This window comes from Anomalospiza imberbis, chromosome 3 (genome assembly GCF_031753505.1).
Source record: "Anomalospiza imberbis isolate Cuckoo-Finch-1a 21T00152 chromosome 3, ASM3175350v1, whole genome shotgun sequence".
NCBI lineage: Eukaryota > Metazoa > Chordata > Aves > Passeriformes > Viduidae > Anomalospiza > Anomalospiza imberbis.
The window spans coordinates 72,928,758-73,069,759 of NC_089683.1; the positions used below are offsets into that span (position 1 = coordinate 72,928,758).

The following is a 141,002-nucleotide window of genomic DNA, read 5'->3' on the forward strand; positions in this document are numbered from 1 at the left end:
AAAAAAAAAAAAGAAAATAACTTCGAAGCACTTGAGGATATTTTTCTCCTCTTTCCCATGAGTTCAGTATAGTTCTGATAAGCATTTACCTATTCCAAAAGATGGTTTGAGGGGGCACTTATTACCAGTCTTTGTGGTTAGTTCAGTTTGTTAGCATCACAACAACTCACTTCTTACTCTCAACAGTCCAGCTTGACTTACAGTAAGAGCTTTCCAGAATCTGATTACTGAAAGCAGATCGCCAGGGGATCAGAACTACAGGCTTTAAGGGTATTTGTCTTATTATCCCAGTGACACTGAGCAGACCCTTTCCTTTAGTGAGATCTACATTGGGGTCAGATCTGGAGGATACTGTCTAAGCTGGGCTGAGGTCATCTGAGGTAAAAATGATGGGAGCTCTAAATCTGCAGGCGAAATGGCACAGCGGGAAGCAAGCCGCTGAGCAGGAATGGCTGCAGGTGCACAGAAGTAGGAAGGACTTCTGCTTGCAGAGTGCAGTAAATTGTATCTGCCTCAAAGCTTTTTTGAGTGAGGAATGGTCATTGGTAATTTAAAAAAATAATTCTTTATTTCTCTGTGAAATGGTCATTTGGAACAAACATGGAAGTTTCTATGTGCTATTATATAAGGGGATGTTAGCAAAGATATCATATTTCTTGCTTCTTTCTTCTGTGTTCTCCCTTAGCAAATGTGTATATGAGATTTTTTTTCCAGGCTGAATGTGGAAGTCTGTTAGATAACATGTTTTCAGTAGATAGATGTAGATTACACTGCTCAGGAGATAAACATTCCTCTTCAGCTGTAAATGGCTGTAATGCTGACTGGGGGGGCATAATTTTATATTCAGATGTACCTGTGTTCTTGTAACATGACCTTTCCTCTGCTGCAATGCAAGTAGACAGATTTGTGCCTGAACTGAGTTGCTGAATAATTAAGTTCAAAACTGAGGCTGTAAAAAGCCCCAGTTCATACCCTTCAGTTCAGCTGTGCCAAATGCCATTGTCCCATACTGCCCTCCACCTGCCTGGAGCTCTGCCTGCCGCTGCAAAGAGGCTGCACTCCTCTGCAGGTGCTCAGAAGGGAGAGTGATGAGCACATTTCAGCGGGGCCTCTTCTTTGCAGCAGCTGGGGTTGCACAGGATGGATGAGGCTACGGTGGTGCCTGAGAGCACAGCAGCCAGCCGAACTGAGGCCAGGCCAGAGCTTGAGGGGAGCATCCTCGTGTGGACTTGGATCTCCTTGTCTTGTGCTGAAATTGAGCCACCTCTGAGGTGGGACAGGGGAAATCATTTAATGGTGTGTAACGTTATTTCTAAACGGTTTAGAGGAGAAAGACACTCTACGTAATTGAAAGTTCATTTAGGTAGAGAGAATATAATTACCTGGCACAGTTAGAGGAGCAAAGCTATTATGAGTCTTTGATGAAAGTTGTCATCAGTTGTTTAATGGCCAACAAGCCACTAGAATTTTTGTTTCATATTTCATACGAGAACAGCACATTCAGCAGCCACAGTGACTCCTCAATTTAGTGCAGGGACACTCAGCAATTACTGACTCAGAGGCAGATGTTCTGCTACCTGAACTATGATCATTGCCTCTTGCAACATTTTAGTATGTAGCACCTAAACAGCAACAAGTTTGGGCCTTATTTCGTATGGGCAACCTATTTTTTTAATGGTACAGACAAAGGAATATCTTTGAAATACTGTCACTATTTAAAAATTAAATACTTTCTATGCAGCAAACATAATGCTTGAAAATAACTTCTTGGTGTAAGTACATGATACCAGATTTTTACCTGATGTGAACTTGGCAGAGAAATTGTATAAAGCACTTTACATTTCAAAGAGTGTGAAAGCAAACCACCCCTCTTTTTTCCCCTTCTTCTCTATTAGAAAAGCCCTTCTCAGGCAGTGCAAACTGTGTGGTTGTTTCTCTGTCTCCTGCTCAAGAACTGTATGTACCTTCCAGGAGGGAGGGTGATTCTTATCAGCGTGTGCTGAGCTCATGTGCCTCTCAACACAATCAAGCTTTTCAATTTATTGCAGACAGACATGATTGTCCCAGGCTGACATGTGGACTGAGAGAACGGTTCAGTTCATCTTCCCTCCTTGAAGTCCCTCCAGCTTTTCTTCATTGGTAGAGACATTAGGAATAACTGTAATGCCAACAGTTGCCATTGCCAGGTGGGAATTGTGCTGGAGTGCAGCAATTCCTGCACACACCTTAGGCACCTGCTGCAACGTTGGAGACAACTCAGATGTGACAGGATCAAACCATATGATAATCCAGTCAATTCTTTGTCATTTTACAGCTTGCTGCCATCTGGAGCATGAGCCTCACCCAAAAAGCAATCTACAGTAAATGTTGAGGTTGCAAAAGGAAATGAAAACTTAAAAGTAAAACAAAAGGCTAAAACCCCTGCAGGGGGAAATGCGACAGCAAATATCCGCAAAGAGGGGAAGCTGCTAAGTCCAAACATCAGTGCTGGAAATGAGATCAGTTCAAGCTGATCCCTAATCAGTCACTGACAGGAACAAACAGGTATACAAACGAGTTGGAGGGAAAAACAAGGATTTATGAAGTATTTTTGGCAAGTCTGGAAAAATAAGAGTCATTCCATTTGGCAAATGTAATCTAAAGGCTTCTTTGCTTTTCTCTGTTGAGTTGTCCAGGGAAGATGGAAGCCTACAGAGACTGCATCAAAAATAGGATTGCTATTGCTGTGAAAATAGAAGTCAGTCTTAAGCCACATCAATAATTTTATTTCCACTTGCATCTCTAAAGAATGCTAAGGAGTTAGAAGTGGTGGAAAGCTTTTGAAGATTTTGTTTACAGGTTGGACAGGCAAAAGCAACTTCTTCCTTCTTAGCATCCTTCTCTTTTAGCTTCTTTTTTAAAATTGTGGCAGCATAAACAAATGTCATTTATACAAGGCCACAAACTCCTATACTATGAGAAATAGGATGTGGAGTGCAAGGTATACATGCTTTGAGTTCAACTTGCTGTTTTTAAATCAGTTTCAGAGTGCAATTGCTCTTTAATTATGAGTTTTCAGAACTTTTTTGAAAACCAGTGACCTGGAATAACTTTTAGATATCTCACAATTATTGTCAAATTTCAACTGTAAGGAAAAAAATCAAGAACCATCTCTTTTATTTTTCAATGCTTATGAAAACTTTTAGAATAGAATGAATATAATTTTGTCAATGCTTTGAAAATAGGTTACTTGCATCCTGTGGCACTTACTCTTTTGATGAAGACATTTATATTTACCAACTTTATTCTTGTCAAGTCATGGTTTTCTCTGATATTGCTTTGAGGTAGAGAGAGAAAGAGGTAAAATGATAATTTGATATCACTTTGGTGAGCTATCATAGATCAGAAGATAAACAGTAACTCATAAATACCATGATTTTTTAATAATTTCAGAACTGAAATATGTTGCTGTCTCTGCTCTAAACTTGATTCTGAAAATTAATTACTTTTCATTCTCATTCATTTAATGAAGTATCAACAAAGCCACAGTTAGCTAAAACTGTGAGAAGTGTGCAATCAATTTAAGATACTTTCCAAAATTTTCATAGGAAGATGCTTCATAATATGTTCTGGAGACCTCTGTCATTCCTAGAATAAGCCCCACGAGGCTTGATCCAAGTATCGTGAAATTCAGTGTCAGTCTGTCCACTGGCTTGAGCTGTAGAGAGGATTGGGTTAGAGCCTCTGTCTGAAATGGCAGGATGCCTCTGGTGTCTGAATGTTGGATGTTTCAGAGAAGAACTGACAAACAATCTTGCTGTCAAGATTTTCCTTAGGGGACCTCAGTCTTCAGAGCAATACTGATTCACCAAATAAACCTGGGAGGTGCATAATAGTCACATAAAAAAGGATGAAGAAAGATGGTGTTATTTGTAATACCAGCCTGTGTAAAGGACACAATCAGTTTTATAAGAGAAAACGTAGGGAACTTGTAGAAGGCTTTCATTAAGCAATATTAATGGCAAAGTTCCATCACATTTCACAAACAGACACTAAATATGTGGGGTTTTTTTTTTCAGTGTGAGGGCAAGAAATTAATGTGTGATTTACAAATGCTACTTTTGATACTGGCAGTGATATGAGACGATCTGAAGAGCTGCAGGTGACCGTGTCCTGGATTACTCTTGTGCGATAACATCAGCGTTTCGCTACCAAATGCCCAACTTGTGCACGTAAGGGCTTTTTACTCTCATCCTCACTGGTTTTCACACTATTCCTCCATCTTGCTGATACATTTGAGTGTGGTTCAGCCTTTCTCAATTTTGATCTTCATCTTCTTAATAGCTTGTTTTGGGTTGGTTTTGGCTTTCTGGTTTGTTTTGTGGGGGTTTCCTGCTAGGTTTTTGTTTGTTTTTACTAATAGCCATATAGCAATACCTTTACCATCAGAGACTGAAGGGCCTAGTTTTATGTAATCACTCCTTTTCCTCAAAAAATCTCCTAGAAGTGTTAAGTGCACTGCCACACTCATTTGAACCCCAGCGTAGCAGTTAGGTTGTGTAATGCACTTCTCTAAATCAGCTTGAACAGATGGGAAGGAAAATAGCTTGAGCTAGCACAGCACAACTCCCCTTGGGCACTTTTCAGATGGAGGTGGAAGTGCAGCCTGGCAATGCCCTACTGTCTTTATTTTGTCCTCTTGAATGACAGAGGCAGCCTAGCCTGTACAAAGAATTATTCCCCCTGGCTCTTCCTCTCCTCCCAGTTTACACTGGGAGCACTGTACAACTACACTCTTTTAAATATTGCTTGTATGGTAATTTTTTCTCAGCCATCATACATTGCTTCATTTCTAGTGGTATTTAGGCAAAAAGGAGAGAAGATCAATAAAAAAATAAATAAGAGGGATATAAACAAGAACAACATAGGTTAAAAGGTGATTAAAAATAGTGACATTAATAAGTCTTTTTTTTATGCTTATCAGGTAGGAAGCTCACAGCTGTATGAAGAAATTAAACCTCGTCAGTTTATTAAAACTCCATGATCATCACTGGTAAATTTATCTGAAACAGAAGGAATGGAACACTACCAAGCAAGGCTAAAGGCATCACTTAATTCAACCTCACTGTAATCACTGAGGTCATGAGTTTGGGTTTAGCTAGCATCATCTGTTCTCTGGTGTAGAAGCAAATGGTTATATAAAAACAATGCAAAAATCAAGTTGGAACCGACTGTTTTGATGAACCATTAGAGAAAACAGGCTCCATGTTAAGACAGTTGTAACAGAATCCACTGGTTTTGAGCAAAAGCTTCACCTGGAAAATTTGTTATTGTGAAATGAATTACGTACATAAATGTCAGTGGTGGTGTCACAGGTTTTTAAGTACCAGGTCAGCTATTCAGTGAAGGAGGGACAATTCATGATCTGACCAGAGGTGCTGCTTATTCATGGTGCCTCATGAACAAGCAGCAGGAAGAGCTCAAATCTTTAGTTTAGTACCCTTGTCCCAGAGCAAGCCAGGGACAAGGGCAGGTTGTACCTCAGAACCTGCCCAAAGAGCCATGACAAGTTCAGATTTTCTCCTGCCCTTGCTCTGATAATTCAACAGAAGTGCCTGTCCTCTTTTTCTTGTACTTCAGTTCACTTCCTCAGTTCACTTCAGTTCCTTCAGCCTTCTTTCCTCATATAATTTATTGATGTCAGTGGTTGGGAAATTGCTAACTACTTTAAGCTTTTACAATTTTCAAAAAGACTACAGCCCTGTGTGCAAGAATATTCCCTTATGTACGTCCTCTGCAACTTAAATTGTGCTAGACCTAGTTTAGGATGACAGCAAAATGGGCCAAAGAACTAATAAAGCTACAGAGAGTTTAAGCTGTCAAAGTCTTTGTAGTCCAGGGACAAACCCTGTTAGAGAACCTGGAGCAGCGAGGTGCTGAGACAGATTTAAGCCTTTCTAAGCCAACTTGGTTGTGATTTTCCATATATGCAACATTTGGGTTAACTTTGAATTCACTGGCTCCAATTCCTCCCAGTCCCCTCCTTTTTTCTTGAAGTTTCCTAAGTTTTATACCACTCTGCTCTGTATCACATTTGCATCTTAACCCAGCATTGTCTATTTCCTTCACATTTCTAAAACTCTTTTAAATGAGTCGTTCTGCAACATTTTGCTGTGCTTCTTTGTCTTGCAAAGACTGAATGTATTTTTTCCTACCTTTTTGAAGCTTCAGTGTAATGTGAAGTACCAGGGGAGCCCTTCCAGCTTTTATTTTCTCTGCAGGAGTCTGTGCTTGGTTTACTGTCTTTGCAAAAGACCACGTGAGCAGCAGAGATCACAATTGATGTGAGAGGCTCAATTATGCTCCCACTCTCAGCACAGGTAGAGCCAATCCATTTTTCATCACTGTGGCAAGGGTTTCTATGGGTCTCGTGATTTTTGCAAGGTTCCTTTTGGGAAATTCAATGAGGGAGATGTTGGAAGATGATAAACACAGGGGCAGCTTTGAGCGGGTTGTTTTGGTTGTGGAAAAGAGAGATAATGACATTGAAAAAGAAGCAGTGAAATAAGAAAGAAGTAAAGAGAGAAGAAAAGCCTCTTTTGAGGTTAGGTTCTCAGCAGGGAAGGAGGAGCTCAGTATAAAGGTCATTGGGCTTTTTGCTGGAGCAAAAATAATGAGGAGGAATAGGCAAATTTGTTGGAGGACACTGCTCCAGTGGTATGGTGAAGTATGTAACCAGTGAGACAACAAAGAAATAAAAGAAAGATGTGGCAAAAGGAAATAAATGTTTTCTGGAAACAGTGTGGAGAAAAATAACACCCTTAAAACAGTAAGTAAAATTGTCAGCACAGTGAAAAGGAGAAGCCAAACAAAGTGGGAAAAGAGAAAAAGAAGAACATTTATGCTGAAATGCATGAAGGGGAGAGGGGGCTCTGCTTCCTCTGTTTTTTCTCAAGCTTCTATTAAAGTATGTAGTGAAAAGCTCTTATTTTTCCATTCACATGTTTCTTTGCACCTTTCCACATAACTTTTCTATGTTTATGGATATATATCACAAAATCACAGAATATGCTGAGTTGGAAGGAGCCCACAAGGATGATCGAGTCCAAATCCCAGCCCTGCACAGAACACCCCAAGAGTCACACCCTGTGCCTGAGGGCATTGTCCAAACACTTCTTGAACTCTGTCAGGCTGGTGCTGTGACCACTTCCCTGGGGAGCCTATTCCAGTGCCCAACCACCCTCTGGGTGAAGAACATTTTCCTAATATCCAAAAAGAACATTTTCCTAATATCCAACTTAAACCTCCCCTGACACAACTTCAGGGCATTCCCTCATGTCCTGTCACTGGTTGCCACAGAGAAGAGATCAATGCCTGCCCCTCCTCTCCCCCTCACAAGGAAGTTGTAACTGCAGTGATGTCTCCCCTCCAGGCTGAACAGACCAAGTGCCCTCAGCCGTTCCTTATACGGCTTCCCCTCAAGGCTCTTCACTATCTTTGTAGCCCTCCCTTGGACACTCTCTAACAGCTTCATATCTTTCTTATATTGTGATGTGGCTTACAGATGGGGTTATCCAATTTTACGTTACTCAGAGTTTCCAGAGGAGTTACAGCCTCAGCAGAACACAGCTGCATCTCATGCATCTCATGGCTTGCAGCGTGAGCTGATGATGGGCAGTAGCTGATGGACATTGCTGCCACTCTGATTCTCAGCTGTTGGAGAGGTTTCTTGTTTTCTTCAGCACATATCTCAGCATTTGATTTTTGACTGCTGCAGAGTCCAGTCTTTCATTAAGAGCTTTTGGGGATTTACAGACCATGGCCTAGGTCTAATGTGTCACAGCTCTGCAACATTTCCAGTGAAGCCCTCCACTGTGTCATGTCCTAGACACGCAAGGACTTTCAGTGGCTTTCAGGAAGAGATTACAATTTCATCTCTTTCCCCAGGTGTTTGTCTGCAGGAATATGGAAGGATTGGATAGATGGGTACTGTGTTTATTTGGGGAAATACTGTCTCTTCTGCCTCTGGGCTGAGAGGAAATACATTTGGTGATGTGTTATTGTTAAACTATTTACCTGCTCTCTGGAGAGTCTTGTACACAGGGTACTGTGTCTGTCTGTAAGAGGAATAAACAGGTACATGCTACAAAGCCAGGATCTGTAGCAAGAACTCCATTCTTCATTGACAAGGAAAGTGCAAGTGACATTTACTCAGGAATTCTCAGTAGTATTTTGCTCACAAAATATTGCACAGAGTGAGAAAAAACATCCCCTGAAGAAACAGATGAAGATGCATTCCTTAGGGATTGCTGTGTGATGAGACTTCAGGAGCAGCGGTCAGCACTGGTAGCCAGTGTCCCAAGAGCAATAACAATTCTTTTGCCCAAGGCACAGCCATTAGAAACAAGTAGTTCTACCTCTCTAAAATTGTGGGAAGAAGGGAGACAGTTAAAGGCAAACTTTGACATTTGGAAATTAGTCAGCCACCCTGTCTCAGTCCTGCTTGCCTGTTTGGCAGCAGAGCTGGCTGGGGAAAATGTTTCTCTGATCACAGATGGCTTGGAAGCCAACTGGCAGATCCACAACTGGAGTGTGGACCAGCATTACCTTCACTCAAAATTTTTCACTAATGAATTCAGTTTAGTGGCACAAAAAATAAAGGCTTGGATCTTGTGACCTTCTTGGCCTTGTCTTCTTTTTCCCGTAATGAACCTCACACATAGCCCACTGAAGGGGAGGTAGTTTCAACAAGCTGCTTACTGAAGAGCCACACCCCTCCCAGGACTAGTACCTGCCTCCCCTCTGTTCAGTCCCATCCCACGGCCCTCCAGGGCATCCAACTATCTGTTCAAGATAAATTAATTCCAATCCCAAAATCTGTTTAATGTCCTTCTGTACCCAAAACATGAACTTGAGGCTTACACTTCCTCAAGTTGTTGCCTACCTCGATGTCAAACGCTGCATTTGCAGGAATTCTCACACCAGTTAATCACCTTTCCCTTCTTCCTTCCCGTCTCACTTTTGTCCCTCTGCCATGCCACATGTGGCTCAGGCTCTTATCAGCATCTCAGTCTCCTTCCCTGCAGAGATTGCAAGGCCTCAGGATGGAGGAAGCTGTTGCTGAGAGATGAGGAAAAGCTGAGAAGCAGTGAACCCCTTGCAAATGTGAACTGGAGAGGGCTCCTCTCAGCTTTCTACTCGCTGTCAGACGTGCTTCTTGTCAATCTCACAGCTCTTGAGAGAAAGTGCCAGAAGAGCTCTTATTGCCTCAGTTTGGCAAACAGACAGGTAGGGCAGAAGGGTGCATAGCTACAGATTAAGAAACAAGTGTCTGAAACCACTGGAATAAAATTGAACAAAGCCAGAGAGCAATTGTAAAAAACAGAGATTATAGACAGCTTTGCTCTGTGGCAACCTGAATCATGTTGAAAACAGTTTTTTGCTATTGTTGCAGTGGAATTGTTGGGTTTTGACAAATATGTCTTTCAACTTCTTGTTTCTTCTTTCTCTGACAGAGCTCTTTTTCAATAATTCAGATAAATTCCCTCTGCATTTCTGTACTGGAATAATTAAACTCTGAGATTATTCCCCTAAAATGTGGAACTGTGTGGCATCAATCATGTCTGCCAGCAAGACTTTCCTCTGCTGTAGCAGCAGGAGTCCTGGCTCAGCAGGGGTCTGTGAACAGAAGAGAGACAACATAGGTAGGGAGACACAACACCTTTTATTACACCAAATGACAGAGCTGAAGAAAGGCTCTTGTATGAAAAGTTGCCATTTTCTCCAGTAGTGTGTGCTGGTCTAATAAAAGACAGGATTTCTTCCTGCTAGCCTTGTGTGCTTACAATACCTGTGCTTTGATCAGGGCCTGCAGTTCACTTCATACACTTCCCCAGGACATTTGCTTGTTTTAATCACTACTGGCTGTTTTTTTAGCTATCAGAGGAACTACTTTTGCTAGCTTTTGATATGGGGAATGCACCACTCTGTAATTAAAGTGATATTTAGCTCATCCCTGAGCATCTAGAGAGAAACCTTGAACAGCAGTTAGTGGCTAAATGTAAAATACGTATTTGTAAACAGCTGAGCCGACTGAGGGTGTGGTGTACATGTATACAGTTTGTTGTGCTGTATTTGTATTGCTGGAAGGTCAAGGCAGCTGCTTTTTTTATATTACAGATTCAAGGCATACTGTCTTTACTTTTTACACAGACATGTACAATTAAAAAAATGCAGAAAAAAAATTAACTTCTTTTTTTATAATACCATTCAACTAATGGAGTGTCTTAGAACATCACAAACCCACCGTTAATGGCTTACAGTGGTCTTGTGATTGTCACTGTAATTATTATTAGTGGACTGACAAATGGCTAAGTAAAACTATTTGACATTTTAAATATTAAAGAGGAAGAGGCAGGCAGAAGGTGAGTGTCTTTCTCATCTCACTGAGGTCACCTCAGAAGCCTCTTCAAGAATTCCTGCAGACCTCATTCACCCCTAATTCCCATACATCCTCTCTGGGTTGTGATGGAACTACAGAAAAGCCAGCTGTAATTACTCAGAGATGATCGACAGGTATGTCTTATGTAAATACACCCACAAACGAAATTCACATGTATGAAAAAACCTTCTACTCCTAGTTTGAGACCTCTGTGGTCTCAAATAATGATGTCACTGATGATGTCACTACCCACAGGTAGTAATACAGGCCAACCTGTGTATCACCCAGTTTTAAGCTTAGAATGTCCAGCCTTTTGCCTGAGCAGGGGATGTTTGTCACGGGCCCTTGCACCTCAGACTAGAGTATTGGTAATGATGGCTTCCACTGAAGAAATGGTCAAACACGCTGCCCTGCACAGCAATCCACAAAGTGATCCATCTGGTATTAGGGAGTTACTGAGATGATGAGGAGGACCAGGGGAACGTTCCTCAGCACACCAGAGGCCATAGAGAGGACCAGTGCCCACAATGGGGCCAGTGCTGGACCATCTCCAGTGCAGGGGGAAGGCTGCTCCTGGCCATGTGCCTGGGACAGGCACCACGAAGAACCTGCAGTCTCATTGATCCTCTGGGCAAGACGGTGGCAGGGGAGAGGAAGGGCCCTCCAGACAAGGGTGTGTGGCCTATTTCAGCATATTTATAGCATAGCCTTCCTTATTTCTGCTCTGTGTCCTTGGGGATGAGGGTCAATTACAACTGAATGTCAGCTAACATCGCTACCCACAGCCATCGTAGGAACTGAGAGGGCTGTCAGCAAGGCCAGAAATAACCTAACACCCAGAAGCAGGTAGGGCAGTGAGTGGGGATGGGGACCTGTTGTGCAACCTGGCCTTTTGCCAAAGGAATGATGCTCTCACCCCTTCTCCTCCAGTGTTGACATCTGCAGTACCTCTCCAGCCCCCTACTCCTGGTGCTGCTGGCACTTCAGGCAGCAAAGTCCCTGCAAGCAGCATTTCCCACCTGAAGCCAGCTTGACCCACCTGAAGGGTGGGTGTCAGGGGTCACCTTGCTAGCTGCCTGGAGCAGCTTGGGCACAGCAGGGCAGTGGGCAGCAGGTCCCCGCAGCTGAAGGCACCTGCCCCGTGGAGGGACGAGCCACGGTCTCCCTGTGGAATCAATCCCACCCTCCATTTCTTGCTTGGGCACCTGTGCTGTGCACAGATCATGAATGGAGACTCTGTTCTACCAAATTAAAAAAAAAAAAAACAACGCAGCAGCGTTTGAGCTGGAGATATTCCAAATATCAGGAACAAATAGAAATCATGGTGCTCTCCTTGTACAAAACATTTGTGGTGCTGTTAAATGAGCCGCTACAAATGCTGTAATGTTCCACTGATTCTTTGTTACTCAGCAACTACTGTGGTGGTTGAACGGTGAATAGGCTAAGCTGAGTTTTCCTAGCAGAAAAAAAAATGAAAGAAAATCGAAATCTTAAGTTTTAGAAAGAGACTGATGAGGCTGATGGCACAGCAGGAAGAAGTGAGGAGCAAATAGAAGTTTGGCAGTATGGAAAGGTTAGGTTTCAAGCAGAGCTCCTGGAAAGAGGTGAGGGGCTCACCATCCTATTAGGAGATCAAGGGAAGGTAAGTCATGAAGCCAGATGGAATAATTTAAAGGAGGCTAGTGAGAGGGAGAGATGGGGCCAGCACAACATAGCACTAGGGCAGAGATCTGCCTGGTTTGGGACAAAGGAGTTTGGTAGTACTATTACAATCCTAATTTTCCCATTAATTGAGCAATTACAGAAGACACCAACACATACTTTGAGGATACATAATTTCAGCTTGAAGTTAAAACTGGTTGAATCTTAGGGGCACTATCTCAAGTTAGAAGGAAAAACAAATTAAAAATTAATGTTTGGCCAAATCCCTGCGGCTCTGCCTGTGCAGGCAGGACAGCTGATCTCCACTGCTGCCATCAGGTAAGGGAGCAGTCATGCACAGCCCAGAGCACTGCTCCCTGTGAGCACTGATCCTGCTTGGAGCTGCCTCTCTAGAAATCCATGTGTGCTCATCCATTGGAATAAAGCCTCACTCTAACTAAGGGAATTATTTTAGTTCCTCCACCTGCTTTATCCTATTTTTCATCTTCCTCAAATTCTCCTTAACATTTTTTTTCCCATCTGTTTTTTTCACTTCTATTTTGCACTTCCCCCTGTTCCCTTTATTGGCTGCTGTCAAAGATAAGGTGGACCAGATTTATTGTTAGGCTGATGCGATATGGCCCTTTTTCATTTTCTTCCTTGGATAACAGCTTGCTAAAAATAAATAATTTAGTAAAAGGACAAATTAAATCATCAGCTGTGGTTCTTTTTTCCATCGTTAACATAAAATGATGTCTGTTGCATTTCATTTGAATTAAGGATATAATCATATGCACATTGCTGAAACTATTATGTTTCATAAAGTGGTCTTATTATTTTCTGCATATTTTTCTTTGTGTGTGGAGTCTTTTTCTTTATATTAAATTGCATATCCATGGAGGATATGGGGGCACTCAGCCAGTCAATCCAATTTGGAGTTGGATGGTGGTGGTAGTGGACTAAGTCCCTTATCTGTTCCCTTCAGCTGTTTTACTCTTGTGCTATTGATGGAAACATAAAATTAAAAGTGGAATCAACTCATGGGAAGCAAGAGCCCAGCAAGAGACTTAGGAGGGAAAAGTTGAGGAGGGAGATTCTGACTAATCTCTCTACAGCTGGGGTAATGTACTGACAGATTTGATTTTAAATACACATGCAGTAGATTGGGTATTTCACAAATATTGCCATTTCATTTATCTTAGTGGGTATCAAAGCAAGTACAAGAAGAAAATTGAAATCAGATTGGTAATGGTTTGGTTGGTTTTTGTTGTTGTTGTTGTTGTTGTTGTTTTTTGTTTGTTTTTTGTTTTTTAAGGAGTGCAATTTATGGAATTCTGGTTTCCCATGTGATGTGTACTGGGAAATTATGAAGCTTGAGGAATGAACAGGACACCTGAAAGTGGCTTAGCCGTTTCTACAGGACGATAGCAGAAGCATATAGAGGAACTAGCTGGCATTTATACTTGATTCTGTGCATGCTTCATGTTATGTACAGGCTATGATGAAAAAGAAGCTCAAGCACTTGAAATCAGTGGATGCAATGGTGCTAAGTTTGATGTAAATAAGAATTAGAATATGATGGACCAGACTCCCTGGTATGTCTGTGGGATTCATAGTTCTCTTTTGATTTTTGATTACCTTTTGATTCCAGACCAGAGAGGGCCTTGCATTTCTTCTACATAAGTATTTCTCAGTAGGCTAAATAGTGGCAGCTTCCCTCCATGACCCAGATTGCTGGAGCTGCACAGAAGTTGAGTGATGCTGCTTTCTTTATCTTTATACAGACCTCTCTGCTGTGCTTCCGTTTTGGGCTGGCATTTGGCAATGCACCCTGACAAATAAAATCTCTTATGTAAGGGGGTCTCCCCAGGGAGGATCCTCTGCCTCTTGTATCACAGTGACGGGACAAAGATAACCTCATGGTCAGCATCATACCCAATCAGCAGTCTGGTCCTTCTGCAGTGAGGGCAGGAAAAGGACAATCCTTTGTGCCCAAGGGACAGATATGCCCATCCTCCTTCTCTTGAATAAGGGTTTCTTGCCATAGCCAGTACAGAGGAATGATGGGATAAACCCCACCTCTTTGTAGGATTCATGTTCTTCAGATCACTTTCCTCTTGTCCATGGGGCTGACCCCCACCTAGGGCTGGATTCGGTGTGAAGTGGGGAACAAGCAGAGCTTTGGAAGGAGGAGGCCTCTGTTTGAGACAAGTAGTGGGAGAAAGGCAGAAAGGCTGCAAAGGAGTCAGGAGGGGAAGGTGAAGGATCAAGGGAGTTTCTCTGCATCAAGGAGTAGTGAAGAGTAGCAAGGGAAAGCAACATAAGGAAGAGGGAAGCAGAATCTCTGTGCTTATGTAAGAATGTTCAAAGATGCTGTCATAGATAAAAGGAAAATATAGCAAAGGGAAAGAGAGGACAAAAGCAGAATGAAGGTGTTTTTCAAATCAGGAAATGTAGTACTAAATGAAGTCAAAGAACACATTGGTGTGAGTGTGATTGATTTGGCTGACGTATGTTTGCTCCCTCCTGCATGGCAGCTCAATGGGCTGCTGAAGAGAAAGATGCATAAATCGCATGTAGGTGAGGTGTGTTGATGATTAAAGCTTGGCATCTGGTGGACTTGCCTCCCCACTTGACTGATGCTGATGTCTCAGACCACAGACATGGCTTTTTGGATCTTGTACAGATTCTCAGTGGTGCTGCAAGGGCCATTCCTCCTCACTCCTGTCCTTGTGTAGGCACAGGCACCTCTGAATCAAGATGTTGATGCTGAAAGCTAATTGTCCTTGTCTGGATTAAGGCTTGTGGCTCTCTGAAAGCTGCTGTAAGTGCAGGAGAGGTGACGAGAACGGGCAGCTGGGGGTGGTGTCAGAAAGAACCTTCCTGTACAGCGGTGACACAGATTTATGCCGGATTACAGTGCTCATCTCATCACCAACTGGCAGGACCTGAGTCTCTGTGCACATTAGAGGCCTCTCCTGTCTTGATTCTCTGGTGCATAGCAATGTGGGAGTTCTTGTTTACTTATCAGAAACAAAGCTGAAAAGAGAAGGGGAAGCTCAAGGCAGCCTCTGTTTCTGCAACCTGTCAATCTGGCCCCACTCACAGTTATAATCTACATTTTTCTTGGCTCCTACCCCTCATTTCTCAATGCAGCTTGCAAGGCTTCTCATTTTTGATGCTCCTGCATGGCATTGCAGTACATAGAGGAGGCTTTGGTCAAACCCTCTAGAACTCCATGTAAATTTTGTCCCAGTACCTACAGTGAAGGCAGGTTTGACAGGTCTCTCGGTCTTTCAAATACACGTTCAGGGCTCACTTGAGCTACTTGCAGAATGTAAGAGCAAAGCCCATATCTCATAGTATTTATAGATTCTTAATTGCTCAGGGACATTTCCTCGCTAGTTGTCTCTTGCTAAACAAGGATAGCACTTTTTGCCTTTTCTTACATTTAGTAAAGGAGAAAAGCTACTTGGGCCTCCCTTCTTGAGAGGAGACCTTTCTCAGTGAGTCACATTTGGATTAGTTCCCCAGCCCAGTTCACAGAACACTGCCCACCCTTTCAGGGACCAAACTGCACCCCTTTGTGTAAGTATTTTCTTTACATGAGAAGAGATTGCCACATGGTGGCAATTTACCTTCACTTTCCAGTTGTATATAAAAGTGCCTAACCCAGTCTGGATTCTTTTCCAAATATGTTTTCCTTCAGCCCTTCCTTTGCTCTTAGGAAACACTGGTGCTTCAATGTTGAGATTACTTACCCCTTGCTTCGTTTGTGGGGGTGTTTGTCCCTTGTCTACTCCCTCCCACTCCACAATGCTTGGGATGCCATTACTTTTTCCTTCCTGCTTCCAGCCTTCCTACCAAAAGAGGATATTGGGACGGGTTTGGATTTTATGTAATCCTTGACTTTCTTAAAGTGCTGTATACACTTTTCTTTAGAGGCATGAATGGAATGACCACAGGGACAACTGAGGGAGCAGGGAACCATGTCAGGACAGGTGCAGAGGGTTGAGGCAGACTGTAAGACCATGCTCAGAACAGCTTCCTACGACCCTCTCTCCTCAAGCTGGCCTAGGGAACAAATGAGGAACTGTAACCCAGTCTCCGCTGTAATACCATTGAAACCAAATCATCTCTAGGAGAAGTTTACAGTTACTTTCTAAAAAGGCAGCAAATGTGACACGAGTACTCTAACAATCACACTGTGAGGATGTTAACTCTTTGGTGCTCTGAAATGTGTCCACAGCAGGGCCCCATTCCTGCTGTCCCTCACACGCAGCTGCTCAGGGTCCAGTGCTCTCATCCTCTCACCTCTCAAAAGAGCAAGCACCCCTGAGGATGCTGCTTACAAGTTGAACTGTAGCATTGAAGGAAAATTATCTCACTCCACTGCACAAAAGCAGCAAGAAAGAGAGGATTCCTGGCACAGCAGGAAAGCCAAGATGTCCCTGGAGTAATTCCAAAGTCTTGCAGACTGATGTATTTTTACAGCATCACAGAAACATGAGCTCTTATTTTTCAAGGGTCCTGATTATAGGTTAGTGCCTTTTGTGCTTTCTTTGTGCTTTCTTTTAGATATGAATTTGTTAAGAAGTATTGAAACTGACCTGTTACTGAGATTCGAGTGTACCAACCTACCACTTTTTGTTGGCATATATGTTTAAAGCACTATTTTTCTTTGTATTGAGTTTCATTCTTATATGGCTGAAACAGATTTAGAAGTGTGAGTATTTGTTGAGCAATATTTAGGATCAAGCACCATTTTTTGCCATTTAAGCATTATAACAAACATATACTCAGCAGACATTCTGAATAAAATTTCATTGTATGGAATTGTCCTCAACTGTGAATTACATTTTTCATGGCAGATTTACTCCTCTGACAGAGAAAATTCAATATGTAGCTGCATTTCTGTTACAGATACAGTCTTCTGCTAGCCAACAGATAAGCTTTTTATCAGTGGCCATGCTTCTGTGGCACTCTTCTGGGCTGCTGCCAAGCTTTGCCATCCCTCCTTTCATGAGCAGATCAATTTGCAAATATTTGAAAACCCTAAATAATATAATAGCTACTCAAATGAATGCTCAAAAACAAACAAACAAACAAACAAAAAACCCCAACCAAAACAGCACCAAACAAAATAAATTTCAAAACTCTTACACATACATAATGTACCTAATGCAAATCTACAAAACCAAGGAGCACAGCTGCCATTTCCAAAGCTCCCTGACCCATGGACCATATAGATCAGCTTTTCCTCTAAGCCACAGTGGAAATCTGCCTTCCTATGCCTCTTAGCCATTTCACCCCTCAAACAGAATATGCAGTGTCAGCCCCAGCTGGAGCTGGTAATGTTGGGAAGATGAGTCTAGGTAAAGAATATGATGAAGAATAAGCAGACAGGAGAGATTACACTGTGCTCTGTTTTTATTATGTATAGGAGCGATGCTGAGGTGTGTGGGGTGTACAGCCACTGGTTAGAATCCAGCCTAAAATTCAGAGATGGGCAGCAGGTGCAGCTGTGTTGTCCACTGTGGTTGCTGAGGGCATCCTCTGCTGATAATTGAGCACCCTGCATTTTTAACAAGGCAGTGGAACTCTTCAGCTCACACTACCACACAAACTGCTGGCTTTAGCCCAAGCGCATTTTATCTTCTCTGCTCTTGTGAACTATTTCTCTGTTCTCCTTCTTGCAATAGAATAAGAACCTGTGGAGATAAGATCCTTTTTTTTCCCTGTTGCCCTTCAGATGAGAGGATGTGCACTTGGAGTGATGCCCATTAGCAGAAGCGATGTTGGAATACTGGAATCAAAAAAATCCCCATGGAGAAACAGCAGTGGTAAAAGAAGAAAACTGAATAAAGTGAAGTGACCTTGGTGGACAGCTGTTGAAGGAAAAAAAATGAGAAAAGAAAGAAGGAAAACTATCAGAAAATGGGTTAATGTGTGAGGGCAATATAAAATATAAAAAAAAAATACAAGAAAAGGAAGGAGCAGTCAACAAAAATGTCACAACAAGCAGAATGAGAAGGCATAAGCAATAAAGCAAGAGAGGAAAGATTAATCAAATCTCTCCTTTCTGCAGGGTTGTACCACAACTTGCCCTATGTTTTTTTTAAATGTAAATCTATAAATAAACTTCATTGGCTTTTTTTTTTCCCCCATTGGTGGGATATAAAAGATGCTAATAATTTCTTACAAAGGTTAATAGTTTAAGGGGATGATACTATTGATACTGAAGTATTAAAATGAAGATCAAAGCTAGGACTGCCGGTGTAGGGTCTCTAGGTTATCCATACACTGCTACAGCTCTAACAGATTAAAGTCTCTTTTGAACATAAAAAGATGAAAAATCATAGGGATCATAGCCATTATAATAATGCCTTGATTACAAAACATAGTAAAAGGCTCAAGTATTTCAGGCTCAGACCAAATAGTTCTTTCTGAATCGTTCAATTAAAATTAGTGGAATCATCTTGGTGGGATCTGTTCCTCATCAAGAGTAAGGATTTCCAAGGTCAGTCTGCTCAAGGTCAGTGACATTTTTCAACTCTCAGACCAGTTTCCATTCTGACCCCTGGCATAGTAAGGGTTACGGTGATGTTTTAACTGTTCACTTCCATCAGCAGCAGCACAGTTATATAGAGAAATACTTTTTATAAGGAGAAGAATCTGTCCTGTGCAACCTAAACTCATCAGAGCACTGAATATTGTTAAAGTAGGTGCTACTTCCAGCAGCAGTCTCTGGTGCCATAGGGATGAAAGTTTCTGCACTGAAACTCTACAACTCCTTAGCAACAAGGGCTGTTCTGGGACCAGTAGGACAGGTAAACAAGTGTAACTCTGCCTGGTCTCAAAGCCATAGCTCTCTTGGGCATTAGCATTTCAGACTCACTTAGCAGGTTAAAAAAACCCTGAATGATGTAAAAGTCACACCACAGAACAGAGAAGAACAGATCACCTTTTTAATCTTCATTTCAAATGTCACCTACTATAGTGATATGATCTCAGCTGAAGTCAGGTTTGGGGAGAGAAGAAAAGTTGTGTTTGTAAGAGAAGGTGCTTCTGAGATGGTTTCTTTCTTGCCATTTCCTGTGTCAAGTGCCAATGATTCTAGGATTTTAAATAAACTCTAGAGTAGGATTGGAAATGGATATGTAAAATTCAGTGTATTAGAACTCTGGAAATTGTAATCCCCAGCTAAAAAGCAGCTATAAAAGGTAGCTGGTGTTCATACCTTTACACTTCCAGCATTTTCCTGTGTGTTCTTTTTTTCTCTGATGTCTCAGACCTGATGCTACTATATGCATGTTACGATCACTGCCAGCTTCCATACAGGACAGGTAAAGAAAGAAAGCAAAGGTCCATAAAAAAGCTACCATGCCTTCATAATTACCTTTAGGATTATGGCTTTCAACATAGACTTGAAATTTGTGACTTGGATTCCCCTATAGGTCTCCAAGAAATCTTTAGAGTACATCCACTCCTGCTGCTGACAGATGGGAGAGCAGAGAACAGCCACTATGAAGATAACAGTATTTCATCCACAGGTTTTTCTTACTATGCAGTAGCATAAGGTAGCTGTGAAATCAGTGGTGTTTCAGAACACTTCTTGCAGTACTGAGGTTTCTGGCTGGAGGTAGCCCAAACACACAGTCTAGAAACTCTCAATCTCAGCACAGAGGTCACATAAAAGAAGAAGATACCTAGCCAGATGACAGGCAGGTTTATGTGGGTCATGGCTGTTTCTACTATGTGCCAGAGGCCAAACTTGCTGCTTTTCACTCTGAAATGGGGAACTACAAAACTTAAACCCCTTGGGGATTTTTTCCCGTCAGCTTATCGTGATAGTGGCTGGGCAAGATACAAAAAGGAACTCCAGAGAGGAAAGACTGAAAAAATTTTGAAGCTTTAATATATTCCTACTCTCTGACCCCATTCCTCCTTTTCTGTGCATCAACCGTTTCAACAATCTGGCAAAAGCAAACCCTGAATCTAGAAAACCTTTTCCTAACCAGTGTCACAAAAACCCTTGTCATTTACTGAGAAATGTTATGATGTTTTAATACGTTATCTCTTCTTCTCTTTTTAAAATTTATTTTCATTTAATACCACTTAGTTCCTCATTTTTTAAAATAGCTGTTCTGAAAAGACCAGTTTGCATTTTAAAACAAACAAAAAATTAGGATCTGCTTATAGAATTGAGCTTAATATGGTAGTGGCTGTTAAACAAGATTGACGAATAACAATAATAACAATCAGTGAAATCACTCTTACATATAATCTCTTCACTATGAAATAAACCACTGCTACATCCACGCTAAGCATATGTAAACAAAACAGATGGGGGATTTCCCGCTGCTGGTTTCTTTCTTCTAAGGATGGTTATTTTCAGTTCATAAACTCTCAGCTGTCATCCCTGATTTATCTTCGCAGCAGATTCCTGTTGGGGTCACAGGGCTGGGAGCTGGGGCGATGTGGCACGTCCCCCGCTCGCTGCGCTCCGCCGCCCCTGCCAGCCACAGTGTTCGTAGCTGGGGTTCGTGCTTCCCTTTTAACCCCTTTCTCATCCCCCCCTCTGTCAATGCCTGACATTTTGTGTATCTTGGTTGTGCTCCAGCATGGTGAGAGCCGTGTGAAGGAGAGGTACGAGCTTAGTTTGTTGATGAGCATCCTCTTTTAATTCGGGGACGGGAGAGAGGGCTACTAGAGATAACGAAACCCCGCCTGCGTTCAATCTGCTACCCAAACAATGGCTTTATTTAAACATATGAAGACATCGCTGTGTAGAGATCCTTTAAAAAATGTTTTAGCCTTTCCCAGCCGTAGAGAGAGCGACCACTTTATTTGCTGGAAAGGGCTCTTCCCGCCCCTTCCTACTCCTGCCCTGCCTCCGCCCCCCGCCTCCCTTCCCCATATATTATTACTCTATGCCACCAACGTTAAAACAGTCCCACCGCGCTCCCTGCCCGCGCCGCGGCCGGCGGGCAGCCTTTCCCTGGCCGCCAGCAGCCCGCGGCCGCCGGGCGGCTCCCCCGGCGCCGGCGCTGCCCGGCCGTGCGGAGCTGTCTCTGCGCGGCGGGTGCTGAACCGCGCGGGGCGGCAGCGGCGGCCGGAGCCCTCCCGGCCTCGCCCCGGCGCCCGGAGCGGAGGGAGGCGGCGGAGGGGGCGCCGCGGGGGATGGGGGGAGCCGGCGGCGACCCCGCGCCGCCCGCCTGAGGAGCCCGCGCACAAAGCCGCGCCGCGGCCATGGAAGAGGAGCTGAAGTGCCCGGTGTGCGGCTCGCTGTTCCGGGAGCCTATCATCCTGCCCTGCTCGCACAATGTCTGCTTGCCCTGTGCCCGCACCATCGCCGTGCAGACCCCGGAGAGCGAGCAGCACCTGCCGGCCCTGCTCCACTCTCGGGGCCCCGCGCCGCCCGCCTCCGCGCCGGGAGCGGCGCCGGGAGCGGCCGCGGGCTCCGCCGCCTGCCTGGACTCGGAGAGCGCGGCGGGCGGCGGCGGCGGGGACCACGCGGACAAGCTGAGCCTGCACAGCGAGACCGACAGCGGCTACGGCTCCTACACCCCCAGCCTGAAGTCCCCCAATGGCGTGCGGGTGCTGCCGCTGGTGCCCGCGCCCCCGGGGGCGGCGGCGGCTCCGCGGGGCGCCGGCCCCGCCAGCTCCTCCCTCACCTGCCCGCAGTGCCACCGGAGCGCGTCCCTGGACCAGCGCGGGCTCCGCGGCTTCCAGCGCAACCGGCTGCTGGAGGCCATCGTGCAGCGCTACCAGCAGGGCCGCGCCGCCGCCGCCGCCGCCGCCAAGTGCCAGCTCTGCGACCGCAGCCCGCCCGAGCCGGCCGCCGTGCTGTGCGAGCAGTGCGAGGTGCTGTACTGCGCCGCATGCCAGCTCCGCTGCCACCCGGCCCGCGGGCCCTTCGCCAAGCACCGCCTGGCCCCGCCGCCCGCACACCCGGGCGCCCCCGGCGGCGGCGGGGACGGCGGCGGCGGGAAGGGGGCGGGCGGCGGCCGCAAGCTGCCGACGTGCGCCGAGCACGACCTGGAGAACTACAGCATGTACTGCGTGAGCTGCCGCAGCCCAGTCTGCTACCAGTGCTTGGAGGAGGGCAAGCACAGCAAGCACGACGTAAAGGCCTTGGGAGCCATGTGGAAGCAGCACAAGGTGAGTCCCGACAGCCCGCTGGGAGCTGGGGTGATGCCCAGAGCTGGGGTGATGCTCAGCACTGCGGTTTGTTCATCCCAGTGCCGCAACGGTGTGTGCAGTTTGTGAGACATGAGGTCCTTCGTGTCCATCATCCTCTCAGACTTTGCTCCCTTCAGAATGGTGCTCATAGGTTTTTGGCCCTTCCTGACTTCCCGCTGACCCCGCAGCTTCTGCTCGGCGTTGGAAAACCCAGACTCCCTCTCATGTTGGCCTCACCTCGACCAGTGAGGTTACACCAGGTCTCAGGCAGATAGCTGGAATTAGCATGTCTATCTCACCAACTTGTTTGCCTTCCACAGGGTCCTTGGCCATCCTGTCCTCAGCCTTCCCCATGCTCTCGCAGTGGCAGCAGCTACCTGTGAGGAGACAGGGTGGTTGTTCCTCCTTTTCACCACCTCCCTTTCATCCAGGACTCTGTGCAAGCTGCCGCAACTGTATGTCAATGAGGGAGAGTGGCCCACAGCCACCCAAATGTTTTAGACAAGAAAGTGTGGTACAGATGCTCATGGACACTGGGTGTTCTCCTGGCCCTTAAAGAGGTCTCCTCCCACTCGGTTCCCAAAGAAGCCTGGAGTAATGGCTGGAGGGACTTTCATGATACAAAGATAAATAAGGGATTGTAGATGGGGACTAGGGACAAGTAAAGCTTTTTCTGATTCATATATCGTCATTGTCTGATTCATGCTTCCCTGCAAGTGATGCTCCCTAGTCCTCCCTGGATTCCTTTGTGGACAGGTCAGAGCCATTTGTTTGGCTACACAGGAGTTTAGTGAGGTCTGGTAGAGCTGGTGAGTCACTTGGTCATGCTTTCCTTGCTAAAAATAAGGCTTTGCAACAATGTGAATAAAGAGCAAGATGTGGCCTTAGAAGTCAAAAATATGTATGAGGTTAGTTCTTTCTTGCTGAGAATGATGGACCCTGGAAAAATGATTAGTTCAAACATATGAACTTAGAGAGGGGACTTGAATACCTGAGAGCTGAGGACAATCCTTTGCAGCTTCCTGTTATACTGGGGTTAAAGGACTTCTCCCACAGCTGTGCAAAGAGCACTTGACCAGCTCTGCTGGCTGCAGGATTCCCTTCTCTTTACTCTCTGCTTGCAGTTATCAGTAAAGAAAGCACAGAGAGATCCTTTCAGACACTGCAGGAAAGGTCAAAATCAAGACTGGTGTCATCACACCTTGGCCATGGAGTGGTTGAGCAGAAGATAGGCTGAAGTATTTGGCAAGACAAAAAAATTGCTTTCTATTTTAAGATCCAAAGAAGATGCCCCTTGGGGTGATCTGCATTGTTTATCCATCCAAGAAGAAAGACAAACTTCTTCTGGAGGTGTTTCAGTGTAAATGTTCTGCCAGCAGCTCAGCCATCATTACTCCCTAGCATGATGAGTGTTTGTACAGAGAAGTTCTCTTGGCCCAGAAGCAGCAGATTAAACATTTGCAGCTGCTGTTCATATCCCAGTGTCACAATCCATTTCTAAGCAGAATTGATCTGATGAGCAGGGTCTGAGTTCACAGTTCAAACCTGGCCGATGTTTGGGAGAGCATGAGAGAGCAGCTTGTGATGTACTATGGTCTACCTTGAGTTAAAACTGATGTCTTTTGGAATATGACCAGTCCGATGTAATCAAAGTTCAGAATCAGTTATTTTATCTCTTTCTTACTGTCAAATATGGGAAAAAAACCTTTTGGCTTGTATTTTTATTGCATTTTTTTCTGTGACTGAGGTATCACAGAACATGATTTTTCTCTTGGTTTGCATATTCAATCAATGTCAAAATTCTAGCGAAAATAAACCCTTGAAATTACATAATTTGGGGACTCTGAAATTATGCTCTTGTGAATATTATATTTTCCAGAAAAATGTGCTTGGCACGAAATAAATTTAATGGAACTGTATAGCCAGGCAGCTTAAATGATCATCTCACATTCATTCAGATAAATTGTTTTGGAATTAGATACTTCTGCTTAGAAATAGTTCTCTGATACAACAATTTCTACAAGTTTATTACCTGCAGTTACTTTGGCCAAACCATAAATTACTTACATTGACTGGTATGCCAAACATAATTTAAGGCTTGTGTGTTCTCTCCAGATGCTCCACGCATAGCTGGCAGAGGCAGCTGAAAGGTTTCTTCTTAGACCAATAAGCCTTCCTTGTGTTAGCCCTTTGTTTGGCTCCTCCTTTGTCTGGGTCTTATTACAGTGGCCTAGTGGCAAATTACAGAGTGTATAACCTTGTCCAGGCAGTGCTGCAGGCCATGCAAAGAAATGTGCACTCACCCTCAGCTGTACTGCTGATACCAAAGCTGTACTGGACTGGTTGGTCCCTGTTAGTGGTGCAGGTTCCCCATTGCACTGTTGTGTGTAACTTGTCCTACAGACAAAGTAAAATTGGTGTAAAATAACACCAAGGTTTCAATGGCACAAATCTATGAAAATCCCCTGGTTTAGCTGGACTTCATTATACTCACTTGCCTAAAAAATGCATCTGGACCAGCATTTCAAGGTTATTAACAAAAACTCTTAGTCTTCTGTTGAAGTTTAATCCTTTCATGTCTTCTTAGCAAGTACAGTGGTACTGTAATCACATTCAGGTAGGTCTTCTGACCTATGAATATGAGGAATGATGGGGGACACATTTCAGCTCTGCCCATTCTCAAAGGCTTAACCATACGTACGTACCAAAATGCTGAAAACACCCACAGCTGGATAGGTCTGTGAAGGGCAGGCAGGCAGGCAAGTGTGGGAGTCCACATGCCTGCTTTTATTTCCTGACCTAAAGACTTGTGTTCCCAAAAACATGTGGCCTTTGTGAGAATTCGACTCCAGGACAAGCTTATCTAATCAATAGTCAATCTACTGCTAAAGAGAGATGGAGAGAAGGCAAACTAAATGAGCATGAACTGTTTGGTTGAAAAAGGACATGGCCATTATCTGGTTCATTTTCTGAAATCAGAGGTCTTCCCAGCCCATCTGGGTTCAATTACTTACCCTTGTGATCTCTGTGTTCCTGTAATTGGTGGAAATAGAAACTTGGTATCCATCTCCAGCCCTCAGATTATTGGTTGCAAGACCAGGTATTAATGTAAAGATAACACCAGGTGGAATACCATTTGTCAGGAGTTATTAATTGTCCCAGTCAATGGAGCTTGTTACATCTCAGTTTGGCTTACAATAAATATTTCTGTGCTGTGAAAGATTGCTCTGGGTGTACAGGGCATTTTTATGGCTTGGTTGGTTTACTGAAGGCTTAGTCATATAGCTCCACTTGATTTTAATGAGAAGTACATGACTAAAATTCCTCTGATTTGCAAGGTAGCTTTTACAAATGCTTGGAAAAACAAAGCTATTATCTCTAAGTGGGTTTCACAAATGGAAATCTGGTCTTCTACTCGGCTTCATGCTGCAGTCGAGTTAATGCAACCACAGGTTTTAATGAACAGATCAATTTGCTTATGAGCCCTTTAGACAGTGACATGGCTGAATTTCTGTTGCATCTCTCTGTGATAGGAGTGTGCCAGGAGTGACTCTGCTGATTGCCATTGGTGTATATGCTGCTTACAATTCATCTGTGGTGGTTTTCTACTGTTGCTGTGATGCCCACATACTGGTTTTGTCTCTTCTGATCTGGTGGAATGCACTTTGAGATTATTTGAGAGCTGGGGCAGATGTTGGGAAAGTGGAAGTTTTACTTTTGTCGGGACCAACCATTGGTTATGATTTGAAAGAAAGGAACTCTTGCCTCCCTGGGACAATTTGGTTAGGACAGTCAATGACAGAGAATATAATGCTTCTGCCACCTATTTTTTTCTTGCTTACACCCCAGCTGCTTTGTCATGTGCTGCTTTAACCTTGTTCTGTGTCATCTTGACAAATCAAAGGCTCAGATGTGCCCTGTGAGTGGAACAGAAGGTGTGATCAAAAAAGGTGGGCTTCAAACTTTCAAACTTTGGCAAACATGATCAGCCTGTGCAGAGCTGACCTCAAGTCTTGATTGTCTGATCTCGCAGAAAACAGAGATTTTTTTCATGGACCTGGAGATTGCTTCTGTGGCCTCCTGTAGTGTTAATATCAAACATCATCATTTCAGGTTTTTGTGCATTGACAAAGGTTTGTGTAGGAAAATAGCAAAGATTTAAATATTGAGAAATAGGCACAATAATGTGTCTTCCCTTTACATTTGTTACAAATTAATTTTGTAAAGCATATTCTCATATAGATTTTAGCTCTAATGTGCTTTCAAGGGGCCACTTTCCAGCCTCTTGTTCCCCAGTCTTGCATACGTTCAGGGTTGCTCCATCCCAGGTGCAGAACCTCACAATGACATCAGCCAGTTCTTTGAGTACACTTGGTGAATCCTATTGGGACTCCTAGACTTACAGGGATCCATCTGGAGTAGCAAATCCTGCACAAATTTGGGGTTTACTGGGGGTTAATCATTCTCACAGTCATAGTCCTCCAGCTCAGGGCACTGGGACCCCAAAATGCATCACTGGGTCTTCCAGGGGCAAAAACACTCTTTCCTTCCTGTCCTCAAAGTTCATTGATAAGCCTGTGGTTCAGCTTAGAGATCTCAGGTGTTAGCTGAGGAAAGGGAAGTTCAAGCCTAGAGGGTGGACTTTAAAAAGACATATTCTGTGTGCCTTACCGGTCAAAAGTTAGAGGAAGGGTTTTTTCCAGCTTTTGCAGAAACATGCACCCATTTGTTGAGTTGGAGCATGGGAAACTGGAGCCCCAAAGGGACATTACTATGAAGTCTGAGAAGGCAGATTTGTCTTTACACTATCTCAGGTTTAGTAGGATCTACCACATTTATAAAGATTTCAGACTTGGCTTAAAAAGAAGTGTCATTTTGGAAAGCACTTGGGGATTTTTCAGTATGACAGATGTTACTGTGTAAGTGTAAGATTACTACCTCCTTATGCATGTGGGTAGCTGTTTTATAAAAAGGTGTTTGACTTACCAAGTTGCTGCAATAAAGTGGAACGTGCAGACACAATACTTGACTGCCCCCATATGCATATTTCACCCTCATTAAATCTGATTACAGTAAAAATCTTAACTATGCTTTTCTAGCACAAACACTTTGTGGAATTAGGAATACATGTAAGCCTTTTGGGACATTATTAATCATCAAATCCAAGGATTACTAAGAAAAACATTTGCATTTTATCACTAACTTTTTCTTTTTTCTCTTCCTTTTTTCTCCCTTGCAGGCACAGCTGTCTCAGGCTTTAAATGGTGTTTCAGATAAAGCAAAGGAAGCTAAAGAATTTTTGGTTCAGCTGAAAAATTTATTGCAGCAGATCCAGGTAACTGTAGCATATAATCTGTTTTGAGAATACAGTAATCAATAGAACTGAGTGAATAATTTATTTGATGACTTTGTCTCCTATGCTATTCTCATCTTTCCTGGAATCATCTGACCTTCCTTTAATGGATTTGCTAGGTAAAATTATTCATCAAATAATGCCCGCAAGCCCCTCTTAGCTTCTAGATTGTTTGCTTTTTGTTGCAAAAAGCTGATACTCAATACTGGACATCTGAGCTGTGTTGATTAGTGTTTGATTGAATCCATTAGTCATGCTTCTAGGCTCCTCCCTGACTGCAATTGCTTGAATTTGACATTTAGGATAAATTCTCATTTTAACACATTCAAAATTTACTGCTAGCTTTTCATCTTACATTTCCTAAAAATGCACTAATTTCTGAAAAAAATCCAGTCAGCCTGCCTATTAGAGTGCTTGTTAGAAAGTCCTACACATACTCAAAAATACAGGAATATTCTACTAAAAAAAAAAAAAAGTAACTACTGCTAAATCAATGTGTCGTTAATTGGAGCGTAAGTTATTTTCATGCCTGTAATTGTCCAGATTTAATAGTCAGAAAAAGAGCTCATAGTGAGTGCAGTAATTGAGGGCACAAACCCAAAATGAAACAAGCCTTAATTTCAATCAAATTTAGACTCATCAGTGCTGGAGGTCAGATGATCCTCAAGGTCCTTCTCACCCTGCGGAATGTACCTGGAAATGTGCCGCTCTAGTTTGAGCTGCACAGTGTCCAGGAGGGGACACTTGTTTTCTGCTGCAGCAATGCTTGACAGCAATGGGATATGCATCACCTACTCTTCTGTAGCCCACTCTGCTGCTTGCTCATCTTTCATCAACAAGTCCTGTGCTTGTTGGTAACAGAAAACCAAAGCAGAAATTCTAAAAGTTTATTATTTATTCATCAAAGTATTCCACTTAAAACCCCAGAGGATGAATTTGTACTACAAGAGATGCCCAAGCTCTTGCGTTGCCTCAGGGCAGCCTAACAAGGCACCCTCACAGTCTCCCACAGCCATGTGGGGAATGGAACACACCAAAAGGAGAAACTGGTAAAATGAAAGGACATTTAACTGAAAGAAACCAGTGCAAAGCCACTGACTGGCACATATAATATGCTTGTATTTTGGCTAGAGTGTGATGTTTTTCTCAGCTGACTTACCCATTTAACAGTTATGTAGCTTACATAGTTATGTGGTCTACTCATTTAGACTTCTTTCACTGTCCAAGGAGAAAAGAGAGGCACCTCTAGACAGCATTTCTTCCTGTAGGTATGAACAGCTATTTTAGGATGGGATAACCCATCCAAAACAGTAGTCTATCACCAATCCTTCTTGAGTCATCTAGCTCCATTACAAATGTATTTTTCCCTCCTGAAACCTAGAAGTGGCCTATTATGACTATTTATGACTATGCTGTAAAATCCTTTAATGTGTTTCAATAAAATCACTGCCAAATTGCTCTGCATAAGGGAGCTGCTACAGTTGGATCAAAAGACCAAGCCATTTATTTGATGCTGCTCATTGCTTAAAATGCTAGAGGAGAGCTCAGAAGAGGAAATTACATCCAGCAGTACCCTCTAACATTTAGCCAAGTCTGGGCACAAATCTGAATCTGACCCTCATGTGTTCATCCTGAGCCTGAGTGAAACATCAAATTTCAGTAAACCAAAATGGCAGGACTAATCAGCTGCATATTGTATTCCTAAGTAAAACAAGGCTGGGGCACGGCTCCGAGATGATCACCCACACACTTGAACACTTAAGGAGCTCCCTGGGATGGTTTTCTCCCGTGACAAATTGCACTCCTCTCATGCGATGTTCGAGCTGCCTTTGATGATAACACATACCAGGGAATGCTCCTGGTAGTCAGCTTTGGTACAGCCACTCTTTGAGGGGAAAGGGTTTAGATGTGTCATGAGCCAGTCTGTGCCTTTTGACATTTGGACAAAAACCAATTCTTGTACTGCTACTTTGTGGGGGAACAGATGTAGCCTCTGTGCATAGGTTTATTGCCAGACACACATAGAACAGGTTATTTACAGCAGAAATCTTATGACGGTTGCCGCACTCGCATATGGACATTTACCCCTCAGCAAAAATGTATTTTAGTAATACTTTTACACAAAGGAGCAAGCAATATGCAGATCTTATTATCCAGTCTCAATGTGCTGTAGACCAGGCAGCCATTCACACTCTTTATCTCCTCTCTGAGTTTGCCAGAACTACCAGGAACCATGCTTTCATCTTACCTGGGGCAATTTGCAAGTTAGTAATCTATTTTTCTTTTCCCTGCTTTGCAGATTTGATGTTTGCCCCTCTTTTTTCCTGCCTTTCTCTTCTCTGAGGTCACTTTTGTATCTCTTGTTCTTTTCAGATACTGCCTGTTCCCCATTGCTCCTGTTGCTTCCTTGCTTCTCCTTGTTGCTGTCATGATCTGATTTTCCCATTTTCCCATCTGCTGTAACAATTTCATACTTTCTCACTTGAAGGAGGCATATCGCCAAACACCCGTTTGATGCGTGAGCAGAAAACGAGGAGAGAAATGATGCACTACAGCCACCAACTGATTAAGGCTCTGTGCACAAGCCAGCACTTCAGCAGTCATGGGATGGAAATGGGCTTAAGGGGGAGCTGGGTGTGATACAAGCCAAAGAGGGAGAGATGCAAACAGGAAGAGTCCGAGACAAACCTGTGAGCAGGAGCTGAGCCGTCTGGTGTATCCCCACCCCCAGATAAACCCCTGCCCGCATCTCGCCGTCAAGTCTAGGACTGCAGTGGGGGCTTCTCAGGGAATACTGACCCTGCATCCATCAGCTGGAGAATGGGATGCACGGGTCACAGTGAGGGAAAGGAGTACAGTGCTGAAAAATTTGAATTAAAAAAAAAAAAAAAGAAGACAAAGCAAATGAGTAGAAAATAAGAAAAAAGCAAAAGAGCTAAGAGATAGTAATGAGTTAGGGGAGTACAGTGTCTTAGCCAAGAAGTGCTTCTCCTTCAGTGCATGTTTAAAATCTTCTCACATTTAATGATGTTTTTTTCTGTTTTAAATTGGGGTATTTGGGAGGAAAGCTGATAGCACACCTAAACATCTCCTTGGAAGAGGAGCTTGAAAGTTTTCTCCTTCTAGTTTCATGAACAGAGGAGGTGAGGGAGAGTCTTCCTTTGAATGGGTACTACAGAAGCAGTTCCAGGGATTTATGTAATGCTAAATTGTTCCCAGAGTCTACTAAAGGCTCAGTGTTGTATACCTCATGCTGGTTTCTGCCTAGCAAAGAATTTTACCATAATGTGAATAGAAAGTTGTCTCTTTTTTTAAAAGCTAATCAAGTACATAGCTCCACTGCCAAGTGCTAGCTATTTTAAAAAAAGTACTCGAAGCAAACCTTAGGGCTTTGTACCTCATTAATTTCCTTGTAATAAGCCAGTAGACCAGATTCTGGTCTATAATTCTGTTCTAATTGCTGTGGTACAGAGCCAGTGATTTCAAAGTTGCTACAGTGGGATAATTGAAACAGATTGGAGCAGAATCCTCTTATGTATGTATGCACTGTGTATGTTACATTTAGCATTTACATTATGTTGTACTACATCTGTCGTCAGGAAAGCGCCAGTAAATCATGGTTTTGAGTAAGACCATTTGTGGCATGGCATGTTACTGTTTCATTTTGCAGCATGCAGCTATTACTGGTACAGCTGTAATGAAATCAGAAAAGCAACAAAAATACAGAGGGTCTTGAAAGGTAATCTTTTCTGAACAGGAAAGCAGGTATGAGCAGTAGCTTAAGCTGCAAACTGTGCTTTCTTTGATGGGTATGACTGTGTCCTTGTTGTAGGAGAACGGGTTGGATTACGAAGCCTGTCTTGTGGCTCAGTGCGATGCCTTGGTTGATGCGTTAACACGGCAAAAGGCAAAACTGCTCACAAAGGTCACCAAGGAACGTGAGCACAAGCTGAAGGTGAGCACTCCTCTCATCAGCTCAGCACAGCTGCTAACAGATACCTGGCATGGTTTGTCAAGTTCCCCAACCCTTTACACCATAAAATCTCCTAGTGACCAAATTCTAAAGTTCCTTTAGCAGGTTCCAATTCAGCAGTTTAACGGAACTGTGCCTATGCACATTAAATGAGTGATATACTTCGGCAGTTTGTTGAATCAGGCCATCAATCTTTATTTATCTGATGGTTTGGGGCTATCTTTTGAGAGGTGCTGATCAGTGAAACCTGTGTGTGGTTTGGATTATGGCACCTTATGCCCAAGGAAACAGTTGTAATTTTGATATCTCCTCGAATCTTTAAATTCAGGTAAGCCACCTCCAGAAATACATGAGCTACTCAAAATATATTAAAGAAATATAGTAAAAGGAGATGGCAAGAAGAAATCTAAAGTGGATGAATGAAGTAGCAGTCAAGAAATATTTAAATAGACACATTTCTTAAAATGCTGATATTTATGTGATTTTGAGGTACTATGGTGCCATTCACATTAAAAGTATCTAAGAAGGAAAAACTGAAATGGATTATCTAACATATCAGTTAACAAAATCCACCTGAGATCAGCATTCAGCTTGCTTAACAAGAACCAGCACTCAGGACATACTGCTGACAGGACAGCAAACTCTGCAGTTTATTGCTGTCACAAATTGTCCTACAGAACACAGTGCTACTAGACCTAGTCCACAGCCATGTGGCAGCAGAATCAAGGCCAAAATCTGAAAAAATGGAATGCAGCTATTTTATTTCTTAATTCCAGCAATGTGTTCTTAGGCAGAGAAGGTTCAATGATAAATTGTGAAGAGAATGTTAGGGTATTATCTGCGAGAAACCACTTCAGCAGTTTGCCTCTAAAGTGAAGGACTTTTTAAAAGCTCAGATGTTAGTGAAAGTGTGACTGGAAATGTGAACACTGCAAATGCAGAGACATGTTCTGTGCCCTCTCTGCCCCAAGCAAGCCTAATCTTTGAGAAATTAATCTGCTCTAAAAAATGAGATTCCCTGTGCACAACATTTTGCCAAGCTAATTATCGCTATTTACAATACAGAGCAAGTGAGTGAAGCTGATGGAGATATGGCAATAGCCATATGGCAGCTAAATTAAGCATAGATTTAACACACTCTCCCACTCCCTGTCTCTACTGAAATAATTTTATACAATTGACTGCAAGCTGAGGCAGTCATAGAACTGTACTGATGTTTGTTTTCCAGATTGTTTGGGACCAGATAAATCACTGTACACTGAAGCTACGCCAGTCAACAGGGCTTATGGAATACTGCCTAGAAGTTATCAAAGAAAATGATCCCTCTGGGTTTTTACAGGTATTTTTCTTCCTAATGTTCTGGGAAAAAAACAAACAAACAAACAAAATACATTAAAGCTAAGTCTAAAAACGTGTGGCTTTGTTTTAGCCCCTTCCACCTCCAAGGCAGGTTCACCTTAACTCCTGTAAGTACTGTCTGAAAACTCAGAGAACCTGGTGATAGCATGAGTGTCCCAGCAAAGAGATGGCTTTAACAGCTGCAGCCTGTCTGAGGTGAGGAGTTAATGGTCACACAACTCCCCTGATTCCTGATGTCTTTCCTCTTGCCAGCCCTTCCTTCTGGGCTGAGAAAAAGATGCTATGCAGCTAATGATAGCTTTTTGCAGAATATTATTTTATTCTCATCTGAGAAACCCAACACAGGGCCCCACAGAACTCTGATTAATTTGGAGAGGTCAGTGACTCAGCAGAGTAGTATTTCTCCCCCTTGTGCTTCTCCCCTTTGCTTTCCCATGTGAAAGAGTCCTTTCAGCACCTCCCCTGTAAGGAAATCTAGTCTGAAGGGTTTGCTTCACTGAGATTGTTGCATCAAGACCTGTGGCAGCTCCAGGTTCCTTTTCTTTGCAAAATATGGCCTAGCCAATAATTGCCTTAATTTGCAGGATATTGTTTCTTAGGTGCAAACAGTAAAAATATCTATTGATGAGACAAAACATAACAGTGTTTTTTCCCCATAAATTATTTTGCTTAATTTATTCTTACATGTTTATTAATAATTTTATTTTGTCCTAGTAGTTTTTTTGCCTTATTTATTGCCTAAAAAGAAAGGTACATCAAACAAAATGACCTGCATACATGAATGCATAAGTGTCAGGGGTTTGTCAGAGTATCCCTAAAGTACAGGATGAGAATTAGCCAACCTAAACCTATTAACACTCCAGACTGATTGTTACTGTCATGTCTGGTTTCAAGCAAGAGAGGGGAATGTGTGGTGTAGATTAATCTCAATGTTGCACAGATTTTAACAGGCTGTTGGTTGGACACTACAGGACAAACAAAACCTTTAGGTCTTACCTACATGCTATCTAGATATATGCTTTACTTTCTTTTCAGCTTGCTTTCCCTGTAACTTCTGTGGCTTCAGTTTTTGCAGCCTCCTTTATTAAAAAAACCCAAAACCATTTTTGCTTTTAATTTCTCCTGGTTAATCTAATGATGCTTTCAAGACAGCCAGCAGACACTCAGGCACGGCATTACTTTGAGCAACTACTCCTGCAGCCAGGATATTGAGACATGGCCAAGGGATCCAGCATCCGAGTAAGTGACTCCAAGGTTGCAGGAGGCTGTAGGATGCTCCTCCACCTACTGCACAGACTGATTAGGAGCTGTTGATGCAGAGGCTCAGACAGGAGTGCCCTCAGTAAAAGTAATGAGGAAAAGTATCCAAATTCCTGCAACAAAGGAAAACTCTCTCTGTTATACCCAGAAAAAAAAAAAATTCTACTCCCTGTGACTTACAGGAAGTTTACTGTCAGGGACTCCAGATATCCAAATGGCAGCTTCACTGAACTCAAGGACAGTTGAGTTCATTGATTTCCACAGAGTCAGGATTTAACTTCCTGAAGTGTCTGTTGTGATCATTTTAGTTTGACTTTTAGTCTGATTGCCTGTGGGCTAAGCTAGAGCAAATCTTTAAAAATTAAGTTCAGTTTTGATGTAATGGTAGAAAATCCATCATATATGTGAAAATCCATCTGACAATTTATCACCCTCAGTGTGAGTAATATACACCTTCCTTACCATTTGATTTTTTTAATCCTTTAGCTTTCATCCACTGAATCATCTCTGCTGAATGGAGAGACTCAAACATTTAAGCCTCTCTTTGTGCAACTTCTTTTTAAACAGGAGAGCAAAAGTAGACCATGGAGATCAGAGAACAGAGTACAGAATTATATGTGGCATTCAAAGGCATGACACACAACATAATCTTAATGGGCTTATTAAATGCATGTTTTACGTTCCTAGCCTAATATGAGATTTATTTTGAAAAGACAAGATGAAAGGATGCAACATAAATGGACCTCACCCCAAAACAACCAGATCCCATCTCATCTATTTTGCTGTCTTAATCCTGTTTCCTTTGTGCTGTATCTCACATGCATTCTGTCATTTTTAATGTCTGCATCTGCCATTTCATTATAAACCTGATACTCTCTTTCAGATTTCAGATGCTTTAATCAAGCGAGTTCAGGTATCTCAGGAACAGTGGGTCAAAGGAGCCCTGGAGCCAAAAGTATCTGCTGAGTTTGACTTGACTCTGGATAGTGAACCTTTACTGCAGTCAATTCACCAGCTGGATTTTATTCAGATGAAATGTAGGGGTGAGCTTTTATGATTTTCCTTTTCCTGTTTTTCATGCATGTGTTGAAACAGTTCTGGGAGATGTGAGGACACTAAAGGAGGAAGGAGGAATGACTTGAATTTGCTGGATAGTTTTATAACGTTTTCAGGTAAATTCAGGCTACTGGCTGTTTCCTGGAAAGGTGTGCTCCCCTCACATGTATAATCTTTAAGTGCATGAATTTGAGCTGAACAAGCTCAGATAGAAATACCAGGTGCACTTAAAGATTGTAAAGATAGCTTCTTCAGAGTAGGGCTTTGAAGATTAATAAGACATGAGCTGCATGAAACTTCATGCTGTTTTGTAGCAATCCTAGGTTTGACATGGTTAATTCAAGATACCAGTTACCCCTATCTTGTCAGAAACAGCTGAAGTAGAAATTAAATATTAGACACACACATACGCTTGAATAGGGAAAAAAAACCCAGCCTTTGACCTTTGACTTGTATCTGGACTGTGCTGTAAAAATTGCCCATCTTAATAAAAAAAGTCACGAGAAAGAAATTCACAAGGGGAAAGTACCACACCATGGCTGTACCACACAAGGGGAAAGTAGCTCCATGGCTGTACCATTCCATGGTTCCAGGTATCTGGATAATTCTGATGGACAAGCTAGAGGGAACTGAGATTAAAAAAATGTATCTAAAAGAAGAAGCTGATGAACAGGACATGTCACTGACATTAACAAAAAGGGAAATTAACATAATGAGCTTGTAGTGGGGTTAGTTTATATGGGGCAGGATGAGAACTGCATCAGAATTAGACAGATCCATAGAACAGTTGGGTTTGAAAGCCATTGTGGTCCCTGGGAATGATGTCATTAGCTTCTCTCAGTGGTGATTCAAGCCTTAATTATACATGTGGGTGACAGGATAGAGGCTGCCAGAAGTCAGTGAATGAGTTAAGGATATTAGTGTAGTGATGTCAGATGTGCTTTCTTTTTTTTTGGTTTGAGCAAGCATAAATAACTTTGTTCCACTTACATGTTCTCTCTGGGCCTAATTCTGCATCTAAGACACCCAAAATGAAATAATTAGGGTAGATAATTTGGCAGATATGTGGAGAAACCATGTTAAAACAGTTAAAGGCCAGAGTCTGATCACCAAGAATGCTTTGCATCTTGGCATAAACAGGCTGTGTTAAAGTTATTCAATAAACATCTGTGAACTGCTCCTTTTAAAATGTTGTCAGACAGGCAAGTGGAGTCAAGAGAGAAGGAATATCACTGATAAAACTCCTCTGAATGCTGTCTACACTTGTCTTTTAAAAATCAGTTTATATTTAATGCTAGCCATATTTATTGTGAAATATATTTAATACTAATCTCCTACCACTCTCCTTTACAAACACAGGAAAAATTTAGTTAAACTAGTCACATAGATTGCTAATTAACCACAGGTTACCTGAGGTGAGAGCAGCTTTTAAGGCATTTGGCTTGTGGACAGTCACCTGGCTTTAAGCTTGAAGACTTACAAAAATTTAATTGAGCGAGATTCATTTGTGCTTTTTGAATTATAGTCTTATCTGCTACGCTCTCATTTATCATAAGATGGCAGGGAAGCTCTGGTACTGAGTTACACACAATCTGAGGGGCAGAGAAGAAGACAGGACTTTTGCAGCACAAACATGTGCAGAACTTCCAAACAGCCTTGGGCTTTGCTCCCCAGAGGCAGGATTAGCCCTCAGGAAGGGCTTTTGCTTGCACTGTCTTCGTCCTACCAGGTATTATCTGTTGCATGCCCCATCAGGTTGTCAGCACAACCAGCGTGACCATGCACACACCCCACAAAGAATAGTGGAAAGGGCCACCATTCCTTAAGGTGCATCAGAGATGGCATTATTCCCCTTAACACCTCTGTGTGCCCAAGCTGAACAAGTCACTGACCAGTTCCAAGCTAACATTCATAGGTATTGGGGAGTGTTTAGTATATAGACATGTATTTATCTTTCTCCATTTATGACAGCATGCCTGTTTCCATTTGAACTTCTCAGTCTGACACTTCGGCCTTTTTTTTCCCTGAAACTTCATTCTCAACCAACTCTGCATTATTTAAGAATCATAAAGTGGTCTGGGTTGGAAGGGAACGTTAATGATCATCTAGTCCCAACCCCCTGTCACAGGAAGGGACACTTTTCACTAGACCAAGTTTGTTCAGAGACCCATCCTGCCTGGCCTTGAACACTCCCAGGAATGGGGCATCCACGGCTTCCCTGATCTCCCTGTTCCAGTGCCTCGCCACCCTCACAGTAAGGGCTTTCCTCCTAATATCTAATCTAAACTGTCTCTCTTTCAGTTTGAAGCCATCCTCCCTTGTCCCATTACTGCATGCCCTTGTGAAAACTCATCTCCAGCTCTCTAGTAGGCCCCCTTTATGTACTGGAAGGCCACAATATGGTTTCCCTGGAGTCTTCTTCAGGCTGAGCAACCCCAGCTCTCTCAGCCTGTGTTCATTGGAGATGTGCTCCAGCCCTCTGTTCACCTTTGTGGCCCTCTTCCAGACCTACTCCAACAGTTCCATGTCCTTCCTATGTTGGGGGCCCTGGCGATGGACATGGTACATGGAGCCATTGACCATTGCACTGATAGCAGTGCAGCCATGCAGCCAATTCCTTATCAGCTGAGAGGTCCATCCATTAAAATTCTTGTTTCTCCATTTTAGAGACAGGGATGTCATGTGGGACAGTGTCAAATGCTTTGTACAACTCCAGGTAGGTGACATCAGATCCTTTCCTTTCATCTGCCACTGCTGTTATTCTGTCATAGAGGGCCACCTAATTTGCCAGACATGATTTGCCCTTCTTCAGATGCACTGTTTGCATTTTCTCATGCAGAGTGGTCTTGCATCTAGAAATACAGGTATCACAGAGTAATCAACTCAGGATTTCAGGAGCAAGCACCCAAACTAATTGGGAACATCACTTTGCTGACTGTAAGGAGAAGCTGCAGTTGCATGGTGATGTTTTGCTATTTATCACCATGAGCACTGTAACAGATTGCCCAGAGAGGTCATGGCATCTCCCTCACTGGAGATGTTCAAGAACTGTAGGGACACAATCCTGTGCCACATGCTCTAGTAAGTCCTGCTTGAGCAAGGAGGTTGGACCAGATGACCTCCCATGGTCCCTTCCAAATTGACCTGTTCTGTGATTGTGTGATTTCCATATTTCTGAGCATCCAGTTTCACAAAGAAAAAATGTATATGTCTCTTCACATCTACTCCTCTTTCTTCAATCCAACCTACGCCAGCACACCAACAAGTCATCAGTCTTTGCCAAATGTTGGTGTTGAGGTGAGTGGTATTAAGTCATTTTACTGGTTGATCTGAAGAGCAGATGCTTTAATGATATCAGTGATCTGTAAAGGAAGTTTGGGGGAGATCTAGGAGAAGAGGGCAAGCATGGGTTTTCCAACTGTAAGTTGTTTTTTTGTTTTTTTTTCCCAAAAGCTTTACAATGTAATATTTGTAATATCTGTATTATTGTTATCAGTGCTTAGTACATGACTGAATTTCTATTTTTTTTTTTCAAACTCTGGCCTCATTCAACCTCATTGAACTTGCATGGGTCATTTAGAGTGAAAGCATGCTTGTAAGTAAACATTGATTCACTGTGTTAGACGAAGAATGAAAAGGAGAACAAATCACATGGCATTTGCTTTGATGTCATGTTCATTTACATTACTGATGCACTCTCTATAAGCACAGATCTAAAGCTCGTTTCAAAAAATAAAGATCATAGGGTTCTTTTTACAGAAAGAAGAAGCAATCTGAGAACAAATTAAATGTGCAGAGATGTAATAGGTGCAGAAGTAATGCTTAGGCAGTCATGTTGATCAAAGGGTCTCACTGAGTCCCACACTCCCTGGGCCAGCTGACCTGAGAGACACTCACACAGCTCTAGTAGTTGCCAGCATTTTGAGCTTTCCCAGATAATTTTCCCTATCCATGTTTTCTTCTCTCTGTTGCTTTTACTGAGTGCCTTGTCACAAAATTGCTATCCTCTGATGCCTAGCTTAATGTGTACTTCACACATTTTCAATTGAAGCTATTGGCACAGGCAAATGCATATTCCGGGTTTGTTTTGTTCACACAGCTGTAACTGGCATGCAGTCTTCATTGGCTGAAAAACAGGACTAGATACAAAATAGGAAAATATATAGCTACTCTACTTTTCTGTACCACCTCTGAACATTCATTCATATACCCCTTCTCCTTGTCCTGATGACTGCTTCCCTCTTCTGCAAACCACGAAGATTCCCCAGTCACGTCTGCCGCAAATCTTCTCTGCTTCTCCAGGCATGAGCTGTATGCCTTGATAATTAAAGGACAACTCTTTCATCTTAAGCTTTACCTCTGGTTTTTTTCTGCTCTGTGTCATGGACTCAGCTCCTTGTGGTCTCTCCTTCTCTCTTAACACTGTTAGTAAGGCACTTGCTACAGCAGTGACTCAAGCTATTCCAGGGCTGTACTGCAGTTTTGGAGGAAGTAAAAGTTTTCCTGTTTCTGGGGGGTCCCATTAATTTGGTGCATTTAGTCCTTTAAAAACTAGTCTGGGAAGGTGGATGACATCATTGCACCACTTGATTGTCAAGAGGACAAAAAACAGTATCTTAGGGCAGCCCTACTGTACCCTGTGAGGGGACTACCCTGATTAGCCATGAGATGCATTGAGCAATGTGTTTTGGGGACTGCTCAGTTGACAAGAGGCATTAGTCAGTGTCACATTTCTTATCGAAGAGTGACCTGAATGAAGCACTTTTAAAATAGCAGGACATCATTCAGACTCATTAATAAGTCCTGCTGTGTCAATGCAGTATCATTTCTCCCTTTATATTTTTAATGTTTTCCTTCCAAAAAATCTCTCGAGAACTTTAAATTGGTCAGGAAGCGGGACAGAACTGCAATTTAACATCTGAGTCTTTTTTTTCCCGGTATTTTTTCTTTCCTTAGTCCTATTCCATTGCTTGTTGCTGTGAGGTATATACCAGTGTCCTGACTATTCAATTCACTTTGCACTTTCCTATGATTTTTACAAGTCTTCATCTTTCCTCCTTCCATAGGGAATTTGAGATCAAGGCAAATCTCTGCCCATCCACATCCAGTGGAGAAAGCAGGAGGTCAGGCACAGAGAGCATCATGCAGCAAAGCTGCACAGCTGCTTGGCAGAAGTTTCTTGCCTCTCCTTCAGGAGAGTTGTGCAGCTCAGGCCACAGGCTGGATCAAAGAGAGCAGGAGGCTGATACGGATTACCCACAAAGCTCTGAATTTCCAGCAACACATTAAAGAAGCCAAGGCACTTCCCCATAATATGTGAGTCTCTCACACATTGGGCCAAAATTCACACTTCTACTGGGAAGTGGGAACAGCACTCTACTAGATGAAAACATATTTTATTCCTAGACAGTGTTGCTGTTTACATAGTTAAAAGGGAATTGTCAAAGATATACCCTCCCCCAAAAATTCTGCTCTTTTTTTCAGCATTGTGCATTACATGAACAGTTCCTGAAAGCCTCCTATCAGTGTTCCTAGGAGATAAGAGGTTTTTTTCAGAGGTTGAAAATGTTAGTGGTTTATTCAGAGGTGAAGGGGCATTGTCTATTTTGCCTCTTATAAACTTCAGGAATTAGGTTTTCATCCAGTCTTGCCAGGAGGAGTCTCAGAAAAGGAGAGGGCCCTCCTGAGAGGGCTAACCAGCTAGCAAAAGTGGCAGGAGTGTGGATGGCTGATAGAGCCCTATCTTCTCTCAGGCTCGTCAGTCAGGAATACATAAGTTAACAAACATAGACAAAACTCTAACTTAAAATGGTTCACCTAAGAAATCCCATTACCTCTGAATTCCTCATGTTCAGGTTTTTGACTCTTGTCACATTTCTGTGACTTCTCCAGACACAATGTCTCCTAGAGAAAAGTCTGAACTTTCCATGTGAGAAAACAAGCAGGTTTTTATTTATGACACCCTCTGAGTCATCCTTAAATATCAAGGAATAGGAACAAGGCTTCCTTTTCACAGAAAAACCTTCAAGAGCTAATTTATAAAGCTCTTTTGTTTCATTCTTCTGGGCTACCAACCATCTGCGTTCACTGCGGTGATGGATAATGCCAGCGGAAAGCCGTGCTAGCTTCTGTGCTGTTTATCACAAGTGTGATGTTGACTTTCGAGTCACTTCCAAAGTGGGGGTGAAGCCTCAGCCCTGTCACACAGTAGCATCCATTTTCCCACAGTCTGCTTGGTACACAGAACATGAACAGTCCTCTTTTATCCAGAAACATAAAATAGGATGAAAGGAACAGCTCAAGGGCTTAGCTCTCACGCAGACAGAAGGAGGAAAATAAACTAGAGGGTCAAAGCAGAGTATATAAAGAAGAGCAAACTGATATTATTAAGACAATGAATTCTCAGAGCACTCGGTTTCTTCTAAGACATGATTGAGCTCAGGAGAAATTATATTGAGATATTGAATGGTAAAATTTAGCCTTGGGCAGAAGACCAGGCAGGCTTTGTGCATCACTTGCATCCTACTTAACCTGTATGGTTTCAACAGTGCATAAGATGCATGCCAGCTCTGTCCAGAAGACTAAATGTCACTTTATAATTGCCAGCAAAGAGTGAACACTGAGAGTTTTAGTTTAGGAGAGGTTGGATAGAGGTCTCTTTCCCACAGAGACACAGCTGAATATTTTACTCTATTTCTTTTTATTTTTAAGATGCTGGTCTGGTAAACAGTCTCTTGGTGTTTCCTCTGAGCAAGTCACTGAAAAGGCATGTGGTAGAAAAATTTGCATTTGTAATTTCCATGAGGAGTCTCCTGTGATGGAGAAGTTCCTTTTGCTACCTGAACCATGGGATTTAGATAAAGTTTGCAAACAGAACAATTTGCTTCAACAGTTTATTTTAAGTGTGGTTGCCATAAAGATAACATATCCAAGGTGTTTGTGATGAAAAACTAAGGGGAGAGGGAGGGGTGGTAAATTAGATTTTTAACACCCCCTGCCCCTCCTTTTGGGGACAGTGCATGCTCTGGTGTGAAAAAGAATTCTTCCAGACAGTGACTCCTGGGAAGGAAACCACACATGGATTCCCCAGACTCTAGTTCTTATGAGACATGACAATCAAGTCCAGATATGTTTCTGTCAGTGAAATGATTTGTCTAACTGGGTAACAACATTTTGTTATGTAATTTTACTGCCTTTTGTTTCAAGGAGGAGAATGGACTCTCTTCCTAACAAACACTGGCTCCCCTGCAAGGGGAAGGAGGTGAGCAGTTGCCATACTGCTCACAGCACAGACTAATGGGGTAGGGCAGAGTTACACTAACCTGTACCCAGTTCCTGTTTCAGTGCCACCTGTCCCATTACTGCAGCTGGAGAAGTGTTGCACCAGGAATAACAGTGTGACATTGGCCTGGAGGATGCCACCTTTGAGCCATAACCCAGTGGAGGGTTATATCTTGGAACTTGATGATGGAGATGGTGGCCAATTCCGAGTGAGAATTTCATTCAGCATTTATTTGTGTTTCTTTGTATGTGAGTTTCCTCCAGATACGGATTTGTTTCTGTCTGAGGGTGGGGAGAGGGGTAAGGAAGATGTGGGTTGTCAAAACATCTGTAATTCCACTGTGCTGGTGGAGAAAGCAGTACAGATGCTGCTTAATAGAAGGACCACTGGCCTAGGTAGGAAATTTGTTTGAGGTTATTCTCAGGGCTCTTGGAAAGAGGGCCTTGAGGTATGCCCAGTGCGTTCCAGAGTAGAAAATCCCATATGAGCCTGCTGAATACGAGAAGGTGGAAGTAGTTCATTGCACAAACCAGAAATTTCTTTGAAGCCCCTACTCTTGTCTGTCCATTGCACCCTGTTTCAACAGCTGACATTCTTGGTCCAGAAATGCAACTCAGTCTTTCCCAATTTTTTGAGTAAAAATATGATCCTGCATAAAAATACAGGGTTTCTAAATCTTTCCCCTGGGAGTGGATGAGACTAGGCTGGTGAAAGCTTTTTCCACTGTCACGTTGTGATGGAATTGATAAATAAGGAAAGGCTTCCCAAGTGCTGTCCTTCCAGATCCTCTGGGTGATGCCACAACGTGATGCTCCTGGTTACAGGTGCAGGGTGCTTATGGGCTCCCAGACTTTTTAGACACATCCTGATAAACAAACTAGAGAAGCAATTCAATCAGCTTTCTTCTAGCCATGTCTTCCTCAAAGCTGTGGCCCTTCCACCTCAGGCAAGCTTCATGCTCCTGTTGTTCAGGACCTGGCTGGCCCAGTGCTTTCCCTAGGGGCTGGTGCCTCCAAAGCATCTGGACATCACTGTGGAGTACAGCTGCTCTCTTCACAAAAACATGTGATGGCATTTCTTCGGGAGCTGCAAACTGGCTCCTGTCTGGAAACCTAAAAATTTCTCAAGCTGAAAATGTCCTGGCATGGATCCACCTAAGGAACTGTGAAACCACGACACTCATAGCCAGCAAAGGTACCTGATTTGGACACTCCTCGTTAGAAGAGGCAGAAATATTGGCAGGGCATTTTGAAGAGGACATTGTGGTTTTTGGAAGGTCTCCTCAGTTCCTTTGTCCAAGTAACATTTCGCAGAGATTTGAAGAGCCTGGTTTCCACTACTGAAATTGTGAAAAGGTACTTTTGGGAATGGCTGCTGAGAGCTGCCAATATAGTCAATGTTAGTAGGTAAGAGGGTTATCAGTGTGTGATGAATGAAGAGTTAGAATAAAGTGTTAGAATTCCAGTATCTTTTATCCAGTTTATCCAGGATAAACCTTTTAAAGTGGTATTCATGTCTTGTGAATAACAAGATTTCAGCCTGGCGTGTATCCAAGCTCATTTGTGTGGGTGGGTTTTGGTACTGCCAAAGGTTTTAGGACTGCCAGCAGTGCCATGTTTAGGTTTTGGATTGAAAAAGATACAAAATAATCTCAATCCTTAAAAATGTTAGGTGATAACTTCTAAGGGGAATGTTCTGCGTGCTGTAGTAGAAACATCCTTGGTTTTACCCGTTCAAAGATAAAAGGCAGGCTTCTCAGCAGTGCCATTTCAATAAGGGTTTGCTGACCTTTTAAATGGAGAATTCTATATCTGAAAGCAAAGTCGTTGACTGCAATTTATCAGTATTTGATGGGTGAATTTGAAGAGCATCTTTGTAGAAGAAGAGAGCATCAACCTGCATAAACCAAAGCAGTGAACAGTGGTAAACATGAAGTGGATTAGAAAATGTGAGAGTTGTTAAACAAATACAAAACTTTTCACAGTAAGCATCTCTTATGACATGGAGGTAAATGAAGTTATTCTATTAAAAATTTGTCTCCATGAACGATCACCAGCTAACTCAGAACCCAAGAGATTTTGTTGTTTGTAGCAGCCACCGTAGTAGCAAAGAGGACAAACACATGTCCTGCTGTAAACTTAATTAATTCCTTTCTTACTCATCACATCCTTTTGGGTTTATATGAAAGAACCTTAACCATCAGAACTATTCCTAGGCATTACTAAAGTCTTAACTGAACTGGGATCTGAGTGGTTTGCTTAGTGACAGGTTTAAGCAGTTCGGTGCCTTTGCTACCATAAACCTACAGATTTTACAGAACCAGAGAAATCAGAAGTGGAAAGGAATTATCTTTCAACCTGCTGCCAAGACAGGATTTTCTAGGCTTCTTTCAGTTCATCGTAGCCTGCATAATCTGATCCTCTTCATTGGTCTGCCTAGATGTTCCTTCCTCTGAAATATTTCACGTTACAGAAGTACTTGCTGTATGATAAATATTTGAAGACCTTTTTGATGTCTCTGTAGTCTAGATACTGTTTTATCATGTGGTGCATATAATCCTAATTTTTAGGAGTTAATTTTCTCCTGGATCTGTGTTTTCAGGTTTCAAAATTATATTTTAACCTAGGCATGAGAGAACCTTTCCAACAGAACAAAAATGCTCTTGTTTTTATTTATTCTTATATGCCCACTTTTTTTTTTTTTTTTTTTTTTTTTTTTTTTTTTTTTGTCTTACATAAAATAGCAGTCACAGTATGTCAGATACTGGGACTACTCTCCAAAATAGTGGTTTGGAGTAGATATTTAGGATAAGAGGAACATGAAGATCTGTTTGTGTTGCCCTTTATTGCTTTACCCTTTCAGCTTCATCTTCACCTTAGTTTGTCCAGTGCTAGTCATCCTTGATGTCTCCCATGCTGTGGCTGTTTATTATAACAGCATAACTCATTCATCCTGGGAAGCAAAGAGAAGCTGTTCACTTTTGGATTATATTTAGAAGTCTTAGCTATGTTAAATTATGTCTCTCTTTCTCTTGTTTTTTGGAATGTTTAGGAAGTATATGTTGGCAAGGAGACCCTCTGCACCATTGACGGCCTTCATTTCAACAGCACTTACAATGCCAGAGTCAAAGCTTTCAACTCCTCAGGCGTTGGTCCTTACAGCAAGACAGTCATTTTACAGACGTCGGATGGTGAGCTGGGGGTTTGCCACTTTCTAAATGAAAAGCTGCAGGTCTCAGTGGCAGGACACTTTCATCCCTTTACACCCATTAATGTATTTGACACCTACTGGCATTTTCCATTATCAGTAACACTTCAGGCCTCAAGTTGTGTGATTTTAGTTGGCTGTAAAAGTCTAGGATCTAACTAAAAGACTTTCTTTATCATACAGAAACAGTTATGCAACTCATGGGACATTTTTTGTTCCACTCTGTCTCCCTTTCTACATATATCTTTGGGATTTGCCTTTTTCCTCACTACTGCTTCAATTTTCCTGCAAGGTTTGATAATACAGAAATGGGAACTCACGCTTGTTCCTCTGTAATTATACTTGACATCCACACAGACATTACAGGAAGTTCATATTCATTAATGATATTGTAATGAATTGAGAAGTGCATGCTATTATCACTTCCACTTTTATGCTGTGTTGCCAAAATAGGCCAGTATAAAATATTTATACTTTAAGAGCTTTTGGGGTCTTTTTTTTTTCTTTTTTATAAAAACCCCTTCACTTTGATAAACTAGTGAAGTCAATCCTAACCAGCATGGATGCAGCTAATCTTCATTTCCATTAAAGGTGATCCTGAACCAATTCACCTACTTGAGCAGTCTCCATGTCATGGATCAGCCTTTGTCTCCTCAGTGACTCTCTCGTTACTGTGTGTGGACAGAATGTCACTACCCTTAGCAGCTAAATTTCAGGGGAGCAAGTGCAAATGATGTAAAGCACTTCCGAGCTGAAGAACAGCAGGGTACCAGCTCAGATTAATCTTGTGTAGCTGCCTACAGTAACAAGGAAAGATGGTCTTTATTACCTCAGAGTACAGTGAGGTCTTTACAAAGGCAGAATTTTATCCTTCTTACTGAAGTAAAGCAGACAACTCTTGGACACAGCCCCTCCTGATCTAATCCTGCCTTTCCTTTTCCTGTTCCACAGTGGCGTGGTTCACCTTTGACCCCTCCTCAGCTCACAGAGACATAGTGCTGTCAAATGACAACCAGACTGCCACCTGCAACAGCTACGATGACCGGGTGGTTCTGGGCACCGCCGCCTTCTCCAAGGGCGTGCATTACTGGGAACTGCACGTGGACCGCTACGACAACCACCCGGACCCAGCCTTTGGCATTGCCAGGATTAACGTGGTCAAGGACATGATGCTGGGCAAGGATGACAAGGCATGGGCCATGTATGTGGACAACAACCGCAGCTGGTTCATGCACTGCAATTCCCACACCAATCGGTGAGTGCTGCCTGGGGGCTTTTCTCCTCACAGACATTTCTTCTGCCATGCATCAGAAGCAGGTGTCTCAGCAAGCCATCTAGTCCAGCTCCCGGCTAAGTGTACTTATTTTATTCCTTCTTTAAAATCACTAGTGACAGTGATTGCACCTTAACAGTCTGTGTTGGTGTTTGTTATCCTCGCTGTTATCAGTTTTTCCCTTAATTCTTGCCTAAATCCCCCCTGCTGTGATTTAAACCCATTATTGCATGTCCCACCCACATCAGCAGACAGGGGCACAGCACAATGGGACGCAGGACTTCTCTCATTGCTGGAGGGAGAAAGGTGGTTGATTCTCTTCATTAGGAGGAATCTTGGCTGCAGGTAGTACAATAATTAGGCTGCAGGTGTTTGTTTCCGGTTCTGACAGCTATTAAGGGTTTTGCTGTAGGTCACACTGAGGCAGATCTTGATACAAGGGACTGTTTGGCAGTGTGGGCTAAGTGACAGCTTTCATTCTACTGAGCCATTGTACCAAAGAGCTTTGTAAAGCACCTCAACTAGGACAGCCAACTTAGACAGAGGAGGATTTCAGAATGCCCCCAAGCCACTGTTACCCAGCCTCTCTCTGCCACTGCTCAGAGGCTCTGTGTTCTCAATGCTACTGAGCAGTGGAGAGACATGTTCTAGCTGCAGGTACCTCCAGGGATGGATCACACAGAGAGAACAACTGTCAGCACAGATCCTGTATTGTGCTGACATGGTTGCATGACTTTCGGTGCTCAGGATAGTTACCTCTGCCTAGTGCTGGCTTCTGTTTCATCAAAGTGATGCCAGACTGCACAGGGGACACATGGTTAACTTTGCTTGAAGGTACGAGAGCAGAACTGCACTGCTCTCTTTCTGTGTCCCATGCGAGGGTCAGCCTTAGCAGAAGGTCAGCTGGGTACTGAGACCCTTGAGAAGATCTCCTCTGAAAAGGATCTGAAGTCCTTTGTTTATTTTGGAAAATGGTCTATTCATATACCTGTTCTATCACAATGGAAGATTGATGTCTGAGTAAAGTGACTGACTAAGGATATGTAGCGTGTCTGTGGCAGAGCTGGAATCAACTTCTGTTTAGTTTTCTACTGACTGTCCCAGCAAGTCTTCCACTCTCACTGTCTCAGGTGTTCATTCTCTTATACCAGATGATCAAAACAAAGTTTTAGAGTGATTTTTAAAACACCGAAATGCAGGTGTCTCCTTAAAGTGATAAGGTTGTGTCAACATGCACTGTATCCTAAGGTTGATTGCAATGTCTGCTACTGAATAGTCGTTTATACTCTACAGTATACCTATGCTTTGAGTCAGTACACTGCAATTGCTGGGAATTTTTGTTTGAAACATGGTTTGATTTTGCAGTTCATTACAGACAGGTGGAAGGACCTTGTAGCTGGATCAAAAGCTATCTGAAGTTGCTTGGATTTTTTTCCATGTGTCCAAAGACCTTAGATCATGTCCTAAGACAATACAGAGTAAAATAACATCAGTATAATAAATATACCAAAAAGTTCTCTGTCCCTTTAACATCTTAATTCGATTCAGGGCGGAAGTAATGTTAAGCTGTATTAATTTTAATGCTCTGTGGAACAGCTTATGTTTTCTGGAAAAACGCTGGCAACCATTCTGTGCACCAGTGTCCCAGAAACCTATTTTATGGATTTGGTCCTCGGTATGCTCCTCCTGGCAAGCAACACACAAGCTAAGCAAAAGCATTTTTCTGGGAAACACAAGCAATGGAAACACTTAGGATTTCCAATCATCCTGCTTAATCAAGAGAACAAAGTGCTTTCTATTGATGATAGTTTCCCAGTTTTTACCTGATAAAACACAAAGGCATGTGCAAGGCACGGACAGACCCGTGGAATATCTGTTCAAGGGAAGTACACTCGCAAAGGGCATGTAGTCTTAAGAAATCACATGCGCTTCAATGAAATTAGGTCTAGGCATTATATTTTTAACTGTGACAGTCAACTAGGTCAGTTTTTTAACTCATTAGCTGTAATAGTCTTGTGGAAACAGTTATTGCTGCTTATTTGTTTTTCCCCACTGGACACATGTGCATGACAGCACGGTATCACAATCCAAAGTGAATTCGTCGTCAACTTTTAGCCTCTGGAATGTTGTTGTGATAAAAGTAACACCATAGTAATAGTTTCTTGCTTCCTAATCTTCATGAAAATAAATTAGGGTTATTAATAAATGACTAGTTTCAAGGATAACCTGAGATAGAGCTTGAAAGACTAATTTGTGTGACCTGTCACATTTAGAGGACTTTTCTGTTCCTTTCAGTCACAGCATGCAAAACTTGATCTAGCATGACTTCTGTAATGCTGGAAGGGGCATGAACAGGAGACTCTAATGCATCCGGAAACATAGGGATCCTTTTGAGAACAGGCCGAGGAAACTGGTTAAGAAAATACTTTAGGGCGGAAATATATGTTTGGGAGGCACCTTTAAGTCATGCTGTTCCCAAAAATCTGAGCCTGGGAAAATTATGGAACAGATCCTTCCAGAACCTGTGCTAAGGCACATGGGGGACAGGGAGGTAATTGAAGACAGTGAGCATGGCTTTACCAAGGGCAAGTCCTTCTATGATGGAATGACTACAGCAGTGGACAAGGGAAGAGCTATGGGCAACATCCATCTGCACTTCTGTAAGGCCCTTGATACGGTCCCCCATAAAATCCTTCTCTCCAAATTGGAGACACATGGATTTGATGGATGTCCAATGGGTAAGGAATTGGTTGGATAGTCACATCCAGAGGGTAGTGGTCAACAGCTGCATGTTCAGATGAAGGCTGGTGACAAGTGGTGTCCCTCAGGAGTCCATACTGGGGCCAGTTCTATTTATTGTCTTCATCAGTGTCATAGAGAGTGGGATCAAGTGCACCCTCAGCAAGGTCACAGATGACACCAAGATGTGTGGTGTGGTTGACACACCTGAGGGACAAGATGCCACCTAAAGGGACCTGGACAAGTTCAAGAAGTGGGGCCATGGGAACCTCATGGGCTTCAACAAAGCAAAGTGCACAGTCCTGCATCTGGGTCAGGGCAGGAGGGAGGATGAAGGGATTGACAGCACCCCTGCCAGGAAGAACTTGGGGATATTGGTGCCTGAGAGGCTGATCATAGTCTGTCAGTGTGCACTTGCAGCCCAGAAGGACAACTGTATCCTGGGCAAAAATTGTCAGAGGAATGGAACATCGGTCCTTTGAAGGAAGGCTGAGAGAGATGGAGACGCTCAGCCTGGAGAAAAGAAAACTCCAGGAAGATCTGATCACGGTCTTTCAGTATTTAGAGGAGGTTTATAAGAAAGATGGGGATAGCCTTTTTAGCAGGGCTTGTTGTACTAGGACAAGGGGAGATAGTTTTGAACTGAAAGAGGATAAATTCAGACTAGCTATAAGGAAGACATTTTTTTACAGTGAGGATGGTGAAACACTGGAACTGGTTGCTCAGAGAGGTGATGGTTGCCCCATCCCTAGAAACATTCAAGGTCAGATTGGATGGGCTTCTGAGCAGCTTGACCTAGTTGAAGATGTCCCTGCTTTTTGCATGAGGGTTGGACTGGATGACCTTTAAGGTCCCTTCCAATCCAAACTATTCTGAGAGGTGCTGAATGCCCATTAACAAGGGGCACTGACATTCAATGCAATAGATCTGTTCCTTGGCAGAGTTCCCAAGAGCAGGACTACCAGGTGCTACAGGCAATACTCCAGCCACTACATGTCTATGGAAAAAAGGAGATGTAAATATCCTTGAAATATTTTATAATTAAATACTTTATACTGAAAAACAACAGGAAGTTGAAATCTAGAATATTTGTATTTTAGTCTTAGAAGTCCCTTGCAATCAGGAGAGTCTCTTCATTGACTTCAGATATCTCAAGAGCAGGTTTTTTCATCATACAAAAATGCTACAACTGAATGAAAAATGCTGCCATTGGCAATAGGTATCATAATGTTTTTAGAATGCTGTAAATCTAACACTTAAAGTATTGTAATGGAGAGTTGAATTAATTATTCAGTTTATTAAATTGTTCATAAATTGTTAGTATTTATTTTTAAATAATAGTGAAACTACTTTTCTTAATTCCTCAAGTTCACTCAAGTTCCTCCAGTTCATGCAATCATATTCTGCACATTGTCCAAGCTGTTACTGAAAGCCTCTTGGAATAACAGTCTCTACTGCCACAGGCAACTGCACTTTTCATGGTAGCCAAATTCCCCTTTCTATACTCTGACCTTCCAGGCTCCTGCACAGCACTTCTGCACTCAGGACTTAGTGTTGCACACAGAAATCAAAATGTTCAAATTATTTACTTGAAAAAAATAAAACAGTGTTACCTATCTCCTGAATTGCATTGTCCTTTAATAAATACTAAGTATTTATTAAGGGAGCATTGCAACAAAAAAAGGTGTATTTTCCTTTTGCATGAAGGTTACTTGGGTTGTGTGGTATAAGTCTCATTAAGTAGCTTAAAAATGTGTTACAGTAAAGGAGCAGACTTTTACATGGTGCCACAGAAGTGTACCAGGAGGGAGCAACATCACTTTGCGTCTCTTGAGCTATTTGGCTTTTTTACCACAACAAAAGCATTTATTAGAAAAATTATCCTGTAATGCTATCGAAATGGTACATAAGAGTGAGGAAATGTATTACATAAGTTTTCTCATAAAACAGACTCTCCCAGCTCTCCTCCTAGAGAAAGCAACCAGGAAAATAGTCCAAAAAGTGCCGGAGTCCTCAAAGTACTGTTCCCAAGGAAGCATGAGATGCTAAGAGCAGCAGCTGATCAGCCCCAGAAGTCCAGCCTCCCTTGTAGCAGTGTGGTGAAGAGCTCCTGCCTGCTTCTGTCCTCCCTAAATCCTGCCAGAGCCAGTTTCTCACTGTGGGGAGATGGCAGAGTAGGAATGGGGCAATCTATCTACCTGCTGAATTCCTGCAGAACTTGGGGCAGGAATAAAGGGAGAAGGTCCCCATCTTTCTGCTCTGCCCCAACACTGCTGTGGCTCGTGCACGGCCTCAGCTGGGTCCTGCCCTTGCCTGGATGGAATCTGCAGGCAGAATCTATCTCCTCTTCAGTGGGGCTGTCCCTAGGGGCTGCAGAGGAGTCACTCAATGTCACACAGCTAATTAGCCCACAAGAAACAAATTAGCTTGTCGTATAGGAAAGAACATCGTAATCTCAAAAATGCGATGTTTCTGTTTTTGTTTCCCTAAGAGAATTGATGTCATTTAAAAGGATGCAATAAAATCCATTTTAAGCAGGATCTAAAATGTGGTGTCCTCCATGCAAAGCTGTTCCTAAACAGAAAAAAAAAAAAAATAATCTACTTGTAAATAGCTCCAAATCATAGTACTGTTGCTTCCCACAATCTCATAGTGAGTTTTATGATTGAGGGCTTTTAATAAAAACAGTCTATATAGTGAGATACTCAGGGTAGGCAAGCATCTTAAATTTTGATGGAAAATAATTTGTTTAGTATGATTGAGGGCTTTTAATAAAAACAGTCTATATAGTGAGATACTCAGGGTAGGCAAGCATCTTAAATTTTGATGGAAAATAATTTGTTTAGTGGTTTTGGAGAAGAGCTCAGAGAGAAACCTATGAATGCTTACAGGACCAGAAATCAAATCAAAGGCATCTGGCTACAGTGATTTTTCACATCTAACACCTCTCAGAGTCAATCCATGATTCTTAGCTATACTATTATTGTTTGAAGAGCTTTAAAGGGAGAAATCAGAACAGTTTTCTATAATCTACCTTCAGATGAAGTGCCACGTGCCACATTCAGTCTCAAGGAAAAGAGTTTGTGACACCTAGTGGACAAGAGGGAAATTTCTTACCCTGCACTATATTCTTCCTAATCATATTCCAGTCCCCCCCTCCTTTTTTATTTTTTATGTTTTGCCTACCTATTGTGATAAATTTTATGATAAAATACCATTAATCTTGTGAATGTTGTGTGCCTGAGGTGAGTGCTTGAGACAAAAGACAGCTGTTTCCTTTCCTACTGCAAATTATCTGAAATCTGATTTACCCTGAACAAATTGTGTCAGGCTGTAAATCCATTGCAGAGCCCCATGATATCAGTGGAATAGCAGTGCCTGTGGCCAATCTGCATATCTAGTGGGTATTTTTGCTCAGTGTCCTTTAAAGTAATACTGAGTTTGACTAACCCCCAAGTCAAAGTGCATTAATGTCAAATCGCCCAAGCGTGTAATGGCTGGCTGAGTCTGTTCTGGCAAGCTCTGACACTGCAGGAGCTCTCAGCAGCTGCTCCCGACACAACCAATTATCACTGGTATTAAAAACTGTGCCTGCACACTTGAGACAGCTCCCAGTCCTATAGCTGAGCACCCTGTCAAGCAGAAGCTACACTTAGGCCTAACCAGTCCCAGCTTCCCTTCCTCCCCAAAACCACTCTCTGTTGTACCTGTGCTGGTTCCCTGGGCTCTGGAAATCTGGGTTCCCTTAGAGCATGCCAAGGTGAGTAGTTGAGCTGGAAGTATCTCTCTGGAGTTGTTAGCAGGCATATTGATTAGAAATGAACACCTAGCAAAACAGCTTCCTGCTTTTTCATTTCCTGCCATGCATCACTTCACTGTAACAGCGATACTCAGAGGTGCCATGTCTCCAGGACTCCACTGGCTCACCTCCCAGTTTGTCATTAGCTGTTAGCTCTGGACCCCATTTTCACCTCTTAAATTGCAGTTGCAGGAGAGGTGGATCTAATTTCTGTTTAGGATCCCTTCATTAGGCTCCCATGGATGAGGTATGTATACTTCAGATAAAGGTGTGGCTCAGTCATGAGCAAATGCCTCAGGGATAATCATTTCCCTATGCTGCTCCACTCTGCTTAGTAAGGCTGGCTTCTCCTAGAGGGAGCAGCACAGTGTGCTCTGCCTTCACCAACAATGTGCCCTTTGTACCTTAGGACTGAAGGAGGAGTTTCTAAAGGTGCCACCGTTGGTGTGCTCCTGGATCTGAACAAGCACAACCTGACCTTTTACATAAATGGGCAGCAGCAGGGGCCTCCAGCGTTTGAAAACATCGAGGGCGTCTTCATGCCTGCATTGAGCCTCAATCGAAACGTCCAGGTAAATCTCCTGCAGTCCAGCCCCACTTACCCTTTCCAACTAAAGGAGCTGATAGCATCATCTATGGGTAGTCAGTACAGAGAGGGGCTCTTTTCCTTCTTGGGCTTACATCTAGGCTCCTCACACTTTTTGGACTACATTTAACCTTCTGCCTTGCCTAACCAATGTGAAGAGTAATGCCATAAAACAAGTGAAAGTACCTGCATGCCTAATTCCTGCTCTGATTTTCCCGTGATGCTCCACTTAGAAAGCAGCGTCTCTAAAGTTCTCTTCTCCTAGTTTGAATAAAAACCATCTTAATTCCTCCTAGATCTCATGTTTGGAGATAATTAACATTGGCAAATGACTGAAGTATGAGCAGCACAGTGGTAAGGAGAGCAAAGGCAACATACGTCAGAGAACTGGCACAACAGAGCAAATCAGTCAGCTCATCATTCTTGTGCTCTGTGTACAACAGGCATTCCTCTTGGAGGAGCTGTCTTTAAATATAATGTATTTTTACTTCAAGACCACTGCTTATGGCTAGAAACCGGGTGTGGTAGAGAGAACCTGTGGAAATACCCGGGAGCCTGAGGACTGAAGGAGGTCAGGTTAGGTCAGGCAGGCAGGACAGCTAGGGTGTAGCACTCATCATACATGGGCTCCACCATGTGACCTCTGTCCTGAAGCACTTGGGGTCCCTCATGCAGACATCCATCCGCCTTGTACCTAGCAAGCAGCACTTCTGGATACCTACAACCTGTGGCTACATTTGGGAAAAGATACAGACACCTGGCTTCTCAGTCCCAAAGTATTCAGGAGGGAAGGGGGAAGGAGGCTTGTTTATTTCAAAGACTAGATATCATCTCCATTAATAGTCTTGATTTAAACTTGGACCTGCAGTCCTGCAGCCCTTTCCATGTAATTTCCCTGCACTTGCCTTCACAAATGGTCTTTGCTGAGGATGTCTCAGTTTCTAATCTAACATTATTTCTTCTTTGTGCAGGTGACCCTGCACACAGGACTGGAGGTTCCACAATCTGTAAAACAGCCCAAGTTGCCCAACAACTAATGAAGCCCCCATCTGACACTGTGCTGGATTCTGTAAGCTTTCTCAGTGTGTTTTGGCACTTTTCAGTAAGTCAGTAAAAAAGCATCCTCTTCCCTGACTTCAAACACTGTGCAGCATGCTGCTCACCGAGTAATCGGCTGGTTAGAGCTAGGCCACTCCATTTTCAATTTAACAGCCATAGCAAGCACATCCACTGGACTGGCACTCGACTGCAGATGGGTACCTGAACATATCCACTCTGCATTGCATACACAGGTACACTCATGTGCACACACACAAACACATCTGTAAAGCAAAAGGTTAAATGAGTGTATTTTCTCTCTCATGGTTGGATTTGTGCTTAAATATGCTGGAAAAATGGGTGAGACTGAGGACAGTGGATGTTGGAGCAGTTTACCAGTAGATGAACTGGATTCCCTTGCAACCTGAAGTTCTTAAATAAAGAAAGCATATGTTTTGACAGCTGAAGCGGAGGTTATATGCTCAAGAATTCCTGGTTGTCAGTTACATTCAGGGGCTCAAATGACCATGGATTATTCCTTCTAGCTCTAGACTGCAGTACGATATAAGATAATGTCCCCTCAGAATTCAGTGGCAGAATTTATTATCTGCAATGCGAACAAGATCGGTTCCCAAGTGCTGCCATGAAATAGCTAGGCTCATTTTAGCTAACACCACGATACATGCAGAATTCAGGTACAGAAAGTAGAAAGAAAAATATTCTTGATGCATTTTAGTGTTTGTTATTTAGGCAGGACTGTGGAGACACTTAAAGAAGATCTGATTGTGGTTATCAGCACAACTCTTGAAAAACAGTGCATGCGAGATTCCTTTGAACAGAAATGATACAAGATTTATTTAAGTATGGCACATGCAAAGTCTCCCACATTGAGAAATGCTGCTTTCCAGCCTTGAGCCTAATAAAAACTCTGCAGCTGTAGTTCCAATGTAGCTTTGAGATCCGAAGCCTTAATTTTCTATTAGATTACTGTGAGCTAATTAATGTCTTGATCCTAATGAAACACTTGAGAGAGATTAATAGCAGTAATGCAAAACCCATCCCTAAAAATTTTTCTGGATTGGGACATAAATCTTTTGCAAGACTTGATCTGTGCCTGGCACTTCCCACATAAATGAGCAGCCATTTCAGGTGCTGGCCGTGACAACTGGAGTCTGACTGACAGTGATCTTTTCTCACAGCCATGGCACTGTCACCTGCATGCAGTTGTCAGAAAACCGAACACTGGTTTGCCTGTGTGCTTCATTCCCTCTGAACCACGTTAACATGTGCAAGTGTGTGTGTGTGTTTAGTGGCAATGCGTGAGGACGAGATACAGCAGGCTTGGTGAGCCCATGACATCTTGGACTCTTGTCACTCTAACCCTACAGAAGTGTGGTGCTATCAAGGAAAAGCATAAACTTTCAAATCCTATCAATGTCTTATCTCCTTTTTTAAAATCCTGCTGCTTATACAAATTTTCTTCCTCAAGCAAACATATACGCACACGCATATTCTTATCAGGCATGTAATTATTAAACCTGAAAACAAATATTCCAACCAAAATCCAGCTTACTGCTTTGCATTAAAGCACAGCCACAGGACAAACAGCCCAGGCCTGCCTTCAGGCAGCCTGCCAGCCCCCAAATATCCCGCTGCAGGCCCACTTCTGGTCTCTGTCTGGAGCACATCACTCAGGTAGTGCTGAGTGATGGCAAGGCTTCCCTGCAGCAAACAGCCAGAATTCTCCGTGGGTCATCCCACCTCACAGCCATTGTGGGAAGGGAAAGGCAGCCCAGAACAGAACTGGGCTATTGCAGACACAAAGCAGTCTGCCATCCTGCTGCCTGTAACCAAGCATCCTGTAGCCCACCTCTCCTGCAGGACAGCAACATCAGGATGCACCTTCAGCAACATCAAGAAATAGGAAATAGAACCAACAATGGAAGAAAAATAACATATGCTATTAAGTGAGGAAGCAACAGCACTTCCTTTAAAGTCTGGAACGGATTGTATTAGTAAACTTGTAGACAATGTAATAACTGTGCTATGCTTATCTTGGTTTTGTAAAGAATATCAGAGACCAACTGTGTTATAATCTTCAGTTTCATTCAATACCATATGAACTCATGCAAGATTTTCTAACTAGCAGGTCTGTTTTAACCTACCTCAGCTAGAACGCTACCAGACCCCAACTTTCTTGTCGAGTGTGCTCTTCTACAAACCTAACAGTTGTAAGGTTTGTAGAACAAAACAAAAGCATTGGCTTTGAGTATTGCCAGTCAGAGTAGTGTATGGGAATATTGTACATAAATTGCACATAGTTTTTTATATGGGGAAACATCCTGTTATAATTTTAATATGGAAGGCACTCCACTTTCACTTGTATTAAAAAAGATAGGGCATTGTTTCTTTTGGGACAGAACCTTTGTCTTTACTCCCAACTTCTGTAAAGGAAACTCAAATGAATTTACATCTTTCCAATCTTCAACCATTGCCAGATCTTTAAAATTAATTCTGAATGGGTTTTAGAAGTGTTTGCAGTACTCAGTTTTTGTTTTCGTAGTTGCTTTGGTGTCAGTTTGGTGCAAATTCCTGGTGTATTATATCTTGGGGAGAACACACTGAGTGACATGTTATTAATTTCTAATGAATATATGGACAGTAGGTAGGAACAGTGAGTAGAGAAGCTCAATTTTTACCCTCTATGCATTCCAACGTTCACAAAAGTAGGGTAGCTACCACTATAGTCTCCTTTAAACCTAGCAGAAATGCAAATAAGTTAAAAGGAATACAGTTAGAAGTAGGCTACCTGCATTAGTAAGACTACTTTACCCTAGGTAAAAAACAAAAAAAAGTGTTTGCATGTGTTGGTTGTGTACACAATCAAGGACTTATATTTGACATGGCCTGTAGCAATAAACCCGCTATCCTCATAGAGTGCACTCTTGTGACTTCAGCTGGATAGTTTGATTAACAGAAATGCTTAAGTAGTTAAAATTACTCTAGGAAACCAACAACTCAATACATGAATATTTATGCAGAGCATGCAGGGGCCATCTGAACACAAGCAGAGCAGAACTTTCCCTTTGCGGAACAGCATTAGGTGGGGAGAGGTGGAGCACTCCCACTGCTCTGCTCAGGCTGGAGATAGTTTCCTTCTCTGCAGGCAACTTCCCCAAGGTCCATCTCATTACAAACTCAGCAGTTTGCACATTCTTCATCTATAGTATCTCTTCTGCCAGTTTTTGTTTCCTCCAAATCCTTTCTTTAGGAGGGAGACAGCCTTTAGTCCCTGCAGAAACTGTGCTGCTGACTGTTCAGGGAGAACCCAGAGTGAAGAGGATTGGCACAGATACCCAAGGGGACCACTTTGTTTGCTCTTCTTCCTTTTGTTCCCTCAGAGTATTTCTGCAGCTCTCTGGGGCTCCAAGCTCCTCTGGCACCTGGGCCCACCCAAAGCTGCCTGTCATGAGATTCTTCAGCTCCTAGAGGCCAGGTTGCTTCTTCTAAGCAGGAGATCAGAGCCTCTTGCACTGGGATAAATTCCATCCACTATGGTACAGAGCCCACACAAGGTAGCTGTCAATTGACTTAACATTTTAAAAAACCCACCAAAACACAAGCAGGGCCTCCCCTTATTAACAAAACAAAGCTTGACTTCTGCACACACCAGTATGGAACCTCTGAACAGCTGCAAAATAAATACAGCAGTTGAACTTTCTGTCCTTCAGAGCAACAAAGGACTCTCAGTTTTCACCTACCCCTGGGAGGCCCAACCTTAGCCTTTTGTAAACCTTCTTCCTGGCTCTTTCCTCTGCAAATTTCCATTTAGTTCAGGAGCACCGTCAGACTTCCCAAGGCATGCAATGCTATACAAATTCCACTTCCTCCTTTTCCCTCATCAACTTGAAAAGAGCTCACAATATCTCTTAGTAAGACTTAATGTCAATATAAGCACACATGTAGCTGACAATCCCTTGCTCCTTCTGCTGTAGAAAGGTATGTGCTGTAAAATAAATCTCAGTGAGGACAGTAACATACTGTGATGTATTACAATTCTGGAAAGCAATTTGACTTCTAAAAACAGAAAAGATGGGCAAACAGCACTGTCACCTCCTATTCTTGCCTATGCACTTAAGATACATAGAGAAAAATATATTGGACTGAACAAAATAAATAAGCATGAGCTTACATTTATCAGAGTTTAAGAGGAAAAAGTATTAAATGTTATTTATTATATGCATAATGTTCCATCGTGTTGTAAATAATGCCATGATAGTGTATTGCTGTAGTTTGTTCTTGGCTGGTGATAGAGTTCTGTGGTAGTGCTGTGTAAGTTTTTTTTTTTTTTCCTCAAGGCATAGTTAGTAAAGATGGAAGAGACCACTCCACAGTCTGGTTTCCCAGTTGTTCTAGAGCAAGAAGAAATGTGAGATGCAGCTTTTTGTTTTTTTTTTTTTTCCCTTAAATGATAATATTTCTTAAGGTAAGAGAGATGAGATTAAGGCTAAGCTGCCACCACCACCATCACAGTGTATGAAAAACACTGTGTTTGCAACTGCCAAAAAAGAGGTAGTGCATTTCGGGACCACAATTCAGATCACCCATCCCTGTGAGAAGGGACACAAAATTCCACAACCTGGGAACAGCAGCTTTCTGGTGCCATCTAGTACATCCTTTGGTCACAAACAGAAAGATGAGGAAGGAGAGTTGTTAGACCTTATCTCAGGCCTTACCAGCTTTGCAGCATTCTGCTTTAAACAGCAAAACCAAGAATTCCATTTTGAACCAGGCAAGGTAATATGAAAACATCAAGCATCTTGGCTAGATCAACTTTGGAAGGGAGATTACAGTTACAGATCAACCACATTGCAAATGTAAAGGGCACTTGTCACTGAAAATTACCAGGCAGAGATAGAGTCCTTTTATTTTTTTATTTTTTTTTTTTTTAGGAAAAATAAAAAGTGAGCTGCTTCTCGTTTTTACTGACAACATTTCTGGTGGTTCCTCTGCCCAGCTCTACTGAATGCTGCACACGCACAGCCAGGTGGAGCAGCAGCCTGAAGCACAAATCTGTCATTCTTAAGACACATTTGGGTCTTCTCAGGTGCAGAAAGAAGCCCATATGCAAACCTCAGAGACTAGATGCGTGGGGCTCCTGCATCTTTGCACAATACAGGAGACAGACATGTGTTTCACTGACAGAGGCACTCAGCAGCATTTTCCCCTTCTGTTAAATGACGTTTTTGTTACATTTGTTATTGCAAACAGTTCCAAGCAGAATTAATTAAAAAAATATTTTTATGCTAATTGGAGAATTTTTAACATTTTCTTGTGAAGCAGTAGATAGAAATATTCCTGGATGCTGATTGCATTCCTTATCCTCCACCTCCCTTAAATGTTGTCAATAAAAACACTAACCTTCCTAGGTAGCATGGTGAGAAGACATTATGTGATGAATATTAAAAATAAATGCATGAGGTAAACCTGCTATTCTTTCTGATTGTTATATGAAGCATGAGTAACACTAATTTAAATGTTGGCAACTCAAATATTGCAAAGAAATAAGAAAATGGTGTTCAGTTCTGGTTAAATGGAAGACAAGAAGTTGTTTCTATGTTTTCTTAAGTACAACATTTTTTTTCTTTACTATTGTTTCCCATAGCTTATATGAATTTGCAGCTGGTGAAATATACATCTCTGCTATATGTGTCTCTCACCAGATCAAGAGGAAAATACAAACTTTTTATAATTTTGTACCTGTAGCAAATGTTTGTATTTTTGAATTAGAAACAAACTGCTATTTGTCTTTTGGTCCAACTAAAACTTTGTGTATTATTACTATTATTACCCTTTTGGAAAACCTGACATATAAGTTTATGCTGTTTTACAGTTTATAAATAAATTCTTATAACATTGCCAACAAATCCAGCATCACTACCCTATTTATTATTAAAAATGATGATTACTTAGATGAGGCATTCATACAGTTTGCATGCCTGTCTCCTACAGTTGATACTGCTTTGTTACTTACAGTCAAGAATAATCCAGTAAATGGAGAAAGCCAAGAGTGTCGTCCTTTAGAGCAACCATCTGTGCCTCAGCTTTAGACATATCCTGATTCAGTGGCATGGAACACCTCTCTTTGTCAGCACCCCTCTGCTAGCTCTGGCTCATGTCGGTTATAGAACACCTGGGAAAGCTGCAACCCACCTTAGACACTTTGGGAAATCACCCACTTTCCAGAAGGTTCTAACACTGGAATAAGCAGAGGCTGGAAAGAACCATAGCATCAGTAGGTTCTCACTGGAAAGCCCTTTGGGTAAGTGTAGAAGACTGGGCAGCAGAAAGCTTGTCAGGGCAGGGACGACACAGACTTTGTGAGATGGTTTGAAATGACTAATAATCTTGGAGCTGCACACTATCAAGCAGATGGCCTGTGAGGGACTCAACAGCACTTCAGAGGCAGCACACCCAGCACACCCAGCCCCTGCAAAAAGGCAATCACAAAGCTACACAACCTTCACAGACATCTGTCAGTAAGGCAGAATAAAGCATTCTGACACAGCAATAGCAGCACCAGGGTTAAGAAACAGGAACTCAGCCAAAACAATCAGAAGAAAGTACAGACAACAGTGCGGAGACACCATCAATCACAGCCTTTCTTTTTTTTCTCATGCAAAAAATACAACTTGTCATCAACTCCTTTATGGCAAAGGGTTTGACTGGGAAAAAAGATAATCACATGTGGCTTAACACATAGGGAAACGGGGAATAAAGATAACTGCAATAGGAAAAGGCATGAGAAACAGAGCAGATAAGGAGACATCCTCAAGTTCTTCCTTTACACCTCATTCCTCTATGCAACTGCAGACAGAGGGCAAAATAAGATGTGCCCTGCTGTCTTCTTCCCATAATCAATGTTACTCAGTCAAGAGTGGCTTTCATGTATCAATGTGTGCTCCAAAACCAACACAGCTTGCTGTTGGTACACTTGTGTACTCTGTTCATCACCAACAAGTCAGCCCAGAAACACTAGGTGCAGCAGGTTCTCAACACTCGTTTGCCAATGCTGTTGATGCATCTAGTAACAAAACAGGACTGAAAGTACCATGCTTATCTGAGCACAGCACTCCAAAAGAAATGCAGCACGCCCAGCTCAAAACACCTTGGAGACATGATATGAAAAAGCAAACCTATCTCCATGTAACAGAGGCCTTTCATAATGCACACACATTAAACAAGTGTGAAAATGCAAAACTTTGAATGAACTTTTTGTTTCCTTCCCCCAAAAACTTTCACATTCCACTGTCAACTTGGCATTTCAATTTTCAACTTTTTAGTTTAAGAACTGATTTTTTTTTTCAGCTTTTTACACATCTTAGAAGCTCAACTGCAAAAGTTACACTCCATTCTAAGTTTCACTCCCAAATAGCTTTTGGGAGTTGTGGAGGTGGAAAGTGAACATTTTAACTTACCAAAGTTAATGTAGAACGTGAAGTCCCACATTATATGCCAAGTGAGACAAACAAAACTTTATCAAGAAGTGAGCAGTAAAAATTAAGCTCAAGAATTAACCAGGAATTGTAAAATACAGATTCTCTTAAAACATCCAAAGCCCATCTGTTGCTTCAACAAGTCTTGATGCTCTGTACTAAATTCTCAGTGGTTACACCTTCACACGCCATTGTGATTTGACATTTCTCTAATGTCAAGTAAGTCATTAAGTCTGTAACCAGACAGGAATCTTAATTCCAGTTTGAATCTGCAATCAATACTGAGTAAGAAGAAATCAAATTATGAAATTATGAAATGTGATAATAGCATTTAGCAACCAAACTCTGCACACCCCTTCTGTTCCTACACAGCTCCAGAAACACTCCCTTCTGCTTGTTATCTGGCACTTGATCCCTCCAAACCCTCTTTCTCCTCTTGGTCCTCTTTGTGCTGGCAGACACATGTCTCCAGGACATGCAGGTAAGGTAAGGTGTGGGGGAAGTAGCGTGCCAGAACACTTTCCCATCCTGAGAGGGCGGCAGCCTCCGATGGTGCTGCAAGCTCAGCAAGACACAGACCTCGGGGTCAGGGATCACCTTGCTCAGGCTCCCAGCCCACAAGGGTACCAGTACACCTAGAACAAGTTTCTGCTGTAAGGGCTGTTTTCCTTACCATGTACACATCCTTCACTGCCAGAGCTGTTCCAACAAGCTCTATATCTTACAACACAGAAAAAAATCTGTCATTTAAGTTATCCTTATCTTTGTCTCCCCCTAAAATACTGAACTTTCATTTTGGAAGTGTTACTAACAATTGCCATTTTTAATGGATGGACCTTAAAAGCAACAAAATAAAATATTTAGTTACAGAAGACAATCAATGTTGTTCCAGAAACACCAGACTGCTGAAATCCAAATAGCACTAAAAGGCAGTTTTGGTAAAGATTTCACAGAAAAGCCTTAAGAAGCATGGAATCAAAACAAACACGAGTTAACTGGAACAACCAGTAGCTTTTGAGTGTCCATGCTCATTTGGCTCAGTCTTACATGGTTTTGTTTTTAAAAACCAAACAACCAAGCCACCAAACCACTATTCCAAAGTGCTTACTTGGAGATCTCTACAGAGATATACAAGATGAGTGTGTAATGCTTGCCTGGGACAAAACTTCAGAAAAGTATTATTTTCATTCCAAAGCAGGTAATGTTGAAACATTAAGAGGTTTTGCTGGCCAGAAAAATTATTGTGCAGTTCCACTATTCACCAGTAATCCATAAGGATAAAGAAACAGATTTCTGTCCAATAAATGTTTGGAGAACACCTACTTCCAGTTCAGAGTAAGATACTGTTTTTTCCAAATTCCTTCCATATGAAAGATATATATATTAATCCATTAATTTATGGATTAAATGAGTATTTTAGTTACAGCCAATAAGTAGATTCTACAAAAAGAAATGTTTTCTTTAGCACATATTGACTATAAAATAGCCTGTATAACCTTAATAAAAACTCTATTCTTTATTTATAAAATGGTAAATTCTAATAATCATCCCAAGGCAGAATGGTACATAAAAATCCCATAATAACAAATAATATTAAAAGATTAGGATATGGTGGATAGGCAAAATGCCTCAGAAGTCTGTGTTGGTAGCAATGTGAATTCTCTTATGCATATTGTCCATTTCACTCTGTATTATGAAGTTCATTTACTAACTTTAGATGATTTAATTTTCTTTATGTCACGGCTTTGCAGAATCAAGGTCCCATTTCTGAATTTTCCAACTTGTCCTGCAGGCCAAATGCTAGGCACTGATTTCTTCCTTTTGGCCTTCCTGAAACAGGAAGAGGGAAAACAAAAATTAAAAGAAACAGCAGAAACACATGTAAACGCTTAATATGGCAACAAAGTCACCTACTTATGCAGGGTTTGGTATTATGGAGTATCAGACCATAGCATGCAAAGACTTTAGAACATTTTTCCTTCATAGACGTGCAAAATTTACAGCACACTACAGCATGATTTAAATTTTTAAATGTTTAGAAACATGAAGATTTTTAGACAGAGAAGGAAGAGAGTACAGAGGGAACCTGCTGCACTAGGATTAGGAAATGTCAGCTCACTTTCAAGGCTCTCTACACTGTAGCCTGTGCTTCAAAGAAATTATTTCTTAGGGCAAATGCTCTGAGCAAGTGGTGTCTCCTGAGTCTGCACACAGGGATTTTCATCCCTCTGACCTCCAGCTGCAGCCCTGAGACGTGTTGGGGCAGAATTGACATACTTTCAAGTAAAGCTGTGGAACTGAAGCCTCTGGAACTGCTAGGCACAGAGGAGTGTCACCTTTTTTTTGAGGAGCTCAGCACCTGGAGAATTTTGCTGCACTGTGATGTGCATGATTTCTGGAGTAAGACTGTGCAATTACGCAGGGGAGATAAACTGGGGAGACCATGTTAAAAACACCTCACCTCTCCTTCTGTTCTTTCTGCTTCTTCTTCTTCTTAACGGAATCACCTTTGTGTTCCTGTTTTTAAAGATACATATTTTAATGAAAAAGGAACAGAGCATGTTGGTTAAACAACCACCTGCACAAAGAACATTCAGTAAATAGCTTTTGCTTCACAGAGCAGCAGGCACTTAAAGCAAGCTGGGAGACCTTCTGACAGAACAAATAATGCAACACATTATGGAGCCACTGCCAGGAATGTCCATAGCCCTTCCTAATGCCTTATGGAAAGTACAGCCCACTCACGACCAAAATGCTGTCCTTGCCATGTGCAAAAGCAGAGGCTTCCTTCTCGGGCATGTGACAGATCCCAGGGTCAGAAGATGCACTTGCTACCAGGCAGGTGTGTCCTGTCACCCAGCTGAGGGCAGCTGTCAAATGACAGGGTTCAGCTGTGACTGGTCATACACTTTGAGCCACATGACAGAGGAGGAGAAGTAGGTCCTTGGGAAAGAGGGTGGCAGGAAACCAGCTGAAAGAGCAATTATCAACCCTACCAGCCTGCTCCCACCTACATGGGAAGGCTCCATAGGGAGGCAGAGAGTAGGCTTAGAGCCAGATGGGCTGTGCTAGAGGATGGATGCAACAGAAGCCTCACCCTTGTTTTAAATAATGAGTAGGATCCTAGATGGAATTGTGCTGATAAAAATGCAGTTGAAGATCCAGCTCTCTGTGGTTAGACAACATGCAACAAACTTTAATTGGGGACCATTCTGCTTCCTCTAAAGAGGAAAGGATAAAAAAAAAAAAAACCCTGCTGATTTTGTGTCATCAGTCTATCAGCCTGGAAGGGTGAGGCAGAGAAACCAACCACAAGCTAACTCTGCACCTTCATGCTGCACACAACCAGCTTTTACCAATGAGATTTATCTTGTACGAGCCAGGAAGCCAATCCTCAGGGAGCAGCAGGTGTCAAGCTTGGGCACTCCTCTTGCACCTGAGGGGTTATCTGTCAGGCTCTTGGGCTGGCTCCTACATGCTGCCTTTTTCTACAGAAAATTTCATACAAACCTTTTCTTTATCAGCATCTTTCACTGCTTTTTTCTCTTTCAGCTTCTCTTGGTAAGTCCTGTAGTTCACATGTACCTTTTTGGGGGGCTGCAAAAAAGATTGGGAAGGATACTGCTGATTAAATTTTCAAATAGGTTCAAAAATTATTCACACACTTGCACAGATAGCATTTTTCACGTGGTAGTGGCAAAACATTAGAAATCCTAACTTCCTTTTGGGTGAGAGGAATGGACTTAAGAAGCATCAGGTAGTCACAAACTGTTTCTTTCTTATTGAGGACAGCAGAGAGAGAGAATGATGTTCTGTTATCAGTCCTATAAGGTTTACATACACACTCTGAGCAAAAAAAACCAAACCCATTTCCTAAAAACATTTTTTTTTCTTTTATACTAGTTATGATGAATTTAAAACTTTTCTCCACCTTTATCTCACTGTGAGAATGAAGATTTAAAAAGTGAGCCCCACACTCCAACTATTTATTTTTGAGTTGCCTGATTAAAAATTAGCAAATGTTGTTTTTCAGCCTGATCAGTCATATTTCATCTTTAATACTTTCCTGATAACACAACCATACTAATTTTCCAATCATCTATAGAAAATAGACAAGACAGAACAGATGATGTAAAAGTAAGGATGAAGTGGGAGAAAAGTCAAGGCAGGGGATTTTGTGTTTTAAAAGGGTAATACCAAAGTCCCTCATGTTCCCTATTGCTTTTCTGCACTGTAAGAGCTGGGTGACCTCCAGCACAAACCAAGGGACAATTACCTTGGCTCCTAGCATGATAGCACGCTCCTGTTCCCAAACACGTTGCTCCTGCTTCTTGTAGCCAGTGATTCCAAACTTGTGCACTTCCAGGCGAGCCTAGAACAGTGCAGAAAATTGCAGGCATTTCATTATGTCCAACCTGTTGCAAAGCAATGCCTGGCAGAGAGCAACGAAGTCATACGCCTGAGGAAATCCTGGCTAATACTGGAAATTGGCATGCTATAAAATAAAACTGAGTTCAGAGCTATACTGCAGAGCAGTTAACCAATGTCCAACTAATCTCTGGATGGTGAGGGCTGTCAGGGGGACAATTTTTAATTCTCCTCATTTCACATAAAGTCACATGGATTTCCTCCGTGTAGAAAATGAGCACTTAACCACTGAGAAGCATGGACAGGCACATGGTGGTTTGACTACACACACAGGCAGAGTTAACACTATACAAGCACACCTTGGCAAAACCACTAATGAATCCATAATCTTTTTTAAATCCATGATTAAACCCCCACCCTTCTTAGCAGCAGACAGCTCCATGCAGAATCTCCAGATAGAGATTCCACTGGATCATAACACATCCCTGAGCAGCATTTAGGCACATAAAAGAACTTGCACAGATCTGTAAACAAATTAGTAGCTAAGGTGGCCAGTACTAGTTATGCTCAAATAAGAACAGATGAGAATAAAAAGACAAATGGAAAAAGCCATTTGTTGTTTCAAGAACAGATGCCAATACACTTTTTTTCCTTCCCACATGAGATGTCAGAGATTTAACACCATAGGGCTGAAAGAACTACGCTAAACATTATGGTAATTGAAGCACCTTCACGCATTCTCCTCAAATTCTCATTGGAAGATCAGAAAGGCCACGAAGTTGTAACACACCTCTCTCCACACGGAGCAGCTGACTGCTGCCAGCCTATTCGTCCTTTGGCATGGCATGTAGCCAGAATTACCTATTAGGAAATCCTCACCTATAATCCTCACCTAGGCATTACTGGAAGGGTTTCCCATCAGTCCCACCGTAGCTTTCTGAAGTATACTTGTACACATAACTGTACACTAAACTAGTGACATTAGTCTGATCCTACTGACTTACCTTTTCAAAGTTAAATTCTTGCCTGACTGCATTTTTCTCTTCATTCACTATTTGGGTCTATAAACAAAACAAAATATTTCAAATTAATGTGACAAGTAACACCAGTTTAAATGCTGACTGGGATAGCTTTTGAAAAAACAGTGAAATGTAAAGTCAGTTGTATGGAATAATACACAGGTTTCCAGCAGCACTTTTTTCTAGCTTTATTACCAGGATCTGTTAAAAGAGATAGTTTCAATGGCATTTTTCTAGGTAAGTAAGAGAAAAACTGCCACATGTGAGCTATGTATCACTCATATTTCAATTTACAAACCCATACCAAACAGCTAATGTAGGATACCTCACAAATTCTAAGTAATTTTGTTTGAGACAGTGCAGTGGTAATAGTGCATGTACTCACAGCTGGGGCAATATGTAAAATAAGCTTAATTCCTAACTGCATGGACATATATTAGTGTCCATATCCAGCTTCACTAATGCCAGAGAAACAGCTCCAAAGGGTGCACTGTCAGCAAATAGCAGAACCCACTTAGCGTAGGCTGAAGAAAGGACTTGTTCAAAATAAGCTCAGTGAAAACTATATCTTCTCTACTCCATGATTTACACAGACATCAGCAGACTTCCATCAGCAGTTCTCAGTTTGGAGGGCTACTCTCCAGGGGGAACACATTATATATCCTATAAAGAAAAAGAAGCCCAAAATCCCCAGGGAGAGAGTTCCATGCTTGCTTGTTACAGGAGTGTCCCACATGGGAGACTGTGGAGCAGTTACAAATCTCCCAGGGTTATTTTAGACTGTCTGCTTTCTGATTTCAGGGAGGATGTGCTGAACCACCTCTCTGAGTGGAAGCTCTGCCCACTCCTAAGCATGCTGATGCAGGCAGGCAATCTGTTCAAGAAATTACCGTTCACCTTCCCCGTTTTCTCCCAAAGATACAATCCACTCAGAGGAAACAGGAGTACTACATAAGCATTAAAGCTGAACTGAAATACATTTCATGCGTTTCTGTTTCACTCTCCAGGCCCTCAGGGCACAGTGAGTCACAGGTTCAGGCCCAAGGGTTACACCAGGGCTTCCCTCTGCATTCACTGCAGCCAAACTCGTCTCAGCTCTGCAAAGGCTTTTATAGAGAATTGCGATTTCAACCACAAATAAACCTGGTTATCTTCAGAGCATTTTGCTAACAAGCGTAACACCAGTATTTTCAGGTAAAAAAACTCCAGCTATAAAAAACTTAAGAAAACTCCAGCTATAAAAAACTTAAGAAAAACTTTATAGGAAAACATGCTGGAAAAGCACAAAAGCTTATGGATTCAAACAACTGCTTGAGTCTCTTGAAGTCCCCAATTCCAAGCAATCAAACCCCAGTATCGGTAAGTCTCTCTGAATTCAAGACAGCCATATGTTGGCCCATCAAAGCTTATTTTACAATGGGCCTCTGATGTTATGGCCATAAAGACAACTCAAGGAAAACCACCAGAGAAGCTATAAAATCTGGAAAACAATCAACCCCTCTGCTCAGCCTCCAGTCAAACCCATCCAGACCTCCCTGTTGAAAGAACTCAGCTACAGTTTTTGGTAGTGCAAAGCAGTTCAGCAGCAACAAACCAAACCAGAGGATTGAGATGTAATGGTGTCATGCCTTCTCCAAGTGACTACCCAACACCGATCTTCCAAGAACAAATGCTGCTTGTCAATGGCCCAGTGATGTTGCGATGCCAAAAAACAGAAGCAAGTTTTGGCACCTCACATGCACAGCTACTGACAGGAACAGAGCAGCACACAAAACTCCTGGGCACTGAAGTAACAAAGAGGCTTTGCCTTCCATCTCTTTCACTTCTTGCTGTAACATCAGACCTGTCAGCAAATCAATTTATTTTGCTAAAATGCGCCTATTTCAAACATAGGATTCTTATCCACAGATCTGAAATTGAAAAATATTGGTCTTCAAGTCCTGCCCCCTCCCCTACTTCACCCTGCCCGTTTCCAGCAGCCCCACTGGGAATCAGCAGGACCAGATGCCATCGAGCTGAGCACGATGATCGCCAAAGCATCCGGATTTCCAGGCAGCTGTATCAGCAACAGGGACAAACCTAGGCACGCTCGGGGGCAGGCGCCGCGTCCAGGGAGCGCACCCCGCCCCACGGCGCCCACCCTTCGGGAAGGGGCGGCTCGGGGCAGCGGGGACCGCGCCCGCCCGGCTCTACCTGAGCTCCGCCGGCCGGCGCTGCCGAGGGGCCGTGCCGCTCCTTCCTCTTCCTCCCGCGGAACACCACGACCTCCACGGCGGGCGGGGCGGCGGGGGTCGGCGGGGCAGTGCCGGCGGCGCTCAGCTCGGCCCGCAGCTCCCCGAAGAAGCGGCGGGCCCCGCGCCGGCCGCCCGCCGCCGGCTGCGGCTCCCGTCTCTCCTCTTCCTCCTCTTCCTCCTGCGCCGACGGCGGCACTGCTCTCGCTTCGCCGTTCTCTGCAGCGCGCCGAGCACCGCCGGGCTCCTCACCTGTGCCAAGCACATGCCGCGGGTCAGCTCCGCGCCGCCGCCGCTCCGCTCCTGAGCGCCCACGCCCGGCCCCCTCCCCGGCCCCCAGGGAGGACCTTGGTGCCGGCGCAGCGCCCGGCCCGGCGCCGTGCACCCACCCAGGTCGTAGAGGGCACCGAGCACCGCCTCCAGTCGGCGGCGCGGCTCCCGCGGTCCCATGGCTGCCGCGGCGGGCAGGTGGGCCGGCGTGTGAGCCCCGGCGGCTTCCGTCGCACCCGACATGGCGCCGCCCATGGCGCGGTGCCCCCGCCTTCCGCCGCCGCACCGCACCAGGCAGCCGGGCCGGGGCGGCGCGGGGCCATGGACGCCGCGGGAGGCGGCGGCGGGCGGCAGGGCAGCGCGACGGGGTAGGGCGGGCGAGCGGGGCGCGGGGCGGCGCGGCGGAGCTCGCAGGACCATGGCGACAGCGGCGGCGGCGGCGCCCGGGCGGGCGCGGCGAGGGGCGCCCATGTACTCGGTAGGCGGCGGTGGGAGTGGTGCCGCGGGGAAGGGGCTGCTCACCTCACCCGCGCCGCGGCGGTGCCGCTCTCTCTGAAGGGGAATGACGGCGCTTGGCGCTGTCTGCCCCTCCATCCCTTAGCCCCGGTTTGTGTCCCCGGGGAAGGGGAACCGCGCTGCGGAGGGAGGGACGAGGCCTTTCCCGGGCCCCGGCGGGACCGAAGGTTTTCCGTCACCAGTTCACCTTCCCGCGCGCCCTTCTCTGCCTCGGCTGCTCCCGCACTGTCTGTCGCGACAGCCAGAGCTCCCGGTCCCGAGCGCCGCGGTCCCCTCAGAGCTGCTGCGGAAGGCCCGCCGGGGCAGGGGAGGTGGGAAGTGTCTCTTCCTTACGGAGGCAGTGGCCCGGAGCGGCTCGCTGCCGTGGCGGGTGTCCGGGCACCGGGCGCTCCGCAGGGCTTCAGCACCGCAGCAGCCTGTCCTGCCCGCCATGGTGAACTCAGCGCTGGGAGGTTGTCGTGGGGATGGAGTGGCCGGGGTGGGTTTTCCCGTGATATACAGTGGAGATTACTTTATTGACCTTGTTCGTTCCCTGCATCTCCTTTGCCAGCCTCAGACAAGGAGGTTTGGGTGTGGGGTGCTAAACCCCACCTCTCTACATGCATTTGGAGGAGGGGACTAGGGAGAGAGGGAGCCAGCGCTGTGTTTCGGCAGAGCTTCCCAAACTTCTCTTCTGTGTTTTGTCCGTGTGTTGGTATCCCAAGGGCATCGCGAGCACCATCGTTACATTGCATATCCTACTTTTATGGAAGCAGAGCAGTTCCAAGCTCCTGCTGTTTTGCTTCCATACTTCACCACTGTGGCAGTAACAGTGCATGTCATTGAATTTTCTGATGTCCAGGTTTCCAACAGTGTGTTTTCTATGTGTATTCTCTACCAGCTGGCAATTGAAGCTGGAACAACAGCTTGGCTGTAACATGTAAAAGCACAGTTGCAAATCTTTTGTGTTTGGTAAAGTGTGTGGTTTGGCTCCCTCAGTGCTCCTTCAGAACAAGGTGTGAAAATAACTATTGCCATGGAGAGAAATCAGTTGCACATCAAGTCTCAGACAAAGAGCAGAGGCAGAGAGGTGATTTTTCAGTGGGCCATGGCCCTTGCAAAACTCTGCTCACCAGAGCTGCACTGGGAATAGCTGCAGCAGTGCAGTGACTGCTGATGTGGCTGATAATGCCCATGCTGAGTGCTGGCTTTCTTTGTCTGGATTTCATGTAGTTGCAGATTGCAGGACTTGAACTTTTGTAACTGACACAAATGTTGCTTAGATTTTGTGAGCAATGACTTGTCACATACTGATGTGAGTAGGTGATACTTAGAGCTAAATAATATTTTCTGCTACTATTCTGATCTTTTTTGCCATTATACAATATAAGGGATTTATTTCTGTTTTATTTTAATCAAAGAGATTGATATAAGGTGTCAACAGCAACAGATGGCTGATAGAAACTTTCCAGTCATCTTAACAGATCTTAGCTTACTCAGGTCTTGCAAAATACTTAACCAATTGAAAGCTGTGAAAGAAGAGAGGTTGAAAGCTGTAATGCTAAATAATACAAGACAAAAACCCCTAAAAGTTTTACATTAATAGAGGTCTGGGTTTAATACTTGTATGGCATAGTTTTGAAAGTTTGTGCTGAGTTTGTTCTGCAGATACTGTGAGGTAATTCTCTAAACTGCAGCTGTGGAAAGAAAAGTTATACAAGCTACTAAATGCAATTATAGGAGAGGGATCATCTCCAAATTTGCCTGTCCTGTGTGGGTAAAAGAACTTGAGAAGGTCAAACATTATAGTGGGATTTGTGTCCTCCAATAAAACAAAATTGACTTTTGATACCGATGAGGCTTCGAAGGGTTTTTTGTCATTCTTAAGTGGAGATATTCCTGATTTGAGTTGTTTTGTTTTGTTCGACCAAATTACCTTGTGGTGATGAATGGACAGGTGCTAAAGGTTTGCTCTCTACTAAATGTCAGCTGCTCTGACAGTGTTGCTGATGTGGCTCTGGTTGGCCGGCAGTGAAACCCAACTCCCTCACCCAAGGTTGAAAACCCAGCTGCCACTGCTGGGCATTTTGTTTATCTGTTGCTGGTGTTCCCCTGTGTGTTTGCTGGCCAGGCTTTCCACTCAGCACCAGAAAAGGTCACTGAAGGAGCTCATGAAGCATGTTTTATCCTTCATTATCAGTTTGGTTCTGCATGGGTCATATATAGAAAGAGGAGGTGGAATGAATGACAAGATTGCCAGTGCTACCCTTCAAGTGGAACTGTGGAGGAAGACATAAGCATTTTTAATATCTTCTAATAAATATGCTTGGTCATAACTAATACATTTTTATTTAACAGAGGCTTACTCCAGTTGTCTTACTTACCTGGTGGCTGTTGGTGCTGGTTTGAAGCTTGGAGAAATACAATTTCACTATTGGGAAGACTGAGGGATCATTCATACAAACTGTAGTGATATAGGAGATAATAGGAGACATCTCTCTCCAGCGCAAGGCTCTGCTGGCTCAAAGGGAAGAGTTTTGTCTGAATTTTTTGCAGCAGGATGGATCCACAGTTCTTGATGTCCTGGGGTTTTTCCTGCTTAGCAGTGAAAAATTACTCAGAGGCTGGGGTCTCTTTTTACCTGTGTGTGCACCGTATTGCAGTCACATGGCTGACAGTGAGGTCAGCCTCCTCCCTGATAATGTTTGCTGTACCTTACATCCAAGCTTTGTGAAAGCCGCAAGTCACCAAGGCCCCAGATGCAACTTCTAAGTACCAGGGATTATTTCCCGTGTGTTGATGATCAGGTTTTTATAATGTCAATCATGGCATTGTCTTAATGAAACTGTGAGAGTTGGAATCAAAGGTCTTTAGTTTAATCCTTATTAATCACGGAGAGGCTGGAGGCAAGGCACTTCAGCTTTAAAAGCCCATGTCTTCTCTCAGTTTCTTCCCGTTGTGTGGAATTAAATAATGTGGCATAGGGTAATTTGAAGATCTTTACAGTTGAAGGGATTAGGTTTTTTTGGGGGGGAGGTAAAATTAAGTAACATGGTATAGGGTGATTTGGGGATCTTTGTAATTTGTAATTGAAAGGAATTAGGGTGAGGGGTTTTTTTTAGGGGGAGGGGGAAGGGAGGGTGTGTGTGTTTGTTTATTTTGCTTTTTAGTTTCTTTCTGGATCACTCTTGCAAGTAGGTAGTATTGGTTCCTGCAGTCACAGAGTGTAACATGCAGACATTATTGAAGCTAAGAAGCCCCACATGTTGCAGAAGTAGTACATATCATTATTGTGGTGCTATAGCCAAGCAGGTCACCAAATAGCTCAAGACAGTGTCTCATTCTTCATTTGTATGTTCCTAGCAGAAAGAGCTCACATCAAAGAAAAGAGATGAGTTTGAGGATATCTTGGAGGAAAGACGGTTGTCCAGTGACTTGAGATACGCCATGAAATGTTACACCCCGGTGATCTACAAGGGCCTTTCACCTTGCAAGCCAAACGCTATCAAAAGTGCTGTTCTCCACTCAGAGCAAGTTCAATATGTTATCAAGCAGGTGAGTCTGGAGAATGAGCTCTAAGATGAGGTGGATTGAACACAGCCAAGCTTTGTATGGCAGCAGGGAAAAAGAGATTGTTGCTGACCTTGTTAAAATGGTAACTGTAGTTTGGAAGATGGTCCAGTAAATAAATAACTCTTTTGGCAGGAAAAAAAAAAAAACTGGGGTTGCCACTAAAACTGTCAGGTTCATGAAACATGTTTTGATTTTTCATATACAACACTTCATCATTAATTTATCCAGTGTACCTGACTACTTCTTTTTTCTCTTTCTCCTCATACTCCACTGTTCTCACCACAGATCAACATTGTGAAAGACATTATCACCCTCCTTCTTAGCAGACATTTTTGTACTTTGGGGGTTTCTTGTAGGAATTTTATAGGTTAATGATGCATTTATGAACAAGTCCTAAATGCTACTTTCACTAAAATTAGAGTTCTATTTCACAGGTAATTCTTTGAATTAGAAACACTGTTTAAGATGTAACCATATTTTTTGTTCTAACATGAAGGGCAGCTATTACTTTATAACAAATAAAGTATTTTATGGTTAGGCTGGCTGATACTTTGCACTGTGTTTAAATGCCTGAAGTATGTATGTGTGTAAATTAGCAGGGTAACTAATTTCAGTAGCCATAAAAAATAATTGCAAGTATGTGGAAATATGTAAGATGTTTTGGTTAGTCCTGAGTGACAGGCTACTGTAATTTTTTTCTATTTGTTTCTTTTAATGGTTAGTATATACCTGTGATACATCAAAATGTGTTATAATGTGACAAAGTAAAGTATGTCACTCTACACCACAAAGTAGTTCTGTTTCCATTATGGATTGCTAAGTAGCATGAAAGCCAAAAAAAATCTTTCAACTCCAGAGACACTAAAAAATTTACTGAAAGAAAATACTTTACCGATGATTTGACAGAAAGATGTTTGTGTGATGTTTTATTCTGAAAAGGAAAGCTTTTCTGATAGGAAATTATTTTGATGGCTGTTTTCTGGCTGCATCAAGTGGTTGAAGGGAGTTTGCAGACCTGCCATTGCAGCCTGGTTACCAGCTTTGCACTAGAGGTTACAGGAAGTTTCAAACTGAGAGTGTCTTGGGCAATGTGCCCGGCACTCTACAATTAGGGTCCCTTCTGCCTGGGCAGGGAGGGTTTGCACAGCTTTACACAGGCATACTTGAATTTGTTCTTGTGCCAAATTGTTGCGGTTACTAAAGTTTAGTGTGGGAAGTTAAGATCATTTGTTTGTTTTAGGTTGCTATATGTGACTGGTCTGGGTTTTTGATTTCTGATTTTGGGAAGTTCTTAGTTCCATAGTGGATTTGCCCTTAAATCACACAAGTGAACTGTATGGTAAGCCTTTTGCTGGTGAATGAGAACAGAATCTCTTCCTGCTGAATAACAAGAAGAATTCTTTGGCTTCCTAAGCAAGACTGATTTTCTCAGGCTTAAGTGGAAGCAGTTTTTGGCTTCTTTAAGTGGCTAAAATAATCAGTTTAAACTACATGTGGAAGTACATAAGATAATTGGTAATGCATTTAAGAAAACACATTTGACCTAGTAGATGTAATAGTAAGGTATATCAAGGTAGATTGGAGGAGATGAATTTTCTCATATGTCACAAAATGGAAATAGTAGGTAAGCAGCACTGGCTTCCAAACAGATGTGCTTTTTTGGGGGCTTTTTCTTCTGACATGCCTTTCCTTTCCTCCTCTGTGTTGAGTAAAAGTCATATTCCTTATTCCATAACAGTAAAAGGCTTAACTTTTCAATTAAATATTTCTAGATTCAAATACCAAATTGGAGGGATGGCCATTATTTAAGTCTGTTTCAAGGAACTTCAAAAGGAAATGTGCATGGCAACAGAAGAAAGATCATTGATATGCACAGTTGGTAGAGACAGTGCTTTGTATGCAATTCAGCTCTCTATTGCCAAAGGAATGTGTCACAAAGAAATGGAAGTGTGATAGGCTAAGGTTCTTTGTAAACTCTAACCCAAATGCACTTAAAATATTTACATTTTGACTGTCTCAACAAACATTGGCTTCATTTTACTATTGAAAGAAAAATGCACAGAGTCTTCTTCAGACTGATAATAGAGGAAATATTCTTTGAACTTAAATATCCTCTGAATATGCTGCAAGTTGAAACATTCATATTGGGGAAGGATTTTGTGTTTGAGGGGAGGATTGCTGTATGTCCTCCTCCTGCCATTGACATCTAAGGTTATTTTGGTTTTTGGGCAGCTTTAACTTGGCTTTGTCATGTTGGCTGGCACCAGACATTGATTAGATCCATGCCTATCACATAAAACAAAACCTTTTGGACTATTGCAGTAGTTCTCCCATAAGATGCTGTGGCACATTAGAACAGTGTGCATGGGCAAGGAGAAGGGAACAACTTGTCACTGCTGTTTTGTTTCTTCTTAGTTAGCAAAAGAAATGGGAGAATCACCTGATATTATTCAAGAAGAAGCCACAGAAATCCTTGATGAGATGGGCCACCGTATGCAACTAGGAGCTGTCAGATTTTTTGCCTTCACTCTGAGCAAAATATTTAAACAGCTTTTCCAGAGAGTTTGTGTGAATGAAGAAGGAATGCAGAGAGTGAGTACTGGTGGGAGGAAAAAGTTAAAATGTTTTCATGTTTTCAGACCAGTCACTTGGACAAGAGCTCTAATCACAAATAACAAATATGAAAAAAACCCTCTTAAAAAAAAAAACTGCACTCGGTTTTGTTTATTAGTGCATTTCTTAGTAAATGTGGGAGGAAAGATGATATGTAAGTATTTTAAAGGCAAACAGCTATCAGGATAACAGCTATATTTTCCAAATGGTAAGGAATTCCTTCTATGGTAAGGAATACCATGTGCCTGTGATTATGTTAGATCAGCCACTGAGAGTGTTTTCTATCTGATATTATAAAATAATAATGCATTTAGCTGAATTGGGGGTAATATTACATGGCTGAGTGGACTAGCTGTTCAGCAAAACCCTCATACTAACATTTGTGAAGCACTGTGCACGTCTTAGGCAGGAGATGCGTTAGGTTTTCCTCAGTTTCTGGGAACCGTTGCCCCCCTGTTTCATTTCAGGAGATTGCTGTTCTGGAGGGTGCAGTGCATTTCCTGGAAGTAAGCAAAGTCAATCCTGACAGCCCCAGTTTGGTTTCCCATCCCCATCAAAAGGGATTGGAATTAAACTATCCCATGATGGGGTGCCCATAGTTTTTGAGTCCTGTGATACTTGTGAGCCTCAGGTTGCTACTCTGGAAGCAACTGCTCCAAATTTCCAATGGATTCTGTGCTGAAAGAGGTATTGATTGTGTGGACAGAGAAACAACCATCAAGCAAATGGGGTTTTGTTTGCCTTAAGCCCTGTGCAGGTCTATATTTGCAAATTTCAACAGTCAGTAAATATTGGGACAATATTGTTTGCACTGTTCTTTTTCAGTTACAACACGCCATTCAGGAGCATCCCGTGGTGCTGCTGCCCAGCCACCGAAGCTACGTAGACTTTTTGATGCTGTCTTATTTGCTATACACGTATGACTTGGCCTTGCCTGTCATTGCAGCAGGAATAGGCAAGTATGTTTTTAACAATGTTTTCAGGATTCAGAGAATTGGTGGCATTCTTTGGTAGCTGAACTATAAGTAGTTGTGTTTAACTTCTGCTCCAAATATATCTTGTTAAATCCTCCTTGGGTAAGGTGCTTACAGTGTCTGAAAGCTTCTCATTGGTGCTGAGTCCTGTCAAAGGTGAATTTTTTTCATAGCAAGTTCACCCAGAAGTATTCCATCTGTAGACCTGAGGCTGGGGCAAAGATAAGGGTTGTGACAAATACTTCTCTTTGCTTTCATAACCTGGTAACAGGCAAGAACTTGGCCGGGTGCTACTGTGGGGGCAGAACTTTTTGTGATACTTCATACAGTTTAAAGTGCAGTCACAGCAGCCAGATACAAAGCACCAGCCACTTTATGCTTGTTTCTGATGCGACTGATTCCTTTGAAGTATTGGCAGAACTTTGTGACATGCTGAGAACAGAGCTGGCAGGGAAGTGATATGGCATATCAGAGGTCAGGATTTTGGGCATACTTAGTTGTAAAGCAGATGAAGCCAGTATATTTGTAGGAAACAATTCTTGAGGGCTTGAACAGTAAATGTCTTCCAAGTTAATGTGCTTTTTGATAATCTGGTTGCTGTCAGCACTTAAGTTAGAAACCTGATCTTGGAAGTCATGAGTATCAAACAGGTATTCTAAGTAGGCAGAAAACCACTGGTCTGGTGCAGCACTGTAATAAGCACAGGTAAGGTAACCTAGCAGAGATCTTGGAACCTTCTGCTTTACTGTAGTCTGCTTTTCCAAACAAAAAGGTAGCAAGACTTATAGAAGCTGTGAGGATGTGCTTGCTATGGAAGATGAGATTTCCCTGGTCTTTGAGTTTGCTGCATCTGGGTGATGCAGGTTACATTCACAAGTCCATGTTTCACAGCTGCCTTGATCAAGGTGTTGCAGTTTGCCTGTTGTGTATTGTTCAGAATCTGCTCACATGTTGTTATTGGTATAATCCTTTGCTGACTTGGATTAGAGTATTTTTGAGTTTTGGACCTCAAAATAGTATCTTAAGATACCATTAGTTGAGCTTACAAGGATTGTTTTTGTATGATTAACATTTTTTGAATGCTTTGAGTGCTTCAGGGTCAAAGCTCTCCTAAAGAATTAGGGGCTTTTAGCTTGATGCTGCCTGCACGTGTGTATTATTTTAAATTCTTCTGGAGAAAATACAGTTTTCTATGGTTGTATCTGTATTTCATAACTGCATATCATGTTAGAGGTTCACAAGATGTGGTTTACAAACTCACTCTCAAAACAGCACTTGTGCTGACTGGAGAGACTATCCTGATATATGTGGTAAGTGCCTTTGCTTTGTTAGTTATCTCTTGGCTTCAAGCATACAGATAGATCTGTAGGGATTAGCTAAGGGAAGGTAAACAGTTGCCAGTACATCCTCATACATTAGCAGGAATCTAACTGGTGTTGGGATGATGTTTCTGGCACCTGTGACATTTTCAGCACAGTCATTGTCAGTGTTGCGACTAGAAATGTGAATTTATTTGACTGAGTGAATATCTGTTCTCCAGTGTTTCATTGATTGAGGTGGCAAGGAGGTTGGAATGGCATGTTGCCAGCTGATGTGTGGATTTATTTTAAATGCTTCCATAAGGACTTTGTTAACATTAAGTGTTTTTTCCTGCTTTTGACAAGTTAAGCATTGACTATCATTGCTTAAAACTGAAAAACAATAAAATAATTTTAGCTGATTTGGTGTACATCCCTCAAAATGGTGAGTCAGGATCATAGATGGTCTAATATAGTTTAATTGGCTGCCTAATTTCTGTGTCTTCTGGAATATGTTCAGTAGGAGCTGCTTTTTTCTAAAGATGAGTGAGACAATGTGCTTCAGAAACTCAGTCTTTATTATGGCTGAACTCTAGCCATCTAAATTATGAAAATAAATTTCTCTAAGTGAATGCAGCTTAAAAATAATGGAAAACATACTATGCTATGCCATTCTTGTCTGTATAAGCCTTGCTAGACAATTTGAAAGCAATTAAATGTGTTAGCAACAAAGGGATCCTTGAAAGAGATCTTCTGTATTCTGGTAGTCAGCATGCTAGAAATTTTGTAGTTGATTCTGCTGGCTGATATTAACCAATACATTTTGTGTGTGTGGTTTTTTTTCTTTGATTGTTTTTCAGATTTCCTAGGAATGAAGATAGTTGGTGAGCTGCTACGAAGGGCAGGTGCCTTTTTTATGCGACGTTCCTTCGGTGGGAACAGACTCTACTGGGCAGTGTTTGCTGAATATGTAAAAACCATGCTAAGGGTAAATAACTTGCTGAGCTCTCAAAATGTATACTTAAGAAATACTCTGTTGGAACAATTCTTGTGAGATATGCAGGATGTCTTGGCTGTGTGATTGAAAATCTTCATGGTGATCTGAATAAGTGCTTTTTACCTCATATTGGCTGTAGCTGAGGACCATGTGTGCACTCTATTATTATGACACAGTTCAGTAAGTGATAAATTACTGCTCATCAGTTGCTTTGGATTGTGTGCCCATATCTCATGACGGACACAGTGTTTTCATTAATTACACTACATGGTGTGGCAAATAGATGAATGTAGGCCTACAGATGACTGAAGTTAGATATGTTTGTCTTTCATTAAAAAAACCAACTTACTTAACATTTGAAGTACTTAAAACTGTGGGCAATAAAGAAGTAATGTTTTCTCTGATCAGCTTTTTGTTTGTTTTACTTTTGAAGAGTGGCTATGCCCCAATTGAATTTTTCCTTGAGGGGACTAGAAGCCGCACTGCCAAGACTCTGACTCCAAAATTTGGTATGTTTATTTAAGATTTGGAACTTCTAATATTGTTAGCATTTTCATTAGTGGCTATGTGCTTTGTAAGTTCTTTGGATAGAAAGGGATGTTTATGTAGAGGGAAACTGAGAGGTCTGTCAGAGTATGGAAAACACCATGCCTGGGTTCCAAGGCCATAGAAAGAACAGCAATACATTCACTTGCACTCTACTGCTTTTGCTCCCTTTGCCCCATTGTGTATTAAATTCAATAACTCTTCACCATTTTCTTCCTAGACAATAGGCATCCCCTGGCCAGCAGAGAAATATTGTAGTTCTAACCGTAAAAGTAACGTGGAATCTTTAGAAGGAAGATTCCGTGCAAGCACGGAGCAGTGCTGCTGAAAAAAGCACAAACAGCTGTCCAAGAGTGTTGCTTCCATTTACCTTCTGTTTAAAGGCTTGGGCAATGTCTTTTGCTTCTGCTTGCTTGAAGAGAGAACAGGCACAGTGCACACCTATTAGCAGTTTCTAAAATGCAGAGATATCCTTTTCAAAGTTAAATTGCAGTTGCTTTTCCCTCTTTGAAAGAGACAGGTGATTCATGTTTTTTTTTTCCCAATTGGCAGGTCTTCTCAGCATTGTGATGGAACCCTTTTTCAAACGTGAAGTCTTTGACACATACCTTGTTCCCATTAGCATCAGCTATGAGAGGATATTAGAAGAATCTCTCTATGCATATGAACTCCTAGGAGTCCCAAAGCCCAAAGAATCTACATCTGTATGTAAATTCCTTAAGAACAGAACATAAGTGGATTTATACACATGCTGTAGCACCAGAATTTAAGTTTTCCTCTTCCTGTTTTCATAGGGGTTGTTAAAAGCCAGGAAAATCCTCAGTGACAATTTTGGTACCATACATATCTACGTTGGCCAGCCAGTATCCCTTAGAACCTTGGCATCTGGGAGGATCAATCGATGCCCATACAATTTGGTTCCCAGGTACCACACAGGAAAAACATTTGTTTAGTCTACATCTATGTGAACTAACTAAGATGTTCTCTTGTACTTTGTTTTCATCTTCTCTCACCTCCCTCCATCTGACTGTTCAGACTGCTGAACCTGTTTGGTCTGAGCAGAGGCTTATTGTGCTTGTGACTGGGTGTTTCTGAAATGAATTGTTACTTGTGGCTTTACCTGTGTTGAGAAGACACCACTTTAAAATTTAATGGTGATGCATGCACCAGGCAAAACTCTGTTTTCTGAGAATGTGGTGCTTTTGCCAGTTAAAATTTTCAACTTTCTCTCACTTCTTGCATTAGTCCTGCAAGCTGCTAAGTGACCATATATCAGGGAGAGCTGTAGCTGTGACTGGATTGTGTTGCTTTTGCAATATTCTCTATAAAACATAATGCTTTTGAATTTTGTTTGAAGACAGCAGACGTACAGCGTCATTAGAGAGGTCTGTGCTTGAGGTACTGTCATGCAGCTTCTAATGCTTTGCTCTAGACTTCTGTTTTACATTGCACATAGAATCACCCTGCAGAGTGCACCTGTTGGGTGCTGTAAAGTTACAGATCCGGGAACAATATGAAAGAAATAAAGAGGGGTGTTATTTATGTTAGACTTTTTTAGCTCTTTACCTTAAATTGCATTGTTTTTTTCAGGCATCTTCCCCAAAAGCCATCTGAGGATATCCAAGAATTTGTCAGTGACGTAGCTTATAAAATGGAGCTCCTGCAAATAGAAAACATGGTTTTGAGCCCATGGGTGCTAGTTGCTGCTGTTCTGCTCCAGAATTTGCCAGCCATGGAATGTGAGCTTCTAATAGAAAAGACTCTGTGGCTTAAAGGCTTAACGCAGACTTTTGGAGGATTCATTGAATGGCCTGGTATGCAGAGAAAGTGTTATTTCTGTTCCTCTTGTTGCTTATGAAAGATAAATTATATTTCTGTGGAAGGAATGTATGGTAACAGCTTTACAGAATTCTTACAGTTATAAATGGATTTTAGGATATGCTTAAAATCATGCTGAAACCTGACAGGTTTTGACTTAACCTGTTGAAGATAATACTTTGAAAAACATGTGGAAACAGAACAGACATTTTACTGTTGTATCATGAAGGGAGGGAAATTATCATGTGAGAGGGAAATTATAAGGTACTTTATCAGAGTACTACATTTTGTGTAGTGTCTGTCTTTCTGAACTGTGTGTAAGTCACAGGCAGTTGCCTGATCTGCACCACTTAACTCTGTGTAATGCTACATTTCCTGCTTGGTACTGACTACAGTATAAGTTGTTACTGGTGCAAAGAACTAGCAGAAACAAATGGGTAGAGGAAATCAAAACTCTCAGTTGTCTATTTATTTTTAAATTTCACTTTATCTCCAGAAACAATTAGGACTTTTGAAGGGAAGGCTTCTTTGGTGGTTTTATTTATATACTTGTATACATATCCCCTTTTATATATATGTATATGTATAGTGTATATATTGGCTGCTGAAAGGTTGATTGTGCTTTCAAACTTTGTTTGAAACTTCTCTCTGTGAGCCAGAATGACACAGGCAATTTTAGAGCCTCAGGATGTAAGTGGTAAAGCCAGCAAAGAACAGTATTGTGTAATGCAAGTACATTTACCTTTCTGCTGTAGGTAGACTTAAGCCAAGGATCTTTGCTTTTGTAGTCCTATGTATAATCGAGGATCCCTCTCACTGCTACAATAAAGAAATAGGAGCAGGCTACTGGTATAAAAGAACTCTGTCATCTGTGGAAAAAAAACTACTTCTTTCAGGGATCGTCACTACAGGGAAAGCAGACAAGATCTGCTTCTGCCAGACTGGTAAAAGCAAGAATTTCATGGCAATACTTAAGCAACATTTAGAATCTTACTACACAGTAAACTGAAAAACATACTACATCGAGATTTGCTTATTTATTTTGTTTATTTTCTTAGCAACAATGCGTAAGCATTTGCTTTAGTAGAGTTGTGATGTGGTCAGGGAATAGCAAATAGGCACTGTAGTGAAATGGAGGAGTGAAAACAGCTGAGTGGATTTTGTTGGAGTGTGCTGTCTGTGCTCAAGGCATCAGCTGCATACTGGGTTTGTTGTTTTGGTTTGGATTGTCAATTTGAAAGAAGAAATACATTTAAAGGCCAATTTGCTGATGCCAGCACCTGCATGTACGCTCTCCATTCTTCGGTCTCCAAACAGCTGGTTATTTCTGCCCTTGTCATGCTGGTTGGTTGTTACAGGCAGAACATTTGCAAAATTTTATATTCAAAACAAGAACTGCAAAATTACTTGCACAGACTTCTGCTTCCTATTGCATTGAGAAACTTGGGAGCTTTAGCAAAATTCAAACAAAGTAGGTTGAAAGAGTAAATAAGATGCAAGGAGACTCTACGTGAAATCTGTATTAAAGGAAAGGAGGATGATGGGGTTTTTCTGTCAGAGGCTATAGTGATTTGCTATGCCTGTGGTGCTCTGAACATGTAAAGTGTATTTTAGCATTCAGTATGAATTTTATTGCTTGCTTGTCACATTGATTCCAATTTGATGTAGAGAATGTTTCTCATTGAGTAGGTATGTTATATAACAATATTTATGTTAAGGATTTTTATAAATTTAATTTGGGAGAGTTAATGAAAAAGTTTATAAAAAGACTTGTACCTCTGATTCAAAACTTGTAACGTCAGAAATGCTTAAGCAGAAGTACAGTCTCCATTTCCTTACTAATGAATGTTTCCATCAAACAGATATATCCTTTTTGTATTTGGAGGCTCAGAATATTTGTTCCAGAGACAAAGGAACAATTACCATTTGCAATTGTTAGTAAGTGGAAGAATTTAAAGTGTTTTAATTATAGAAATGTCTGAAATTTGTTCTCTCCATATCATACTATGCCTAGTTTTCTAATTCCTGGTATGGATTATGTTGGAATATCTCTCTAACTGAAAGTTTGGCGTAGTGTCTGGAATACTAGTGCATTTTAGGCTGTTCTAATAGAGTCATGTTCCCTTTTGCAACTTGCTATGTGTTGTACTTTCCTCCTAGATAACCTGTGTGCCAAAAAAGCAGTCCTGTCTGGCCTCACCCTGCATTCCAACATCGCTCGCCTTGTCGATGGCCACGTGGTCCTGAATGACAAGGGAGTGGAAGATGGAGCCGTAGGGGAAATCGTCTTCAGGCACGCGCTGGCCGTGCTCATGTGTGCCACATACAGGAACCAGCTGCTGAACGTCTTCGTGCGCCCGGCCCTGGTGGCAATGGCCTTGCAGATGGCACCCAGCTTCAGAAAAGGTATGCTTGGGCTCTGAGAAGCTGCTGGCTTTGCTCCTTGTGCCATCAGCTGGGAGACGAGCACCAGGTTCCTGTGACTGCTAGCGGGAGCTATCCGAGACTGTTATACTTGGGATAAGGTGGATGTGTTGGGAAAGCATGGGGATATTTTGCTTGCCTTTTTTTTGTTTGTTTACCCTTTGATCCTTTTGTAGGATTTGACTGTGGCATTTAATGCATGTTCTGAGAAGCTCCAAGCCCCTGCTCTTTCCTTTTCTTAACAGTTGAATCAAGTGCTTTGAGTACTTGCTGTTCTTTTGGGGTTTCTGCCATTGTATGTATGCTTCAAATGTCAAGTCCATATTTTATTTGAAGTAGGTACTCTTAAATAAGGAGTAAATGGCTCTTCACTTGCATTTACAATATCTTTTTCAGACGAAATCTATAGCTGCTTCAACTTCTTGAGAGATGTTTTTTCTGATGAGTTCATCTTCTTTCCTGGCATTTCATTGAAGGTAAAAACATCCCTTATATAAAAATACTCATAGTAATGCAACCAATTAAAATAGCATGATTCCAGGGCTCTGCCAAACAAGTGCTTTGTGAAAAACACCCACAGGGATATCACCTTGATCTGTAAGTGGGAGAGAGAACTTCAAAGGGGGTCATTGTGTTGATTGCAAAATATTGTCTGAATCCACAAGGTTGCCGATACAATTTTTTTCTCCATTCCAGTAAAAAAAAAACTAAAAATCATGAAATTGCCCAACTCTGAACTACTAAACTGAACTGTAGCACAAGTTTGGCTTTTTCGCATAAAGCTAACAGTCTTCCAGCACAGATCTGAAAATCCATGTTAAAACAGTCTTTTCAATGAAGTGTAAATGCTGTCGGGGTACAGCCTGTGAAGGTTTTTGAAGAGAGAGCTTTCCTAATGGCATAATAGTTTCCCTCTTAGAGTCTTTGGAAGCTTTACTTGCATCCTTTTTTGCTTGAAAAGAGTTTCCCCTCATTTTACCTCCTGCCCCATGCAGGCATCAGCCAGACAAAGCCAGTATTGTTCCTGCACACTGCCTTATTCCAGGGCTCAGTGTGCCTGTGTGCACCCCAGCACAGCTGGATACAGGCAAGCTGGGAAAACTGCAGGCAGCCCTTGGCTCTCTGCAGGACTTGCTCTGTCAGTTTGTACACAAACCTGCTGGGTCAGAGCTAGCTCTGGTCCAGCCTGCTTGAAATGCAGGTGAAAACAAGTTTATCAGTAAAAAAAACTGGATCAGCCTCGCACCCAATATAAATTGGTATATGTACTTTTTAATTGGATTTTAAACTGATTGTGTGTTATTTTTATCAATGTTGAGGACAAATATATGATGGTGATAATTATGATCTTTCCTGCATTAAAAAAGAGATAAGTATAATTTTCACAAGAATGTTCAAGACTTGAAAATGTATTAAAATCTCATAGATTTTTATATAGATGAGAATTGGGCCTTTTTAAAGGCTGACTGGCACTGTTAAGTTTTATTTGTTGACGATTGTTGCCTCTTGCAGCTTTCTTGAAATAGCAGAAAGCAGCAGGTAGCAGGAAGGTGGTTGGCTATGAATGACTTTGCTGGAATCAGATGAAATAGTTGCTGTGATGCTAAGGGATCTTTAAGCCACCCACTCACTGCTTTATTCATTCATATGTCTGTCATGTCCTTGTCCCATCCCTTTGTGTAATCTGTCGCCCTTTTGCCCATATTGGCGGTGAAATTGTTTTGACCTTGACATTTCCATACTTTGTAACTTTTTAGCCATTTGTTTTCTGTTTGGTAGAGGGCCGGTCACTGATCTGTATTATCATTTATTGCAAACACTGGACATGAGATAAAGGCAAACCCTTAGTTTAAAAATAGATAAATAGATTAAAAACACGTGCAGGAAAAAACCCTAAACTGGACGACCTGACCCTGTTTTGACAAAATCCTGAGGGAGCTCAGGCTGGCTATTGCAATAGCAAGTACAGCCACTTTCTTTGTGCCAAGGTCTATTGTACATTGAGGAACTGCTGTGTTTAAGAACATGTTCTCACTGCCTTTTCATATGGGTATTTTTTTGGAGACAGGAAAATTTTGGTTCAAGTCTCTTGACAACTGAGTTCAGAAATGAAAGTGGTGCCCTGTTGTGGTTTCTGTTGTTGATTTTGTGGGAAATGGTAGCTGCACTTATGTAAATGTTAGAATTTTAGTTATGCATTTCTTGTCCAGGATTTTGAGGAAGGATGTTTTCTACTCACAAAATGTGATGCCATTCAAACGAGTCAACAGGAGATTTACCCTACTGACAAAGGAAGTGGTACAGTGTCTTTCTTGTCAGCGATGTTCAGACCTTTTGTGGAAGGTTATCAGGTATGTTGTCCTTCAGAAAATGATCTCTTTTTTTTTTCCTGTGTTTTATAGGGAAAGTAAGAGAGCTGTGATACTTCCATGTAAATAGGCTGAGAAATGTAAAAATTAAGAAATAGCAGTAATGAATCTTAAACACCACCCTCCCCCAAGGATCCCAATTTTAGCTTTTGGCTCTGACTTGTCCAATTTACTAAAGCAGTAACTACTGTGTAATGTGATGGCTCATTGTGGGTTTATAAGATTCACAGGGAGTGTGCTGCTACCAGGTTCATTGTTCTTTTTTATGAGGAGCTCTTGCTTAATTCATTTTATGTGGGTTGTCCTGCCAGGTGTGGAAATGAGTTTGCATCTCCTATCTCACAGCTTTTATGGGAGTCATTAATTCCATCCATATCTCTTTACATTCTTCTGGTTTTCCCAAGGTTTTAATAAGATTAAACATTTACGTTCCTGTAGTTAGTAATACATACAAACCCAGAAGGCTAAAATCTCAGGTAAGTCAGTATAAGATTGGTGAGACTGTAGGTGTTTAACATAGTGGAATGTAGTTAGTGATCTGATGTGTGAGGTGGGTGGAGCTGTACTGATGTGCCCATTTTTTCTCATCTTCAGAACAGGTATTGCTTTAAAAAAGTTAAACTGTTTTTGGTTGTAAGAACAAGAATGTAAAATTAATGTCTAAGGTAGCTGTTACAGAAATACAGAGTCTTATTTTAATATTGGGATTCTCTTACCTGTAAAACAGTAATAAAACTTTCAGATGCCCTATGGAGTGGTACCTTTTGAGTTCCTCTCCTATGCTTTTTAAAGTGGAATAGTATTACGTACAAGGACATGTCTGTTTATAACTCATTACAAGCTGACAATCTAAAAGAAAGGAATGCTCATTTTCTTGAACGTGTTAGTTAATTTTCAGATACCTCTCAAAGGAAATGAAAGAAGCATTTACTGAGAAGCAGTTTATACCCGGAGTCCGCAACTTTGTTTTTCAACTTCTCGAGAAGGGTGTGTACAGCTGTTACTCAGTATGATTTTACAAGAGTAGCCTGTTAATTGAAAATTATAAAAAATTTAATTGTGTTTCTACCTTCTGCATAGGGAGTACACAATGTTATGAAGCGCTGTCTTCTGACATGCAGAAAAATGCCTTATCAGCTCTTGTGCAACTGGGTGCAGTGAAGAAGAAGAAAATGTAAGTAATGTTAAATTTCTGGTATATAGAAGTCTTAATGACAATTCTTAATGTCTGAGCTAGGAGAACAGGAGAACCCCAACTGCCTGAGCACCAGAGGTTGACTGGATTTACTGGAGTCATGGAGAAAACCCAGTAGTTCCTTTCTGTACATGATGTGGAAGTGTAATGGCATGCCCTCATAGTGGAAAGACTCCTGTGGGACCTAACAACAAAATTCATTAACTCACTATTAGGCTGCTTCTGATTCCCTTTACCTTTTGGTTTTCAACTGTCCTCCCAAGGCTCTGATAAGAAAAGAACAGCACTGCTTATTTGTGTGCTACAGTAAGCCTTGTCAGGCAATGCAAGCAATAATCAGGAATACTGCTAGTTCTGGGGGACTTCAGCACTGAACTCATCTCAAAGCAATTAAACTGAAAGCTTAATCGTTCTAGTCTTTTTACACAGCTCATGGTTTATAGGCCTAAGATTAAAATGCACCTGTTGCTGTATTTTGCATTATTCTGTTATCAAGAGAATTTGTGTTGTGGTGCTTCTTACTGTGTTTAAAAGTATGATCATGGAAATCCCCAATAAAACAAGTCCCTGCAGTGTATTGAGTGTTTCACAGAACATAGTTGGCAACTGGTGACCTGAGCTATTTCCTTATGCCTCTGTTTATGAAATGAATAGATTAAGATAAATGTCTATAGCTAAATTCCCCTTCAAGTAAAAGGAATAAATTGAGTGGAAGAGAATTTGGGGACTGTGAACAAGAGAAAAGGTAAAGAAACCATGACCGTTCTTGAGTAGAAGTCCAACATGTCCTTAAATTTGATATGTATGCTGGTAGGATGAAAAATACTATGTAATTATGAAAATGTTTAATTCTGATTATTTGTGTAGAAATTACTGGAATAAGAAATATTTGTTGAGTAAACTTTCTTTTTGTAACTGTAGGCCCAATGGATTCACTTACAGTGTAAATCAAGAGGCTGTTAGTAAAATCCTGGACATGTTTGGTAAGTGTTCTCTAATTTGAAGAGAGCTTCTGAAGTTATAAATTACTTTGGACAAGGCACATATGTTAGATGTAGTGCTTTTTAACAAGTAATTCCATAGACTTAACTGCATAAAAATCTTAGTAATACTTTTTTACAATGCTTTTTCTGGTATCATTAGCTGCAGCTTTGAATCGCCCTTCTTTATTTGACATACTGTGCAATCCAGTGGCTGAGGGCAGTAAAGTGAGAAGTAGTTTGTGCGCGTGGTGTTTACAGCATGGTGATCAGAAATATTTAGTGTGGGTTTTTTTGTTAGATGCTCGGATACCTGTACAGAAACCTGTGGCTGCACGACTCTAAATGGTCTCTGATGCTGTGAGTGGATGTAAGCTCCTGCCGAGAACATGGACCACTGCCCTGCTGGAGCGGGGATAGGAACAGACAAGGTTTCCCTCTTGCCCAGCCAGCCTACAAGAGTGGGAGGCACAGAACTGTTTCTTCAGCTGCACAGCTCTCCATTGCCACTTAGGAATTGCTGCTGAGGGGCTTAGAGGTGTATGTGCATCCTCACCGTGTTTTGTTTTTAAAAACAAATTAAACATTGTCTCTTTTTTTAATGAGTGTTGAGAGAGATGTGCACAGCAATGGCTACCTAAATACATTTTTCTAGGCTTGTAACAAGGAATGTGATTGGTTTCAAATATTTCATGGATGTGAAAATGTAACAGGGAATTAAAAGACTTGCTATTAAAAGTAATATTTAGAAAAAAAATGTTGCTGGCTGGCTAAATGTGAGGCAAGTGCCTCATGAATGAAGAGCACAAATCAAACCTTGGGCAATAACTAGAACTGATAAATATGTCGGGTTTTGTGTTTTGGTATTTTGTGTTTGGGTTGGTTTTGGTTTTGTTGATTTTGGTTTTTTTAAGGCAGCTTGGCATTATTTTAATTACTTAATGAATGTTATATTTAAACATTGGATTAAAGCATCGTCGATTACGTGTCTGTCGTCTCTCCCCCCGTCTCACCGCTGACTGCGCTGTCCCTTAAGGCGGCAGGGTTCTGCCCTCGTCTTCCAGGATTTTTATTTTTCCCGGTCTTGTGCCCGCTGCCGCGTTACCGAGGCGGAGCCGGGACAGGGGCGGGGCTCAGCCCGGAACGGGGCTGCCGGGGGGCGGGGAGAGCGGGGCTGCGCCGGGGCCGCTGCCGGCCGGGCCGGGCCGGGCCGGCGCAGCGCCCGCCCCTCGCGGAGCCTGGCGCCCGACGGGAAGCGGCATGGCTCCCGGCGTGGAGCTGGGTTTCGCGGCGGCGGCGGAGGGCCCGGGCGGTGCCTGGCGGCTGCACAGCACCTACTTCCCCAGCAAGGTCGGGGGGCGGCCGGCGTGGCTGGGCGAGGCCGGGCTGCCGGGCCCCGCCGCTCTGCGCTGCGGCCGCTGTCAGCAGCCGTGCGCCTTCCTGCTCCAGCTGTACGCGCCGCTGCCCGGCCGCCCCGACGCCTTCCACCGCACCCTCTTCGTGTTCGCCTGCCGCAGCCCCGCCTGCTACCGCCTGGCCGGCCCGTGCGGGCCCTTCCGCGGTGAGGCGCGGGGACGCAGGGAGGGACGGGGCGAGGGCCGCCGGCCGCCGCCCCGCTGACCGGCGCGTCTCTCCCGCAGTGTTCCGGAACCAGCTGCCGCGGCGGAACGACACGTACCCCGAGGAGCCGCCCCCCGAGGAGCCGCCCCCGGGCCCGGCCCCCGCGCCCCCGCGGCGGCTGGGCAGCGGCGCCGCGCTCTGCCGTGTATGCGGCTGCCTCGGGCCGCGCTGCTGCGGGCGCTGCCGCCGCGCCGCCTACTGCGGGCCCGAGCACCAGGCGCTGGACTGGCGGCGCGGGCACCGCCGCGCCTGCGGCCAGCACGCCGCCGGAGGTGGGTCCGTGGCCATCTGAGACCTCGGAACGGGGGAGCTCGACACGCGTGCCAGCCTGTGGTCAATACTGCACCGAGCTGCCGAGCCGCAGCTTTTGAGTCCTTAAATGCTGCTGCTAGCACTGTTCGGTCTGCCTTCCGCGCCACTTGGATTTACAGAGATTCAAAGCAGCAGGACGCCTGTTGCAGTTTTCCACTGTCCTTAACATAACAGTGTTTCTGACCTTCAGGTCAGGTGTAGCAGTGATGTAAATCTTGCTCATGCAATGTTTCTGCTATGTAGTTTGATGTGTAGCTTTTGGGGAGAAGGACGTGAAATACAAGATGACGTTGTGAAGTGGTATCTCTTCTGTTTTCTAGATGACTCGGCAGATGCAATTCCAGAGCATAATGAATTCCTTTTTCCAGAATATGAAATTTTGATAGAACCTGAGGAACCAGAATTTCCCGCTGACAGCACTGATAATGAACAAGGAGCTGAGGATACACCAAAGGACGCAAAAGAACAAGAGGAACTTGGAGCTGCAGGCACTGCAGGTCAGAAATAAAGTGCTGCCTGTAATTCTTCCCAGTTACGCCTGTTATCACATCTTTAAAATATCAAATACTGTGATTTTTAAGCATTCCTTGTAAACTACTGGTGAAAAAAGGCTAAATGTGCTGTCATTTGCAATGCCAGTTTGTTGTAGACATCCCGTAAGTTGCGTTTCTGGGAGAGACTTAATAAGCTCTGACCCCCTCAGCTGTTGAAGCAGCTGTTGCTGCAGATAGCTTGCAGTTACACTGTGTCCCTGTGTGCTTCCAATAGGTAAGGAACAACGTAAGTGAGAAGGACAGGACTGAGCACCTGCTGCTGGATGCTGTTGAAATCAGGAGATTGTTACATTGTCTTGGCTTGACTTAGGTCAATTTGTCTTACTTTATGGAAAATAAAATTTCCTTCTCTGTGCTAGCAGGAAACTGGTTTGAGGATATTTTAACTGACTTTGAAGCAGTTGAAGTGCAGGCTCCTTCCTCCCTGCTCCCCCTAAATTCACGATGGGTTTGCTGCAACCACGCTGGCTTTGAGCACACCCAGGGTGGAGAGTTTGTGGTGGTGCCAGGGAATGATGCTGGGTTCCTGGTGGTCCCTTGCTGTGGTCCAAAGCTATCTCACAAGTGTTTAGTGCCCCCAGTTGATGTGGTTGTTGGAGTGTAACAGATACACTCTTCAGTGCTAAAAACTGAAGTCTGGCACATGCGCAGCACAGGGGCCTTTTTCAAGGCCCTTTTTCGTATCCTGAAAGTTCTGTAGTCTCAGTGATACCTGCTGGGAGCCATAAACTTTGGTAGATTAACTCCTTCCCTTTCCAGTATTCCAGTACTGACATCTGTGTTTAAAATGCAACTAAAACTAGTAAATGGAACTGTGCGTGACCAAATCTTAACACGCCATGAAAAGAAAGAAAAATCTTACATTTATGCCAGGAATGACTTATGAAGCAAAATAAATTTACACGTGCTAATACTGTTTTTAATTTTTAGTGTCTTGTATCAGCCTGTAAGTTTTACTGTTCTTTTTTCTTGCTTAGATGAAGCATTTCAGTCCTTAGATGAAGAGACATTGGAAGCAATGGCAAAACATGAGACTGAAGAAGAAAAGATCTTCCGAATGTTTAAAAAACAAGTAGCTGCTGAACCAGAGCAGGTCAGAAGATGGGGCAGTTTTTGAACGTAGTGGTTCTGACACAGCATCCTGCTGCATCTGCAACGTTTCACTGCCTTTTGTACCTAGTTAGAAATGGGGATGCCTCCTCATCCTCCACACACTCTCATCTTCCTTACGTGCTGAACTTAATTCATGCTGAAGTAAGAGTTTAGCACCTGCTCATCCATCTTAAACAGCTGCTGGTCAGGATGAGGTGGCACGAGGGTTTTGAATCCCTCACAGTGTGGAAGGAGCCACCGTCCTCGATGTGGTTTGAACCAAAGGACGTGGGGAACCACTGCATTGTTCCCCAGCCTGCAGCCATGTTGGCTTTCCTTCCAGCAGAACAAAAAGTGCAGAGAAGAGCTCTGTCACTGTCACCAGCTGCACTGGGGGGGGTGGCTTGGCTTTTTTTAAGGTTTAAGGATGGCTTTAGAATTTCCACTATTTAAAACAGAAATTTTCCCCCCATGCTATTTCTTATTACTGCAAAAGGCTAAAAAGCTACATTGTCAAACAAAACCATGGTCCCTGGTTTCATTCAGAGAAGACGCAGTCCTAAATCCATCAAAGTGGTGAAGAAGAAATTCTCTCCATGTTTTGCCTGGTAGTTGAGAGGTTAAGGTACACACTCAGAAAGTGGGAAACTTTGCATCTATTCCCTTCTCTGCCTTAGGTTTGTGCCTCACTCTCTCTGGCCATCTCTGTACTGACTGATCTGTCCAAGTGTCCTTTTGCTGATAATGTGTGATTTGCTAGTAACTGAAAAACAAAGGATATGTCTGAAAATACCTTCTTGAACAATAGGATAGTCTGCTTGTATTTAGATGCAGAACTGCAGACAGAAAGATCTGGATTGCATTCCTGACTGTGAGCAGGTCTGTGTGCTGATTATCCAGCTGCTTTTTCTCTGTCTCAAGACTGTAACATACACAACCTTGCATTTCTGGGTCCCTTGGTTAGGGAATTACAAATCACTGCAGATGACCCCTGGATCACTGAAAAGATGTGGTATGATTACTTGCATGATTCATATAGTTAAGAAAACTCATATAAGCAACCTGTCTTATTTAGAATGGTGCATTTGCAAATGATATTTTGCCATGGTTATTACTTCAAAGAACTGACCTTTTTCTGCTCCATCTACAGCTTTGTCTTGTCACTAAACACCTATTTTATGCCAAGATGAAAGGATAGTCATGAGAACTTAAATTTCTGCTGTATTTCAGATTATTAGATACTGCAGAGGAGGAGAAGGTCCACTCTGGGTGTCAGGTGAAAACAGGCCTGAAGAAAAAGATATCCCAAATTGTGTATGTGGTGCCAAAAGGATATTTGAATTCCAGGTATGTAAGCTCATTTAAAAATAACACAGGTAATGTATTTCTGACTCACGATCTAATTGTATAGGGTGTTGTCTTGTAGTTTGAGCAGGGTTGAAGTTGCAACAAACTAACTACGCTAAATGATTGTACGGAACCTTTATTTACTCTTAAAAGTGCTTTTTCACTTTATTATGCACATTATAAATAAGTTTGGCTGGAAGCATTCAAGCTGTAGAACTTTCAATGCTAGAGATGTATGTATGGTGAACACACTTAATGTCAAGCAAAGGCAAAACATAGTTACTAATGGAATTACAAACGGTGGGAGGCTCACAAATCAGGCAAGTCTTACAAGGCCACATAAAACTTACCTAAAATTCCAAATTTGTTTTATTTGAGCTGCCATATACATAGTAGCTTCAGCTGGGATTTTGGTGTAAGAGAATATAAATTCTTACACCAAACAGAGGACTGTTCTTCAGGAGAAGTGGGGAGAGGGGAGAAGTCTGTGGCCTGCCTCTAAACCTTTTGGTTTTCCTTGAAGATTATGCCACAGCTCCTGAATCACCTTCAGGTTGACAGCCTTGGAGAGAGCATTGACTGGGGAACGCTGGTGGTGTACACTTGTGCTGAGAGCTGCAGTGGGGGAAGCGAGTACCTGGAAGAGTTCATATGGAAACAAGACTATTCCATGGGCTGTACTTTATGAAGTTGTATCATCCAAATGGAAAACTTGGATTTGTTTCATTGCATCTCTGCACTATGCAAACAGGTAGTTGAACTGAATCACTGATAACTGCATCTTGTAACAGTGATAAAACTGCTGTAACTAGACCTTGACAGCCTCTCTTGTGCTCCAGAGGAGCTTTTACTTCAACCTGGTGATGAAGCCAGATGCATTTGTTCAGAAAGCTTAATTTCAAGTCTCATTTCTGGAAGTTTGTTAAATAAAGATGAAAAGCTTTTGGATTTGTGAAATTATCTTTTGTTGGTTATGGAACTCCAAAAACTTAAAAGATTGTAGTCTGTCAGGATTTTAATTGGGCTACTCAAAAATTAACATTCATTCAAAGAAAAGCAGACTACTGTAAACCCATTTGAGTGTTTATGTTGAAGAGCTGTACAGGAGTCAGCTAAGACAAAGCTGCATAGCCTTTTGCTGTGGAATTTAAATCTGCTTCCCTTTCTCAACAGGTACACTAAACCTGACTTGGGAGCTTGTCACGTGTTCTGAGTGGTTATTTGAGATAAAATGCACAAAAATTAAGTGTTTTATCTGACTTTAAAACTATTAGCCCCATGCAGAAGTAGTTTAACTCCATTACCTGGTGCAGAGGCTGTTTAAACAAAGTCAGCCCTACCAGAACACATTTGTCTTGTTACACAGTGCCTGTAGCAGCAGATTTTCAGCTGAATTGTACCTTAAGTCTGCCATCATTGGGGAAGTTTAAAAATAAGTGTCCTCTGTAGGGATTCTTCAACTGTATGACTGCCATATAGCTGAAGCAAGATAATAGTGAAACCATAAAGCTAAGCTTTACTGTGGTAGTTGCTTAACTACTCCTATGGCTATGGTGGTATTTGCAAAAAAGGCTTTTTTGTGTGTTTCCCTATAGAATTGACTTCAGTTACATATTCCCTTACCCTGCTCCAACCATTCATGGCTGCTTACCTGTGACTCTGTGGGGTTTTTGAAATCATTTAGATGTTGAAAGTACTCAAATAAGCAGGCAGAGAATGCTGTACCTGGAGGTGGTTTTGTTATCACAGAACTTAATTTCTAGTAGGGTAGTTTGAAGCCCTGGTCCGTGTTGTGAAAGAGCAAACTGTCTTAAGTCACTGTAGTAGAGCTCAACTGATTTTGTTGAAAACTGTCCTATGGTTTCTTAAGGCTTCAAGATTTCTGAAGAGTTGAAGGGTATTGCACATAAGTTGGTAATAGTTCAGGTCCTGCAAAAGCATGGACAGCCATACAGTTATAGCAAAGAGCTCTCAGGAACATTTGTGAGCTCACAGCACAGGGTGGCACAGCACTGAAGGCAACACAGTGTTTGAGTATATCCTGCACAGCTACATTAATAAGATCCATGAAACCAGTCACTAAGACACCTGGAGAGACACTGGTGTAGAGAGACGACTGAAGATTAAGGTCACTCAGGATTTGCAAATGGAGCAGTATCAAAGCAAGCCAAAACTTAATTTTGTCTAGAATGAAACACCAACTTAGTAATGAGACCATTGTTTACATTTGGGTTAGTTTCAGATAAAAGCTGTTTGAAATAATATCTAAGTCATAAAGAGGTTATTATTCCTGGAAATTTACTGAAGGAAAAAAAATGTTTATTTTTAGCTCTGAGCCTATTAGGCTTCAAGCATCATTCAGAAGGAAGATTGTATACATACTGATTCCAGTTGAAAGGGCTTTGACATTTTACAGGAACACTAATATAGTGAGGCTGTCATAGCTGGTAAAATACAAAGGTAGTAATTTAAAGAAATTCTAGAAGCTAAGCAGGGATCTATTGTTTCAGTCAAGTGCAGCTATTTAAGATTTGCCTAAATCCCATCTGTTGAACATAAGGCACCACATACTCAAACACAAGCTGCTTTAACCAGTCATCTCTTTTGCTTTAACATATTGGAAATATTCAAGTTAGACATTGCCAAGGATGTGACTGCTGGTATGCAAGGCAGAGAGCACTGCTAAGATTCTCTCAAAACAACATGTCGCTTATAGCAGTGCATCTGCTAGTAAATAATCTATTAAATAAAAAAAGCAATTCAATGTATTTCATTCTACCAGCTGGGTAATTTTAAAATTTATTAAGACAGTTCCCATAGTTGTATAAACAGGGTTTATTGTACATGTGGAGTTGAAGAAGAGAAGAAAGGTATATATTATATATATATGTACAATGAGCCATTTTAATTAATAAATTTATTCTATCTTGCTTAATACTGGAAAGAGGGAATGTGTCTGGCACCAAAGAAATTTAAAATTGAAAAAATTTAAAAGCTAAAGTTCTGAAAATTATAAAAACCATGGTCTTATGGAAGGAACTTAAAACATATATACACAGCAATTAAAGTGGTTTATACACTGAGTGACACAGTTGCATTTGTCTTTAAACCAACTTACAGATTATCTATTAATAGAACTGGCATTAAAACTATTTAAAAGCTAGAATATAAATAAAAGTTGGAGGGGCTGCTCCAGGAACAGCCCAGTAAAGCAACTCACAGTAACTCAGTAGACATATTCAAGAAAACAGTTCCCCTTGAGCATCAGGGAAGTAGGCACTAACTGGGAAATAGTCCAAGTCCTGGTGTTGCAGTTGCACTGGAAGTCCGTTTCTTGTTACTGCTGTGCCATACACAATACCTTTTAAAATATACCCCTGATTTCTCTGAAATGTATAGAAACTGTTACGTTGTCTTTCTGAATCCCTTTAAAATAGGATAGATGTTTTCAAATGCTTCATAGATTTCTGCTCGTACTTTAGCACCTGGAAAAAGAGAAGGGATTAAATTAGTTTGCACCTTTTGCCAAATACTTAATTTTAGCTTTTAGAATGTGTATTTGAATGCATCTCTATATAAAACCTACGTGTTTCCATAAATCTCCATTTCTACAATCCTTTTTAAGACGTTTCATAGACAACTTACATTACCAGACTTCTCTGTTTAATCTGACAACTGCTAAAACTTTCATTAGCATCTCTGTGATGATGCTAGGTTGCAAATGGAATTTTCATATACATGATTTCCACAGGAGATCCAACAATAAAGCACAGCCCTGTAGGATGTTTGTGCAGAACGTCCTAGCTGGCAAAGCTTTTTTTTGAGAGTGTATCAGGGGGAGGAATGTCTGGTAATGGAGACCACTGCAGAGAACTGCATTTCCCCACACTGCAGGGACATGATCCTTTTGTTTGTGGGTCTTGTGGGTTTCTTCTTCATAGTAAGACACAGCATGAGAAAAAATGGAGGGAGTAGGTTGAGCACCCGAGGTTGAGGAAGTCCTACAGCTCAAGTATCTCCCCTTCTTTGGTTGTTGTATCATAGAGCATGGCAGCAGCCTGCAACCAAGCTAGCTCAGTCACATGCTCAGCCACAGAAACAGTCTTTCAGATTTTGCCAGAAAAATCACCTGCATTCTTACAGCTTTTTGGGCACCTGATGATGGGTTCATGATGCTTGTTCCTTTGATCTAGCCAAATGTGCTGTTGCTTTGTGCATTCCCATCTGTTAAGGAACACAGTGCAGTTAACTGTGTCTGCAGTGGCAGTGCTGAGCTGCAGGTTGAGCTCTGGGTGAAGGACACCCAGGCATGAGGCCCTAACTGCTGAATCTTTGCATAACAAAGCCTGGTGTGGAGCCCTCAAGAAAACCTGATCTGACTGTGTGAGTGGGGTGTGTAGGGAGTCAAGCAGGACACCTGTTGGCTTCACTGGAGCTGCCCACTGCAAACAGGCTTTGGTCCTGCTGCAGGGTGTGGCTTTGACTGCCAGATTGGCTGCTGGATGGCTGCACAGGAAAGTTTCCTTAACATCACCATCCATGGAATACTCTATTAACTCTCGTTTCTCAGTACTGTCATCTCTAAAGGAAAAGTACCTGGCAGCTTATGTATCTCTGTCTGTTCTCTGTCATACAGTCTAAATCTCACCTCTTGGAGTAAGATACTGTCTCCACTTACCAGTTAAAACCACTTTTCCAGAAACAAAAATAAGCAGAACAATTCTTGGCTTAATCATTCTGTAGATTAAGCCAGGAAACAATTCCGGCTCGTAGCTGTAAGAGAAGAGAGTGTGTTTAAACGTGCTTGCAGGCCCATGTTCCACCCTATCTTCTGGGCCCAGTCTAGGACTGGGCAGAGCAGATGTAGACTTCCCTGAAACTTGGGGAGTGTAGCAGGGAACATCATTTTGACAGGTTCACATTGGGCAGCCTCAGTTACCCCTGAGGCAGTGCAGAGATGGGAACAAAGATGCAGGTTTCCTGTAGTGCAAGGGAATAATCTAAACAGATGTTACCTTCTAAAACAGTATGCAACAAGAATGAAACACAAGCAAGCCTTTTTTTACCTGCTGAACTGCTGGTGTGTGAGTACCAATCCTTCCAGTCTGATGGGAAATTTCACATCACAGCTGCCCACCATATTCTGAATTTTAAAATCTAAAAATTTTGCAGGAAAACCCAGTTTCTGAACAACTCTTGCGTACTTCCTTGCAGCCAGTCTGGATTGCTCCTCACTGAAGTGAGAAAAGGATATCCATATTACTGCCTCAGTTAAGTATTACTTCAAGCAAACAGTATTAAACCACAAATACCTAACTGGGGAAAAAAGTCTGTGTGGAGGGAGAGGGGAGTTCAAATGCAAAACTTTTGCATCCAAAATTAACAACTAGCACTGACTGGTTTTCATGCTAATTTTGGTAATAGGCTTCTGGACACCATTAGTATTGCACTCACTCTTCCTGAGACATAAAACAGTAAATTATAAATCCATATATTTTACCTTTTTAAAATACTGACCAGAGTCCCTCCAATGGGACGTTAAGATTGTTACTTAAGTTTTCACCTTAGAACAACCTTGAACTACTACTGCTAGAAAATACGTATTTCTATAAAAATCTGTCAACTGGCAAAATCTTCTGCTTGATTCAGCCCAGGCATTCAAACATGGGTTTAATACAACTGCACAGCCTTACCCACTGCTGCAGAATTCAGTTTGCTTCAGGTTTGTAAACAGCTGAGAATTTGTTTGTTGCTGATGCAGAGTAAGAAAACTTGAATTTCAAGTGTCACCAGGCAGAGAAAGTGTTTCCCTGTACAGATCTATTAATTCATCTCTGCTTATTAGTTTATTCCTTCTAGATTCTTACCAGACTTCTTCGGAGCAGAATTTCTCTCCTGCCCACCGGAGTTAAGCTGATGTTTAGTTTTCAATTCTTGTGCTTCAATGGTCATGTTAAGAACTACATGATCAGACTACATGATCAGACTACAGGAACCAGAGATTTGGAGCTCTTGTCCTGTGATGAATGAAGCTATTCAAATATAAAATCCTTATGACACCATCCTTACACTTTAAGCAGTTCCAATGCATAGTTGCTGAATTTTTTTAAATTATTAGAAAAAGCAGATAACTGCAAAGCCAAAAAATTTATATAATAACCTCTGCAAACCAGTTTATCAGACTGAATGAAAGTGCTTCAGAAATAGAACTACCATTTCCCCTTAAGTTAGGAAGTCCCTTCAATCACAAACAGGCATTTTCTGTAGAAATGTGTATAATCTGAGGTCACTGTGAAGCAAGATTAGTTGTACCTGTACAACTTTGATGTGTCTATATAAACAAGCATCATGGTACATGAGAAAAGACAGTCTGAGTTAGTTTCCTCATAATGCCTAAACATACCTTTTTGCTCCTGTGCACACCATTTTTCCAGAGCTGAATATCAGTGCAGTAGTACGTGGCTCTCTTATTCTCATAATAACAGCAGCAAAACGCTGAAGTGTGAGCATTGAGACTGTTAGTGATATACTGCTGTCATTATTACATTAAAACCAAATCTGCATCACCTAAGTTACACTGCAATGCAAGGAAAACTAAGGTCAAACATACTTACAGATCACTCAAAGTTTACTTGACATGCTTAAACCATAAGTACCTTCAAGCACACACACTGAGAGGTAGAGCCAAGCAGGAAGGATGTTTACCACTACATTCTTGTTCATCTCTCATTACTATATATGCAACATATAAATAACACTAACATTTGCATCAGAGCAATAGAAACAATTGTTTAAAAATCCTCCATATGTTGGAATTTTATCTCTTATGAGTAGGATGGAAGACTATCCAATAAAATGGACAGTGCTACATTACCAGCAGACAGAACAGCTGGAGTTCAAGGTCCTGTGTAAACAGAAGTCACCTCAGCTACCACTGTAGGACACAGCAGCCTGATTAGCTCTAACTTTTTATTCTCAGTAAGCATTTCCAAATATTCTTAAGTTCCTTGAAGCAAGAGATACTGGAAACTGAGGTGGGCAAACACACACACAAAAAAAAAAAAAACAAAAACCCGTTTGTTATATTTAACTTGGAACAGCTCACCCTACAGTCCCATGAATTGTTCTGCTGACATAACCAAGGCGGTAGCGTGGGTTACCCAACAGTACATTTGTCAAAATATGACTTAAATAATACAGCCAAGCAACAGCTTTCTTTGATAGATTAATCTACTGACTAAATGTCAGGAGTGTGTTACATAACCCTTCTATCCCTCTGCCATGGAAAACAGTGTTTCACATTGATTATTCTAGCCTACAAGTTTTACACAGCCACCTACCCCATAGATTAGGAGTTACCAAGGCATGCTCAAATTTTTGCTGTGCTAGTATCTTACTCGCAATTATGTAACAGCATCACTGGTATAAACTTACGGAACAGTCATTTATCATATATGCCTGCATGTGTGCTTTAACCTTTGAGAGCAGAGTTCAGGTCAACTGCAGCAAAATATTAAATGCTAAAACAAGAAAAACACACACACCCCCCAGGAAAACTGAAGCCTTCCCAAGACAAGCCAATTCAACTATGAAACATCCAAACTTTTATTAGTGTCCGGCTACTGCTGTTGCAAAGATAACATTTTCAAGAGGAGCCACCCAAAAGAAACATGAAGCAACATTATTTTCTTGATTAATGCTCCAGGTCCTTTGCTGTTGTTCAGATTTTTCAAGCTAAAAAGACACTACTTATTTAGAACCCTACTACTATTAAGAAGCAGCAGGAAACTTTGAAGTCAGTATGCAAAAAAATCAATTAAATTGATTTTGATCCATTTTAATGTTCCACCAAACTCAGCCATCAGAAGCAATGAGATGGCAGAAGTACTGGAGGAGAACAGGAGAGAACAGAGGGAAGCGAGGCTATGAAAAATAAGCGAATGGCCTGTGACCGTAAGAATTCCAGAGGAGCAGCTAGGTGGAGGAAACCACAGCTCTGGCAGGAGTCCAGGATTTTAATTCTTCTTTCCTTTCTCCTTGTTGGGAGATAGGGAACAAGATTTCATCATCAGATATTTCACAGTAAGAAGCAAAAAGAGCTCACTGAGCACTACAAACAAATATGCCCATACGAACAGCAGCAGAGGCCACCTCCACCACAAAAAGCTTGGCCAGTATACTACACTGTTGGTTAAGTTTTTTCTAAATCTAACAACTTACATCCTGGTGCATATCACAGCTACCTCAGCATAAAAATGCTTTTTACTAATTTGAATATCCTAAGTTTATTAAAATTTCCCTTTTAACTACAGTATAAAACTGCATATATAGCAGGTAGGTTTTTCAGCCTATTGCAGCAGCCTACAGCCACAACCTGTGCCTTAGGTTTATCTGATATAGGATGAACTCTTAATACATTTCTCTTACCTTGGGATTATATTCAGCATTTCGGGCACGAAGTGCAATAGTTTTTAGGTCAAGTTTGCAACCAAGATTCACTGTGGACACAATATTCCTAAAGACAGATCAGAGAAATATATTAAAAAAACAGTAAAGAATTCATGTGTCTTCCTCATTTTTAACCAAACCTAATCAATTTTTTTTTATTATTCTGTTTCTCCAAGCAAGTTTGAATGACATCTTTCCTACTAACAGGAACACTGAGCAGTGTTTTGGCTCAGGAACCTCCTTTTTTAGGGCAGAAGCTCCTAAGGCATAATTGCAGATTCCTCCTTATCTGTCAGCTATTATGAAAAGTGTCCCATGAGAAGAATCTCTATTTCAGTTTGGCAGGAAAATTTACTGATGCTGAAAGCCCTCATCACAATCAGGGAAGCTGCTGGAAACAGGAGAAAATGAGATAGTACCATCTGAAATTTTCCTTGCTATGCCCTTCAAGGAGCAAAACTAAGTGGAAATGACCCAGGAGGTAAATGCATTGCCAAGAGATTGGATAGCAGGTCTCCAGAAAGTTTTAAGAAGTTACTAGATAAAAATTTTGTTTTCTGGGAAAAACCTGAAATATAAAGGTCCTCAATGAGGGAAAAAAATAAGAAAAATATGAGAAACTACTCTTTCAATTCTTGGTATCAACCATTTCTCGTTCTCCCTTCCATAAATTTCTGAAGTAGTCTCTTTAAAACTGAAGTTCACTGAAAATACTTCCATACCTGAACTTAGAACTAGTTCTAGGGTTTTTTACCTTCTCACAAACTCAGTGTTAGCCGTGCATTGGAAACTCTTGAACTCCTAAAGTGCAAGGAGTTAAAAATTACCATGGTGTTAAATGAAGAAATATATAACCCTCCACTGGTATGCTCCAAAGATGGACCATTGACAAATCACTAAGAAACTGTTTATATTACTAAGTGGTTTAGTAATGAAGCGAAGCTAAAAATAAAAGTTAAAATTACTCATATTGCTACAGGAGACTCATAAATTCTCAGGACCTCTCATCCCACCAAAATGCAGTACCTAATTCCTGATGTGACTTTGGTCCCAAGTCTTTAAAGGGCTATCTGAGAAAGGACATGATGCACTAACACGTGGGGCACTCACTGTAGTTGTGGCACTATGCCAGAGCTCTCTGATGCCGGTGTTGCAGGAGTTATGGGAGTCATTGGAGTCATTGGAGAGGAGTACAGAGGTGTGGTTCCTGGTAAAGGGGCTGTGGTAAGAGTCTGTGAATGGAAGAGCTGGGGGGTTTGACCAGAGGTTCCCTGTGTCGCTTGCTGTGATGTGGATTGCTGTGCTGCTTGCTGCTGCTGCTGTTGCCGCTGCTGTTCCTCCAGTATGGACAGACTGTTGGTGCTCTGGACAGGCTGCGGTGTCAGTCCTGTGCCATATGGCATCATCGGGCTAAAAATTGGAATTCCTGGAGTCATTGCACCCTACAGAAGAAAACATGACATGAAAACCACAGATCATGATGACTCCATTTTGTTTTTAAGAGACAAAGCTTTCGGGGGGAGTCAAAAATAAATCTATGTTAGCTGAGTTGCTCATATCAAACCTGAAGCATATAGTAGTAAATCATTAAAATCAGAAAATCCTTGGAAATGCAGCTGTTCTATAGAATAAAGTACTACCCAAAGGAATCTAGGGAACATGACATGCTTCTCACACTACCTTGCAAGTATGTCTCAACTTTGACCCACAATTTAACTTGAAAATGTTTGAACACCAACTGTGTTCATTGTACCCACTGCATTCATAGCCCAGCAACAATCTATTATGTACATAGTTTAAGGAGCAACCACCTAAATTAAATTACTTTCCAACTTGTCAGTCATGTTTCAACTTAAGAGGAACCCCATTAAGAAATCCCACTTATATTCTTACACTCTGTGTATAAGAAACCATGTGTTTCTTACACTTCTGAATACAGACATCAATGGTTTCAAAATTCTGCTTTATACTAGTATTATTCGATACCTAGCAAAATTTTTCAGATCTGTAAACAAAAAAATGTGAAGACAGATGCAAGAAAGAGGAAAGCACTTTCATAAAGGAAATTCAGATCACGGTTACATTTTAAATAATTTGTTTTTACCTGAGGGGAGGCTAAGCCTTGAGCGTAGGGTGGCAAACTGTTGTTCTGATCCATGATTCCAGTTATTTCTTTGGTGACGCCAGAAGAATTTCCTTCAATTAATTTAAATAAACTTCAAATCCTAGAGGTTTTTTAACCATTTAAAACATTCCAGCGAAGTAGCTTTTAAAGCCAAACTGAAAGTGTTAGGAAAACATCAGCTTCAGAAAAATACGAGTCTACAACACTAACCAAAGCCTGGAAAGAAAAAAAGCAATATCTTGAGAATAGTATCTAAGCACAAACCCAAAAGCAAACCTATCAGCTGCTGACTCACATAAGAGACACCCACGTACAAATACATATAAGAACATTCACGCACACACGCATGCACAATCCATAAAAATAACCTTTTTCAGGCACACTCCATAGAAACTTTGCAGTATGATTCTGCTGAAGTCCCTGGCAGGTCTGACTCACATGGGCAAGCCTTTGTCCAACCAAACCCTCCTGTACTAACAGCTCAAGCTGCTGGTGCTCATTCTACTCCAAGCTTCACTTCAGCTGCAAAAGCACTGATATTTTTAGAATTTAATTCCCTTGGCTACTAATTGACATTGCTTGTAAGTCTCTTGCTGGCCATTTTAAGGCTTGGGCTTTCAAAAATTACTCTTTTTCTTCTATGAGAAAAGCATCGCAGCTCAAATCACAGCTAGGAAAACCTCTTCCATCCAATTCCATAAAACAAAGCACTGACAGATTTCAAACTGTAATGACACGCATTTTGTGAGGAGAAAAGAAATATGTGAAAACCAATTTCAAGTACACAAGTGAAACATACAATATTTTTCTTTCATTTTTAACTATACTTCTGTTGCTGTGTTATGGAAATAAACAGAAGTGGAGAGTTTAAATGTTACGATACCAATGATATAAAATATGATCCCATTAATTTGTAAGTTTAACTATTGCTAAGAAATACTCAAGGTCACTCTCAGGCCAGAGGTAGGCCACCTCAAAATCTGAAGACAGCCTATGCAGCCTCTCCTTTTTTAAGATATGAGAGCTTAGAACTACATTAATATTTACACTGCAGCTAGAAAGGCCTGATTTTTTCCACCCATGACCATAAGACATTACATCTTTACCTTCACCAAAGGTATCAAGCAGAGCACCCAGGTTTTACAACGTGGGTACATTAGAGGCCTAAATATTATCCTGGAAGAAACAAAGTCAACTCCTCGACAGCCCAGCTATTTAGTAAGAAGGCTGGATACCAGGCATGCCAAAACCTGCACCCAGGGCACCGTCTATGCAGAGGTCCCTCCTCTACCCACTTAAGGCGGCTTGCTCGGATCTCCACTACAAACGTCGGGCGACGTTTCGGTCGAGGGAACAGAGTCCAGAAGCCGCAGACAACCCGGAGGAGGCCCCGACCCACCCCCGAGGCCCCTTTCGGGCTCGCCACCAGCCACACAGCAGCGCTCGGCGTGCGGCCACAGCCTGCCCGCGCCCCCAGCCCTCCTCGCTCCCCGTCCAACACCGGCCCCGGCCCCGCGCAGCCCCCGCCCGCCCTCGCAGGGTCCCGCTGCTGCCCGCGCCCATCCCGCGGCCGGCGCCACGGCCGCCTCTCGGCCCCGAGCCGCGGCGGGGGAGAGAAAGGCGGCCGCCGCCTCCGCGCCGCGGGAGTCCCTCCCCGCGTTCCCCGGCCGCGGCTCAGGCCGCCCCGGAGGTGCGGAGCCCGCCCGGCCCGGCACCGTCCCCGCCCTCCAGGCCCGGCCTGCCCCGCACCGTCGCGCCCCACCAGCCTGTCCGCGGGCGGGGGGCGAGCGGCGGCCGCGGGGGAGCGGCGAGCACTCGGTACCTGGCGCTCGCTCCGCTCCCGCCGCGCTCAGCGCCCGCCGGAGCCCGGCCGCGCCCCGCCCCCGCACCACCGGCGCGCCCGGCGCGTCACTTCCCGCCGCCAGCGGGACAAGAGCCTTCGCTGGGAGGGACCTTCGGAAATCATCGAGGGCGAGTGCAGGGTCCTGCGCCTGGAGAGGCGTAACCACATGCACCATGCACTGCTGGGAAGCAGCTCTGTGGAGAAGGACCTGGGGCTCCCTGGGGTGCATTAGGAAGAGCATTGCCAGCAGATCGATCCTGCCCCTCTACTCGGCCCTGGCGAGGCCGCGTCTGGAGTGCTGTGTCCTGTTCTGGGCTCCTCAGGACAGGAGAGACATGGAGCTCCGGGGGCAGATGCAGCAGAGGACTACAGAGATGCTTAAGGGATTGGAGCATCCACTTAAAAGGAAAGGCTGAGGGACCTGGGCCTGTTCAGCCTCGAGAAGACATGACTGAGAGGGAACCTCATAAATGTGAATAAATATCTAAAGGGTGGGTGTGAAGAGGATTCATCTGGGCTCGTCTTGGTGGTGCCAAGCAATAGGACAAGAGGCAATGGGCAGATACTGATGCACAGGAAGTTCCACCTGGATATGAGGAAGAACTTCTTTACTATGCAGGTGACCAAGCACTGGAGTAGATTGTCCAGAGAGGTTGTGGAGTCTCCCTCACTGGAGATGTTCAAGAACCATCTGGACACAACCCTGTGTCAGGTGCTCTAGGATGACCCTGCTTGAGCAAAAAAGGTTGCTTCAGATGACCCCCTGTGGTCCCTTCCAAGTCCTGTGAATCTCTGGGGGTCCCTGGCAGTGCACCGGGCCCTCACAGGAGCTGTGCTTCCTCGCATTGGAGCTGTACGGAGTTCTACACTGCTGTGCTGCCACCTGTGGATCTCGCCGCTGTGTCTGGATAGTGCCCATGGAGACTGCAGCGACCACGGCTGTGCTGGGCAGCACACTGGCTGCTTGAGCAGGGCAACACACTTCTCCTCAGGAGCACCACGTGTCCCCTGCATCTCACTGTCCCCGCCCTGTCCTTCTCCCCTAGTACCTCTTCGAGCTTCTGTCCCAGCCCTTCCCCCTTGTTTCCACTCCTGCCATGCTGCCTGGCACCTCAACCCATGGCCAACCTCGAGGACCTGGTGAGACCCCATCTGCAGTACTGTGTCCAGCTCAAGAAAGGCCTGGACCTGTTGGAGCAAGTTGAGAGGAGGGCCTCCAAGATGCTTAGAGGGATGAAGCATGAGGAAAAGCTGAGATAATTTTGATTATTCAGCCTGGATAAGAGAAGGCGTCAGGGTGATCTATTAGAAAGGTGGGAGAGGGACTTTTCACAAGAGCAGGTAGTGACAGGACAAGGGGGAATGGCCTCAAACTGGAAAAGAGACGGTTTAGATTAGCTATTAGGAGGAAGTTCTTTGCTGTGAGGGTGGTGCAACACTGGCATAGGTTGCCTAGGGAGTTGTGGGTGCCCCATCCCTGCAAGTGTTCAGTGCCAAGCAGGATGGAGCTCTGAGCGGCGTGGTCTAGTGAAAGGTGTCCCTGCCCGTGACAGGACAGATGATCTTTAAGGTCCCTTCCAGCTCCAACCACCCGATGATTCTATGATTCCCGACTCTTGCTATTCACGGTGGTTCCAAAGGCGCTCTCCCTACCGAACAGGAGCCACGCTGCTGCCCACCCGCCCAAACACGACTGGTGTGCGATGGTCTCACCACAGCTACTGACCAGCCTGCGTGTTTCCACGAGCGGGCACGCAGGCGACAGGGCAGCGCCGGCACCGGCTCTTGTCCGAGCGCTGCCCTGGGGCCCAGGCACACACCTTGCCGCAGGCGGGGCCGGGCCGGGTTCCGCGCCACGGCGGCCCCGCCGCCCTCCGGCCAGGCCCCGGCGCTCGGCGCCCGGCAGAGCAGCCGAGAGGAGGCGGTGCTGCCCTCCCCTCCCAGAGCGGCTCCGCTTCCGCCTCCGGTGCCGCCATTTCGCCGTGAGACAGCAGCGATCGGGCGGCCGCGATGCTGTCCACCGCGGGATGCGGGCCCTCCCGGCCCGAGACGGGCTACGGGCTAGAGGCGCCCGTGCAGCACTACCGCTTCTCGCCGTACACCTTCAACGGAGGGTGAGGGGCGCGGGCAGGCAGCGGGCGGGATGGGGCACCCGCGGCATGGGGCCCAGGGGACAGCGGCGCCGGGGATGGGCCTGCCTCGCCTTTCTCCTTCTGCTCTTCGGTGCCCAGTGCGGGTTTAGCTTCCCTCACGGTCTCCTTTTTGTAGGGAGAGAGCGGCAGCAAAAGGAGGAGCTAGGCTCGGCCTTGCCTTGAGGCCTTGCAGCCTTTCAGGGTGTTCTTGCCTGTCCGTGTGGCTTTTGGAACACTCGGGCTCCCTAAACTTCGACTGGTCTTAAAGTACGCATCTTTATTCCCCGCAGGGTTGCTTCTTTATAAGTAGCTTAGGAAACCCAAGTAATGGTCCCGTTACAGAATCCTGTAACGGAGTTGTTAAGGCTGGATGGGTGCTCTGGAGATCATCCAGTCCAACCCCCCTGCCAAGGCAGGGTCACCTCGAGCAGGTGACACCAGAACGTGTCCAGGTGGATTTTGAATGTCTTCAGAGAGGGAGACTTCCCTTGGCAGCCTATTCCAGTGGTCTGCCACCCTCAGCGTAAAGAAGTTCTTCCTGATGTTGAGGTGGAACTTCCTGTGTTTTAGTTTATGGTCTTTGCTTTTTATCATGCTGCTGGTAAACGTGTTACTGGGTTGAATGCTACGTTGCTGTAAACTGTTAAAGGCAGGTGATATTTTACACACCTGAGTTGGTGGCATGATCTGGCCAGGTAGTTTTTTTTTCTTATGATGACTACTGCTTTTTAAAGGGCATCTCTTTGTCACTTAATGGTAGTACCCCTGTGGTGATCTCAGTACTAGTTGTTAGCAAGTAATAACATCAGATTTTAAAAATGACATTTATTTAAGTGTAGTGATACTGTTGCTCAGTACTTTGCTTGCTTTAGAAGGATGAGTTATCAGGCATATAAAATACCTCATCCATTGGCTCTGGTTCTTGCCTGGTGTAGAGTCTCTGTTTTACCAAGTTTCCATACAGTTTAAATCAGAGTAGAGGGCCACATGCATATATTTTCTTCAGTCTGTCTAGTGTCTTCTTCCTTTTGTCTTGAGTAGGGATGTGCATAGTGGGAAACATAGCAAGGAACGTAAGATACTTGACGGAACGTGCGTCTGGGTGTGGAATTACTATCTAGCTTGTTTCTGTGTTGCCTAAGAAGATGCTTGTGCTGAAGGCCATGATTTACCAATGCTCTTTTTTTAAGGACTGTGCTGGCCATTGCTGGAGAAGACTTCTGTATCGTTGCCTCTGACACGCGTCTGAGTGAAGGCTATTCAATTCACTCCCGGGACAGTCCAAAATGCTACAAGCTGTAAGTCCAGATCTGCAAGGGTTGAAAAAGATGAAAAATCTTTTGTTTTGCTGACCATGTCACCTGCTCCTGCTTTAAGCAGAATTCTTAGAAGAAAAAGCACAGTAACAAAGTAGATTTTGGAGTTGTGGTGACCTTTGCTGTAATGCAAGATGTGATGTGATGTTGTAAATATAGCCAGATTTCTTGTTTCATGCTCTTGAAGTTAAGTGAGAACAGAACATTTATAGCATGAAACAAACCTTAACGTGGAGTTTTTTGGCTGGATAATCAGAAGAATTTTTAACTTAACTATAGCAAAACTTAATCCTATGATAACTCATTCTACTTCATCAGGAGATCTGGTGATGGTATGCAAGTGTGCCCACTGCTGCCAGTTGTACTGTATCTCTAGTTAATTACCTGGCACTTCAGAGAGGTGTTTGTTTTAGGGGAGGTAAACCTATCAGTAATTCCCTAATTGAACTTTCTAGTCTCATTTTATGCTTAGTTTGACTCATCTGGGTATCATCTTCTTGATTTACAGCTACACATTATTTATGTTCATTTTACTGCAGCAGGTGCTTGCCTTGTAGGATGTCATCAACTACGTAAATATTTTTTTTTGTTTGGGTTATGGTTTCTTTTTCTAAATTGATGACATGAAATCAAAATAACTTGGTTTCTCCTGGCTAACTTGTTACTACTATATGTTTGACTCTCTGATACTGTCCAGATGGAGATTAGTCTTGTACAGTACACATATTGCACACGGTGGCTTTGTGTAATTCTAGTGACAGGCTGAGAGAAGATTTTGTTTTAAGATATTTTCTGAATGACTGCTTTGGGTTGGTCGGTGTGTATTAATGTTTCTAGACTCTTTTCTATTTCCTAGAATTAAAATTTCAAGTGTATGTTCCCATGGTTAGTGTTCATAAAACATTTCAAAACTGAGCAGAGAGCTAAGCTTCTGTAGTGCATCTGCTGCCAGGTAACTTCTGTTTGTGCCGACAGAAGCCACCAAAACCATAAATGTCACGTAACCATTGTACAAGCTTACTGCAGCCCTCTGGTCTGATGGAGTAAAAATTGGACTGAGTGGCAGGATCTGTGGCTCCCCAGTGTATAACAGATCTTCTAGTAAGACTGAATTGCTACAGCTGGAGTCAGGGGTGCATGAAGAAATGGAGAATTTCTTTTTTTCAGTCTTACTGACAGCTGAAGAAGGAAGTGGTTGAAGAAGGACATCTGCGTGGTCCTGCATTTATTGAGTCCTCTTCAAGATGTAGGTTGCAGGTGCCTTTTATACACCACAGATCTGTTACTACGTTTTAGACAACTGTTTTTGACAGCACTAGAAAAACTGAAAATACATTTGGTGTTTTTGTAATAACCTACTGTATAAGAAATTGCTGTAGTTCATGCTAAGCCTAAAATTGCAACAAAATTTTACGTTTTTCAGAACAGAACAAACTGTCATTGGATGCACTGGTTTCCATGGAGACTGCCTTACCCTTACTAAAATTATTGAAGCCAGATTAAAGGTAACTACGAATGTTACTGTATTTAGAAACTTAGATTCTTAGATATTATACTTGAGACCAATAATATAATATGTTTTATATATAACTCTTCTGCTGGTTTTTCCCAAGTGTTTGTATCATAACTGTTTTGCTAGTGGAAGATCTGGTAGGGAAAATTGGTGCTGTGTTCTTACTAAGTGTGACACCACAAATTTACAGAATGGAAGAGATGGAAAGGATATTGTAAATGAGACAACACCTATTAATTACAAAAATTTGAAGATATGTTAATCTTTAGCTTGTAAAGAGGCTTTACCTTTTAGACCAGCATGTTCTCACTAATTGTGCTGGTTAATAATTTTGCTTAGCGTCAGATTCTTCTGTAGCAAGGTTACAGGAAATGTAATTCTGGTTGAATGTCAGCTTTAGTGTTTGACTTTCTTCTTGGATGTGCTCTACCACTGGCAGATGTACAAGCATTCCAACAACAAGACCATGACTACAGGGGCTATTGCAGCAATGCTGTCTACAATCCTCTACTCTCGACGTTTCTTTCCCTACTACGTTTACAATATAATTGGTGGACTTGATGAAGAAGGTAAGACTTCAAACAGAAAAAGGAAAAAGACTGCATTTCTGTGTGTGGATAGCTATTCCTTTACATCTCAGGTGTACTGATTGAATAACAAAGTTTGTGTTGCTATTCCTAACACCTGCCTTTAGGCATTATGGTACTTAGATTGAATACATACTGTGTATCTGGCTTGTTTCCTAGTTTTTGTTATTCACTTGATTTTTCATTTCTGAAGGTCTGAAAGTCTAAAAGCTATGTTATAATTATTTGATTACAAATAAAATCTCTAAAGTGAAATAATTCATACTTTAGACTAGAAGATTTTACAACTGTTTTGCTGGATTTTTTAATTGCATCTTTAAAGTAGATGTCACCAGTAAAATTGTGTATGTTTCACTCAGACCTGTGAGTGGGGTAAAGACTATTTAATATAAAGACTTACTCCAGAGACAGGTTTCTACAAAGTTATTTCTAAATGTTAACTAATCTCTAATGAAAATCATGACTTCTGCACAGAAGCTGTGGTATAATGTACAGCTCTTCCAGAACTTACTGGGTTCCTACCCAGTGATTTGTTTGAGTTGCTGAAATACTGTGATGTCTGGCTTTGTGAAGGAGCTCAGAGGTGGTCTTGTTTGGATAATTTTAGCCATCCCCTGCAGTTTGTTTTTTTACCAGTAAGTTATACTGCTTTCCCAGTCTTGCTAAGACATGTCTATGATTTGTGGGATCTGGCAGGGGATTAGTCTGCCCTGTATAATGGTAAATCTTGGATTATAAGGGTGCTGTAGCAGCTGATAAGAATCAGAGTGCAGGTTTGCTTGCATGGACTAAATTAGGGTCCAGCAAGATTGACTGTTGATTTGACTGGCTTTCTCAGAGCTGTTCAGCTCCTGTGCTCTGCTGCCAAGGCCACTGGCCAGTTAATTGAATTGGGTGCAGCCTGTCTGAACAGAAAGACTGGGCTTGGCCAGCTGCTGCATTCTGACTGGCATGTCCTGGTCAAACCCTGATGCTTCAGAGCTACAGTGAGTCTGTACCTCTGGTGTTGGTGCAAGCCAGTAAGCTTTGCACCACCTGGTCTGGCTTCAGAGGGAAGTGTGCAAGAGACCAGAGCATCATCCCTGGTTCTGGGAGTTCAATGCAGAGGCATCCAGGCATGCTTTCTGGAGGTAATTCAAGATGCGTATCATTCAGGAACAATGTGTGAGCTGCTTGTTTGTGTTTGCCTTGGAACCCCTGTGGCTCTTTGTGCAGCACTACACTCTAGTTCATTTTTCTGCTTTGATTACTCTGATCAGCACTTTTTCTGTGGTAAGTACTGTAGGAAACATCTGTGAAGCATGGCTGTAGCTTAAATAAAGAAAATAATCTTGGATATTGTACCAGGCTGCAGCCATAGCGGGTCTTCTGTAAAAAGCATCATCTGAACATACTCAGTGTTGTTTGGTAAAGGTTTACTGGGATCTGCAGTGTTCCAGATACTGCTTATCCAGAGAGCTGGTTTTGTTGAAGATGCTTGTCAGTATTGGGCAGCTTTCTGAATTGTGATTACATACTAATTCTTTGGGTTTTTTTTCAGGGAAGGGAGCAGTTTATAGCTTTGATCCAGTGGGCTCCTATGAGAGAGATACTTTCAAAGCAGGTGGATCAGCAAGTGCAATGTTGCAGCCTTTGCTGGATAACCAGGTAAAATAGCTTGTTGGCTTTTGTTTTGTTTTGGTTTTTTCCTTATCTCAGTAAAGACTTGTGGCATTCAAATTAATGTAGCTTTACTTCTGGAGAATATTACTTTTGAGAGAAGTTTTAAATCTATTACCCAGGTAGGATCTGGTAATCCATACATTTATAAATTATGTGGCTTTACTTTCTCAGGAGAAATCAAAGTTTTGCTTTGGGATCTGTTCAGGTTTTTAATACATTATTTGTATTTGCAGTGCCTGTTTAAAAGACAGAAAAGTTTAACTGGGGAGTTACGTTTATCCCAGAAGATGTTTGGATGGGGTTTTTTTCTGGGTTTTGGGAGTTTTTTCTTGGCTGATAACATAAATGTGCCTGTTACTTAGTATGAAATAATACCAAATTAAGAAGATAGAATTAATACATACATTTTACCATTTAACATACCCTTGTTTAAGTCTTCAGTTTTGTACCACTCAGATACCATTTTTTAGTAAGAGCGTTCTTACGTAAAACTGCTGGAAACTCATTCAGTTAAATCTGTCTGAAATACTTGAAGAATATTTTCATATTTAGTTGAACCTGTTAATAATTGAATGGGAGAAATGCCAAAATATATTTTACTCATTTTAAGTTTTTGACATTGGTGTTGGTATTTAGTCACTTGAACCTGATGCCAACACAGCTTTTGTACTTAGAAAAGTGGTAAGCATTCTTGACTCTTACCAGATGAGAAAGGAATAGAATATTTCCAATATTTCCTTTTTTTTTTTTCCTTTTTTAACTCTATTAACCGAAGGAAATATGTTCTGCAAAAACCAAGTTGTCATAAGTAATTTTTTATTGCTTATGTGTTTCAGGCAAAACATGGGACTCTTCTCCTTTACCTGTTCTGATGCTTAAGTTGACATCTGTATTTATGAACTAACTTAATGCTATTTGGTAGGACCAGATATGCTCCAATGTAGACTTAGTTTTGAAGTCTAGGTATCTCAGGGAATATTTGCTTTTAGGAAATGTTCCTTACTACAAGTGACCAGAGAAAAAACCACTCCTGTGCAGTTCTGGTACTGCCAACCTTGTGTGTAAGAGTTAGATCAGATCCAAATGTTCATTGTGATCTTGTACGTGCTGAATGAGCATGAGGAGCTATGCTGGCTGTATATTGGATCTGCTTCTAGGTAATTTTCTCAGAGTATTGGTATTAGCAAAGCTCCCACCTGTAAACTATGTGGAGAAATGCTTTTTCAGCTTTGGGGTTTTTAAAATAGATGGGCCATTTCTTCTTTTTAATTCATCTAAATCTGTTTATTCTAGTGTAGCGACTGAATCGGTTTTCATAGATGGATAAAATACATTTTCATCTTTTCTTAGATTGGCTTCAAGAACATGCAAAATGTGGAGCATGTACCTCTGACCCTGGAAAAGGCTTTGCAGCTGGTTAAGGATGTCTTCATTTCTGCTGCTGAGAGAGATGTGTACACTGGGGATGCACTAAAGATTTGCATTGTCACAAAAGATGGAATTAAAGAGCAAACTATCCAGTTACGAAAAGACTAATTCAATTCATGTGTAAGCAACTTATCTGTGATGTACAATTTACCTGTGTAATGAAGACATTTGTCCAATTAAATTTTTTTCAAGAAGTTCAACTACTGTGGTGCTGAGTATTGTCTGTCTTTGTTAGAAGTTGTTTTTTTTTTTTTTAGAAACCAGAGCAGTTTGTAGTGAGGAAGCAGCCTAAAGTTGCAAGTCAGTTTCCTTCATCATATCTTAATCTATCAATCAGGCTAATTCTAATGGAAGTTTAATCCCCTTCTCACAATCCCTTATGCTGAACTGTGGGGGAGTATTAAAATTTAGTCTCACAGACTATACCGATAATTCTTTCCGTTCAGTCTTGATTTAGCGAGTAAAGCATTTGCTCTGTTCATACTACCTTCTCTGTACTTCCATAGCTTTGTTTTCCTATCTTCTCCTTTATTTCTCTGATGTGCAGTCCTGACATTTGATTTTGTTTACTTGTTTGCAAAGACTCTATTGGTCATCTGAAACCAGTATCACTGTGTTAGAGGGAAGAATGTTGAATGGAATCTTTCAAAGTTTAGTCCCGGACTCTGCATCTGGGCTCATCTCTGCATGTTTCTCTTTGGTTAATGCCCCGAATTTGAAGCATTGTCCCCTTGTGACTGCTGATGGAAAATAACTTAGAATGGGGATTCCTTATTGCCTTTTAATGCCTGGGTCCTTTGTGAGGCCTACTGCTGCCTTTGATTCTTGGGAAATTGCATCAAGTGTAGTTTGTTTGATGTGCTGTATCACAGTCCTGGAAATTGACTTCAGTATTAGGACCTTTAGAAAAACAGAGCTGCATCATCAAGGACAAGATAGTTTTCTCTTGTCCAAGAGTCCTTTCACAGTCTGTAGCTCTTTAAAAAAGGACGTAAAATATCTTGTTGCTTCAGGTGGCATATTAGTTCCTTAAAGTAACAATTTTGCTGACATGCTTGACCCTATGGTAACATTGTCTCTTGTTTGGATGTGACTGGCTGATTTCAGTGCAGTATTTTGGGTGCCGTGCTTTATTCCTAGCTCTGGCTGGTCTTGACCAGAAATGACGGTCTCAGGCTTCATAGACAGTTAAATAGTGGGTAGCATTTTGAACATCTGTAATCGAACAGCTAGTGCTTTTAAGCAGACTGACTGCGTTCAGGAAATCCACCAACTCTCCCGAGGTGTTTGTGAAGGCACTTGACCACTGGGTGCCAGTGTTGGACCGGGTAAGGAGGGAGCAGCTCCTTCCTAGGTAGCTGGGCATTAAGAAAGGCACGCAGCACTTCAGTCTGAGTAATGCTGTGGCTGAAGCCACTTGGCCACGCAAGTCAGAACTTCAGGCGTGTTCAGGTGTCTTAAGGGAATGTTTAACATTTGCAAAAATCATCTCAGCTGGACGAGGTTGATTGTATAAATGACTGTAGCTGTATGCCATCTGTACTGGGCAAATGGCACACAATGCAATAATTTAAATACAAATCAGCAATACCGAGTTAAATACCTGCTCCGTTACATCTGTAAAATTAAGTTAAAGCACCTTAAAATCACCTGTCTTTGATACCAGATTTATGTTGAATTGCTCAAGCATTTCACAATAGGCTATTGGGGTTTTATGCAAAAGTGTTGAAATCTACTGAAACTAAATAAGTGTTTCAGTTGGAAAAAAAAGCAGGAGGGGGTAACAAATTCATATGCCTGCCTTTTGGACAGGTCTGTTTGCAATATATAAGGTCTAAACAGTGAAGAGCAACAAACAAGGGGAAGTATCTAATTTCTACATGAACTAATTCAAGGTCCTTGCAGGATGCCAGACATATAGGAGAGTTGCAGTGATTTAACTCAAAAGTTTTGATAAATTTGGCTGCCCTTATATTTAAGGGTAGATTTTACATCCAAAATAAATGCATGTTGACAGATGTTAGGAATTACTGGCTTTAGTTTGATGTGGCTAGGCTTGCCTCTGTAAGTTCTTTCAGGAGAAGCACAAGGTAGTAAGAATGTTCAGGTGTCATTTGCAGTCTCAGAAGAGGTATAAGAGCAGGTACCTGTTTGGACTCTGTGCCATCCTGTTGGTGCACTTGCACTGATGTGAGATGGCCATTTTGTCTCCTTTTCAGATTTCCCTGCCTAGTACATCTAGCTGAAGAACCAGCAGGAGAGGAAGCTTTTTTCACAGGCCCATTGGACTGAAAATACCAAGTTTCTTTCATCAAAGAATGTAGCACTGTGTCCACTCCCTTTGTGGATGGGTTTGGAACCAGTGAGATGGGGAGGCTTGTTTCCCACATTTTTAACTGCAGTTATGCAAAGTTAAAAATGTGGGATGCCACCACTGCTTGTGCTCTGAGTGAGGAGTTGCAGGAGTGACAGGAGATGTGTGAGTACAAAAGTATTCACAGGCTGCTCAGCTAGAAGTTACTTGCTTATTCATATTAAAACATCCCAAATGTCAGATGCATATTATGGATGAAAGGCTTTTTTTTTTTTTTTTTTTTTTTTTTTTGATCCACCACGCTGCCTAGCTTGGTTTGTGAAGACTCTCATCACCTCAGGATGAAAGGTGGGAAGGCCCCGACTGTCTGCAGCTCTCCTTAGTTCCGTGCCTGTACTTCCCATGTGTAAATCAGCTTAGTATTCATCTAGCACTGTGTCTACAGTGTAAATTAACAGTTTATGAAGCATTTTGAGCCTTACGTGGTTACAGAACTGTCTAGACGGGCTACAGAGGTGCAGCTAGGCAATTGTAACAACAATGCCACTTAGAGGTGCTAGAAGCAAAGGGCTGGGTGTGGCAGATCTACTTGGATGGAGATTAGGCATCTTTAATACAATTTCATGTAAGAGAAAGAAGAGAGAGTGAAAATGTTCATCTTGAAAACCTGTTATTGATTTTAAACGCGTGCACCTTTTGAGAGAGGGTTGCGCTGCAGGACTGGAATAACCTTGGAGCGAGCACTTTCAGCTCTAAGGGTGTCCAAGAAGACAGGAGCAGGCAGCTCCGCTTCACCTGCAGCAGTACTAAGGGCCGCCCTAAGGTGGCAATAGCTGCTTGCTCTCGCAGGTCTCGGCACAGTTCCCCGCGGGGCGGGTGGAAATAGCCATACACACTTCCCAGAGTCCCGCTGTAATGCGCTTTGGGGTACTGTTTGTTGAGAAGATGGGAGGCTTTATTTTGATCTCAGCCAAATGGCTGTGTTCCTTTGCTTGTGTAAGGTCACAATCAGCCTTAAAAAACTAGATTTGTAAAGCAAAGTTTTCTTGACTGATTTTGGATGTGTTTTCAGCAGCATTGTTTATACATGAAATCCATTTTAGGTACCAAAGAGGGGGCTTGTTACTATGGAAAGTGCTTGACAGGACATAAATATTGCATATATACTTCTAAAAGTTTAGTTCACTATATCAGTCAATTTAATTTTAAGTTTAATTTTATTAAACTTAATAAGTTTCAGTTTATTTTAACTAAAACCAAGACTTTCCTGAGGTTGAATCATAAGATGTTGTTATATAAACCAAGTATCAAGCTTTCTCACTGTAGGGTGATGTTTTTCCTTTTACACTGTGATATGCCTGTAAAACTGCATATGCCTCAGTGTGATGGGAGCCAGGACCAGGCTGCTGACTAGAGAAAACCATTTAAAGGGAAATTATAAAACACTATATGAAGTACAGTAGTTTGAAGTGGTCCTACTGCATCTTTCTCCTTTATATTCTTAAGTATTTATTAACTTAGGGGACAAAGTTGTAATTTTTGACATTTGATAAACCTTTTTTGATACCCTGTGCTCATGCATCCTAGAAAGCTGCTTTGGCAATTTTTTTCTCTATATTTAGCAATTTGGGATTTTACAAACCTAAACTTGGGGAAAGGTGGCAGAAGCAAGTGGGGACTGATTAAAGCAGCATTCACGTGAATCCAAGCAGAATAAAGTAGTCCTTCTCTCCAGTCTAGTTGAAGATAGTTTTTAGGAGTATAAAGTAACTGCTGCCTTATTCAGGGTTCCTTATGGAAAGTCAGGAATCAACTTTTGAGTAGAAGGGATTTGGAAATGACAGCTTTCAAATTCCTCTTTTCTCTTTCTTTCAGCCCTTGCTTTTGTTTAGTGTGAATGTCCTTTGCTTCTAGGCCATTTGGGGCAGTCGTAAACCAGACAATAAGGCACATGGGCCTGAGGTTAACTAAGATTTGTCTCTAGATCTCTCTTCTCAAGCCAAATTCCTTCTGAGAAGGGGTTTTGTCTGTGTGAGTGCAACAGAGTGAGACCAGTTTTATATTCTTTCAACACTAATATGTAGTTAGTTTAATTGTATGGACCATTTTCTGTGTACTTCCTTTTCCAAGCAATCTCAACAAAGTATTCATAATTACAAAAACATGGTTTAGCAGAAAAAACAAACAAAAAAATCCTGAGTATCTTTCCTGTTAAGCTGTTCTTGGCCCCTTTCCTAACAGTTGCTGGCAAAGTTCATCTTCACTTTTCAATTCAGAGGCTCAAGTGGGGGTAGGGATTGACTTCACTGCAGCCTACAATAATTAATATTCTTTGGCACAAGACACAGATTAAAGGGCTACTGGCAAGAGAGTAGTCACGGTACCAGAAATTTAACCAGTCCTTTGTACTTTAGCTCAAAGAACCATAAAAGGAAAGTTAAAAAACAGGATTCCCTTTTGTGCTGAGGAAAAGGAACAAGGTGTCAAAGCTTGCGGTGTTACATAGATACTTCATGGTTGAAGTAAAGTGCTATTGACTTTCCTGAGACTTTGCTTCTCTCAAACATAGGTATTTCTGTTGCTTAGCTTTGTGCAGCTACACAGGTTTGGTGATTTCCTTGACGGTTCTACAAGAAGTCACCAATGTGCTGATTCACCTAGGTGCCCACCCAGGTGTGGGTATGTGACACCCACAGTGCCTGGCCCACTGAGGTGGCTTAGCTGAACGGGATTGCAGCCCCTCTGGACCAATCCTCTGTTTTACCAGGCTTTGTGGAACTGGCTGTGATGAGTTTGGCAGTCAGGCTGGGTGGATGATTGAGCTGGTCACTGTTCTTTGAGGGCTGTACTCCCACACTGGAGCCCCGGGGTGGCTCAGCCCCTGAGCACCTCCTCTTCATCCTGGGCAGCTGATGGAGGCATAACCAGCTGGGGGTACCTGGCAGATGAGAGATGCTGTAGAATGCCTTGGAAGTTGGTCCCCTACCAGGAGTCCATCCTCAAACATCCCAGTAGGAAACACACTTCTGTTTGTAGCTTGCTTATGCAGCCTTTGCAGAGAACCTCGTGCACTGAGATACCAGAAAGTCAAGAGTCGTGATGGGGAAACACCCCCCACTCATGACAAAAACCATGAACTGAGGTGGAGGCTTTTTTTCAGGGTTTATATAAGTGACCGTTCTGGAGAAAGCTGCATTCCAGTGTCACTGCCTTGTGCTTGATCTGAACTTTTCTTGACATGTACCCTTGAATGCAGAACAGTTAACACAATCTCCACTTAGTCCCAGGGCAAACAAACATTTTGGTGCGGCTGGTATGTGTTTGCTAGTTGCAGACAAGCCGATCTCATTAGAACTGCATTTACAACTTTTGCCAAGCATTTTGAAACTGGTTGACATGCACAACAGCTGCCTGAGCTGGAATGGCATGCCATTCCCTGTCTCCATCTTATTAGCACAGGGGATGACTTGATTAATGACAATTAGATGGGCAGCATATTTTTAAAATATAGATTTTTTAAAAATTAAAGATAATTTGTCTTTGGAAGGGCCATGAAATATGTTTTCATTCTCTGATTTAAAATAGGTCACAAAGTCTAGGTTTTTATGGCTTTTCTCAAAAGCCAAGAGAAGTACTTACCCTGAGCTAACCTGTAAAATTTGAAGTGAAAACATTTTAAAGGGTGATGCAAAGTGTTTTCAGCTGGTACATAGCTCGATTGCAGACAAAAGCATTTCCAGAGGAACTGGGGGACATCGTTTCCTCCTCGTTTTTCCAGCCTCTCAGTGCAGAGCTGTTGAGCTTACAGCCTTGAATAGAGAGACTCTTGATTCAGTGCAGGCTGTTACATCCAAACCACTCAATGTATTTTGTTTGGCTCTACAGCTGTTAAAGTCAGTGGCTCTGGTGCCCTTCACCTCTGTTAAGATGCTTCTCTATCAAAGGGACACTCTCCATCAAACACAGCAAAGCACCAAATAGACAAGATGCTTTTCTCCAAGGAGCTGGGAAGTTACAGTGGCCAAAGCAGTATCCATATGCTGGCATTCACATGCCTAAATTTAACCCGTAAAATTCCTGGACAAACATTTAACAGGAGATTCTGGTGATTTAGTTTAAGCCAAGTGCTAGCAGAAAAGCTACACTGATATTCAATCTCTGCACAAACCTAGAGCTCTGAACTCTAATTTGTGCTCTCAAGCACAAGGTAAGCACTGGTATGCTGCCAGAAGTCATCATTACAATTTAAATTAAAAAAGGACAATGAATCAGACTTCTGAAGTAGGTGAGGTCCTTTTGACTAGTTGGCTCAGATTAAAAATAAAATAAAAAATAGACTTCTCATAAGAGAATGCATTTGCAGTGTTTTAACTGGTATTTTGACCTGCACAGGTAGAGGGTTGTTTTCATGAATGTTTCCATTCAAAGCCAAAATGCATTTTGGAGCTACTCCAAGATTTTAGTTTCTATCAGAGGCTACACAAATCTGCCCTTTTGCTTGCACCATTTCTTCCTCAAACTCTTGCCAACAAAAGAACATCTAACAGGCCAAGTTATCCAACAGCAACTCATGGACGGCCCTTGAGTGTCCCATTTGAGATCCCAGCAGTCTTGGCTCTGAACTGGAGATTAAAAGCCAGCTGTTTGTTGATTTTAAGTTAATTCCTCCAGTTAGTCTCACTACAGAGAAGGTGAAGTCAGAGGTGGTCTGATACATTCCAGATTTATCTTAGGAGCTGTGGGATGAATTCACAAGAGACACAGTTTTCCATCCACATCCCAAAACCCACGTGCAAGCGCTTGGTCAGCCAGTGTGGCTCCAGCTACAGTGTTGGACTACAGGACTGCTGCCTTGTAAATGCCAATTGTAAGTTTTAATGAGACAAACCAATTAGATGGCTTGACAGACCATCACAACAGTGACGCAACCGCGCTCAACCCCCATTGCAGGAGCAGCAGAATTTCAAAGAACTGCTATTAAAGAAAAGTCACAGAATAGCTCGCACACAGCCCTGCAAACAACAACATCACCCACAGGCTGTGGAGCAATGGGAAGGGCGGTGACAGTAAAGTAAAAACAAGTGAAAGGAATTACTTCAAATACTGATTTTTCCCTTTCTAACACTCAGCATGGGCACAGCTTGGGTTTCAGGTACCATCTCTGAAATACAACTGCTGTACATAACTCCCACTGTATTATTGGTCCAACAGAGCCTACAGAGAGTTATAGCATGGCCTTTGCAAAAATGCACATATATAAAATCACTTGTGCCAGGCAGTGCATTACATTGTCCTACAGATACCAACTGATACACAGGGCTGTATTCACTGATCCACCTTCATCCACAAGGCATTTCCTTCCTGAAAGCCAGAGGAAATTTTTATCAGTCCACACCCTGACTTGCAGGTGTGATCTCTGCAGAGGATCAAGGGATATGGATTTTGGAATTTTGTCTCTTCCTCCTCCCTTGGGTACCAGTTCATACATCACCTGCTGTCCCTCCTGGTTTGAACTAGGAGTCTGGCCATCCCCACAACTTGCTACAGGCAAGGTCTCATTTGTTTTCAGCGTGTTGAGATCAACGTCTTAAATGTCACTAGGACACAATCTAATCAATGAAGTGTTTGGGTGATTCTTCCAAGTTAAAATTTCCTTTGCAGAGTGTGCATTGAGCAGTTCTCAGTGGTTACAATCCTCTTCTGCTGACGCTGAAAGAGACATCAAAGAGAAGGTCCCACAGGCATGGCAAGGTCCTGCTTGTCAAGCCAGAGAGCATTTTACAAAGCTCTTCTTTCCAAATGAGCCACTTTGCCTTATTTTTAAATATGTGTCAAGGAGGATCCAAGACTAACAAAGTAATGAAAGTTGCTAGCTCCAGAATTCACTGTGGCTTGTCAAGGTAATTTTCCCTAAATTAAAGACCTATAAACACACCCCTCTTGGACTGCATGACACACAGATCATAAAAGCAAATCTCAAGACCTGAGCTGATGCTGAGAGGACACTTTGTTCCTGTTACTCATGAGATTGAAGAGGACCCCTGTGCTGCTGTAGTACACTGAGAGGGTTGTGGGCAGCAGGGCCGCTTGTGACTGTGTGGAACATCTGTTCTGCCCCATATATGCTGTCCAAGTCTCTCTTCCCAGCCTACTGCTAGTCATTATTCAAAGAGATATTACACAAAGCCACCTCCTTTGCCATCAGCTCTGACTGAGCCCTGTCCCAGTAAGCTGTTGGTGGGAAGTGTCCACCAAGGATTGAGGCACCATGCTGTGGTTTCTGTCTCAGATCCAGTAACTATAACATAGCTGGAGCTGCAACGCAGGCCATCACAGGCTCAAAACTCTCTGCCTGCTTTTCATGTTAGTATAAATCACTTGATACCATGTGAAGTACCTCTGCCAGCTCTTGACAACCTCTCAGTGAGATCCAACAGACCAGAACATGTCAGAGTGAGAATTTTGCCTTAACAAGTCCAAACTGAGCTACCCCAACCCTTGTGAGCAAAGAGCAACACTTAACGTGTCTATATTTGTTTCTGTGGGGTAAAATATTCTGCCAAGCAGCAGGTCATTAACACATAACTAGGTAGTTTTCAATAAATAGGAACCCAGCTACCATGGCAGTAAATGACAACCTAGTGCCTGGTAGCATCAATGAAGCCAAAGGATGTGCCATTCCTGGCCGCCACAGAGTCATAGCTCTGGAGATTCTGATATGCACAGCAACAAATGATGTGCTTCAGAGAGAGGGAAGACAAGGCAGAGCAACTTGGCACAGAGTAGGACAGCTGCTCTGCAGACAGCAAGCTCACTGAAGCTGCAAAAGGTTGGCAGGGTGGGAGATACACACCCTGGAGCTGCTCTTATGGCCTTTGCCCCAACCCCAGAGAAAGGGGTGTTCCTTGTGAGTGCATCCTCCACGCACGTGCATCACAGACACCAGTGAAGAGCTGCTGTCACAGGGATGTGGTGGGCAGCACGCACAATGACTGCTTTCCAGGGACACGGGCTTAACGAGGAGAGACAGCTGAGTGCTGCACAACAACTGCCTCCTTTTCCACACTCCATCCAGAGCACTAGAGCCGGTGACAGGTCAGACCTTTGCAGGCTTATGTCAAGGGTTAAACAAAAGCCAAGCTGCTGTCAGCAGCAAAGTGAGCCTGCAACTGTATGCCAAAATGTGGATGCAGGTCTGCAGCATGCTTCTCTTGCAGAGCACCCTGACACACTTCTCAGGAGGCAGAAAATCAAGTCAAAAAACAAACCAAAACAAAACAAGCAAAACAAGATAGAAGAAAAGTATTACATGTGGCTTACAATGCCATTAAGTGCAAGATGGAAGTCTTGCACGCAGTGCATGGTTAGTCCAGTCAGTGAAACCTGGAGCAGTGGACAGCGAGGCCATTTAGGAGGAGCAGAGCAAAACTATGGTTTTCAACATTTTCCCTAGCCACAACTTTGATCCTTACGTTCCCCTGTGAAATGACTGAAATATGAACTTGAGATAACATGCAGGCACAGTGCAGAGCTCTGAGGCCTTCATGCCCTCAGCCGCTTCCTTCCCGTTTCCTCAGGCACCTGTGCAGTAGTGTCACAAGCTGTCAGAACGCAGCATCCGTGCTTCACGCCTAATCTCCCCTCTGCCCCCCAAAACCCGCCTGAATTTGTCACAATGGCTCAAGAGGGAGCAAGGCTCGCTCTCCTCCGCTGGCCCCCTCACAATAGAGGATTGCCCTATTTGTGTGGGAAGGAGAGGGGCTGCCACCCCAGCCCTCGCATCTGTAAGGGCTGGAGACAAGCCGCACAGATAGGCAGAAATCAATAAGCTGGCGGATCAGAGGGCCCGGCGGAGGAGCCGCTCCTTGCACACGCACAGGGGCCGAACATCTGTCAGGCAAACAAAAAGCAACCCAAGCGGAACAAAAGAGAGGATTATTTTAACTCAAGTTCTTCTTCAGTCTCAGCAGGCAACGTTCAAGCCGTCCTCGTATTCAGACACTGAGGCCTTATGGAGTACGGGCTGTCCGGGAAATGCCAAACGCTGTTACCAGAAGACAAAAGAGGGGGAAAAGAAAAAAAAAATAGATATGGAAAATTCAGAATGTGTTGTTGAGTGCAATTGAGCAGGGGGAAGGTGGAGGGGCACCGATAAGGGGGCAAAGGGCAGGGAGGGGAGGAGGACAAAGTGACGATGCGATGGAGAAATTGATGACAAATCTCCACAGCAGAACTTGAAAACAAAGCTGATCATATCAAATCTGCCAGAGAAGCATAAAATATTGTCACATGGCTATGGATTGACAAGCACTGAGGCTGCACCCCCCAGCTCCCTCCCTCGTGTGAAAGGGCAGGCTTGCTGCAGCCCTTCTGCTTGTGCAGATGAGCCCTGGGAAATTGGCAGAGCTGGTCCACACTCCAGTGCCCTCCTCACCTGGAAGAAGCCCAGCTTTGACCACTGGCACTTCTTGGGGAGCAAAGGATTTGGATAAGCTCAGAAGCAAGCTGCCCTGCCTCTCCCTTTTGCCTAGTGTTAGCCAGCATACACCATTATTTTGCACATTGGTTTCTCCAGCACAGCTGTGTCTTCTAATTGCTGTGTCATATGTGTGCTAGAAATAGGTGCAAAACAGTGAATTCAAGATAAAGCAGATCTAGTAAAATCAGATTTGAGCTTAAAATACCAGAAAACTTTATCCTTTCTGAAACAGAGGAGATCATGTCATAGCTGAGAATGCCCTATATTGCAATCACATGCTACTGCTCAGTGTCCTTACGCTGCTGTTGGCTTGGTGCATTTTGGAACTGAAGTATTAGTAGGGGAAAAAACCTTCAAGGTTTTGGGTTTCCTTCAGCAGTTTCACAGTATGTAAGCTGCCTTCACTGCTGAAAGCAGAAAGTATTCTGGATAAAGGTGGACTTGCTTAGTTGAAGATTCTGAAGCTGCAGTCTGTGGTCTGCGATGCATCCACCATCAAATACTAGCCCACAGCATCCCACAAAATAGATATGCATCTCAACCTTAAAAGTGACTTGCCATAGAAGACATGGGTTCTCAGTGGCATTTTAAGAAGCATCACAAAGGCATTTTGACCCAGCTTCATTTTATTACATTCTGTTTGGGGTGGGGGAGGGATGTGAACCAAAAGAGATTGTGATTTAGAGAAAATTGTCTCCTTTATTAAAAAAATAAAAACAAAGTAATGATTTGTAAAAAAAAAAATCCAAAAAACCAAAATAAAGCATATGCTTACCTGCTGCCTCATCTTAGAAGGTTCTAAATTTCCTTAGCCTTATTTACAGTGTCAGACACAACTAGGCTAGCTGTCTTAACACACATGACCCTAAAAAAAGAGTAATCCCTGTTTTTTTGTTTTGCTTGAGAGAGTAAAGGAGAAGAAAGGGCTGCCTTCCTTATCCCTGGGGAGGGTCTGGGCACAAAGTCCCATCTGGCCACAGGTAACTTCCTGGATCTCTTGAACTCAGCCTCTACACATCAAGGAGGAGCAAGTGAGACTTTTGAGGGACTTAAGCCACTTGTGCATTTTGCAGACATGTACCACCTACCTGAGAGGAACGAGAGGCAGCAGGATAGGGGCTCCGTCAGCAGCTGGAGGCAGGCACAGCAGCCTGGTGCTGGCAGCATGCTCCTTCATCACCAGCAAACAAGGACATGTGCCACAAATGCAGCACCTCTCTTTCTGGGAAGCCTTTTTCAGGTGTACTGTGAGCATTTCATAACCCACAGGCAAGACAGTAACCTCTACTGGCCATTGCAGATGCTGCAGACCTGGGTGCCGTCACCCCATCTACCCTGGAGACCCCCCAGCATTCATGGAGAGGACAAACAGAGGTTCAAGCAGCAACAGACACACCCTGCATGCTGCACTGCAGGTTTGTGCAGGGAGAGCTCATCCAGCCCCCTGTACACGTCCCACACAGATCATGCACATGCACCTGGACTATCTGCCCAAACACTGAAAGAGTTCACAAGGCCAGAAAGATCAAACTCTCCTCCTAAAACACAGTAATTCAGATGCCAGCCTTTGGCATCTCCTTATCCAAGCTTCACTGGTCCTGAGCTTTCACCTCTTCTACAGGGAGTCTCATCCAGCTTCCCCCTGTGAAGAACCCCAAACCCAGAAGCAGCATCCATTTCCCACTGCTGTTTCTGGCCTACCCATATTGTTGTTGACTTTCCTTCATCAGCATTTACTGAACTCAGCTGCAGCCTTTCCTGGATGCCTCACTTCACTTGGGCTGCAGATTTTGTACAAAGTGTTTCCAACTGACTGCTTGGTCATGTCTCAGGAATTTCAGAGGTCTCCTGTTTTCCTTTTGCAAGCAGCTCTCATACAGTAGCAAATCAATACCTTCTTGTCTCACTGTTAGGACATTACTAATATTTATCCATAGTCAATGTTTTTCCTTAAAGCCAAAGATCTTGAGTTACTTTTGCTCTACTGGGTTATTTTTTGCAGGTCTTGAACCACATGCAAGTCCTTTGTTAAGCCGTACAAGCAAATGCTTCTCCAGAGCTGGGCTTTAGAGAGAGGCTGTTAAAACAGAGGGTTTGATGTTATGCTGGTAAATAATAAAAAAATCAATAAAAACCCGAACATTTAAAGGAGAGAAAACTGTTTAATGTGAGGAACAGTTATGGTAAGGGAACAGTATAGTACATTGTGCAATAAAACAGGGAAGGTTTCATCACAGAAACATGCTCCTGATTCTCCCTGTGCAGTGGTTTCTCCAAGGACCAAAGGAAAAAACAAGAAAATAGTAAAATTAATAAAAATAATGTGCCTCTTTTTTTGTGAAGTTTTGCAAATTTGCCTTTGGAAAACATGTGTGTATGATGTGTTTAATTTTGTCATTGTCCATCAGCAGTGAAAGAAAAGCCATCTCATCAGTAGGACCTTTTTTTGAAGGGAATTAGGCCTGAGTTGGTCTTGCTGTAAGAGACCCTTGGATTAGGGTCTTTTTTTACACACAGTCTAGCATGGCTGTTTCCTTAGAAAAATACAGGCTTTGGGGCTGTTTTGATGCCTGTGAGGTTGCTCCACAGGCAAAGGATACACCTGGAACACGCAAACCAGGGACAGGGAACCTAGAGAGAAGAAGGAACTTGCGAGTGGGGACTGACAGACACCTGCTCTGAGAGCAAACATGAGCTGTTAGTGTGATGGGTCCCCACTTCCTCTGGAGCCACAGAGCACCCTGCAATCCGTCCATGCTCCTTCTCCAAGCATGAGAGACACAATGCCAATGTGGCATAGAACACACATGAAATGTGTTAGAATGGCTTTGCAGATGAGTTAATGTGGTCCAATAAACTTCACCGTGGGCATTCCTGCTCCAAGAGCCTAAAAGAGAGAGGGGACTAACCAGCAACTCTCAGACAAGCAGCTGTGACATGTGATTACAATAAATTGATGGTGGCCACAGTTTTGACAGCTAAAATCAAAACAACAGAAAAACCAGAGCAAGTTTTTGTCTTGTGGCTGCAATGAATTCCCTGGTGGCTGCACACAGCCACGATTATTGTCTTTGAGAGTCGCTGCCCTAAGAGATGAGTTCTTTAACAAGTGAACAAATAACTGAATTAGAAATTGAAACTACATTCCTGAGAGTAGTTCAGCAGCCTCTTCTCCCATTAGCAACAGTGGGAGTTACCATACTCTGCACATTGACCAGTGATAGCTCTTCTTCCTTCAGCAGACAGCTCTGCTGTAACTGATTGCTTCACAATGTCATCCCAGTTTTTCTCTTTTTGGTACCATTTGCTGATATGTGTGAATGTGCTGATTTTTGGGTAAGCTTCAGCCTAGGAAAAACTCCTATTACACAATGCAAAATGGAAAAAGCAGGGAATTAGACATCAGATTTATGAGGCGATGAGCAAAATTTTGTTGAAAAGTACTTACTGCGTACTCACTTTGTGGATAAGTTTGTTCTATCAAGAAGAGAGAAAAATAAGTCATTCAAGGATCTAAAACCATTCAAGAAATCAAACTTAGGCAGTTTGAGGATGATAGATTGGTCAATCACAATACTTTGTGAGAAGTATAGATATATTAACTTTTCTCCAAGGTAGGAAAGAGAGAGAAAAGTATTTTTATTAAATGTATTCAGTGGGCGTGGAAAGCCTCCTGCAAGGAATAAGATGTCCTTTGAATCTATGTCGTGGTGGTGTGGCACTGAAAAACAGAAGGGGTGAAGGAATTGTGAACAGCTGGTGAGTGGCAGACCTATACCAAAAGAATGAAGTGTGGAGGAGGGGAGAAAGCAATTAAAAAAAGCAAAACAACAACAAAAAAGAACTAAAATCCTAATGACAGTAAAATAAAACCCAAACAGAAAAACAAAACTGAAGTGTTGGGAGTGTACTGTCAAACACCAGCTTCTCATGGATTGTACGAGCAACAGAAGCCATTGTCTTCTGTTGGGGATGGGAACCATAAAAATCAACTGGGCTGGGGACACAGCTGCTGTGTGCTCTCAATCACATTTCTCAGCTAAGCCCAACACAACTCTGACTCTTCAATATGCTGGATGCTCCACAGAGGATGAGCGCACCCCTGCCTAGCTGGGGAGATGATCCTTGAGCACTCACCTTCCTTAAAAAAAAAAAAAAAAATTCCCATCAGTTAGAATGTAATTACTTTGTTAAGGCTCTCAGGTGAGAAATAAATAATTGCTGCACGCCAGGGCGGTGGGGATGTGAGACAGGGACTGGCGGCCAAACGCGTGGCACAGCCTGGGGCCAGCTCCAGGGAGAGGTTTGGGCTGGGGTGTTTGCAGGCGGCAGCACGCCCGGCTCCGGGCACGCAGCTGGCACACAGCTGGCACAGGGCTCTGCCCCCGGGCTCCTGAACTCACAGCTGCACTCCTTCCCGACAAGAGGAAGGCAGAGGTTTATGCCCAGCCTCAGGCGACGTGCGCTGGCTTTCCTGGCAAGCTGTCCCTGTGGCCCAGCATTGCACAAATTTGTCCTTGCGTGCTTCCACCTGGCACGGCAGAGTTTCAGGGGTTTGGCACTCACTCCTGCAGGAGAGGCTGGGAGGAGCTGCCTGCTCCCTCCGCATTGCCAGGTACTGCTCGTGGCTCAGGCAAGCCCGGCACGTTCCGCAGGACGAGGGCACAGCCCAGCACTCGCCTGTGCTTCCTAGCCCAGCCACACAGGAACTGGGCGAAGAACTGCACAAAGATGCTAAAAAGCAGAGGTGATTTTTGAGAAAGGAGAGTCTGAGCACACAGACTCTAACTGAGCAACAGCAGCGATATGTAACATTGTGGCAAACATAGGCAACAAGGGAAAGGTTTTTCACCACTTCTCACAGTAAAAATATTAATGGACTTCACCTGAAACAATGAGACAGCAAGGTCAAAACAGACAGAGAATGTTATCTCTTCCTGTATGCTATCAATTATAAACACAAAGAAACAAAGCTAGATAAGGATGGTCTATAAGTGCAATTCAACACAAAGATATGGATACAACATGAACTCAGAAATTCTCAAATCTCAGAATGCCAGGTACCAGGAGGATACATAGGAAGAATTGTCTCCCTTTGCTAGCCCTGTTCTTACACAGTTCTCCTGACCACTGTTGGAGGCTGGAAAGATCTTCACTGAACACAAGTCTTGTTTTCTTCTATTTTTCATTTCTCCTTTAAAACTTGACATACTTAATGATTAAAAAAGAACCTGTCTTTGAAATAAATATATTCCCATCACATGTATTCAAAGTCCTATGTTAACCTTACTGCCACATGTTTTGGCATTTGTATTTTTAAACTTTTTAAAAGGCTTCTGCTCAGGGATGGGCTCATCTTTTTCAGGGCATGATTGACAGGGGTCTATTTCAAAATACCTCCCATTAAGGGAAAAAAAAGAAAAGAAAACTACCTTAATGGTGAAGCAGGGAATGACAGCGGCAGACAAAAGGTCGTTGCTTCTTTGTTCTTGAAATCTGAGGAAAATACACAGAACTCCATTGTATGACTTTTTCATGCACAACATTGTCTCCCTTGACCCCATGCACATCTGCAGCCTGAAGTCCTCTGTTATCTCTGGATAACAGCTGTTGCATCACTGATTATTCATCAGTTCCACTTTAGTCTGCCTAAGGTGCTGTGAAAAGACCACAAGTTGCTGAGTTTACTAAGTCAATTCAAGATAAAACCTAAACTTGCTGGGAAAAAAAATAGGAATAACAATGGATAACTCTTACTGGACATTTTGTTTGGTTGTCTGTAGCACATAGGCTTATACTTTAACATATTGGAATTGAAGGATCTTTTAAAAAATTTCATAGAATCCTGATTTTCTCACCTAATTCCTTTAATTAATTTGGCTTTGGAGAGAAAAATGCAAGGGCAAGGAACACATGCGGTCAGCACTGGAGGAACAAGCAAGCCCTTCAGTTATATGATGTGCAGAAGCAGAACTTGCAAAGCGATTAATTAGTGAGGATTTCCAGTTAAAAGAAGGGGGACAAAGAGGTTCGTGCACAACCCAACCCCTTGGAATGCAAATACTCCTTGATCTTTATTTGGGGCAGAGGAAGTAATTTCTCTCCTGTCCTCTCACACTTGCTATGGAGACCACAATTCAGTATGCACCTCCTCCCCAGGTAATTCATCTTCTGGGCTCTTCCATCACCACCTCCCCCAATCATTTTCCACCCCTACCACTCCCCAGTTACCAATGCTCATATTCCCACATGGGTGCTAAATCCCATCAGTTTTTCTGCCCGAAGGATAACGATAGAAGAGGATTTCTTTGATCTCCAAGACTCTTTCATGGGTCATTTGAGAGGTGAGGATAGAAGAAGGTGAAGATTTCCAGTTTATCAGCAAGGCATTGATGGCCACCAGATTGCTGGGAATATAATAGTGGATATTCCTAAAAAAAAAAAAAAAAAAAAAAAGGTTGCTTTGTAGCAACACAGAGTTGTTAATGAGTTCCTGGTGTAAATTCATGGGGTGCAGGGTGGCTAAGCAGGTGGCTCTGCAGTGACATGCAGCCTCCAGTTATTTACTTACAAGTAAGTTGCACAGCCCCAGTCACTGAAATATCTGCATACTAAATATGTGAGTTATGGAGTCCACAATGTGCTAGGCATATTACCAGAAATACAAACCCACCTTGCAGACTGTAAACCAGAGAAAACAGTTTCTGTAGGAGCCCCAGAGGAGACATAGGCTATATTGTGAGGTGGCCTCTGGTCCTGGTGGCTTCTTTACCTTGTGGCCATCAGTAAAGCAGAATGTTTGGAAGTCACCAGTCTTTGATCTCTCCAAACACAAAGGTGCTGCACACGCACAAGTGTTGCAGGTAGCTGAAGTTTGTCTGTGGAAGTTTTGAGTTCTATGGCTCAGGTACAGGATGCCAACACCTAAGTCTACTGCAATGATACAGAGGGACTGAGCTAAAGGTACATACTCAACCTTTGTTCTAAATTCCCTAATTTGATTGCAAAATGACTTTTTTTAGTGCTCTCAACTTGTCTTTTGTCTCCTCCGGTTCATCTGCATCATATCCCTTGCAATTATATCACACTCCCTTTGTCCATATGCCAAGAATTTGCCAAGGACTTGCAAAATCCTCATTCCTGATTGTTTACCTGTTTAGTACAGCATTTCTGCTTTTCTTCAGAAAGCAATTCTGCCATAGCCTCCTTCTGTTGGGCAAAATTATGCAAATTGCATAGATTAAATTGCTGTATAATGGTTGATCAGCTTTTCCTTATTGTATGCCATTTGCTACACAGGATTTGCGTGCATTTAAGAGTTTTATGTGTTTAATAGTTATTTAAGAAGCTTAGCATAGCTAATACCTTCAAGCAGTTCTGCCCCTGCAGGCTGGAGAGAAGTAAAGGCTACCTCTGGCATTGGTGGTTTTGACTGGAGGAGTTAAAAAATTATTTTTAAAGCTTGAGTGGTGAAGATACTGAGGATAAGATGCAGTGACTGCTGACACTGTTTGGAGAGAGCATTACTGTTTACCAAGACTCCCTTCTGTCTCTCTTTGATAAAAGCAGCTACAAAGCAGACCCAGCTCCCACTGGAGGAACGGGTCCAGCAGGATGCGGGTCTCCAAACTCCATGTTTTCTATTACAGCCTGTTTCCACTCATGTACATGCAAATGCTTGGATTCACTTTGGCACAAGCACAGGCCCCTATTCCAGCTCGAGGCTGGTTGCAAGAGATCACATAGGCATTTCCTCTCAGTTGCCAGATCCTGTTCTCGTTAACATTTTGCCAAAGCATTAATCATATCCTAAATCCCACATGCCCCTGAGCAGACTCTCCCTCCCAGCTGCCGCATCCCCATTCCTTGACAGACAGACTTCCATCTCTCTCACTCTCCTTACACATCCCCAGTCTTTTCCAAGAGCTGCAGTCCCACCAGAGCAGGCAGGACAGGGACAATGAGTGCTTTGCTGACATCGAGGTGGCTTTTAGGCATCCTCGCTGGTCACATAGTGGAGGCCACTCCAGTGCACTCAGCAAAGCACACAGAATCCAAGCAATACCTACAGCTTTTCTGCAAGCAATTAACTGAAGAAGTCAGGTTTGGTTTTCTTAAACAAATTAGCCTTTTAGTATTGAGTTATATACACCGTTGAGAAAACAGAGAGTAAAGTAAATACGTCCTTGAAAAGCAGCCCTTCTCCCACGCAGCCCCAGAGAGTGCTACTCACACATTTGCCCACTGCAAACAGATGGGCCATTTTCTTGTGTCTCTATTAGGTAATAGGCTCAAGCTGTGAACAAATAAAGCCGAAAACACCCAATATGCCAATGTGTTAATTTTGTCTTCCTGTAGGTGTCCCTGTCGATTGCAAAATTGAGGCAGCCCCAACTTTTTCGTTTCTTTTTTTTCCCAACAAAGACAAGTTATAACCTTTTTCCTTGGCAAAATAAATTCTAAGCATTTTTCACAGTAACAGATACATAAAAGTTGTTGAATAAGCCATATGTGAGAAACAACAAAACTAACTCTCACAACTTGATGGTCTGTCTGTAGCTGTTATTTAGATATCTGGACTCTCCATTAAAGTGTACATCTCTATAGACATTCTTTACCAACCCAGAGTTTTAATTATATGCTCAGAACCATTGTACCCAATGTGCCTATGAGTACACACGGTATATATAAATTTTTGCCATTTGCATGCGGTACATGATGCACTTCACTGGGGTATAGCTCAGGGCAGCATTTGGCTCAGGCTCCACAGATCCTAAAAACTAGTAACATGTGAATTGTTCATCATTAATTTTATGCACATACTGTCCTCATGCTTGCACTGGAACTACTGGAACTACCAGAAGGTTTCCACAGGGAAAAAATGAAAGATAAGAACTCCTAAAGAGGTCTAGATAGTAACTAAAAATCCCCAAAAATTCAATAGTCTTTTTCCAAGGTACTCAGTCCAGTTCTGCAGTTTTACTTATTTTGCCTAGAAAGCCTTTCTCTTTGCAGAGTCGAATTCATCAGCCCAAGGAGGAGCAACTGCTGAATGCCACAGGAATTTGTGTACTTCTCAACACAAATTCAACAGTTCTTAATGCACTCAGGCCTGTACCCAAGAGATATAAAGGTGCTTTTCTTTCTTTAAAGCTTAACCTGATTAGAGTCACTCCTATGACTCTTAATTTACCACTATCAAACTGCCTCTCTTAATTTACCACTATCAAACTGCCTCTCCTATTGTTATAACCTTTCTGTCTTTCACGAGGGCTCTTTGGAAGCTTTTCACATACTTGTTAAATGCTCTTGGTCACAAAGCCTGCTCAAAGTTCCCTTGATCATGTCATTGCTATGGTGTAAAATTGAATTACTTTTACAATGCGTGCTGTACCCTGGCAAAGCGAAGCCTTTCCCACAGTTAGCAGAGGTGGAAGGCCTCAAAAATAAATGAATAAGGGTGGACCAAAAGAAGTGAATTTTCATTAAAAGAGGGAAAATAACTTTTTCTTGAAATGCAGGGAAGGCAAGCTCAAACAGCTCTTTAGTGAGTGTCTGCCAGACACATTATATCACTGTTTCAACAGAGAAATGGACTGCTGAGGAGGGGTTAATAAGAGTGAAAAGTAAAACATTTAAAGTTTGCTTGATTGGTTTTTTTTGTGGTGCTTATAGAAAACATCTTGTCTTCCAAGAAGAATCAAGAACATGAACTGCCTTTTTGTTTCGGAAAATGGCTGTGGGATATTGTAGGGCTGTGCATCGCAGAGTTAGTTCTCATCCTTATTTGTGTCTTTTTTATAGGATTGGACATCAAATGAATGAGGTTATCCAAACCAGAAATAAATATTAAAACTAGGCAAGCATACATTGAGAGCATACTCCCCAAACCCCCAGAAGAAACCCCCACACATCCCTTCCTGAAAAATAAGCCAGGCTTTGTTACTTGTATTGTATCACCTAAATAAAGGATTTTGATTTGAACAAGCCCTGCTTGTTCCAGATTCTTGTTACACTGTGCAATAGCAAGGCCAGAGTGGCAGCCCATTGCTCCCTGCTGGAGATAGCAGAGTGCCCCTTGGAAGCAAGGCTCTCTCTGGGAGAGCTCCGTGGTGTTGCACTGTCTACAAGGTGTGAAACACCTGCAGCAAAACACAGGGACACGGCTAACATCTTTCTCGAGTTCAGCACAGTCCTCCAGTGACCCCACTGATCAACTACTTTCCCTGGTGTCAAGAACTCAGGCTGATTTTCCTTTCCCCTCTGTTTTTGGTGCCCGACCTGTTCATTGCTATTATACTGTGAAGCTCATGGTCCCTTCTGTCACAGCCACAAGCGGCTTCCTCCACCTTCAGGTTTTCACATACTTAGCAGCACATTCAATCCTCAAGCCAGCGGCAGGACCCCAGGAGCTCATGGCCAGTGGCGCAGCAGTCATGGCCAAGGCCCTAACTGGAGAGGGTCTAGATGCACCCATTCTTATCTTGGGCAGCTCAGTCTCAGGAGTCCATTAATTTCATGACAGTCCTGAGTGGCTTCAGTCCTGCCCGTTCTGTAAAAGGCGCTGTGCTGCCCTATCATGGGGTGGTGTTCTCGCAGGTATATATTCTGCTAAAAACATGCTTTTGTGAGAGCTTGGTCCTGCCAAGAAGGGTGATTTCATTGTGCTGTTATCATGAAAAGTGTTTGTGTGGAGCTGTTTCCACAGCACTCTGCCCTCTGATGCAGGCACAGCACATCTGGACAGATGTGACCCCTCTGTTGCTCAAAGGGATTCCCACCAGTTAACCAAGCAGCAAGGAGAACAATGGGAGCAACACCCTTTTGACTTGCATGGTTTTCATCTTTCTTTTGCTTCCCCTGGATTTTCTAAGGCAGGCTGTGAATACTGAAGTGTCACCACTTGCACTTAAAGCCTTTGCAGGTGATGGTGTGATGCTTGTTCACAGCAGTATGAGATGAACCCCCCAGCAGGAAGTCAGTTCTTTCAGACCTCTTTAGAAATGTGTGATAATCTTATAGTGTATCAACACTTTCTCCCTCCCTCTCTCCCTGCCTCTAATTTCTCTTAAACAAGGCTGTGTCAGTCTCTACGTTTTGATGCTGCTGCTGACACAGCTCTCCTTTCTTTATATTTGTCTGTTTCACACCTCACTACTCAGTGCTTTGAGGACAGGTTTATGCATTCAGTCTACACCTAGCCCGCTGTGTTGCACTCTCCATGATGCTCTTTTCCCACGTGCTTTGGAAAAGACACATTTGATGATAGATATGCAAGCCTTCTTGTGTTCTCTTTCTTTTTATTTTTTTTCTTCCCCCTTGTGCTTTACCTTCTCTCTAAGTGTTGGTCCATATTTATAATTTGCAAGTATGAATCACATTCCTCCTATTCTTACTATGTTCAGATCCTGTCAGATTTTTTTTTCTTAACACAAGCAGCTTTTATTATGTACTGTAATTCTGAAGTTTTCCAGGAAAGGAAAGCCCGAGGTTCAAGACCTTCTCTGAAGTCGGTAACAATCTGAATATGAATCCACATTCCATAGGAAGACACTTACTGTCAAAATGATGTTTGTTCCATGTATGTATTTGTTTCAATTACCAATCCACCAAATAACCTTTGAAAGATTGTTTTATCTTGATGTGCAATAAAGTTGAAGAGTTTGAGAAGAGTTTCCTGGCCAGCTCTATTTATGTCACTGAATTTCTCTGAGAGGTTGATTAATTTGCTCATGCAATTCAGCAAACAAGGCAGCAACTTGAGTTTAAATTTGGGAAATAATAACACAGAGGACCATTTAAGCAATATTCCCAAGGTCAAGATCCAAACAGGAATGTGCTCTGCCACAAGACTGATTGGGAGCATGTCATATCAGGCATCACATGTGCCGTGATCATCCTCACCACAAACCTGAGAGAGGAGAGATGAAGGGCTTCAGAACCTAGACTTTGGCTTGGTTGCACTCGGTGCTGCTGTTTTGTTTGATGTAGATGAGAAGCAGCTCAGGAGGAAGTTATGTGTGAACAGGTAAGTGTGTGGCTAAACCATCACCTCTTGGAGCTGAAGGGGACACCTCTGCTCACTCCTGACCTGTAAAACAGAGTGAGTAACTCAGATTAGGTTTGAAGCGCCTCTCTGGTGACAGGAGATAAGGTCCCTGTGGCTTGTTTAGGGAAACACAAATTATGTACAGTGAAAGGCCTGGAGGGAAGGAGGGGAAACCATAATGAGAAAGATAATACATTCAGTATTGCCCTGACCCTGTAAAAGAGAAAGGGGGCAGTGACCAAACCCCTGATCTAGATTAGATCCAGAGATCTGGTTGAGGCTACAATAAGATCATCTTCAAAGCTTAAGTCCTGACTTCAATATTTGTTTTCTCATCTTGGGCAAAAGCTGTTTTGAGGACACTGCTCCAGGTTCATCTTGAACACAAAATAGTGTGAAATTCAAAGTGATAAAATAAACAGAAATAAGTAATTTGGGAGATGAGAACTTTTACCAACGCTAAATGAAATTATACAAAAATTCCAAGATCAGTCAAGTAGGGTATCTTAACATATTTTATCGTGGCTAAATGCCTATTAGCATGGGCCTTTCCAGCAAGTGTCTTTTGATGGATTAGAAAGAATCGGCAAAAGATTGGCTCTTTGAAAAACTCTAGATTTTTAAAAACTTAAGTAAGAGTTGGATTTCTGCCTAAAATTCTGTATCACAGATTGTGTCTCCCAGGGTGAAACTCTGTGTTCAAACATGTGCACATCTTTACTATATCCAAGCCCTTTATTGTTATGGATTAGTCTTCTTAGAGGTCCCTGAGGACTTCTAAGTAATTTTCTTATAATTAGAGGTACATGGTGAAGCATGCACAACAGCACTCAAAATGGAAATGTTCCTCACACTGCATTATCTGGTACACTCCTGAGGGGTGTCTGGTTTGGGCTGTAGGGTTTTTCTAGTTCATGTTTGTAGAGTTTGTCTTACATCAAAAGAGAACCAAGAAAAAAGGGAACAAAATCTTGAACCAACTCTCTTTCCTCTGCCACTACTGTGAAATATGCTCCCAAGAATGGGAACAAGAATGAGAGCAGGTCAAATTATGCAGCATTGGTATATAAGTGCTCTGGGAAGGGTTACCAGGGCATTTCCATTATTTGCTGTGGCTGTTCAGTGGTTGTGACATTTAGAGGGTACTTTGAAGAAAATAGCCCAGCTGGTAAATGACAGCAGAGAAAGGGGAAGGCAAGCAAATGGAGAGGAGGGAAGTTCACAGAGATTTCGTGACAAGATGAAAGGGGAAAGAAAACTCAGTGAGTTCTTATTCAAAAACCATTTTGGTGGCCTCTGTTTGAATGAGAGAACTGTTTCTTAGCACGCTTAACAACTATTTGGTCCTGTCCAGGAGTATACTTCACCAAATGTCTGCTGTGTTTAACACCACAGTCAGCTTTGTAATGTGTGATGAGAATTATTTTTACAGCTGAGCTTCTTAAGACAGGCCCACATGTGTGTAAATCCTGGTGGGTTTTAACACACCTCTGTTGCACTAAAGAGACAAGTACTGATCTTCACCAGGATTTATAAGGTACGCAAACATATTTACACCTGATGTTTAAGCCAAATGAAAAGCAGCCCGAGAACCTGGTCTTTCTACAGAGTGTGCATGTGTTGAGATGAGCATGATGACAGTACTTTCCCTGCTGATTCTCAGCACAGCTTTGGTCATGCTACATCCAAACCCTTACACAGACAATGATAATGATAATTGATGCTAATGATACAAAATCCTCTGTCTTTTGCTTATAACAAGAAACCAACAGTGAAAAGCTTTGGCTTTTGCTGAAACAATGGTGAAATGGGCCATGGAGTTTGAAGGAAAAGAGGCCCAAGACTTTCATCAGTGCCTCTGTGCCCTGGGCAACCTGGCCTCCTCTGTTTTCATTGCAGCCTCTTTGCCCATGTGGAGCTCTTCACCCAGCCATCAATACACTGAAGATCATAATTTCCTAACCTGCCCTGTTGGCTTCCCCATGGGATTTACTAGCTCCCTCCTTCTGGTGATCTCATTTCCATGTGTATGGGATGAGGTGAGAGCATGGCCATTTCAAAGCCTCGGAAATGGACCTCCAGCACTGGGGTGCTGAGGGAGGACAGGAGAATCAGCATGAGAATGTTATTCTAACACCTTGGCAAGAATGAGAGCCCTCATACAAATGTTTATTCAGAGGCAGAGGGATGGCCCTGCTGCAAAAATAAAATGCTGGCAGCATTTTATTTTTCACTCTCAGAAGTGAGAAAGGGGGACGGGTAAAGAAATTTACAACTTGTAATTCCCCCTCTGAGACCTACAAGATGCTACAGAGTTGTGGAAAAGCAAAAGGCTTTTAAGATG

At 42.7% G+C, this 141,002-nt stretch overlaps 6 protein-coding genes and 2 long non-coding RNA genes across 19 annotated transcripts; 4 read left to right on the plus strand and 4 right to left on the minus strand.

Moving 5' to 3' along the window:
• Positions 1-21,130: 21,130 nt before the first annotated feature.
• On the plus strand, positions 21,131-57,056 carry TRIM67 (tripartite motif containing 67). 2 transcript variants are annotated; one of them, XM_068185111.1, is made up of 10 exons: positions 21,131-22,225; positions 27,486-27,581; positions 31,432-31,554; positions 32,801-32,911; positions 35,075-35,228; positions 42,592-42,737; positions 45,581-45,719; positions 46,688-46,991; positions 53,957-54,119; positions 55,105-57,056. In XM_068185111.1, exons 1-10 carry the CDS (start codon positions 21,314-21,316, stop codon positions 55,168-55,170), a joined length of 2,214 nt encoding a protein of 737 aa, XP_068041212.1. In that variant the 5' UTR covers positions 21,131-21,313; the 3' UTR covers positions 55,171-57,056. The 2 variants fall into 2 exon arrangements, with proteins under 2 accessions (XP_068041212.1, XP_068041211.1); XM_068185110.1 differs by having other exon boundaries at positions 21,132-22,225; positions 35,075-35,234.
• On the minus strand, positions 45,258-49,857 carry LOC137471092 (uncharacterized). The gene is made up of 3 exons (XR_010997402.1): positions 49,467-49,857; positions 48,308-48,472; positions 45,258-45,481 (listed from the first exon to the last, which is right to left on the minus strand). It is a non-coding gene; the product is annotated as an uncharacterized lncRNA (long non-coding RNA).
• Positions 57,057-64,414: 7,358 nt separating the features above from the next.
• On the minus strand, positions 64,415-70,798 carry C3H1orf131 (chromosome 3 C1orf131 homolog). Its single transcript, XM_068183003.1, has 5 exons — positions 70,538-70,798; positions 68,040-68,096; positions 66,944-67,039; positions 66,178-66,264; positions 64,415-65,184 (listed from the first exon to the last, which is right to left on the minus strand). The coding sequence occupies exons 1-5, from the start codon at positions 70,796-70,798 to the stop codon at positions 65,125-65,127; spliced, it is 561 nt and encodes a 186-aa protein (XP_068039104.1). The 3' UTR covers positions 64,415-65,124.
• On the plus strand, positions 70,780-90,463 carry GNPAT (glyceronephosphate O-acyltransferase). Of its 6 annotated transcripts, none has more exons than XM_068185114.1 (16): positions 70,780-71,033; positions 74,414-74,605; positions 77,039-77,215; positions 78,062-78,191; positions 80,369-80,496; positions 80,939-81,014; positions 81,604-81,755; positions 81,846-81,976; positions 82,642-82,865; positions 85,030-85,275; positions 85,690-85,769; positions 87,504-87,644; positions 88,550-88,649; positions 88,743-88,836; positions 89,779-89,840; positions 90,139-90,463. In XM_068185114.1, exons 1-16 carry the CDS (start codon positions 70,797-70,799, stop codon positions 90,180-90,182), a joined length of 2,214 nt encoding a protein of 737 aa, XP_068041215.1. In that variant the 5' UTR covers positions 70,780-70,796; the 3' UTR covers positions 90,183-90,463. The 6 variants fall into 6 exon arrangements, with proteins under 6 accessions (XP_068041215.1, XP_068041216.1, XP_068041217.1 ...); XM_068185115.1 differs by having other exon boundaries at positions 70,782-71,033; positions 74,417-74,605; XM_068185116.1 differs by lacking the exon at positions 70,780-71,033 and adding an exon at positions 73,107-73,265 and having other exon boundaries at positions 74,417-74,605.
• Positions 90,464-91,055: 592 nt separating this feature from the next.
• On the plus strand, positions 91,056-95,708 carry PDCD2 (programmed cell death 2). 2 transcript variants are annotated; one of them, XM_068185125.1, is made up of 6 exons: positions 91,056-91,398; positions 91,478-91,729; positions 92,138-92,266; positions 93,301-93,416; positions 94,646-94,762; positions 95,286-95,708. In XM_068185125.1, exons 1-6 carry the CDS (start codon positions 91,098-91,100, stop codon positions 95,448-95,450), a joined length of 1,080 nt encoding a protein of 359 aa, XP_068041226.1. In that variant the 5' UTR covers positions 91,056-91,097; the 3' UTR covers positions 95,451-95,708. The 2 variants fall into 2 exon arrangements, with proteins under 2 accessions (XP_068041226.1, XP_068041225.1); XM_068185124.1 differs by having other exon boundaries at positions 91,057-91,398; positions 92,090-92,266.
• Positions 95,709-97,530: 1,822 nt separating this feature from the next.
• On the minus strand, positions 97,531-107,216 carry TBP (TATA-box binding protein). 2 transcript variants are annotated; one of them, XM_068185126.1, is made up of 8 exons: positions 107,158-107,216; positions 105,315-105,551; positions 104,321-104,652; positions 103,190-103,277; positions 101,166-101,257; positions 99,829-99,996; positions 99,441-99,535; positions 97,531-98,247 (listed from the first exon to the last, which is right to left on the minus strand). In XM_068185126.1, exons 2-8 carry the CDS (start codon positions 105,366-105,368, stop codon positions 98,168-98,170), a joined length of 909 nt encoding a protein of 302 aa, XP_068041227.1. In that variant the 5' UTR covers positions 105,369-105,551; positions 107,158-107,216; the 3' UTR covers positions 97,531-98,167. The 2 variants fall into 2 exon arrangements, with proteins under 2 accessions (XP_068041227.1, XP_068041228.1); XM_068185127.1 differs by lacking the exon at positions 107,158-107,216 and adding an exon at positions 106,442-106,769.
• A 1,870-nt stretch (positions 107,217-109,086) lies between these two features.
• PSMB1 (proteasome 20S subunit beta 1) lies at positions 109,087-116,007 on the plus strand. The gene is made up of 6 exons (XM_068185128.1): positions 109,087-109,292; positions 110,501-110,608; positions 112,050-112,131; positions 112,579-112,708; positions 114,267-114,373; positions 115,739-116,007. The coding sequence occupies exons 1-6, from the start codon at positions 109,189-109,191 to the stop codon at positions 115,922-115,924; spliced, it is 717 nt and encodes a 238-aa protein (XP_068041229.1). The 5' UTR covers positions 109,087-109,188; the 3' UTR covers positions 115,925-116,007.
• A 12,939-nt stretch (positions 116,008-128,946) lies between these two features.
• LOC137471095 (uncharacterized) lies at positions 128,947-134,903 on the minus strand. 4 transcript variants are annotated; one of them, XR_010997405.1, is made up of 4 exons: positions 134,843-134,903; positions 132,841-133,040; positions 132,042-132,266; positions 128,947-129,957 (listed from the first exon to the last, which is right to left on the minus strand). It is a non-coding gene; the product is annotated as an uncharacterized lncRNA (long non-coding RNA). The 4 variants fall into 4 exon arrangements; XR_010997407.1 differs by lacking the exon at positions 134,843-134,903 and adding an exon at positions 133,762-134,568; XR_010997404.1 differs by lacking the exon at positions 134,843-134,903 and adding an exon at positions 133,283-134,568.
• Between the last annotated feature and the right edge of the window lie 6,099 nt (positions 134,904-141,002).

Bases quoted from the DNA above. Each gene is read 5' to 3' on its own strand.
- PDCD2 (XM_068185124.1), top strand. From the start codon at position 91,098: ATGGCTCCCGGCGTGGAGCTGGGTTTCGCGGCGGCGGCGGAGGGCCCG. The intron at 91,399-91,477 runs GTGAGGCGCGGG...TCTCTCCCGCAG, and splicing joins CCCGTGCGGGCCCTTCCGCG to TGTTCCGGAACCAGCTGCCG. The intron at 94,763-95,285 runs GTATGTAAGCTC...TTTTCCTTGAAG, and splicing joins AAAGGATATTTGAATTCCAG to ATTATGCCACAGCTCCTGAA.
- GNPAT (XM_068185114.1), top strand. From the start codon at position 70,797: ATGGCGCCGCCCATGGCGCGGTGCCCCCGCCTTCCGCCGCCGCACCGC. The intron at 85,770-87,503 runs GTAAAAACATCC...TTTCTTGTCCAG, and splicing joins TTCCTGGCATTTCATTGAAG to GATTTTGAGGAAGGATGTTT. The intron at 88,837-89,778 runs GTAAGTAATGTT...TTGTAACTGTAG, and splicing joins GCAGTGAAGAAGAAGAAAAT to GCCCAATGGATTCACTTACA.
- TRIM67 (XM_068185110.1), top strand. From the start codon at position 21,314: ATGGAAGAGGAGCTGAAGTGCCCGGTGTGCGGCTCGCTGTTCCGGGAG. The intron at 22,226-27,485 runs GTGAGTCCCGAC...TCTCCCTTGCAG, and splicing joins CCATGTGGAAGCAGCACAAG to GCACAGCTGTCTCAGGCTTT. The intron at 54,120-55,104 runs GTAAATCTCCTG...TTCTTTGTGCAG, and splicing joins GCCTCAATCGAAACGTCCAG to GTGACCCTGCACACAGGACT.
- C3H1orf131 (XM_068183003.1), bottom strand. From the start codon at position 70,798: ATGTCGGGTGCGACGGAAGCCGCCGGGGCTCACACGCCGGCCCACCTG. The intron at 67,040-68,039 runs GTAAGTCAGTAG...GCACTGTTCTAG, and splicing joins AAGAATTTAACTTTGAAAAG to GCTCGCCTGGAAGTGCACAA. The intron at 66,265-66,943 runs GTAATTGTCCCT...TCTTTTTTGCAG, and splicing joins CTATCATGCTAGGAGCCAAG to CCCCCCAAAAAGGTACATGT.
- TBP (XM_068185126.1), bottom strand. From the start codon at position 105,368: ATGGATCAGAACAACAGTTTGCCACCCTACGCTCAAGGCTTAGCCTCC. The intron at 104,653-105,314 runs GTAAAAACAAAT...TTTCTTCTGTAG, and splicing joins AAGGCTTAGCCTCCCCTCAG to GGTGCAATGACTCCAGGAAT. The intron at 101,258-103,189 runs GTAAGAGAAATG...CTCACACTTCAG, and splicing joins ATGCTGAATATAATCCCAAG to CGTTTTGCTGCTGTTATTAT.
- PSMB1 (XM_068185128.1), top strand. From the start codon at position 109,189: ATGCTGTCCACCGCGGGATGCGGGCCCTCCCGGCCCGAGACGGGCTAC. The intron at 110,609-112,049 runs GTAAGTCCAGAT...TACGTTTTTCAG, and splicing joins AGTCCAAAATGCTACAAGCT to AACAGAACAAACTGTCATTG. The intron at 114,374-115,738 runs GTAAAATAGCTT...ATCTTTTCTTAG, and splicing joins AGCCTTTGCTGGATAACCAG to ATTGGCTTCAAGAACATGCA.